This window comes from Caenorhabditis remanei, chromosome II, assembly GCF_010183535.1.
Source record: "Caenorhabditis remanei strain PX506 chromosome II, whole genome shotgun sequence".
Lineage (NCBI taxonomy): Eukaryota > Metazoa > Nematoda > Chromadorea > Rhabditida > Rhabditidae > Caenorhabditis > Caenorhabditis remanei.
In genome coordinates this window covers 6,469,562-6,605,222 of record NC_071329.1, presented here as the reverse complement: position 1 = coordinate 6,605,222, position 135,661 = coordinate 6,469,562, and the positions used below count along the sequence as shown (strand labels likewise).

At 39.9% G+C, this 135,661-nt stretch overlaps 22 protein-coding genes across 22 annotated transcripts; 11 read left to right on the top strand and 11 right to left on the bottom strand.

Annotated features, from left to right (window-relative positions):
- Positions 1–7,631: 7,631 nt before the first annotated feature.
- On the bottom strand, positions 7,632–8,483 carry GCK72_004889 (uncharacterized protein; the record flags this gene model as incomplete). Its single annotated transcript, XM_053724934.1, has 1 exon — positions 7,632–8,483. One exon carries the CDS (start codon positions 8,481–8,483, stop codon positions 7,632–7,634), a length of 852 nt encoding a protein of 283 aa, XP_053589128.1.
- Positions 8,484–9,553: 1,070 nt separating this feature from the next.
- On the top strand, positions 9,554–9,817 carry GCK72_004888 (uncharacterized protein; the record flags this gene model as incomplete). The annotated part of the gene is made up of 1 exon (XM_003117107.2): positions 9,554–9,817. The coding sequence occupies one exon, from the start codon at positions 9,554–9,556 to the stop codon at positions 9,815–9,817; it is 264 nt and encodes an 87-aa protein (XP_003117155.2).
- A 9,457-nt stretch (positions 9,818–19,274) lies between these two features.
- Positions 19,275–23,050, top strand: GCK72_004887 (uncharacterized protein; the record flags this gene model as incomplete). The annotated part of the gene is made up of 8 exons (XM_053724933.1): positions 19,275–19,428; positions 19,472–19,539; positions 20,073–20,271; positions 20,322–20,537; positions 20,905–21,240; positions 21,895–22,113; positions 22,166–22,372; positions 22,857–23,050. 8 exons carry the CDS (start codon positions 19,275–19,277, stop codon positions 23,048–23,050), a joined length of 1,593 nt encoding a protein of 530 aa, XP_053589127.1.
- A 198-nt stretch (positions 23,051–23,248) lies between these two features.
- GCK72_004886 (uncharacterized protein) lies at positions 23,249–28,731 on the bottom strand (the record flags this gene model as incomplete). Its single annotated transcript, XM_003116760.2, has 6 exons — positions 23,249–23,395; positions 24,295–24,944; positions 26,798–27,105; positions 27,153–27,497; positions 28,143–28,338; positions 28,575–28,731. 6 exons carry the CDS (start codon positions 28,729–28,731, stop codon positions 23,249–23,251), a joined length of 1,803 nt encoding a protein of 600 aa, XP_003116808.2.
- A 521-nt stretch (positions 28,732–29,252) lies between these two features.
- Positions 29,253–32,677, bottom strand: GCK72_004885 (uncharacterized protein; the record flags this gene model as incomplete). The annotated part of the gene is made up of 8 exons (XM_003116856.2): positions 29,253–29,393; positions 30,220–30,573; positions 30,651–30,757; positions 30,806–30,880; positions 31,034–31,310; positions 31,359–31,456; positions 31,511–31,642; positions 32,413–32,677. 8 exons carry the CDS (start codon positions 32,675–32,677, stop codon positions 29,253–29,255), a joined length of 1,449 nt encoding a protein of 482 aa, XP_003116904.2.
- Positions 32,678–34,293: 1,616 nt separating this feature from the next.
- Positions 34,294–34,864, bottom strand: GCK72_004884 (uncharacterized protein; the record flags this gene model as incomplete). Its single annotated transcript, XM_053724932.1, has 2 exons — positions 34,294–34,350; positions 34,706–34,864. 2 exons carry the CDS (start codon positions 34,862–34,864, stop codon positions 34,294–34,296), a joined length of 216 nt encoding a protein of 71 aa, XP_053589126.1.
- Positions 34,865–36,386: 1,522 nt separating this feature from the next.
- On the top strand, positions 36,387–41,024 carry GCK72_004883 (uncharacterized protein; the record flags this gene model as incomplete). The annotated part of the gene is made up of 13 exons (XM_003116900.2): positions 36,387–36,486; positions 36,554–36,738; positions 36,909–37,256; positions 37,307–37,537; positions 38,119–38,208; positions 38,262–38,486; positions 39,024–39,262; positions 39,309–39,396; positions 39,974–40,139; positions 40,191–40,260; positions 40,309–40,423; positions 40,721–40,841; positions 40,891–41,024. 13 exons carry the CDS (start codon positions 36,387–36,389, stop codon positions 41,022–41,024), a joined length of 2,112 nt encoding a protein of 703 aa, XP_003116948.2.
- A 5,535-nt stretch (positions 41,025–46,559) lies between these two features.
- On the bottom strand, positions 46,560–47,517 carry GCK72_004882 (uncharacterized protein; the record flags this gene model as incomplete). Its single annotated transcript, XM_053724931.1, has 2 exons — positions 46,560–46,764; positions 46,808–47,517. The coding sequence occupies 2 exons, from the start codon at positions 47,515–47,517 to the stop codon at positions 46,560–46,562; spliced, it is 915 nt and encodes a 304-aa protein (XP_053589125.1).
- Positions 47,518–47,562: 45 nt separating this feature from the next.
- On the bottom strand, positions 47,563–47,823 carry GCK72_004881 (uncharacterized protein; the record flags this gene model as incomplete). The annotated part of the gene is made up of 1 exon (XM_053724930.1): positions 47,563–47,823. The coding sequence occupies one exon, from the start codon at positions 47,821–47,823 to the stop codon at positions 47,563–47,565; it is 261 nt and encodes an 86-aa protein (XP_053589124.1).
- A 571-nt stretch (positions 47,824–48,394) lies between these two features.
- On the bottom strand, positions 48,395–48,820 carry GCK72_004880 (uncharacterized protein; the record flags this gene model as incomplete). Its single annotated transcript, XM_053724929.1, has 1 exon — positions 48,395–48,820. One exon carries the CDS (start codon positions 48,818–48,820, stop codon positions 48,395–48,397), a length of 426 nt encoding a protein of 141 aa, XP_053589123.1.
- Positions 48,821–65,458: 16,638 nt separating this feature from the next.
- GCK72_004879 (uncharacterized protein) lies at positions 65,459–66,059 on the top strand (the record flags this gene model as incomplete). Its single annotated transcript, XM_053724928.1, has 3 exons — positions 65,459–65,519; positions 65,565–65,807; positions 65,929–66,059. The coding sequence occupies 3 exons, from the start codon at positions 65,459–65,461 to the stop codon at positions 66,057–66,059; spliced, it is 435 nt and encodes a 144-aa protein (XP_053589122.1).
- A 2,588-nt stretch (positions 66,060–68,647) lies between these two features.
- On the top strand, positions 68,648–69,967 carry GCK72_004878 (uncharacterized protein; the record flags this gene model as incomplete). Its single annotated transcript, XM_003091637.2, has 3 exons — positions 68,648–68,736; positions 68,785–68,960; positions 69,120–69,967. The coding sequence occupies 3 exons, from the start codon at positions 68,648–68,650 to the stop codon at positions 69,965–69,967; spliced, it is 1,113 nt and encodes a 370-aa protein (XP_003091685.2).
- Positions 69,968–71,005: 1,038 nt separating this feature from the next.
- On the top strand, positions 71,006–73,492 carry GCK72_004877 (uncharacterized protein; the record flags this gene model as incomplete). The annotated part of the gene is made up of 6 exons (XM_053724927.1): positions 71,006–71,066; positions 71,113–71,358; positions 71,407–71,528; positions 71,574–71,842; positions 72,402–72,580; positions 72,630–73,492. The coding sequence occupies 6 exons, from the start codon at positions 71,006–71,008 to the stop codon at positions 73,490–73,492; spliced, it is 1,740 nt and encodes a 579-aa protein (XP_053589121.1).
- Positions 73,493–73,560: 68 nt separating this feature from the next.
- GCK72_004876 (uncharacterized protein) lies at positions 73,561–79,259 on the bottom strand (the record flags this gene model as incomplete). The annotated part of the gene is made up of 5 exons (XM_003091633.2): positions 73,561–73,632; positions 73,676–73,834; positions 77,550–77,983; positions 78,028–78,313; positions 79,086–79,259. 5 exons carry the CDS (start codon positions 79,257–79,259, stop codon positions 73,561–73,563), a joined length of 1,125 nt encoding a protein of 374 aa, XP_003091681.2.
- Positions 79,260–82,508: 3,249 nt separating this feature from the next.
- On the top strand, positions 82,509–87,216 carry GCK72_004875 (uncharacterized protein; the record flags this gene model as incomplete). Its single annotated transcript, XM_053724926.1, has 6 exons — positions 82,509–82,619; positions 83,473–83,578; positions 83,687–83,781; positions 84,302–84,578; positions 85,497–86,243; positions 87,008–87,216. 6 exons carry the CDS (start codon positions 82,509–82,511, stop codon positions 87,214–87,216), a joined length of 1,545 nt encoding a protein of 514 aa, XP_053589120.1.
- Positions 87,217–88,230: 1,014 nt separating this feature from the next.
- GCK72_004874 (uncharacterized protein) lies at positions 88,231–88,530 on the bottom strand (the record flags this gene model as incomplete). The annotated part of the gene is made up of 1 exon (XM_053724925.1): positions 88,231–88,530. The coding sequence occupies one exon, from the start codon at positions 88,528–88,530 to the stop codon at positions 88,231–88,233; it is 300 nt and encodes a 99-aa protein (XP_053589119.1).
- A 1,147-nt stretch (positions 88,531–89,677) lies between these two features.
- On the bottom strand, positions 89,678–90,490 carry GCK72_004873 (uncharacterized protein; the record flags this gene model as incomplete). Its single annotated transcript, XM_053724924.1, has 1 exon — positions 89,678–90,490. The coding sequence occupies one exon, from the start codon at positions 90,488–90,490 to the stop codon at positions 89,678–89,680; it is 813 nt and encodes a 270-aa protein (XP_053589118.1).
- Positions 90,491–90,956: 466 nt separating this feature from the next.
- GCK72_004872 (uncharacterized protein) lies at positions 90,957–93,823 on the top strand (the record flags this gene model as incomplete). The annotated part of the gene is made up of 9 exons (XM_053724923.1): positions 90,957–91,049; positions 91,095–91,253; positions 91,302–91,385; positions 91,439–91,772; positions 92,211–92,333; positions 92,379–92,588; positions 92,641–92,825; positions 93,307–93,587; positions 93,631–93,823. The coding sequence occupies 9 exons, from the start codon at positions 90,957–90,959 to the stop codon at positions 93,821–93,823; spliced, it is 1,662 nt and encodes a 553-aa protein (XP_053589117.1).
- A 2,908-nt stretch (positions 93,824–96,731) lies between these two features.
- On the top strand, positions 96,732–98,474 carry GCK72_004871 (uncharacterized protein; the record flags this gene model as incomplete). Its single annotated transcript, XM_003091634.2, has 3 exons — positions 96,732–97,407; positions 98,052–98,286; positions 98,372–98,474. 3 exons carry the CDS (start codon positions 96,732–96,734, stop codon positions 98,472–98,474), a joined length of 1,014 nt encoding a protein of 337 aa, XP_003091682.2.
- A 300-nt stretch (positions 98,475–98,774) lies between these two features.
- On the bottom strand, positions 98,775–102,338 carry GCK72_004870 (uncharacterized protein; the record flags this gene model as incomplete). The annotated part of the gene is made up of 7 exons (XM_003091630.2): positions 98,775–98,947; positions 99,718–100,192; positions 100,239–100,450; positions 101,579–101,798; positions 101,905–101,991; positions 102,108–102,234; positions 102,286–102,338. The coding sequence occupies 7 exons, from the start codon at positions 102,336–102,338 to the stop codon at positions 98,775–98,777; spliced, it is 1,347 nt and encodes a 448-aa protein (XP_003091678.2).
- Positions 102,339–103,472: 1,134 nt separating this feature from the next.
- Positions 103,473–105,477, top strand: GCK72_004869 (uncharacterized protein; the record flags this gene model as incomplete). Its single annotated transcript, XM_053724922.1, has 4 exons — positions 103,473–103,684; positions 103,819–104,131; positions 104,183–104,842; positions 105,190–105,477. The coding sequence occupies 4 exons, from the start codon at positions 103,473–103,475 to the stop codon at positions 105,475–105,477; spliced, it is 1,473 nt and encodes a 490-aa protein (XP_053589116.1).
- An 8,203-nt stretch (positions 105,478–113,680) lies between these two features.
- GCK72_004868 (uncharacterized protein) lies at positions 113,681–123,269 on the top strand (the record flags this gene model as incomplete). Its single annotated transcript, XM_003091638.2, has 13 exons — positions 113,681–113,929; positions 114,316–114,420; positions 114,666–114,890; positions 115,890–116,099; positions 116,376–116,646; positions 118,124–118,773; positions 119,654–119,730; positions 119,905–120,211; positions 120,258–120,548; positions 120,598–120,850; positions 122,074–122,231; positions 122,400–122,552; positions 123,168–123,269. The coding sequence occupies 13 exons, from the start codon at positions 113,681–113,683 to the stop codon at positions 123,267–123,269; spliced, it is 3,051 nt and encodes a 1,016-aa protein (XP_003091686.2).
- Between the last annotated feature and the right edge of the window lie 12,392 nt (positions 123,270–135,661).

Sequence of the window (135,661 nt, the reverse complement as noted above, 5' to 3'; positions counted from 1 at the left end):
GACATCCGAATTAACAAAAAAATCGGCAATTTTTTGGAAACACGGTTTTTGGAAGTTTGGACATCCGGACAAACCGACAGACGGACAGACAAAAGAAGTTATGTTATGAAATTGACGCTGAAACCCAAAACTCAGAAATTGACATTTTTTGAAAGTTTTTTTTTGAAAAAAAGACAAACAGACACACAGATAAAACCACTTTCCGAACCTAAAACCTTATTCCTTTCGGGCAAAAACGCGCCAACGCCACGCCAGCCTCTCACTATATTCATTACACTTTGGGTTGAACTATTTCAGTTCTTCTGATGACTCAACAATAATAAAAATGAAGAGAGATAAGAAGAGAAATAGAGAAAGAGAGGAAGGGAGCATTCCTCCATATTTGAGTCTTTTCTTTTCTTTTTTCTTATATGGAAAAATGGAAAAAAGAGAGAGAGGGCAATGTTTGTTCTTTTTTTGGCTGTTTCTCATGATGCCGTGTACCGGTTCGATTTTATAATTGGATGGGTTTTTGGGGTATTGTTAGCATACTCTTGTTCTGCTGATACTGCTGGTTTCTATTTTGGACTTTGGACTGGAAATAGTTGGTGTAGTTTTAAAGTTTCAACATGAAAGAGGGGATTGAGGAAATCCGGATTGAGGGACAGACAGACAGACAGACAGACAGGGGAATGACTGATATGAGAACATCTGGACATCTGGAAGTCCGGACAGACAGATATTTAAAGTTGAGAGTCAAATAAAGGAAAATGTTTATTTTCATGAGTCCGGACAGACAGCCTAAGAGGATTATTATCATCCACAAAAGCGCAAACCTAGTACATCCGGACAAACTTACAGACAGACAGCACAATAGCATTTATTGGTCCAACAAAAACCCGTTTTCCTACTTTACATAACGTGGCAGAGTTGCATGGGATTCCGACTTCCGACTTCCGTGATTAGGAATTTTACTTCCGATTTCTGTCATGTGGAATTTAGGAAATATGTACATGGAAAAATGGTCTAAAAGGACAGAAACTAATTTTCCACTGATTTTAGCGAATTTTAGGAATTTTTCTTTTGAAGTTTTTGAATTTTTGCGAAAAACGGGTTAGAAATTTCCTCTTCCATGCAACTCTGTGGGTCCAAATGAACAAGACGTTAACCTGGAAATCGTGTTAAAAAAAAGACAGAAGATTTTTGAGAATATTACTTTACTCTGATAAAATGACGATATCGGGACTAACAAACATACAGCCGGACATCCGGACTAACAGATATTGTGCAAAGAAGGGAAACGGTTTTATGATAAATACGGCAATTTGGAAGTCCGGTGGCTCTGGGGAAAGTATCAAACATACATTACCCAGAGATCATTAGATTAGGGCAGGATGAATTAATTTACAAGAATGGGTATTTTGGCAGATGGGAGCTCCAAACAGACAAAGGTTTTTTAGAAAACTGATATGTACATACATGGTAATTATCCGGATACAGCCATTTTTAGAGGTTTTTATAATATAGCTCTAGTATTCTACAGTAACTTCACAAGATTATTACTTTGCGGAATTTTGAGATCTTACCAAAAACATTGTTGAGTCTGCGGACAAACGGGCACACAGATAGATATTCCAGGAAAGATTAATTGGTTTAACAAGTAAGTCTTCTAAATCCATTATTTGAATTCAAGACTTTGAAAATAAACATCCTAAAGGCAGACACTGCTCCAAAACGGCATTGCAAACTATTCGTCCTCATTAAAAAGAACAAAAAAGTGTCGAAAAGAAGACACTCTCAATATTTTATGGACACTCTCTGACGGTCTCTTCATTTTGAAAACACCCTCTCTCTCTGTTTCACATATATATGTAACCATATACAATCGTTTTATTGTCATGGAAAAAATATTATATTGAGAGGGGAAAAGGGGAGAAAGTGCGAGGGCCGTAGACATGTATGAATGGAGCCAAATGAGAAGAGTCGATTGACCGGAAAACCAATGAATGGGTGGATAGACTGGAGTCTCCAGGATTCTGGAGAGACGGGTAAGGGTGTGACTTTTTGCAGTGTTTGAAGGAACTAACTTTGAGAGTCTGTCATGGTTCCGCATTCATATACAGTAGCGAGCATAAGTGAGTATACCTCCATACTTTCATATGTATCTCAGCTGAAACAAGTCCATTTTGCATAAACTTTTTTTTCAAAGATAGCTGAAGTATCCAGTAAAATTGACATAAGTTTTTTGTTTGAGGTGATCAGCTGATTTTTAAGATTATCGATTTTTCCTGATCTTGATTTCAAAATCCAAAAAAAACTTTTTATTTTTGAACTGGACCCTATGATTTTTTGAGTCGAAAATGTTGAGTAAAATTTATAAAAACGAAATATGCTGTTAGAATGCTTCTGTGAATCTTGATCATCGTGCTACAGCTCCAGAAGTGCAAAGTGGTATGTTTGGCTAAATCGTCATAATTCATTGAAAAATGGTTCAAATTAGTTGACAATTGCGGGAAAAGATGCGTAATATGTTTATCAACAATCTTATAGTCAAAAATAATAATTTTGAGAACATTTTTTTTCGAATTTTTTTCACTCGAAAAATTTTGGTTTCCAACTTTTGCCCAATTTTTCATGTTTTTTGATTATGAAACCGCAGTAATTGAATTAATGAACATCTAAATTTGATGTTTCATGTAAAATTCAACTCAAATTCGCAAATTGTTACTGTTTTATAATCAAAAAACATGAAAAATTGGGCAAAAGTTGGAAACCAAAATTTTTCGAGTGAAAAAAATTCGAAAAAAAATGTTCTCAAAATTATTATTTTTGACTATAAGATTGTTGATAAACATATTACGCATCTTTTCCCGCAATTGTCAACTAATTTGAACCATTTTTCAATGAGTTATGACGATTTAGCCAAACATACCACTTTGGACTTCTGGAGCTGTAGCACGATGATCAAGATTCACAGAAGCATTCTAACAGCGTATTTTGTTTTTATGAACGCTGCTGAATATTTCCAACCCAAAAAATCGTAGGGTCCAGTTCAAAAATAAAAAGTTTTTTTTCGGATTTTCAAATCAAGATCAGGAAAAATCGATAATCTTAAAAATCAGCTGATCACCTCAAACAAAAAACTTATGTCGATTTTACTGGATACTTCAGCTATCTTTGAAAAAAAAGTTAATGCAAAACGGACTTGTTTCAGCTGAGATACATATGAAAGTATGGAGGTATACTCACTTATGCTCGCTACTGTAGATCGTTTCAACACTTTGTAGTTGTACCAAACAAGCCAGGATCTCCATTTTTTAAGTTTTCAACTTTTTCAGCGTTTCTTATTTTTTAAGATCTTTAAAGACAAAAGTTTGGAAGGAAAGGCTCGAACTGAGTCAACAAAGGATCTGAAAAACCCCCACATCGGCTCTCACTTTTTTACTCTTATCCGAGGAAAAACGAGTTTGTTACGTAACTGAAGATGCCATGCAGCTTCAGTACCGTCCTAAAAACGGCTCTCTTAAAAAAATTTTTATTGAAACGTAGTAATTATTGTCTCCTAATGTGCAGTACCGTGCAGTAGATATACAATTTGGTCTTTTCCAGTTGAAAATGACCAACGTTGAAAGGGTGTTACGGTATCACTGATTGTCCCACAAAGTAAATTATGTATAAACCATATAGAACAAAGGTAGAGCTTCATTTTTGTAGTTGACAACTTTTTTGTACGGAAACTCCCTAGAGAGTTATGGTCATTTTAACGGGACAGCTCAAAAATCGCACTGTTTTACACTGAAATGGGTCGATTTGAGGGAGAAATTACTTTGTCGATATGTAACTAGCTAAGGAGTGTCCGTACAAAAAAGTTGTCAACTACAAAAATGGAGTTCTAGTCTTGGTCTGTATGGTTTATACATAATTTACTTTGTGGGACAATCAGTAATACCGTAAAACCCTCTTAAAGTTGGACATTTTCAACTGAAAAAAGCCAAATTGTATATCTTACTGGACGGTACTGTACATCACGAATTTAAAGAGTTCATCACAATTAAAAGTGCAAGTTTCTTGAGTTATAATGTATATTCGGCAGTTGGTCTAACCCCTCAGGAAGTCAAATAATAGTTTTTGTTGATATTTTGTACCAATGATCCAAACTAACCGATGAATTAATCCGGCTCTTCCCGTGGACTGAATCTCCTGCCTCTTTTCTTATTCACACAGAATGGACAACACCTATCCACCTCTTCACTCTCCCCTTTCCCTGTACCTCTTCTCCAACGTTATCGATTGAAAATGTTTGATACATTCCATTCGAAAACCCTAATTGGGAAGATATGGTTTATTCTACAGTTTACACTGAAGATGACATTTGTCCCGATTTGGGCAATCATCGAATATCTTGCACCTTATACCAATACCCGTCCATTTTATCTCACTCATCAATTGTTTTGGCACATTTTACCCTTTTCCTTCATGTTCTTCTTTTATATTTTTTGTCCAAGCGAGAATAGTTCTCCGAATGTTAAATATCTTTTTATTATTTGGGGTCTTTTCGCATTTTTTTATCCATTTGTTGCACTTGAAGTTTTTCGAATTCTAACGAAATATAAGCCAGTTGTTCAAAAAATGATACACGTTATATTGGGACTGTTTGGAATGATTGTATCGATTTGGATAATGATATTATTATTATTATTATTTATTTACGCATGCTCGATACGTGAAAGTTAATCAATTAAAAATAGAGTACAATAAATAAATACAATAAAAAGAGAAAGGGAGGTCGAGTTAAGAAATGTCAGAATCGGTGTTCATTCTAGAGCTTTGGTTTACTACTTTATTCAGCACTCTGTTTGTAAAAAATAGTCTGCTTATTTTAGTTTTTGATTTTTTCCATCGGTAGGAGTGGCCACGCCGGGTTTTCGTGGGAGAGTAGCTAAAGTAATTGTTGTGGTCGATTGCAATTTTACCTAGTAGTAGTTTTTGGAAAAACTTTACGTCAAAATGTTCCCTCCGATCTTTTAGAGTTTGTAGGTTGTAGTCTATAAGGCGATCCGAAGCACTCCTGTATTCCGGGTCTGTGTTTAGAATCCGTCTACCAGCCACTCTAAACATTACTCTTCTTGTGAAAGTATTTTGCACCGCCTCTATGGATTTCACTGTTTTCATATAAGTTGGGTTGGAAACAACCGTCCCGTATTCTAAGAATGGTCTAGCAAAAGTTTTATAAAGCAGTAAGAGTAATCTGACGTTGGAGCTACAGAATGATTTAAATATAGAATAAATCGCGAAATTCGCTTTTTTGATTGCTGTGCGCCAGTGAAGTTTAAAGTCAAGTTTTTCGTTGAGTATGAATCCGAGATCTCTAACTGTTAATTCCCGTTTTATTGGCTCGTTTTGAAGCCGATATTCTACTTTGGTCGGGTTTTTCCCCAAGCTCAGCACATACGTTTTAGATTTATTTAATTCTAACTTGGCGTTCTCGGACCATTCGGTGATGGAGTCGATCGCTTTTTGGAGATCTTCAGTTTTACCGGTTTGGGATTTACTAAATGAAGTGAAAATTTTTAGGTCATCGGCGAACTGCATCGCCCTTACTGTTTTGGGGAGAGTGGTGGCAATTTCATTTACAAAAATACAGAAAAGTAGTGGTGATAAAACTGCCCCTTGAGGTACTCCGCAGCTTATACTTTTTATTGAAGAGAAGTCGTCCTTAATTTTTACTCGGAAGGTACGGTTTGTTAGGTAAGCATTAATCCAATTTAGCAGGTGGGCATTTAGCTGGATATCTATTAGTCTTTTCAGCAAAATATCTATGCTCATTCTATCGAATGCCTTGCTATAGTCGAAAAATATCATATCAATTTGTTCGCCCTTGTCAATTCTAGAAGTGCAAAAGTTTAGGGATTCGAGTACGCATGTGGTTGTGGAGCGGCCTGGACGAAAACCATGTTGACTATTACTGAAGAAGTTGACCGAGCTTAGGTGCTCGGTAATTATCCTCAAAAGACATCTTTCGTAGATTCGACAAAGAACAGAAGTTATGCTTATGGGACGGTATTGGGACACTAATGTTGGTGACTCAACTTTTTTAAGAGGGGTTACTATTGATTCGGTCCACTTTTTTGGGACATTACCGGTCATCATCGTTAAATTGAACAATTGACATACCGGGCTTGCTATAAATGCTGAGACTATTTTGAGAAACCTAGCAGGTATGCCGTCGGGAGTTAAAGTGTTATTTCCTTTTAATTTTGATAGATGTTTAAAGACTTCCTCTTCATGAACCCATATGAAATTCTGTGCTTTCTAGTCTTTCTAGTCTAGAAATTCTAGTCTTTGGGGATGCTAAATTTAGATAATCTATTATTAATGTATTGCTTTTCAAAATGAACTGCGAGAGCTTCACATTTTTCGGATGTCCGCGTGACCTTTAGGTTCAAATTATTCAAAAAATCTGGAACGTCCACGTATTTCTTTTTAATACGTTTTTGGCAAATTGGGAAAATCGACTTGTTCCGGTCTTTTTTAAAGTCAGCAGCTCTAAATTACTCCTATATTTTATCACTTTGGCTCTAAATTTTTTCGCTGATTTAACATAAAGAAGGTAGTCCGTAGCCTCTCTAGAGGAGGCGGCTATTTCCCATTGCAACTCCACTAATTTTGAAAAGTTTTCAAGGTAAGTCGGCAGATTTCCAGTTAGGAATTCGTGATTTTCCAGGGAACTGTTGAAGAAAAAACATATGATACGTAACCTATAAAATTGTCATATTTTGTGCTCACATCAGCGGTGACGCCAAAGATGTTTGCCCAGTTAATGTGGGTGAGTAGCGTTGAGAGAGTGGTCCAATCAATATTTTTATAGTCTGGGAACTTGTACTGTGCTGGTTTAGCCTTATGGATCAGATCGATAGTGAACGTAATTTTGGAATGGTCACTCATCCCTAATGGATTGGAAATACAAAGATTGATAATTTTGAAGTTGGTGAAGACCAAATCGAGGATATTTTGTTTCCTAGTCGGTTTTTTAATTAATTGTGAAAGCCCATTTTGGGCAGAGAATGTTAGAATTTCTTCTGATAATTTAGTGGTACCTAGTGGCGGGTCAATGGCCCAATTTATTTCTTTACAGTTAAAGTCGCCAGCTATTACGATTTGATCATGAGAGGAAATAAAGGTGGAAATTTTTTTGAAGAGTTGCCGGGTTTTACTATCACTACAATTTGGTGGCCTATATACATTAGCGACTAAGAGAGGCGATATTCCTATTTCAAATTCCAATACCAAAAGTTCGTATCCGTCTTTTACGGATTCGGATAACAAACAATTCGCTTTTAAATACTCTTTACAGAAGACCGCGACCCCTCCTCCCCTACCGATGGTTCTATCACACTTGAAAATTTTGTAAAGACCCTGCCCTATGTTTGGAGAGAATAAGGAGTTGGGCGTATCGGGTTTACTCCAAGTTTCTTGCAAACATATAATATCAATGGTTTTACGCGCTAATAAAAAGTTGACCTCTGCTCTATTTGAAACTACAGATCTGACATTTGCTGAGAGGAAATTTACAAAAAGCTTAGGTGGAAAAGTTGAGGTTATAGGGGACAGATGCTTACTTTTATGAGGGTTGGAGGGAGTCTGTCCCCTTCCTAGTTTCCCGTGTCCATATTCTCTACTAGTTGTTGGGGTACAGAAGAAGGGGGAGGGGAACTAGGGGGATGGGAAGAATGAGGAGTATTATAATTATTCTTAACATTAGAAGTAACCGGGTCATTTATCTTTGCTTTCTGTTTGTTTCTCAATTCTTCTCTTTGAGTTTTTGTGAGTGATGCTCTTACGTATACAGGTGTTGTTCCACACGGGAAATATCGAAGTTTTGGCGCCCTTGCTAGTAGAGTCTGCTGATCCCAACTTCTCGGCATCACAACCTTCAGCAGGCGACTTTTTCCAGGGACAGCTTTACCGAGGCGGTATATTGAGACAGGTGGCGATCCAATATCGAGGAAGTGGAACAATTTCCCAACACAATGGTAATCCCAACTCCATCTCATCCGATCATTGCCACCATACTCCGGGACTCCCGCAACTACTACTGATCTTCTCTCCATCTCGCCGGGGTCCTCCGATTTCTCCTGGTCCGCACCTCCTCCGACCTTCACTCCCGTATTACTACCACCGTTCATTGCGCTCACTCCTGAATCCTTCACCTCACTCAATAACTTCACCTTTTCATCCAGAACTTTCAACTCCTCCTCCAAAATCTTCAGCTTACGACATCTCTCCTCCAATTCTCTTTCCAACTGCTCAATCCGTTCGCCCAGAACATCTTCTAATCGATTTTGAACAATCTTCTTGAATCGGTCGCTCTCCATTAATTGAAATACCTTTTCTTGGAAATCCGCGGAAATCACAATAACCTTTGGCTTCTTTGCTTCGTATTTCGATTTTCCTTTGGAGCCGCCGCCGGAATCCGAATTCCCAATTCTCTTCCTCACACTCATCGAACCGGCAGTCTTTCGTGAAAAAAAATCACGGAATGAAAAAAAATCACGGAATGAATTATGCGTCATTTCATGGCAGTTCGGGTTTTTCCAAATGGTGAGTCGTGCTAAACGATCGGAATAATATTTATTGAATTTTCAGGCATCCGGATTCACATTTCTCATCTTTTTGTGTTGCATGGCCATCTCTTATTTCTTTTTCTCGAGTTGCCGAACAAATCTCTATATATGTCTCCCGTCGGAGAACAGACCATTTTCTGGAGTCAAATCTTATGTCATCTTGTTTGGAATATTTCATATTTTGGTTGCAGTTGGAATCAGTTTTCTATTGGTGAGTCTCTTCAAAATTGACAATGTTTGAGGAGGTGCTGTCCTTATAGTCTTCAAACTTTTATCTTTTTGCTTTTAATTGACATCTTTTCAGTAGGTCTTCTGGTGTGTGTTTACCGGGTTCGCCGCATCAAAAACTCTTTTTTTTAATGCAAAATTAAATCGGTTACGTTAGCAATACTGGAAATTCATTACTAAAGTCTTGGACTTTCTGCGAAACCGGCTTACATACAACCTACACTTAACACTACTTGAGCGAAAAAATAGAAAAGTTTGAATGAGTGAAACTTCGTTGGATCATGATTTATCAAATCAAATGTATATTGAAGAGGTAGATCTGATCTAGATCTTTATTTTTGATGTTGACAACTTTTTTGTAGCTCTTCTAACTTTTGAGATATACGCCTTCAAAGTTACGATAGCTGAGAGGGGGAGAGGACAGAGAAGCTAGAGTGTCTGACTTCTCTGCGTCTCTCACTCGGTTTGCCGCAGTAGCTTAACTTTGAAGATTCACAATTGAAAAACTAGAAAAGCTAGCACAAAGTTGTCAACTGCGGAGATTCATTTTCAATATCAATCATAATTTTGAATCACTAAAACAACTTTTGACGTCGTGACGGATAGTTAAAGTTTGGAATTTCAAACAAAGCGAAAATTTCAAAATATATGTGAAAAAAGCTCTGAAATTTCAGAAAATATGGCCAGCATGTGTTTGCGGTGCTCTCCTGACTTGCTCCTTCATGTACTGTGTTGATGCCTATTCCTGTTTTTTCACTGACTCTTATATTCTTTGTGAACATCGAGAAACTCAATCAGAAATGAAAAAGAAACTTCCAATTGATGGAATCATTCAACATGTCGTCATAAGAGAAATGTATTCAAAGAAGAAGAATCCTGAGGAGTTGCCTGAAGAATATCAGTTCGATGATGAGTTGAATCTGGAGGAACGTTGGTATAAAGAGTTCAGTCCATTCATTGTGTGGAAATGTCAAGAGGATATTTAACTTAACATTCGGGTTTGCTGGTTTTGAAATGATTGTCTCAAAATTTTAATTAAACAGGTTTTCTGTGTTGATGAAATATTTTTTACTGCCATGCCGATATAATAATAATAAAGGAATAAACTAACTAACATTATGATTCTTTAGTATATATTTCAATTTGAAATAATCAGATTTCCGTGTACAATTGACAACATTTTAATAGGTTTCATAAAATTAATTTCTTGGAGAAACCGAGTAAAAAAAATAGGACAAATAGCTAACTTTGAGAGCACTGTGCAATATCCACTGGCGCTTGCTTGAATTTATGTTAAGCTAATAGATCAAACCCAGATCTCCATTTTTGTATTTGGAACTGTGATCTAGCTATTGTGGTTTTTGAATTAAACAAAGATTCTGCAATGAAGAGAGTGTAGGGGGGCAGAGAAGCAGAGAGAGGGGCAGAGAAGCAAGAGTGTCTGACTTCTCTGCGTCTCCTCTATGACTCGGAGGGAGTCAAGTTGTTCACTTGGCTCCATACTTTTCAAAACTAGCCATTCTGAAATCAGTACGTTTTAAAACCGGCGAATGTTGAGAAGCGAGAAAATGCTTCTTGTTTGGAGAAATACTTAGCAAAGGTAGATCCACATTTTGAATTTTTTTAAAACATTCCCCGTACTTACTGTTTTACAACGACATGCCTTTATTTTTTTCAACTGGCGCCCAGAGAAATTTTTTGGTTTCAAAAACTCATTAAAATTAAACGAAACAACTTTTTCGAGCGTTCTATTTGTTGATCAAGAGGTTACTAATCGCGCTGCTTCTAATCAGAGCCAAGAAAAAGCACTCATAATAAAAAACACTGATAATCATATTCATGAACTCTGAGTATAGATGGGGTGCCGTTATAATACAGGTGCCGTTCTATTACAGTTGCCGTAATAATACAGTATTTACGGTATGTGTGACCTGTGTTTGGTTTTAAGCCGTCTGAATTTCAAAATAACCCAGATATCACAACAAGGAGCCTGTTCCAGTCCTCATCCATTTGCTCCCGAAAAATTCAACCAACCCATTTCTCAATTCATTTCGAAAACACCCGAAAAAGATGAAACGCCGAGGAGGGATGGGTTAAAAACCTCAAAAAGAAACACGGAGATAAATGGTGCGAGATAAGAGAAAAATACTTCAGGTTCCCCCATGCCATTCACAAGAATAGATTCAATCTATTCCACCTTTTTCAAAAATATTTTTGTCTTGTTTTCTTTTTTAGCGGAATTGGAATTTTTATATTATGTCATTAATGATGTTTTGGCTGCCCCTTCTTTCCTCAGGATTATAATGTTGAAGGCGGACATCCGGACAAACCGATACACAGAAAGATTTTCTCTAATAATCCGATATTTCTTGAAAGATTATCCTTGCATAATCTGTGCAGCGTTCACCAAAAAATGTTCTTCAAAAAAAGTAAAGTTTTTGATCTCCTCTCTTCAATAGATTCAAGTTTCCATTACCAGTTCTCTAAGGGATTTCGTTTCGAGAAGATTTGTTCCACCGTTTCTCAAAATAACACCTAGTAAGCATACCAACCGGTTATGGTCTCGTGAACCCTACTCCCTCCTTCACATTAGATGCGACTAGTTCCACGAATCTTCTCATAAGTATGTAATTTTCTCGATGAATAAGTGGATATTACCTAACTTCTCAAATTCTATTGTTTGTTCAAATTTCGAGTGAATGTCTTTCAAGATGAAGAATAGTTATTACTAACTATGCAAACGCACCACGATCACACGCACCACGATCACACGTAGTGCCCCACTGTTCAGAATTTAAGTTTTTTAGATGGAGCTACTCTGTAGCTCTGTCTTTATAGTTTACAACTTTTTTCTAGCCTAGCTCTTCTAGTTTTTGAGATATACACCTTTAAAGTCAAGCTACTGAAACTGAAAGAATGAGAGAGCGCAAAGAAGTTAGAGTGTCTGACTTCTCTGCGTATCTTTTTTATGTGAAAAAACTCCTGGATTTGAATCTTGAAATTTATCACCTGCTCATTGAGTACCTCAGCTCTCAAGCTAGTGAAGAGACGCAGAGAAGCCAGACACTCTAGTTTCTCTGCCCTCTCTCACTCTTTCAGTTTCAGTAGTTTGACTCTGAAGACGTATATCTCAAAAATTGGAAGAGATACAAAAAATTTGTCATAATCAAAAATGAAGATCTAGATTTTATCTACATTTTCAATATAAATTTGACTTGATAAATAATGGTCCAACGGAGTTACACTTATACAAACTTTTCTACTTTTCCTGCTCAAGTAGTGTTAAGTGTATCTTGTCTGTAAGCCGGTTTTTCAGAAAGTTTTTGAAACTAAATTGAGGTTTTTCATGTATTTCTAACGAGACCGACTCAACTTTGCACAAAAAATGCGCAGAAAGCTCTCCAGACTTTAATATATTCTTGATATATTGAAGTTTCTCGCTCATAAGCAACCGATTCAATTTTTTTGAGAATTAGTGGATCTGTGTGTCCGGATGTCCCAGTATCTGGATTATCAAGTGACATTCTTTCAGTCTGTGCTTTCCATCTGTCTGTATGTCCATGCATCCGGATGTCGCAATAAGCACCAGCTCTCCCTTCCTAACTTCCAGGTACCGTACCTATATTTTTCTGATATTGAAATGTCTGACCGTATATCTGTGTATCCGGATGTCCATCAAAGCAACTTCATATCAACCCGTACCATCTCTCCTTCTTTCCATCCCTTCCTCACTGTCCTTTTTAGCGCAAAAGTGACACATTGCCATTCAACTGCCTCTGAGGGGGCGCCTCCCTCTCTCAGGAGGTTTATGTGTTGTGGTTGGTCAAAGTGATGGAACTGTGAATAGTCTCTTCTTCATTCTATTCTTTTGAGATGAAGAAGAAGAAGGACAAGTGTTGCTAACGGACGGACGGACGGGGAAAGAGTATGAAAGTTTTGTGTTGAAATAAGGAGAAAAAACAACACATATTTCATGTCTAGAAGATTTTTGATCGGCTTTTCCGCGAAATGAAATCTTTGACTTTTTCTTGTATTTTGAAGCGATAAGAGGATCCTTCAGGATATTATTATTATGCTTTTTCATCTTTAAGAATTGCATGAATTTAGCTTCCTTCTTGGTATCAAAGTTTCCATTTGTGATGTTGTTTTGTCTGTCTGTGTTTAAGATGTCCAGATGTCCAAAAGGCTCACTTTTAGAGACTTTGTTTCCCTCGGGTACATGTTTTCGTCTTTTGTATTGTCAGTTTCAACACGTCTGGTTTTAGAACGTTCAAGCTGCAATATATCAAAAACTTTTTTAAAGGATCTGGCGTATCTTTGGCGCTTAAAAAGGTTCTGCCAACTATCAATGTTTCAATAAACGGAGTTTTTCTGAACAGTTATTGAAGTTTGAGAGTTTCGGTAAAATTGTTCAAGCTTCCGAATAAACCTAGATCTCAGCTTTTGTAGATCACAACTTTGAAACAAAACTTGCTAGAAATGTCATCTGGGTTTCCAATCCTTATATAGTATGTATTGTCCATGTATAGTACTGGACATAAAGATAGCAAAACTGCCAGTTTCAGTTGAAAAGTAGAACTTTCGAGCATGTGTCACGGTGCCAAGAATTGTCACATGGGCTCAATTTTTTTGACAATTTTGTAGATGTAATCAAAAATTGTGTTTGACCACTTTTCCTTTCCTATAGAGAGCTCGTCAATATAATCTCAAAGCAAAACAGTGAGATTTATGAACTGCTGAGATTGATTGACCACAACTCTCTAGGGAGAACCTGTTTAAAAAAGTTTTCAACTACAAAAGTGAAGCTCTATTTTTGATCTACACACCCAACAAAAGTGGATACTAAACGACGAATACCTGCTGACTTTGCGCCAAAAATTACCAGAATGTCTTGTCCACAGTTTTTTAAAACCCCTTTTTCCATTCTTTTTTACTGAAACTGTTCTCATACACTCTAGTTCATCCCTCACATTCCAGTTATCATAAAACTACAGTATCCCTAACCTTCTTATCATTTATTAACACAAAAACAGCTGACAAGATGTAATCCTCCCCCCTCTCCCCAGTTATCAATACCATCACAAAAACCAATAAAAACGAACACACACATATCCTTAATTCCTCCTCTCTACAAATGGTCACACATAATAAAAAGCCTATTTTCCACTTGACTGATAAACACCTCCTCTTTCCTCTTTTAATTCTCATAAATATCCATATATAGATAGAGAGAGGGGGATGAACTTCTTGCAAAACCATTCTCCCCCGTTCAACTGGTTTCTATTTTGGACACAGAGAGAATAGTCTGGAACATTTATCCTTTTTTATTCTCTTTTTTCTCTTCTTGTGTGATCCTTTCATTTTTCGGATTTCCTGTTCCGGAATGAATTCTGAATTTCGAAAGAAAACTTTCCACTCGAGACCTCTACACAAATATTTACTTTTTCCAAGAATTAGGATAAACTGTTTGGATATTCTGAGAGTTGGGGGACTCGTCTGTTTGTGTGTCTGTATGTCCGGATGTCCTCTTGGGTCAAATATCCAAGCTGTTGGGTCCAGGAACTATGAAAATATTGCTCTGTTTGTGTATCCAGATGTCCAAATGTCCAAATTTCAAAAGATATTCTGAAATGTTCTGTCTGTAAATCGTTTGTATGTCCAAATATCCTTTCAGGGTGTCCGGATATCTGTATGTTCACATATCCAATTTTTTATATTTCTAAGTTTCCAGATATCCAATTATTGTACTTTTCTTAAATTTCTCAATTTTCTGAGTCCCCAGAAATCACAGTTTCAACTTATCTAAAATCCAGATATTCCAAAAATTGCAGTTATCCAAAACGCGCCGAACGCGCACCAGTCATTATAAAAATCTTACACTTCAATGTTCTGTTACAAAACCATTTTATGATTTCTGATACCTGAAACCCTTCTTTTCAAAATAAAAAAGTACTTTGGCTGGCGCACCGTTGACGCTAATTTTCGTTCTGATTCCTTGTCTCTTATTTCAACATTCAACTGGCGCGCTTTGGTGCTTTTTTCTTGTAATTGCATAACTTTCCGCTAAGATTGTCTAGGCTGGGGCGCGTTTGGCGCGAGAACAGCCGGGATTTCGAACTTCAGTCTGGTGCGCCTGAGGCGCATTCTGGCTTTTTGGTTTCTCATTGGCACTCAATTTCATTCACTATCGCCCCCGCTATGAACAGCTTTTTGTAAAACTGGCGCACCTTTGCCGCTTCTTCCCATTTGGCAACTTAGTTCGCCGTCCTGTGTCTCGGCTAAAAGCATGTCCGAACCGGTCGAAAAGACCTTAGTTTTTTCTCCTTTTTTCAATCGGGAAAGCGTTTCGGCCAATCTGCCTGTTGTCCTCTTCTCCTCCTACCTCATTTGAATTGCTTCTTCTTCTTCTCATCTCACTTTTTCTCCTTTTCATCTGAATCTGCTTCTCCTTCTTTTTTCCACACCGCCTTCCAGCCTAATGATGACCGTAAAACATACCGTTTTAGTTGAAGAGAGAGAGAGGGGAGTCTTAACTACAAGGATTTCCGAGTCGTAAAAATTGTACGGTATTTTGGAAAGTGGGAGGATGATGAGATTGGTATTTATAAGGGCTGGACTGTTGATGAAAGTTTTTTTGATTCGTACGATATGCTCAGCTTATTTTCAAAAGTGATGATCTATAAGCTCGGCACAGTTTTTGCAACTGCGCTCCACCGAAATGCCCTTGAAAAATGTCGCTTTATCTCTGAGTCTCTCAATTTCGCACACAATTTTCTCCGGTTTCGGTAGAGCGCGCTTGTAACTCAGGCAACTCAATATCAATCTAATTAGACGCGGCATCAGTTAGATTAGCTTGAATGTTGGCATGATTAGATTAATGCCGCGTCTAATTAGATTGATGAGCAATCTTGTAAGATTAATGCGCCGTCTCATTAGATTAGGGTGAAATCTTGTGTAACTTGTGATAAAATTTGAAAATTCTTTAGGTAAAAAAAGAAATAGTAAATTTATTCAAATAAAAAACAAGAGTTTTTACAATCGAAATGTATAGAAAATAATATAGAAAATAATACAGAAAATTAAAATCAGAAATTAGTCGAAAATCCATTGCAATGAAAGTGGAAAAAGTCCTCGTTGTTCTCTGCCCCGCTGCTGTCCATTGTCGTCCACTCAGCGAATTTTGCTGTAAAATGAACGAAATTACCAAAAAACTGTTTGATTTCGGAACTCACAAAATACTTTTTTTCGAAGCTTGTGTAGAGAGCGCTGATGTTGAAGAAGTAGACGATTATACCTGAGCAATGAACTAATATTCACGGCTAATTGAAAGCGAAACAATTTGCTTACCAAAGAATTTATTCATGATTTCATCGCAGTGTTGACTTTTCTTCCAAACCAAATGGAAGTTGTGGAAGACTGAAGACGACAATTGAAGACTTGAAGAGCCATAGAAATCGAAAAATACAATTTTTAATAATTGAAAATCGTGAAAAAGTCGATAAAACCGCAAACGAAATTAGTTCGCAACGATTTCAGACTTTCGATACATAAATAGAGAATTAAAACTTAGAAAAAAACATTAAAACAAAAATTGAAAGAAATTTTGCGCGTTTTGTACTGACTTATTCTTGGATCCATGGCGCGAACGAAGTTTGCGCAAGCAAAATCCACTAATCTAATTAGATTGAGATTAGATTGATGCGGTTGTAGGATTAGATTAATATTGAGTTGCCTGAGAAGAAACGTGCCGTACTAATAACTTTACATTTCTGATGGTTTCTAGATACTGTTTTTATATCCTTGTGGCCTAGAAGCCCAGTAATTGTTTTTTTTGTTGTTTGAAATTTCTGCTGAAAATTTTAGAAAAATTTTCAGCAGAAGAAAAAAAATTAGTTAACAAAACGAGAGATTTTTGGTTTTTTTTTCTGAAATTGTTTCTAATTTTGTACACAAAAACTGCTTTTTGGGGATCTTTCCTTAAAATACTTACAGTTTTCATACAAATTCAAGATTTTTGCCTCCGAAAAATTCAGACGGTTTTCTGGAATTTTTCGGTTTTTTTCGGTCAAAAATTTTCGAAAAAAAGTGTTTCTGAATATTTTTTTCGCACAGTGCTAGTCCGGATATCTGTATGTTACGTTTTTCGAAAAAATCGAGGGTTTTCATGTCTATCTGTGTGTCTGTGATGTCCGGATGTCCAACTTTCTGATTTCTGCTTCCTTTTCCACGCAATCTCGATTAAACACGGGCCTAAAAACTAAATAGCAAATCTTAACTTTCGGACATTGATTTTCCGCTCTGTCTGTTTTTCCGAGTGTCCTGATGTCTTCTCCACCCGAAAAAAAATATTACAGCAACAACAGTATTTTCAAATTTCACCTGACCACTTCAAAAAACGTTTCCCCAATCATTTTTTCCAGACAAACAAAAACATATTAGTCTCTACCGTCACAAGTTTCCCCCTTTTTTTTCATTATTTCCTTCTGAAAAATCACACAAAACTACCGTAACCCTCTCTCTCTCTCGAGAAAAATGACCATTCCGTTCACATTCCAACAATTTCCCCCCACTCATTACTCTTCTCTCACCAGTCATATGTTTCTGTTTCTTTTTTCGGCACCAAAGTGTTTCCGGCGGCAAAAAATTCAAAAAAAAAGAGAAAAAGTGTGAAACAAGGGGATACTAAAATATAATAAATGTCCGTGTAACCTACACTTGATTCAGATAAAAAAAAGAAATGGACAACGCCCTTTTTCACTCGAAAAATAGTAACATAAAAAGGGGAAAAGTTAAGGGAAAGTGATATATTTCCCATTAATATTTTATTGTCGTTCTGGCGTGCCTTTGGCGTTTTTGTTTTTGATAGAATTGTATCCATTAAGAAAAGTCTGGCGTTCTTTTGACGCTTCGAAGTTGGTTTTCAACTTATCTCTTATTAGCGTAAGAAGCGTGCCGTGCTAATGCAATTGTACTCTTACCGTACCCTATTATAGTTTTCTAAGTGCGGACACCTGAATATCCTGCCGGACAGAGAAAAATGCATTTTGGACATCTGGATAGACAGAAATTCGCACAGACAACACGCTGACCTACAAGAACTCGGAAAGGACGTTCCGATGCACACTTTTCAAATCTAAACGCGTCAGAGGCGCGCCAGATAGGTAGAGAGTTTTTGTTATGAGTTTTTGAATTTGGGCATCTCGGCATCTAGACAGACAGCCATCTGAATAGGCAGACATTCTTACAGACATCAGGATAACCTCACTGGAGACATCCCGACAAACAGAAATATTACGGTTCTTAAAATTGGACATCTGTTTCCTGTTTTAAAATCGAAACATCTTGAACCAAACACACTGAAACCGAGAAGTGGACATCCGGACACACAGACCCCGGGACAGATCGCCTTCCAGTCAACTATATGTCCTACTTCACAGATTTCCGTGAGAATTATCACTTTCTCTGAAAGTTACCAATCTGAGACTTTCTCCTCACCTCATTTCCACTTTCATTTCCCATCCAAACATTTACATATGCATCCCCCCCCCAAACTGACTGACTGATTATCCACTATAATCACCCTCATTTCCCTTTTCCCCTTTTCCTTATAGTTTTTCTCACTTTTCTCACTAGTTTTCATTTCGTTTTGCCTAATTCGGTTGCGTAATCTCTCTCTCTCTCTGTGTTGAGAGGAGTTCAAGTTTTACTCCCCCCTTCCCTCCCACACATAAACTGCCCGTACTTTCCGTCTCATTAGGCCTCTTTTAGGAATCAAAGAGAAGTGATGGCCATTTCGGATGACACTTTCTCTACCTGTGCGTTTGTGTTCTTTTCATTTTCTATTCCGTGATTTAGCACGTAAACTGATAAATTTTGACATTCCGTCACGGCGTTGAGTTTTATTTCAAGTGCTTTTAATTTGTAATGAGAATGTAGATCAAACCTGGATCTTTATTTTTGTAGTTGACAACTTTTTGATATCTCTCCGAGCTCTTGAGATATGAGTCTTTGAAGACAGGTACCTGAGGCAGTGAGAGAGAGAGGGAGGACGCAGAGAAGCTAGAGTGTCTGACTTCTCTGCGTCTCTCCTCTTGTTTCATATTTGAAACTTTCAAAGAAATCATAACGTTCTTGATGATAGAATCCTCAGACTATTGGGTAGAGAAGAGACGCAGAGAAACCAGACACTCTAGCTTCTCTGCGTCTCTCTCGCTTCGTTTCTAGTACCTGTCTTTGAACGCTTGTATCTCAAAATCTAAAAGAGCTATCAAAAAGTTGTCAACTACAAAATTAAAGATCAAGACTTTTCTAATTGTTAAATATAAATTCAAAATCTTATTGTTACTTTCGAACCTTGTTATACAACTTCAAAGTTTTACCTTTTTACCATTCTGTCGTTCACTTGTATTCCTTATTATCCTTCCCATTTATATCATTTTCTAGATGTCTTCTTCCGTTTTTCTCCTCCTCATGGCTATCATTCCGACTGCCCATTCCGGAGTCCTTTTGACCTACCCACAAGCCCGATTCCCGCCACTCGACTACCTTCCGGATGACCTGACGATGCCACCATGTGGGGTGCCGAAACCAACGAAACGTAATATTCAAGCTCATAATGAAAACTGAGAACATATTTTCAGCATTCTACACAACATTCCATATTGGTAGTGAGTATAATGTGTCATGGATCACACCGGCTTCGACGAATGTGAGTTTTCCATGGGAGACTTTAACCACTAGTACTGGTGCTCCAGTTTGCCTGATCTTTTTGAACTTACATTCATTGTATGGATCAAACCTAGAACTCTATTTTTGCAGTTGACAACTTTTTTCTAACTGTTTCAGCTTTTGAGATAAGCGTCTTTAAAGTCAGATACCTGGAACTGGGAGAGAAAGAGAGCGCAGAGAAATTAGAGTGTCTGATTTCTCTGCGTCTCTTCATTTAACTTTTTGTTTTTACAATCTGACACCTTCCAGGTTTTCATAGAGTATGGTTGGAAGAGAGAAACAGAGAAGTGAGACAGTCTAGCTTCTCTGCACCCTCTTCCTCTCTCATTTCCAGGTACCTGATTTTAAAGGCGCATATCTCAAAAACGAGAAGAGCTAGAGGAAAGTTGTCAACTACAAAAACGAAGATCTAGATTTTTTCTATATGATGTATATAAATTTGAAACACTAAAACATTAACTAAACATGTGACAGGCTCTTGAAGCCAGCCTGTTCTCATAACTTTGTTTCCAGAGCACCTACCGTATCCGTCTCGTGGATTCAGATGGTCTCACCGTCGAGCAACTACCCGGAGTCATCACCGAAACAGAGACCTTCCAACTAATAAAACTCCGTTCCCCATGTGAACAATGTATGTTGCTCATTGAGCAAGTCATGCAAAATGGAAAAGTATTCCGCTCGTGTGCCGATGTGAATGTCGTCAGGACAAGTGGTAACCTTCTATTTTTCTTATTTCCGATAATTTATTTCTTTGATTTTCAGTCCAAGCAAACGAGCAATGCAGTCAACGTGGCAGTCTGATGAATGCGACGTGTCAATGTGAGAGTGGATTCACGGGGAATCAGTGTCAGTATTTCTCTCAATGCGAGACAAATGACGACTGTTTGAACGGTGGAATTTGTGGAGATCAGCCAGATTCATTGATTAAAAAACGCTGTTTCTGTTCGTATGGATTCTTCGGTCAACGATGTGATCAGAGTGAGTTTGTCTGTGTGTCTGTTTGTCTAGATGTCCAGATGGATCAGAGTTTTTTACTATAATCTAAGGGCATTGCATATCTGTTTGTGTGTTTGAATTTCCGTATGTCCAAAATCGAAAAATTGTTTTTCGAACTATGAATCAGGCTAAAACACGGAATTTTCATTATCATTTTGGCTAAATTTTTGAAATTTTCCAAATTTTCCAAAAAAAAAAGCTTACTTATCTGTTTATCTGGATGTCCACCAAGTCGAAATTCTGAACAACAGTCTTTCATTCACAGTTGTCCCGCCCCATTTCAACGAATTTGGATGTCTGTCACACTTCCAGACATCCGGATGTCCCTCTCATTTTCCCATTTTTCCAGAATTCAATTCCCAAAACGACCACTGCTTCGCCTACGACGAGCCAGTTGCAGCGGACCTTCCAATGTATGGAATGTTCAATCCGAGATGCTACCAACGACACGATCTCTCAGCCAACGATCGCATCTATTCGAGACGTGTCGATAATGAAGTCGAAGTTATTCTAGATTTCGAAACGAAGAATTGGTTATCGCTGGGATGGAGACCAACTGAATTGAGTACTTCGTGTCGGCTGTTCCCAATTTTGGAGGATACGAGAGGACGGATTAGTGAGATGGATCAAGTGGCGAGGAGGGAGTTTGTAGCAAAGCCCGTCATGCCGAAGAATAATGGATTTAGTGAGTTTTTGCTATTGGGAAACTTGGAAAGAAACCGTTTTTTTGTTGAAAAATTTCCAACTTTGACAGCGGTTTACAGTGTGAAAATTGGTTCCGATGATACAACTTTTATATGAAAAATGCAGATCCAGTCTGGATCTTCATTTTTGCAGTTGACAACTTTTTTCTATCTGCTGTGGTTCTTGAGATATGCGTCTTTTAAGACAGGACCCTGGGACGGCGAGAGAGAAAGAGAGCGCAGAGAAGCTAGACTGTCTGACTTCTCTGCGTCTCCTCACTTAACATCTTGTTTTTACAATTTTATGACACCTTCCAGGCTTTCATAGAGTATGGTTAGAAAGGAGACGCAAAGAAATCATTCACTCTAGTTTCTCTGCCCTCTCTCTCTCTCTCTCTCTCTCTCTCTCTCTCTCTCTCTCTCTCTTTCAGCCTCACACTCGGCTACTCGTTTTTAAAGGCGTATATCTCAAAAACTAGAAAAGCTAGAAAAAAGTTGTCAACTACAAAAATGAATATCTAGTTTTGATCTATATATTGAACAAAAATTTCAAAACTGTGAGAATATTCTTGATACCGTGACGGGGTGTCAAACTTTTCACTGTAATGCTAACAAAGTCATCTACAGTAACCCCTACCGTACCCTCCCATTTCCAGCGGAACTCGGTCTAAAATCCTCTCTCCACCCGATGGATTGTGTCGACATCATAATGGCTTCCGTCCGAAACGGCCGTCTCTTCATCTCTGACTTCTATTCCCGTGACCGTTCGACACCTCTCGAAGATTATTGGTATGACGGTGAAATGAGTCTCTCCGCGGCTTACGGTACCCAACAAGACGGGCGGTCCGTCGTGATGTTCAGGAGAGAGTTGAGAGGTATCTGATATAGAAGGGGGCGGAGCTTCATTAAGAGAAATGAAAATTTCAGAATTCGAGCCAACCGACCACCCATTGGGTCCCAATGAGATTTTGATAGTTTGGTCGAAGGGTGATAGTGAAATGGGAAGTAATTTCCAAGGAACGAATCGAGGAGTCGAGAAACTTCGACTGGCAGAAGTGGTGAATGTCACTTTCGAGCAGCCTTCGATTTCAGCGACAAATGAGTTGGCATTCGGAGTGAAAAATGTCGTTCATGGTAGGTCAAATACATACAGTAACGGTCAAAAAGTTATTGACCTTTTTCAGTTGAAATTGTCCAACTTTGATAGTGTGTCGTAGTAATTCTGATTGTCACACCTAGTAGATTTTTAATGAATTATACAGACCAAGAGTAGAACTTCATTCTTGTAGTTGGCAATTTTTTGTACGGGCACTCCCTAGCAATTTACATATCGACAAAGTGATTTCTTCCTCAAATCGACCAATTTAATTGCGATTTTTGAGCTGTCGTCGTAAAATGATCGTAACTCTCTAGGGAGTGTCCGTACAAAAAAGTTGTCAACTACAAAAATGGAGCTCTACTTTTGTTCTGTATAATTAATTAAACAGCTACATGATAGGACAATCAGTATTACCATGACAACTCTCAAAGTTGAACAATTTCAACTAAAAACGATCAAAGTTCGTATACTTTTGAACGGTACTGTATCTATAGGACTACTGCATCTTCCTTATTTCAGACCGCCTGGAACCAATGACCGTCTCCACCTTAACCACCCGTGAGACCCCATCAACCACCGCCCATCCGATGCATCATATCCCAACTCCTGAACCTACTTCGACTCCAGAATCTACCTCAACTGAATCTGATAACTCGTCGTCCTCAATTTTCAGTCTCTTCCTAGTTATCCTTGTTGTTATCTATCAATTATAGTTATCTGATTAATTAATCCTGTTCATCCCACCACTAAATACCGGTATTCAATTCCCTCCTAATTATTTCTGTAAATACTCTATAGCTATCAGTTCTCAGAGTTAGATTATCTTTTTTCTCAATTTCATTATTAAAAAGAATCAAATCAATAAAAACAAATAAATAATTCTCTATAATTAAATAACAAGTAATCTCTCTCTAATTATGCTTCCAAACTTTCGCATCAGATGCTGGAAGTAATTGTTTCTTGTGTTTTATCAAGTCAGCCGCTCTCTCCGCCATCATTATCACTGGGGCATTCAGGTTTCCACTGACGATTGAGGGCATCACACTGGCGTCGACGATCTGGAATATGACAAGGGGATTCAGGAATTCGAAATCAGGATTCAGACTTAGAATCTGGAACAAAAAATTCAGAATTCAGGAATACGATAATTATGGACTCAGATTACAAAATTCAGTTTTCAATTGTTTCGGAACCCAAAATCTCAAATTTTTGAAGGTTGAAAGCATTTTGACACAGTTTTTGGATGGCTGGCGCACCTTTGGAGCGTTTTCATAAGTTTGATCGATTTTAAGCCGTATTTTGCTTTCTTTTTTCAATGATATTGAAACCCAAAATGTTTAATTCTTGAAGGTTAAGAGGATTTTAAGCGGATTTCTCTCCGTTTTCCGCAATTTTTTGGAAGGCTGGCGCGTCTTCGGAGCGTTTTCTAATGATTTTCAATAGGTTCGGGTCATTTTTCACGAAATTTCCCTTATTTTTTCAAGGAAAAATCGTCCATTTTCAGAAATTTCAGCTGTTTCAGATCAATTTCTTGATAAAAGAAACTAGAATCTGAAGTTCGAGGATTAGAAATCAGAATCCTGAAACATCTTTCAAAAAACAGAATCTTAAGATTTCAAAAACAGGGGCTAGAAGCTAGAATTTGAAATCCTAAACTCAGAATGTCAGAATCGGGATTTTCTACACAAAAATTCGGAACAAACTGTAATTTTTAAGACGAAACCGAAAACTTAGATATCAGAATTCTGAATTCTGACTCAGATTCCAGAGCTCAGAATCTCATTTTCTGGGAAAAAGAAACTAGAATCCAGATTTCGACAATTAGAAATCAGAATCTATGGATCAGGTTGTCAGAATCAGACATTCTGAATTTAGAAGTCTGGATCCTGGAATCTGGATTCTGAACGTAGAACTCAAGATTCTGAATTCAAAATCTAGAATTCTTTTTCCTTCTCACCTTCAAATTCTCCGTCCCATAAACTCCCATAGTCTCCGGATTCACCACAGCCATCTTATCACTCTCCGATCCCATTTTACAAGTACAAGACGGGTGATATGCCGACGCGGCCTTCTCCTTCACAAATCGGTCAATATCAGCATCGGATTGACATTTCTCCCCAGGCGCCAACTCTTTTCCTCTGAATTCGTCGAACGCTTTCGATGCGAATAGTTCCCGAGACAGACGGATACATCTTCTGAATTCTCTCCAATCGGCGTCTTCATTCATATAATTTGGATTGATTATCGGAGCACGACGTGGATCTTTCGCTTGGAGCATTATGTATCCTTTCGATTGTGAACGCATCGGACCAACATGAACTTGATATCCATGACACGTTCCATTCGTCCTTCCATCGTCATGCACTGTCGACGGCAAGAAATGAAATTGGATATCCGGATGACTGACATTCTCATCGGATCTCGCGAATCCACCAGTTTCTAAATGAGACGATGCACCGAGTCCAGTTCGATTCGTGAACCATTCCACACCGATTTTCACCATATTATGTGGGAATTTCCAAGAACTTTTATTGTATAGAGTCACTGGTTTTAGGGATTCTTGTTGGACATAGATTTCCAGATGATCTTGAAGGTTTTGACCGACTCCTGGAAAAAAGGAAAATGAGGTGGAGGGGTGAAAATAGGTTTGTCTGTGTGTCTGTGTGTCCAGCATTCATATTTCCAGATGTTAGTCGGTATGAAAATCTGTGTATCTGTTTCAGGGCTGTGCGAAATTTTTTTCGTTTTTTTTTCGGTATTTGAAAATTCCTGCAGAAGTTTTCAAAAATTAATTAACAAAATAGTGATTTCTAGATTTTTCCTGAAAATTTTCTAATTTTGTAACCAAAAACAGGTTTCTGGGAGTCTGTCCATGAAATACTTACAGGTTTCATACAAATTCAAGATTTTTGTCTCCGAAAATATCTTTTTTTTCAGAATTTTTTGGTGATTTTGGTTTTAGTAAGTTAGAATCACAACTGTACCAACCATTTTCAGAGAATAATTGAGAATTTGGAAAATTATTACATTCAATTTCTAAACGATCGGAATATTGAAGTTTTTCGCCAAATAATCCGGAGGTGTGTAATTCTGAACGTCTCTTTTTATATCTGTTCGCCTGTCTGTGTTTCGGTTTGTCCAGATGTCCGAGCATCTGTCTATCAGGATTTTCCAGAGAATTTTAATTGGAAAAAATGTATGTAAAAATATATTTCTGGGCCAAAAATCGCTGGAAAAACATATGATAATTCTTATTTTCGATATCATTTTTAACATACTTGTCACGGGCCGGGCCGGGCCGGGCCGGGCCCTCAGAATGACCCCCCATTCCCGTTCTTGGGGGGCGATCATGGACTGTCGAAAGTTCATGATCACCCCCCGCTCTGTTATAACCCCCCACCATGGAATCATACCCCAAACCTGTGGGATGGGGGGTGATACCATAACGTGGGGGGTCCTTCCGGAGTGGGGGGCGATTGTGGAAATATACCTCCACTATCTTCCACTATCACCCCCAATGAAGTTCACAATTGCCCCCCTACTTGTACGGTATATTATCTCCCCCCATGGGGGGCAATCATGGAATCACTATCAGAGTGGGGGAGGAAAGTGGAAGTACTATATGTTTCCACAATTGCCCCCGCCCGGTTCGAGTAAAGACTGGATCTTTGAACCTAAGCCTAAGATCTAGAAGAATCCTAAGCCTAAGATTTAGAAGAAGCCTAAGCCTAAGATCTAGAAGAAGCCTAAGCCTAAGATTTAGAAAAAAAACCTAAGCCTAAGATCTAGAAGAAGCCTAAGCCTAAGATTTGGAAAAAAAAACCTAAGCCTGAGATTAAGAGAAAAACTAATTGATGAGCCTGAAAATGTGGGGGAGGAATGTGGAACTACTCCAAGTTTCCACAATCACCCCCCATAGAGTTCACAATTGCCCCCCTATTTTTACATGGGGGCAATTATGGAATCCTTATCAGAGTGGGGGAGGAATGTGGAACTAGTCCATATATCCATAATCACCCCCAATAGAGTTCACACATGACCCTTACTTACCCCTAATGGTCCCTACTTGCCTCTATAACCATCCTGGAGTCTTCGATAAGTCGAAATAAATAAGAAATCCTAATAAAAACGAACTGCTACTACGAACTCGAGGGACACGCGGTGCATTGAAAGGTCACGAATTTTTAAAACTGAATCGATAATGAAAGGAAAATGGGGGGCCATTCCCTACCGTGCAAGTGGGGGGCAATTGTGATAGAGGTGGGGGGGGGGGGGGGGGTGAAAGTGAACGTACACCAAAAAATCTTCCGGCCCGGCCCGTGATTTGACAAGTATGATTTTTAAATCCTTCTTTTTTAATGTTTTCCTCAATTATCCTATTTCTGTACGTTTCGATGTTCATATTTCGGTCTGTCTCCCTCTGTCTGTCTGTACTTCTGTCTATCCGGATGTCTCCTTACCCGGCAAATCAGCGACCAACGGTATCTCATGACTTCTCAAGTGTTCCGCAGGTCCGACTCCACTCAACATCAGAATCTGCGGCGTATTGATTGCTCCACCAGCCAAAATCACGTCTCCCTGACAGTAAATCTTCTCTCGGCTATATGAATCAATGGAATCGGTGCCAACGAAATTCAATTTTCGGATAAATTCAATGCCAATGGCTCGTGATTTATCAAAAAGGACTCGGGTGCACGTGATTCCAGATGATGTGATGAGATTGGGTCGGTTGCGGATTGGATGTACGTACGCTTTGGATGCGGACCATCTGGAAATATGAAATTAGGGAATAAGCCCCGCCCCCTTCCCACCTACCTTTCCCCATTATGAATTGTCATATCCATAGTCGAAATGCCCTCTTGTCTCTCTCCATTCATATCCTCTGTGAATCCCAATGGATGCTCCTTTCCAGTTTTCAGCCATGCCTTATGCAACACATTCTCTGCGTCTCCTTTCTTCACAAACAACGGTCCCTTCGTTCCACGATACGGATCACTGTCTCCAGTGGCATGAGAGTATGTTTCAGCTTTTTTGAAATACGGAAGACAATTCGAGTAATTCCATCCGGTTGCACCTTCCTCTTGGGCCCAACGATCGTAGTCGAGGGCGTGGCCACGGACATAACACATCGCGTTGAGTGTCGAACTTCCGCCCCATACTCTGGAAATGAAAGACTTCGTTATGTTAGTGACAATCAGGGATGTGCGGAACGGAAATCGGAAATTCCGAAATTTCCGAATTTTATTTTCGGAAATTCCGGAAATTTCGGAAACTCAGTTTTTCACATAAATAGTCAGCTTGTCAGCAAAATCGGGGCCCCCGGACTGAAGACCCGGATAAATTGGCGCCAAAGTTCAAAATTCAAATTTTTTGAAATTTTTCAGCAAAAAACTGATGAAAAATTGAAGAAATTTCTGAAAAAAGAGTTCATTTTTTGAAGCCGGACGTTCGGGCCGGACAGAGCCTTGAAAATTTTCTACCGGACCTTGACAAAAGCTTTTTTGCAAAAGTATAGTTTTTCAATTTTTTCCAATAGTCAAAATCAATAAATACGCAGTAGAAAATTCTATAAATTCTGACACAGATGTGATGTTTCGGCACCGTTACCGTTGGTTTTGCAGCACTTTCTTTTGATTCCGCACAAATTCACAAAAAAATTTGAAATTTCGGAAATTTTGGAACCAAAGTTTTTCCGAAAAATTTCTGAGAAATCGGAAATTTTCAGACGAAAAAAGTTCCGAAAATTGTCGGAAACTTCGGAATTTCAGAATATCCGCTCCGCACGGATGTCTACCCATTCCCTACCTGCCTCTCGGCCAATAAAACGTTCGATTCCCCAAATTCTTCTGTGCAGTTGTATGATAATGCCAATTGTACGTCTCCGAACACAAATTATACATCAATGCGGCCGGCATATGAATTCTCCAATCCCATTTATGATCAATCGGACCCGCTTCGATGAGAAGAACTCGGTTTGATGGGTCTTCTGTTAGGCGATTGGCTGAAAAAACACGCCTGTAACCAAACAAAATGAGTGGAGATTTTTTGACAGATTTTTGTTCTTAAAACGCCAAAAAGCGCAATTTTCAAGTGTTTTCGCTAAAAACTGCTGAAAAATAGTGTCAAAATTTCAATTTCTAAACATAAAATTTATGCGAAATGGCGAGATTTGTACAGATTAACAAAATTTTACCAGTTTCAACTGTAAAATCTGAAATTTTCTTTCAAATTCCTCACCCAAAACACATCCGGCACTTCCAGCTCCCACAATGATATGTGTCGGTTTATTTTCCTGAATATCCGCTGAAAAAGTGCCCTCTTTCATCGAATCTCTCCAATTGAAACATCGCTTCGTCGTTTTGTGTAGAGATCGTGCCACGTGGTTTTGAAGCATTTCAATGAGTTGAAAATGAGAGAAAGTTGATTAGAATAGGAAGGAACTGGAAAAATGTGTGCTGATTTTCTGAAAAAGAGAAAATATAAAAATAAATTTTGTGAAAATTTCGAGAATCTAAAACCTCTACTAAGAAAAACTAAATAAATGAATAAATGAAAAATTGATTATTTTGACAGAAACTCGCTAGGATTTTCATGAAAAGGGCGCATGTATCACAGAGAAAAAGGCACGTACAATTCGAAAAGAAAGCACAAAACATTGAAAAAGGTGAGGGGAAGGAAGGGCAATAAGGACACTTGAGAATAGATTGAAACTGGGGACTTGAATCTTTTTTAGATTAAGAAATTGAGTTTTAAAATTCAAAAATCCGAATCTCTTTCAAAAAAAAACTCGAATAAAAATTAGAAGAATTTCTATACATCGGGTGTGGGTGCGGAAATAAAGTTGTTGTTTGTACACTAAACCGGTTGCAAAGATACATTAATTGATAAAGAGAAAAAGGAAATAAATATTATATTCTAGGCAGTCGACGAGAAAACACAAATATTATCTCGTGTCGATGAAACTGTTACTGATTTCGTTTCAACGACTTCTCCATCAAGAACAACATATGATCCATCGCTCAGCACATCCAATTTCATTGAAGATACTTCGACGCGCTGAAATTTTGAAAAATTGAATAAAACGGGGGGAATTTCAGTGAAAAAAAGGAAAATCTGGGATTTCTGGAATGAATTTCGAAAGCGCACGGTCTCCCACACTGCGAAAAAGAACTGCAAGAAACGTGAAGCCGATTTTTTCACATTTTAATTCAATTCTTTTACTTTTTTTGCACTGAAAATCCAGTATTTTTAGGTTTTCAGACGTCGCAATGAATGAAAAAAGGGTCCCATCCATCAGAATTGTCGAAAATTATATTTTCTATCTTATGAGCCAAAAACTGGGAATTTTGGTGAGAAATTGACTTTTTCGATACAGAAAAAACCGATTTTGAGAAAAATGAGATTTTCAGCCATTTCAGTCAATATTTATTTTTCTGAAAATTTTAACAGTTTCAGAGCTTCTTCAAGTACATTATGTGCAATTTTCGTTTGAAACAGTTTTCTGCCAAAAAAAGTTATACTCACTTTTCCGAAAATCGGTTTTTTCTGTATCAAAAAAGCCAATTTCTGACCAAAATTCACGTTTTTTGGCTCATTAGATACATAATTAAACTTTACACAATTCTGATGGATGGGACACTTTTTTCACCCATCACGACGTCTGAAAACCTGGAAAAACTGCATATTCAGTGCAAAAAAAGTAAAAGAATTGAATTAAAATGGGATAAAATCGTCTTCACGTTTCTTGAAGTTCTTTTTCGCTCTGGGAGACCGTGAGCTGTGAGTGTTTTTTCAGGGAAAAAAGGAAAAAAAGGGAGTTTCTGGAATGAATTTCGAAGGCGGAAAAGAGAAGTATGTCGCGCCTTTGACGCTTTATTTTTACCTTAACAAACGGCAAATCGAGATGAGTCTCATGCTCAATCGCCAACAAATACTTTGCAATATCCACTCTTGTTCCAATATCTTTCCACAGAATATACGATAAATGAATTCGATTATCTTCTAGTTTAGCACTTGGAGCGAATGGACCATCGGAAGCGATATGAGATAAAGTGACAGCGTACATATTCACAAATTCATCTTCAATCACTACTTCTTCGCCTTCTTCGTCTTCTGAAGTCGTGTCATCTGAATCGTGTAGTGTCCACGTGTTTTTCGGTTTTGATTCTAGTTTTTCGTCTTCTGATTCGGTGGAAGTCAAGTGGGGAACAGTGAGTGGGGGAGTAGAGTCGTCGATCTAGAAGAGTTCAACATTTTCAGAGCAACAATTGATCAATTTCTAGTCATTTTATATTGAATAATCTAATTTCTTACCCTTTGCTGCGTAGTTTTGTCATAAACATTGAACACATTCGACGACGGTTTAAATCCTTTCGGTTTGTACAACCGATAAGATAGACGACCTTTGTAGGATCGGATATCTGTAAAAATCATATTGGGGATTGAGTTACTTGAATTTTATATTTTACTGAAACTGCGGATGGCACCCATCACAGTGAACCGGTGTCCTCCGAGCGATTTTCTCCACTTCTCGCTTTCGATGTCTGGAAAAATGATTTTCGTGAAGAATAGGATCAGTTTTGGGAAATCTGGTCTACAACCCTTTCATGATGACAACTGGGAAAAAAACATAGAAAATGACGAGTTTTTTTGTCAAAATTGTAAGCTAAACCGCTCAAAAAACAGAAAACCCTCACCAATATCAGCCATAAGTCCCCAACCGATCGACAAAAACGCAGCGTACGTCGTATTTTCAGTTTGCACCTTATACAACGCAACTGACTCTGCTTTTGCGACTGGTGACGTGGCAATCTCCAACGCTCTGTCCATTACTGACTTTTCGTTCATTTTTGTGCCGTATTTTGATAAAACTGAACACAAAAGACCGTTTCCAGAACCACTCGGCACTATTCCGATAGGAAGATGCGGGAATATCCTGAAAGCATCTTCGCGGCAGAGGATTCCGTTTAGTGCCTGCAAATTTAGACTTTATTTGATATATAGCAGAAAAATTCTTCTCACCTCGAAAACTAATCCATCACCGGAAAGAATTAGAACACCATTGAACTTTCCAAGATCTGATTTTGTCATCAACACATTTCGGGCATGATTCGGACCGGCTGAAATACATTATTTTTATTATTTATTATTCAAATTATTCAAATAAAACTCACTAGTAACGACGACTTCATATCGAATCAAATTCCTGTCCAATTTCGGGCCAACTGTATGCGCAAAAGTCTCCAAACTTTTGCCTTTTCCACTGTGTGGATTGATGAAAACTAGCAGATTTCCTCGACATTGTTCTGAACTTTCTTGTTAAAAAAGACAATTTTTGTTTGTTTTATCGAACAATCGGGGAAATTTGGGCTAACCTTCCATTTTTTGAAGGTTTTTTCGTGATAATTCGTTACTTTTCGTGTTTTTCTGTGATTTTTTGACGCAGAATCGGTGGGTGGGGATGTTACAACTATCGATTTTTTGTTTATTACGACGGGCGGTCTCGATGACCGATCGTTGACCACATAATCGGCCATTTCCGGGGGATTAAACTAGTTTATAAGTTTATTTTTTGGTATTTCAATTATTTGGGGGGATTTGTTTCAACGATTTTCAGGCGAAAATGTTTGTTTTTTGGATGGAAATCCCGTTTTTTCAGGGAATAAATTTAAAAATTATTTTGGAATTCTTTCAGCTTATTGTAGAAAAGCATCATAATTTACGACAAATGCACTCAAAACTGTAGATATGACGCAATAACGCAGACATGAGCTGGCAATTTTTTTGAGATTAAAACTGATTTTTCAAAGAAAAAACTTAATTTCTGGTTTGGAAATGCATTAAAATTCGGAAATTCGTTCTTTATAAAATCTCTGAAGTTAAGTCGGTTGCAAAATGTCATAAATTATGTCGAAAAATGAAACTTCTTTCTTCAAAATTAACTTGTTTCAAATAATACCATTTATGCGTACAGGAAAATGTGTTTCATTGAATTTTAGCCAGATTAAAGCAGTTCTTTTTCCAAATATATATAGTTTAAAAAACTTTTGCCATCTAATAAAAAAAACTCACGAACCTTTCGGCGGCGGCTGTCTGCTCAATATCACACTGGTCAACTGCTCATTCTCCTCGGCATCCGATCTGCAGCAGCAGCAAATTTTTGCGCCCATTTGTTGCTGGTCGTGGCAGATGGAGCACTTCTTGTTCGTTGATGACGATGTCGACGAGCCCTGCATACTCCGAATTGTTAGCTTTCGGTTGATAGTTAGACTGAAGATGGTTAGTAGCGACGAGTAGCATTTCGTGTAGTTTTCATAAATAGTTAACACTATTATGAACATTTTTCAGGGGGAATATTGGGTGAGTTCGAGGGAGAGTGGGTAGGTGAGTAGGTTAGAGGGAAGAGTGGTTAGAGAAGAAGAGGGACGTGTACTTGTATTATTTACATTGTTCTTGTGCATTTCTTATAAGTAATAGTGTTAGTTATTGATAAAACATTTTATATTTCAAGTTGGAAAGCGCATTGAAAATGGAAATTTCTACATTACCTTCACACGAGTAGAAATGAGAAAAATTGGAAAATGACTTTTCAGAAAATTCAAATCTTGAAAAGGACCTTTCAAGACGTTTTAAACCGAAATGCCGGTTTAACAAAGAATTTCCGCTGTCTGTCCCGGTCGATAATGTGTTGCTATGGAGCACTCTCACTATAGCACACTACACATTTTCTATGCTTGTTTGCTCAGTCAAACAACAGAAAGTTCGGTGACAACAGGGTTACAAAAATCAGTACACTTTACAAGATTCGAAAATCAAAAGATATTGTCACGTGGAATTGGCAGAATGACAAAAAAACAGTGAATTCGTTAGGCGGGAAGAGGTAGACAATTAGGAATAGACAAGGTGGGAAGAAGGAAGAATGGGAAAAGGGCAACAAAACCAGTCTCTTTAGGAAGAAAGAGAGGGGATTGAGAATAGGCAGATGGTTAATTGTCGAGTGTTTGTAGTTTTTTGATTGAGGAATAGAATTGAGTATGAAGTGAAGAAATTAGTGATAAGGAATAGGAATTGTGTTGATTCCGGGAAAAAAGGAAATTTGGTTGCAAGTTTCTCGTAGGTTTGAAAATGGAATGTAGATAGGATAGTGGACGCGGAAAGAAAAGAGCAAACATACTTTTAAAAGAGTATAGTCGGAGTATAGAGCGGTACTTTGTGAGTGGTCAATGAACTGTTAGTAGAGGGATTTCAATAGGGAAACAATAACAAGGAAGTTGTTTTTATTGTGACATGAATCTGGGTGGTCGGGTCGTGAGCTTTGGGAAATGGTCTCTTTTTTTTAATTCTAGAAAGGCGCGTTCATCCAAAAAAACCCCTGAGTCTTCAGGTATACTAACGTATAAGAAATCTCAGCATGATTTCCAGATTCATTTTCTGATAGAAAATTATCTCTTTTACAAAAAAAGAAAATTAAACCGATGAACCGGAAACCCCAGACAAAATCATAAAAACGTGTTTTTGTGTTGCTCCGCATCAGTCTTTTGTCAGTTGACACTGCTCCTCCTACCTACTTATTTTTACTGATATGGTGAGAAAATAGACAGAACCTGGCCTGATCATTGAAAAGCTGTCAAAGAAAACTGAAGAATTTCAATTGTTCTTCGTGTTGCTTTGAAGCATTTTTGGTAAAATTTTTCACTGGTGTTCGAGTTTTTCCATGAGAATCTTTGAGATCGGAGATTTCGAGCTGGACAATCCGAATCTTTATGTTTATCTTTCTTTAATTAAAAATTGTAGAATCTTCAGTTGTTACTGTATTTCTTCGGGTCAGCAATTCGCTGTTTGTGTAACTGGAAAAAAGTAAATAAATAATATACAGTGCTGATATAACACATTTATTTACAAAATGTTTGGGAAAAAATAGAAAAACACAGGAAAGTATAATTGAAATGCGTTTTGATCACTTGTTGGCCTCTCGTCTCATGCGGATCCGGCGGTTTTGGAACCAAATTTTGACCTGAAATGGAAACTATAAATCGATATTCGGACTAACAATCTCAAGTATATACTCACAAGGGAACCACCTCAACACCATGCAAGCGCTTTTTTGGCTGAAACTTTCAGGAAAGGTTAAGAATTATCTGAAAAGACATTCCTGAAATTTCTGAAGATGACACTTTCAGCCCAGTTCTTAACCTATCCTGAAAGTTTCAGCCAAAGAACACTTGCATGGTGTTTAGATTCCCTTGTCAGACAGGACAGTTTTAAGGATTCCGAGATATTAGGATTGAACTTTCTTTTTAGAAAAGAGGTTTTAGGAACAAAATTAAAAACCAACATGCAGATATCCGGACACACCCCGACACACCAACCTGATATTCATCCAAACTTAGAATTCTCGCCAACCGTTCTCTCTCTTCACATCCAACATATTGACTCTGTGCGAAATACATTTCCAGAAGATACAACTGTTCAACAGTAAACGTTGTCCTCCGTCGTGGAATTCTTGTTGGATCCGGTCGGGGGGCCATTATGGAATGGTGTTAGAATGAAGGAATGAAGAATGTCCTTTTCTATGTTCCATATTTATGCCGTCAATTGTCGACCGCCCGTTTTCAAGTTTTTTTGTTTGGAAATGAATTGAAATTATAGAGGTGTCTGTATTGTATACATTACTTTTTGACATGTGGTTTATTGGGAAGAGATTTGTATTACGTTCTTTAATTATGGGACATTTCGAATGTTATTTCGATTAGATGATACGAAAGTAAAGAAGTTTGTACAAAGGAATAGACAGGAAAATATGGAGACATCCGGACTTACTGAGAGACATACATACATTGTCAGGATACTGCTGGTAAACATGAAACCGGCGATTGGAATTCCAGCAGTTTGAACTATACAGTTTGCAGACATCTGGTCACACAGACTTATAAACAGACGTATAGTCAGAGAGATAAGTAACGAATATTAAACTACATGTCTAGCTAGATAGACTCAAGGAAACACCGGCAGACCTAGAAGGTTCGGCAGATTTGCGCGAGCACAACAAGACATCCGGACATACAGACGAATAATTGAACACACATCACATAGATATTCGGAACAATTGGGGATTGATTACTGTACAGTTGAACTAGGTGGATAGCCATGTATACCAATGAAACCAAAGTGAGACATTCGGACTAACAGGCAGACAAACAGACGGATGTTTAGACATCCGGAGACTACGACTGACAAACGGAAAGACAGTCACATACGGTACTACCGGAAACATGTCTTGTCGCGTCGCCAATTAACTAATTATTCAAAATTTCGAATTTCTCCAGTTTTGTAGTTATCAAACTTTTGTACAAGTTATCTCTAGGTAGGTACAAGTCTTCGATGTTACGGAACCTGTTTTTCCATAGTTACAGAAATTCAAGCACCCAACAATTCAATCTATCTGTGATGAGCTTCATAGAAAAGTGGTAAGCTGCAAAAATCGAAATATAGACCTTATTTAATGAAAATTTAGACTTATAAGAGTAATATAAACTCAACTTCCATAAACTTTTGAACAGCCGGACACACAGACGGACTCCGCCAATTCCATCTATAATTACACAACACCGGAATCAATATACACCATTTCTCTCCCCCCGTTTTCCTTCTTATCTCCCGTAACCCATCTCCCTGATAAGACAACGTTTTTTGTATGTCTGCGTGTCTTTTCTCTATGGTATGATGTAGGGGGGGAAGGGAGAGTATCAATCAATTGATGAAAATGGTCACGACTACATTGGGGCCACCAATTTATTTATATATTTTTTGAAAATAGTAGCTGTTTGAGTTTGAAAATTAATCTAGATTTTAGAATAGTCTGTAGACCTCTCTGCATCATGGATCGGTTTAAGTCCGGGTTTCTGTACATCCGGTTTCTCAAAACCACGCATTTATGTTTTTCAATGTGTCGGTAGATCCAGATGTCTATTTTTGTTTTAGTTTCATGATTTTGTCTGTACCACTCCTGATTATCCGGATGCCCTAATCTCCTATTTTTTTCCAGAAACAATGAAGGGAGTTGTCGAAGGACAATGTGGGCAACAAAATGCCCTTGTCGGTTTGGCCAACACATTCGGAACCTCCAATCAACGAGTTGGTCCGAGTAATGGTGAGCATTTTTGTCAAAAATTTTACTAGAATCTCGTAAGAGATGGCCTACTAATACAGTTTTCTAGCTGCCTCATCCCTCCTCCCCTCATCTTCACTCGGCGAGCAAATGGCCAATGAGTTCTTGCGACAGAAGGCGAACACGATGGCTCCAACGAGTTTCAGCATGAAGTCAATGCAAAATAATCTGCCACAAGCGTCCGGCTCGTCTAGTATGGCTGGAAATTGGGCACAAGAGTTTCAGCCAAGACAGGTGAGAGGATAAAAACATAAATAGGGATACAACAAGATATCCAGACAACCGGACATACAGACAGAAAACTGAAAATGTGCGTCCAGAAAAGATTCTAGCTTTTTCCAACTCAGAAATCCGGACACCCAGACACACTTATGCATCCTCTATATATTTCCTCCCATTTCCAGAACCAACTAGCCTCCCAATGGACGCAACAATTCACTTCCGGACAAACATCCCAGGGTCTTGAATCAGCTTGGCGCCAAGCGATGCCCCTCACGTCTTCCACGTCTTCAACAGCTCCTCAGGATTCTTCGATGTGGTCATCTGAATACCTGGATACTATCGACACATCTCTCCAACAGTCATCTGGGAGCAGCGCATGGGCTGATGACTTTTTGAATCAACAGGATAATGCAGGAATGGAAAACACGTGGAAAGATAGCACACAGATGTTTGAGAATAGATGGGAGGAGATCAAAAGGGAAATGGAGAAGGAGGAGACTATGCAGAATCCAGCCAACTATATTTATCAGGTACATCCTTGGGTCTGAGAAACAACTCATAAGCCAGCAATCATTTTCAGGAGTCTAACCCCTACCTATCCTCATCTGATGCCCTTTTGGAAGGTGACATGTTAATGAGAAGTGGAGATATTGGGAATGCGATGCTGGCCTATGAAGCAGCAGTGCAGAAGGATCCACAAGATGCGAGGGCTTGGTGTAAGCTGGGATTGGCTCATGCGGAGAATGAGAAGGATCAGCTGGCTATGCAGGCGTTTAATAAGTGTCTGCAGATTGATGCGGGGAATAAGGAGGTAAGTATAGAAAGGCTTGACAAAATTACAATTGTCCTTTGTCCTCTACATTTAACATTTTGGTTTGTTGGAGCTCAAGTAGCTTTCAGTTACAAATACGCTCTATCGAACATAGGAGTAGATCACATTGATTTGACTGTTTACAAAAGAGCGCTGTATATTGCATACTTGCAAACCGGGCCGACACGTAACTCGTTTTAAACTCAATATTATGAGCTGAAAACATCCGGAAATGTGGATCTCAGCGAGTTCTATGTATATCAGTGACCTACTACGGGTCAGATGACTATTCGTTAATGTGCCGCAGGTCGGGCTCGAATGGCTTTTTTGATCGTTTCAGCATTTTTGACACTTTTTCCCGGCCCGCGGTACATTAACGAATAGACATCCAGCCCGTTGTAAGTTCTGAATATAGAACTTGCTGAGATCTACATTTTGGTATATTTTTCAGCTCATAATATTGCGTTTTAAGCGAGTTAAGCGCCACCTCGGTTTGTAAGTATGTGAATCAATACCTCTTTACCTATCCCAGTAATTTCAATTTTTCAAAAGTACATTCATTCATCGAAAAATTATTCCAGGCACTCCTCGCACTATCCGTGTCCCAAGCTAACGAAGGAATGGAGAACGAAGCCCTGCATCAACTAGACAAATGGATGTCTTCTTATTTGGTAAGCTAGCTTATCGGAGCTTTTAAAGTTATTACTCCACTCACTTATTCCAGGGCTCCAACACCACTCAGGTCACTACGACCCCTCCGATGTACTCATCTTTTCTCGATAACGAAACATTCAATCGAGTAGAAGCCCGATTCCTCGACGCCGCTCGTCAACAGGGAGCTACTCCTGATCCGGATCTACAGAATGCACTCGGTGTTCTCTATAATTTGAATAGGAATTTCGCGAGGGCAGTCGATTCGTTGAAACTTGCGATCTCAAGGAATCCAGGGGTATGTACTGCTTCCGTCGTAAAGATTCTAAATCTGATTTTCACTTTTTCTGACAAACGAAGTCTTTGGAGACGCGGCTTCTAAACGATCTATAAATTTGTTCTAAGTACTTTCGACTACGGAGAGTCCAATTCCGCCATCAAAACCGGTTCAATGTCTCTGCGAGTCGAGTTATAAGCTCTCAAACTTTTCTTATGGATATGCTTTTTACATGGAATTCCAAATCGGCCTGTAGTATACGCAAGATGTTTTTATTTTTCAACGTACAAGCACATGGGGAACCACTGGGGAACGAATATGGAACCTTGCGGTGATATATATGCGGCCGATTTAGAATTTCATGTGAAAAAGCTTAACCATATGATAAGTTTGAGAGCTCATAACTCGGCTCGAAGAGAGACAGATTTTGATGGCAGAAATAGACTCCCCTTAGTCAAAAGTATCTATGACCAAATTTATAGACCGTTTGAAAACTGTATCTCCAAAGACTTCTCTTGTAAGAAAAACAGTCTAGTAATTACTCATACCGTATTTCAGGACGCCCGTCTCTGGAACCGTCTTGGCGCCACTATGGCTAATGGAGACCGCACTGCCGAGGCTATCTCTGCCTATAGAGAAGCATTGAAACTCTATCCAACTTACGTCAGAGCCAGATACAATTTGGGAATCTCTTGTATGCAATTGTCATCTTATGACGAGGCATTGAAACACTTCTTGTCTGCACTGGAGTTGCAAAAAGGAGGGAATGAGGCGTCGAGTATTTGGAGTACTATGAGGTAAGCATAGTCAGAATTATTGCTAACATTTATTTGTACCATTCAGATCGGCTGCTATCCGAACTTCCAATGTTCCTGAATCCCTACTTCGAGCTGTGGAGACAAGGGATCTGGCAGCTGTAAAGGCTTCGTTAGTATAAATTATTATTGTTAATTTGTTAAATGAATTATTTTTCGTCTTTCGATTCGTCTAAATTTTTTAACAGCTTTTACAATAATTCGGTGATGACGCCACTACGATGATCCGGTTTTTTAATGACTCATATTCTTGGAGGTCTCAGAGAAAAAGAGACAATTGATAAGTATAGTGATTCCGACAATTTGACCGATATATTGAATTCTCTTCGAAGAAAATCATGACCACCCAAACTGTTCCTGCGTTTTTATTATTAGTACTCACTATTTTTGTGGAGATAAGTTACAGTGCAGATATTGACTTTGTAAGTTTTTCGATTTATAAAACTACATGAATGTATTATTTTTTCAACAACTTTACTAATAAGTCGAAGTAAAATTCGGAAATTACCGTAAACCCTGAATTAGAAGGGGAGGCCTTCATAGCCTCTGCACAGTAACCCTTTTATGGACTCATAATACAGTATTTACGGAATTTGGTGTCGATTTAAGTTTGACGTATATTTACGAGATTTTTTGGGTCGATTTACGGCGCTTCCTGTATTGATTTAGCAAATCGAGTTCCACCTTTTTCAGGCCCTAATCTGCGACAAAGGTTACCGAGTGTCCTCCATCAAGCGCGCTAAGACAGCTTACAGCTTGTTGGGCAGTCTTACTGTAGAATGTGAGCAGATTGCTCTCGGAGAGTCAACGAATTGTGCTCCACAACAGAGTGTCCCAAAGTGTACAGGATTGTTAGAGGGTTTGTGGTGGAACGTTATATCATTTGAGTGAAATATTTTGATTGTTTTAGGCTGCACCGGTAACACATGGCTAGGAGGGTTCCATGTGTATCTGTTGGAGAACACCACTCAAGCTGCGGTGTAAGTTTTAAAAATATCAGTATTCCGCAATCATTTTCAAAATTTCAGTCTCGATCCAGTATGCTGTTCATCTCCATCTGTTCAGATAGATTCTGGATCTTGTATCAATGATCAGTTGAATACTGGAACACATGATTTCTCACATTCAATCGTTGCTGATTTGGTAAGTGAAACATTTAGAGATGAATATCGGGACAAACAAACATACCAAGAAAACTCGTAAAGTAAAGAAATCATTAACTGGGCATCTAAAGACATATCCTTACTTAAAGATTACCTTTCAAAACACAAGTCATCAGATTCAAGCAATTCCCAATACCCGACACTTGTTATCTTTGAAGTGTGAAGACCAGTAGTCCTAGATTTTTGAGTTTTCATATTGGACACACATGCAAACAGACAGATATACTTCAGAACTGCACTAAAGTTCACAGATTCTTCTAAAACCGCTTTTTTCCAGGTCTACCGTGGCTGGCAATGCTGGCATCAATACGATCGCAAACGAACTCTCGTAGACCTTCTGTGGAAAACTGAGATTTGTCCGTTCTCCTCATCCGATTTTCCAGTAATCACTAGAAAGAGTAGGTCAAACTTGTTCGGGTACCACTTAAAGTTACGATTTTGTTTCAGCCGATTGTGAAGAATGTTCTTGTGAATGTGGTATCGAACAATGCTCGAATGGAGCCAGTCCAGTCAGAGTGATTCACAAGAAGCTTCTGTTGCCATGTGCTTGTGATTGTACATGCACTTTTAAGTGTTTGTAGGTGTTCATTTGATAATTATTGATTGATTTTTGATAATAAATTATTTCCTGAAAAATCAGTCCAGCTCTTGACGGACAAAACATAGGTTCCAGAGTCTTTTTCTCAACCAGACGAAGCTGTCAGGTATACAATACTCTAAGGGAAAAACATAGGTTCATAAGTCTTTTCTCAGCCAGCCGAAGCCATCAGGTACACAGAAATCTGGGGGATGAGGTTTCAGAGTCTTTTTCTCAACCAGACGAAGCTGTCAGGTATAAAGTGCTCTAAGGGAAAAACATAGGTTCATAAGTCTTTTCTCAGCCAGCCGAAGCCATCAGGTACACAGAAATCTGGGGGATGAGGTTTCAGAGTCTTTTTCTCAACCAGACGAATCTGTCAGGTATAAAGTGCTCTAAGGGAAAAACATAGGTTCATAAGTCTTTTCTCAGCCAGCCGAAGCCATCAGGTACACAGAAATCTGGGGGATGAGGTTTCAGAGTCTTTTTCTCAACCAGACGAAGCTGTCAGGTATACAATACTCTAAGGGAAAAACATAGGTTCATAAGTCTTTTCTCAGCCAGCCGAAGCCATCAGGTACACAGAAATCTGGGGGATGACGTTTCAGAGTCTTTTTCTCAACCAGCCGAAGCTGTCAGGTATACAGTGCTCTAAGGGAAAAACATAGGTTCATAAGTCTTTTCTCAGCCAGCCGAAGCCATCAGGTACACAGAAATCTGGGGGATGAGGTTTCAGAGTCTTTTTCTCAACCAGACGAATCTGTCAGGTATAAAGTGCTCTAAGGGAAAAACATAGGTTCATAAGTCTTTTCTCAGCCAGCCGAAGCCATCAGGTACACAGAAATCTGGGGGATGACGTTTCAGAGTCTTTTTCTCAACCAGCCGAAGCTGTCAGGTATACAATACTCTAAGGGAAAAACATAGGTTCATAAGTCTTTTCTCAGCCAGCCGAAGCCATCAGGTACACAGAAATCTGGGGGATGAGGTTTCAGAGTCCTTTTCTCAACCAGCCGAAGCTGTCAGGTATACAATACTCTAAGGGAAAAACATAGGTTCATAAGTCTTTTCTCAGCCAGCCGAAGCCATCAGGTACACAGAAATCTGGGGGATGACGTTTCAGAGTCTTTTTCTCAACCAGCCGAAGCTGTCAGGTATACAATACTCTAAGGGAAAAACATAGGTTCATAAGTCTTTTCTCAGCCAGCCGAAGCCATCAGGTACACAGATATCTGGGGGATGAGGTTTCAGAGTCTTTTTCTCAACCAGACGAATCTGTCAGGTATAAAGTGCTCTAAGGGAAAAACATAGGTTCAGAAGTCTTTTCTCAGCCAGCCGAAGCCATCAGGTACACAGAAATCTGGGGGATGACGTTTCAGAGTCTTTTTCTCAACCAGCCGAAGCTGTCAGGTATACAGTGCTCTAAGGGAAAAACATAGGTTCAGAAGTCTTTTCTCAGCCAGCCGAAGCCATCAGGTACACAGAAATCTGGGGGATGAGGTTTCAGAGTCCTTTTCTCAACCAGCCGAAGCTGTCAGGTATAAAGTGCTCTAAGGGAAAAACATAGGTTCATAAGTCTTTTCTCAGCCAGCCGAAGCCATCAGGTACACAGAAATCTGGGGGATGACGTTTCAGAGTCTTTTTCTCAACCAGCCGAAGCTGTCAGGTATAAAGTGCTCTAAGGGAAAAACATAGGTTCATAAGTCTTTTCTCAGCCAGCCGAAGCCATCAGGTACACAGAAATCTGGGGGATGAGGTTTCAGAGTCTTTTTCTCAACCAGACGAAGCTGTCAGGTATACAATACTCTAAGGGAAAAACATAGGTTCATAAGTCTTTTCTCAGCCAGCCGAAGCCATCAGGTACACAGAAATCTGGGGGATGACGTTTCAGAGTCTTTTTCTCAACCAGACGAAGCTGTCAGGTATAAAGTGCTCTAAGGGAAAAACATAGGTTCATAAGTCTTTTCTCAGCCAGCCGAAGCCATCAGGTACACAGAAATCTGGGGGATGAGGTTTCAGAGTCTTTTTCTCAACCAGACGAAGCTGTCAGGTATACAATACTCTAAGGGAAAAACATAGGTTCATAAGTCTTTTCTCAGCCAGCCGAAGCCATCAGGTACACAGAAATCTGGGGGATGACGTTTCAGAGTCTTTTTCTCAACCAGCCGAAGCTGTCAGGTATACAGTGCTCTAAGGGAAAAACATAGGTTCATAAGTCTTTTCTCAGCCAGCCGAAGCCATCAGGTACACAGAAATCTGGGGGATGAGGTTTCAGAGTCTTTTTCTCAACCAGACGAATCTGTCAGGTATAAAGTGCTCTAAGGGAAAAACATAGGTTCATAAGTCTTTTCTCAGCCAGCCGAAGCCATCAGGTACACAGAAATCTGGGGGATGACGTTTCAGAGTCTTTTTCTCAACCAGCCGAAGCTGTCAGGTATACAATACTCTAAGGGAAAAACATAGGTTCATAAGTCTTTTCTCAGCCAGCCGAAGCCATCAGGTACACAGAAATCTGGGGGATGAGGTTTCAGAGTCCTTTTCTCAACCAGCCGAAGCTGTCAGGTATACAATACTCTAAGGGAAAAACATAGGTTCATAAGTCTTTTCTCAGCCAGCCGAAGCCATCAGGTACACAGAAATCTGGGGGATGACGTTTCAGAGTCTTTTTCTCAACCAGCCGAAGCTGTCAGGTATACAATACTCTAAGGGAAAAACATAGGTTCATAAGTCTTTTCTCAGCCAGCCGAAGCCATCAGGTACACAGATATCTGGGGGATGAGGTTTCAGAGTCTTTTTCTCAACCAGACGAATCTGTCAGGTATAAAGTGCTCTAAGGGAAAAACATAGGTTCAGAAGTCTTTTCTCAGCCAGCCGAAGCCATCAGGTACACAGAAATCTGGGGGATGACGTTTCAGAGTCTTTTTCTCAACCAGCCGAAGCTGTCAGGTATACAGTGCTCTAAGGGAAAAACATAGGTTCAGAAGTCTTTTCTCAGCCAGCCGAAGCCATCAGGTACACAGAAATCTGGGGGATGAGGTTTCAGAGTCCTTTTCTCAACCAGCCGAAGCTGTCAGGTATAAAGTGCTCTAAGGGAAAAACATAGGTTCAGAAGTCTTTTCTCAGCCAGCCGAAGCCATCAGGTACACAGAAATCTGGGGGATGACGTTTCAGAGTCTTTTTCTCAACCAGCCGAAGCTGTCAGGTATACAGTGCTCTAAGGGAAAAACATAGGTTCAGAAGTCTTTTCTCAGCCAGCCGAAGCCATCAGGTACACAGAAATCTGGGGGATGAGGTTTCAGAGTCTTTTTCTCAACCAGACGAATCTGTCAGGTATACAATACTCTAAGGGAAAAACATAGGTTCATAAGTCTTTTCTCAGCCAGCCGAAGCCATCAGGTACACAGATATCTGGGGGATGAGGTTTCAGAGTCTTTTTCTCAACCAGACGAATCTGTCAGGTATAAAGTGCTCTAAGGGAAAAACATAGGTTCAGAAGTCTTTTCTCAGCCAGCCGAAGCCATCAGGTACACAGAAATCTGGGGGATGACGTTTCAGAGTCTTTTTCTCAACCAGCCGAAGCTGTCAGGTATAAAGTGCTCTAAGGGAAAAACATAGGTTCAGAAGTCTTTTCTCAGCCAGCCGAAGCCATCAGGTACACAGATATCTGGGGGATGAGGTTTCAGAGTCTTTTTCTCAACCAGCCGAAGCTGTTGTCGTGGATTGGTTTTGTGTATGGCTGGTGAGGCCTCCAATCCATGATTTTAGTTGTTGTTGAGCAATGCATGATGTTAAGTAGTTCGAACAGTTGTTGATGCACGAATGGTTTATTACCGAAGCATAATAGATGCTTTGGTCGAATATTAGTGAAAGAAGTGGGAATATTGGTGAGAAGTCACATGAGCGGGGTCAAGGAGTAGTAAGTAAGGAAGATTAAATAGGAAGTATGTAAAAGGTGATGGGGAAGTCTCATAGAAATGTTCTAGAAACAATGGGAGAAATAGCGAGTGGAAAGGGGAGAGTGCTAGAGATATTATGGCGGGGGCGGCAATTGAATGAATTGTTTTCCCTCGCTGCCGTCGAGCGCGGATGCATCCTCTTCCACGAGCTTCTCGTCCACGGCCATCACGAATTATCCTCGCTTTGGTGACTTGTACTCGATGGGTTGAAGAATCCATTGAAGAGTTGAGAGATTTCCGATAAGAATCTCATTGAATGATAGGTCGTGGATATATCCGAAGGAGGATATCCACGACACTCCGGGAAAGGGGGATCAACGAAACGTAGTGTAGTTGATGGCGTGACGTCTCCAGTCCCAGATGTGATTCGTCTTGAAGTCTCCTGTTCTTCTTTGAGATTCTTCGTCCATCTCCGCGTTGCTTTGGTATTTTGGATCCTTCCTTTGGTTGTTGCCACGTTGGATGATACTTTAGCTCAACACCTCATACTTGTTATTTCATCTAACAGAGTACGAAGCATCAGCTAAATAGGTCGTGGATATAACCAGGATGGTATATCCGCGACACTCCGGGGGCGGACGAATCGACTGAGCGAAGTGAAGTTGATTCGCAGTGGTTGAGGGTGTAGTTGTTTGTACTTGCTTATCGGTTGTTGAGCGTCCTTTCCGGTGTATCGATAAGAGAGTTGAAGTAATCTTCGGCATGGACTGTTGCATGACTATCAGCTTTGATCTATGAAGACTTGAAATATCTTGGAAGTTTGGTCGGTGAGCCTGATGAACGTTCGAATTAGCTTTGGAGTCTACGATGACGTCGGGATCCTTGGTTGAAGCATCAGGGTGAGGTGTTGACGACGTTGTCTCTGTTGCTTCCTCCTCTGAGTAGATTTAGGCCTGGGTCTCTTCACCTTCACAAGCGAAGGACTTTCAGCTTCCTCTGACTCAGTTGTAGTCGAGCGTCTTTGTGCTGGGTAGATTTAGGCCTGAGTTAGTTTATCCTTTCGGATAACCTAACTTTCAGCTTCCTCTGCCCCAACAGACGCATTTGTCGGATCTCCTGTAGTGACAGATAATGACGAGTTTGTTGACTCCGTTGATCTGGTGAACTGTTCGTAGTTGGCTCAGGTTGACACGTTCTCCTTGATGCTCCTGTGGTCTTCTTATCCTTGCTGACAATGATGCTCTGGTCCTTGCTTCTGATTGCTTTCAATTTTCTTCTTTGGTGGTTGTGACTTCTGACGATGTCGTTGTTGAAGACTTGCAGGCGTGAGCTGGGAAGAGTTGCTATCAGCGACGCTTACAACGCGTCTTTGATAACTGTTCTTCCCCTCTCATAGTCAGAAGTTGTAGTCTTTCAGAATTTTCCGTCAGTAGCTTCACGGCGTTTTGCTTTGGAGTTTTTTCTTTTGTCGACTCCTTGACTATTGCTGGCGTTGCTGGATGCTGTGGTTGGCGCTTCTTCGAGTGTGGTTGTCAGACGATAGTGAAGTATTGTAGTGGTGTTTACATCATTGTCCTTGCGAGTGTAGTCTGACTTCACTTCCTCCGATTCTCCTTAGAGTCCAATGACTAGTTGGTGGTGGTGGTTCATGTGGGCTTGTTGAAGACTTGTTCGGCATCATCGACTCCAGAATCGTTGGAACGAAGTTGCTGCTTTGGGTAACTTAGTGTTCTTTCTGCTAACCTTTCATCGGTTCTCAGAAACAACAGGTAGGTCATCATCCGACTGCTTCTATACTTCGTTGGTCTTGAACTATTCGGCATATTGTCGATTGCACTTGATGTTTTTGTGCTGACGTGGGATTGTGAAGAATTTAAAGTCTCTTCACTTTGACTTTGGCTTGTATGTCCACAGTAGATGTCCATACTTTGAGGTGTCTCTTCTGCGGGATGTCCGGTTGAAGAGTCGTTGATGCTTTGGCTTCATATGCCTATGACTCCTTGCATCTTTGTTGTGTTGGGTTGAAGCTTCTGAGGTCACATCTGGGGTCGCGATGCTGTTCTCGAGCCTTGGACGATTCTCATTTGCTTTATCCTCGTTCCTCCTCTCGATAGTTTGAGTCTGGAACCTCTCCACTCCAATTTGGTTTGTATGATCACGTCCTGTGTACATACTTCGAGTCGATTCTTCTGCGGGTATCCTATTGAAGAATCGATAATGCTTGGGTTGCGTAACCAATACGCTTCCTAGCATCGTTTTCGGTCGTCTCTCGACTTCCTCCTGCTGGTCGCTGCCACGATCGATCCGAGCCCTATGCGAACCACGATTCAACAGGTGATGCTCATCCTCCAGATGCCTGGCGCACTCCTGGGTACTTGGCTGCTCTGGATTCAGCACCTCGGGGGCTGAATGATGTATTGTGTGCTCCTGCAACACATTGCCTTTGCTTTGAAGTCCTCCGATGCATCGTTCTTCTTCTCCGCTGTGTTTTGACGTTTGGTGTTTATGACGTCCTCCTGTTGTTGCTGCCACTGTTAATCCGAGCCAAATGCGAATTGCAGACAACAGGTAGTTCCTTCCTCTTGGATGCCTGGCGCACTCCATGGTACTCGGCTATTGCTCCTGAGAAGGGACCTTGGGCTGGTTGTGTTATGCATACTGCGGTCGACCTCCGTATGTATACAATGCCTGGGCTTTGGATGCCAGCGGTTGAAATCCGTATGACGTCCTCCACTTGCAAGCGCCTAGATTCATCGCAACGAATCCTGCAGCACGATTTCCTCCTCCATGCTCTGGTCTGCTCGCTCGAGACCTTCGGCATGTCCGCTCCTCGTACCACTTGAGCAACACGTTGAGATATCCAAAGACGGTGTGCTTGAATCTCCGATGACATTTAGGACGTGAGAGCATTGATCTGCCCCTCCTTTGCCTTCTTTGCTTCTAGACGACATCTTCCTTGGTGTTGGACATTATCTCGGTGAACATCTTCTTCTGTGCGCCGTATCTTTTCATTAGGTGTGTCCTGCACCATCCACGACGTCTTCCGATTTTCACGGCTCGGTGATAAGCCGACCTCGATGTTGAAATGAATGCGTTTCCTCGATGCTGTGGTGTTGTCCTTGTACAGTCCAATTAACTCGATCGCCGCGGTGATCCCATCCCGTCGAGCAGGTTCCGGCACTCATCGAGAGCATTTCCGTAGGTCTTCTCTTCTTCGGGGTCCTCCAACAATCCAGGGCTCTTGGAGTAACTGTACTGGCTCTATACATTGTTCCATGTAGGGGCGCCATTGGTTTGTTTGCACGGGCCTTGACATCCATTGAGTGGCATCAATATCGAGGGTGAGTTTTTCTCCTTTTTGACGTGAGTGTTCATTCTGTTCTTTCTTCCATCGAAAGAACAAAACTAAGGCTCTCGCCATTCGACTTCCTTTTCTGTCTTGAGTTTTCATCCCGAACTTTCTTACATCGAAAGGACAGAACTACGACTCCAGATATTCGACTTCCGTCTTGATTCCATTTGCTTTGGTCGACTTCTTTCTCCTGTCTTTAGCTTGAAATTCACACTTTATTACATCTAAAGTGAGTATCTCAGCTTTCGACTTCGTCTTCTTCGTCGACTTCTTCCGTCCGTCGCCAATTGTTGCGCAATTTTGCGGGTTTTGTCGTTGAGTTTCATCGGCACCTTCTTCAGACCAAAGCGTGGCGCCTCTACTCGCCGACTCACCGAATTCCGTTCCGTTTGTTGCGATTGCATCATCCTTTGGTGTTCGTTGCACTGCTCCACCGCTGAGTTCTTTTCTTGGAAAAAAATCCATTTCCGGTCGAGGCACCATGTCGTGGATTGGTTTTGTGTATGGCTGGTGAGGCCTCCAATCCATGATTTTAGTTGTTGTTGAGCAATGCATGATGTTGGGTAGTTCGAACAGTTGTTGATGCACGAAAGGTTTATTACCGAAGCATAATAGATGCTTTGGTCGAATATTAGTCGAAGAAGTGGGAATAATAGTGAGAAGTCACATGAGCGGGGTCAAGGAGTAGTAAGTAAGGAAAATTAATTAGGAAGTTAAGCGAAGTGGTCGTAAAAAGGTGTGAACGGTGATGGGCGGAGTCTCATAGAAATGTTCTAGAAACAATGGGAGAAATAGCGAGTGGAAAGGGGAGAGTGCTAGAGATATTATGGCGGGGGCGGCAATTGAATGAATTGTTTTCCCTCGCTGCCGTCGAGCGCGGATGCATCCTCTTCCACGAGCTTCTCGTCCACGGCCATCACGAATTATCCTCGCTTTGGTGACTTGTACTCGATGGGTTGAAGAATCCATTGAAGAGTTGAGAGATTTCCGATAAGAATCTCATTGAATGATAGGTCGTGGATATATCCGAAGGAGGATATCCACGACAGCTGTCAGGTATACAGTGCTCTAACAAGGGAACCTTTTAAGTGGTCCTTAATGCCAGCGAAAACGACCTATACAGGGTGAAAGAGCATGTTTGAAAACCTATAAATCAACTTTCAAAAGTTGCTTCCGTGACCTTTAAGTGGCTGAAATTGCCATCTGAAAATTGACCATTTTTACCATTGATTTGCTGCATTTCGCCCTCTCGCCTCCTCCAAATCCTATCACGTTTGTAATAAACTCCGGCGACACTTTAAAAACGTGTTCGGATGGCGCAGGTGGTTAGCGTCTAGGTGGAGGAAAATTTTGGGCTGGTTCGACCCCTTCGCCATTTTTTTTTCTTTTTTTTGTTTGATTTCTTTTTTTTCCAGTTTTTTCAATGTTTTTCTGGAAGCTATCATATAAGTCTTTTTTGTACCACCATTGTAAGCATTTATTTAATTCGATATGAAGGGCAAGGAGCCACTGATACAACCGAAGTGGATTCAAAAAGATAAATAAATATTTGATGGGCCGATTCTGGAGGACGCAAAATTAGGTGGTAAAAAACTATTTTTCCCTTTGGAAGTAGTAAAAAAAAAAAGAGAAAAATAGTTTTGCCCTTTTTTTGCTACCTCGTGAATAGGCCAAAAACGAGAGAGGGAGGGGGGAGACAAGTAGAAACATTAATAGTTGAGGGGAGAAAGAGTTAGATACTTAGACAAATCAACATGTTTCAAGTTAGTTTTAAACGAACGGGAGGAGGATTTAACCGGGAAAGAAGAAACGGGTAGAGAATTCCAACAGTTTAAAGTACGGTTGGACAAGAACTGGGAGCTGGATTTGTTACTATTTTTGATATTACAACGCAAATAAAATGGGTGTCTTCTTAGAGATTTAACAGATGGAATAAATGTAAATAAGGCATTTGCACAATAGATCTCTCTGCTGATAATTGATTTATATATAAATACCAAATCGAAAACTAATCTTCTGAGCTCCAGAGAGTCCAGTCCACATATATCCAGAGCGTTGAAATAGGATGTATATTCTATTCCAAATTTTTTGAAAATTCGATGAACAAATGACTTCTGAATAGATTCAATCTTCCGAATGTGAAGTTTGAGATAGGGCGAGAAAATGGTACATCCATACTCCAAGATAGGTCGAATATATATAATATAACATCTAATAAACACTTCCATAGTCGAATTCTTGAGAATATTGAAAAGCATATTCACTCTGAATTGAGATCTCCTTAGAATAATGTTGACATGATGTGTGAAAGAAAGGTCGTCCGAAAAGAATATTCCCAGATCTCGAATATGCCTTACAAAAGGGAGTTTCAAACCCGAAATATGGAAATCCGGGGAAGATTTGCTTTTAAGGTTGCGTGTCGAGTGTCTGAACGCAATAACTTCACATTTGTTTGGTGCGACTGTCATTTGCCACTGGGAGCACCAATCGGATATAATAGCTAAATCATTCTGCAATAAATTGGCATGCGGAGAGAAGAGTTTTAGATCATCCGCGAACATTAATATATTGGATTCCACGTTGTCACTAATATCGTTGATGTATAGGAGGAAGAGAAGAGGACCAAGGACAGAGCCTTGTGGCACTCCACTAATAACATCCATAGGTTTCGAGTAAATTCCATTTAGAGAAATTACCTGATTACGATTAGTCAGAAACGTGGATAACCAACGAAGAAGGTTTCCTTGAACACCATATCCTTCGAGTTTGGTCAATAATTTGTTGTGCGGTACTTTGTCAAACGCTTTACTGAAGTCTATATAGATGGCAAAGTTGGCTTTGTGCCTTTCCAGATCTTGTAATAGAGAGCCTTGATAATGAATAAGTTGAGATTCGCAACTTCGGTAAGCGCGAAAACCGTATTGACTCCCATTCAATAGGCCGTTGACATTCAGGTGTTGGACCAAAACTCTTCTAAGAATGGTTTCCATAGTTTTACAGACACTGGACGTAAGTGCAATTGGCCTGTAGTTGTTACAGTCTGATCTAAGACCTTTTTTGTGCAACGGTACAACAATGGCTTTTTTCCAGATATGAGGTATGTTGCCAGTTGACAGTGATTTGTTGTAAATTAGAGTGAGTGGGAACGCGATGGCGGTGGCAACTCTCTTCAGAAATATAGCAGGAATCTGGTCCGGAGTTCGATTATGTCTGGGCTTGAGCTTTGCCAACACGGCTTCCACTATATACGGTTCGAATTCGTAGCCATCGATAATAGAGTTGGACCTTGGTTTGAAGAATGGAACATTGCCATCATCATGCGTAAACACTTCCGAAAACCTGTCAGCAAACAGCTCCGCTTTGGTTATGTCATCACAGATAATTTCGCCATTGTTCTTGATGATACCGACCTCATGAAACGGTTTCATGTGGTCTTTCATAAATCTGAAGAAGGTTTTAGATGAACCAGTAGTAAGCTTTTTCTCGAGTTCCGATGTATCATAATCAGTGAGGGATTTTTTCAATAACGCACTAATGGCCTTGTACCATCAACGTGATTCTCTTCTGAATCCCTTTCAATTGATGATTATAAGAGAGATCTGCCGGTAGACAGATGGAGGTGCGGCCAAACTTTTAAGATAGCTTCCAGAAAAACATTGAAAAAACTGGAAAAAAAAGAAATCAAACAAAAAAAAGAAAAAAAATGGCGAAGGGGTCGAACCAGCCCAAAATTTTCTTCCACCTAGACGCTAACCACCTGCGCCATCCGAACACGTTTTAAAGTGTCGCCGGAGTTTATTACAAACGTGATAGGATTTGGAGGAGGCGGGAGGGCGAAATGCAGCAAATCAATGGTAAAAATGGTCAATTTTCAGATGGTAATTTCAGCCACTTAAAGGTCACAGAAGCAACTTTTGAAAGTTGATTTATAGGTTTTGAAACATGCTCTTTCCACCTGTATAGGTCGTTTTCGCTGGCATTAAGGACCACTTAAAAGGTTCCCTTGTAAGGGAAAAACATAGGTTCAGAAGTCTTTTCTCAGCCAGCCGAAGCCATCAGGTACACAGAAATCTGGGGGATGACGTTTCAGAGTCTTTTTCTCAACCAGCCGAAGCTGTCAGGTATAAAGTGCTCTAAGGGAAAAACATAGGTTCAGAAGTCTTTTCTCAGCCAGCCGAAGCCATCAGGTACACAGATATCTGGGGGATGAGGTTTCAGAGTCTTTTTCTCAACCAGCCGAAGCTGTCAGGTATACAGTGCTCTAAGGGAAAAACATAGGTTCAGAAGTCTTTTCTCAGCCAGCCGAAGCCATCAGGTACACAGAAATCTGGGGGATGAGGTTTCAGAGTCTTTTTCTCAACCAGCCGAAGCTGTCAGGTATACAGTGCTCTAAGGGAAAAACATAGGTTCAGAAGTCTTTTCTCAGCCAGCCGAAGCCATCAGGTACACAGATATCTGGGGGATGAGGTTTCAGAGTCTTTTTCTCAACCAGCCGAAGCTGTCAGGTATACAGTGCTCTAAGGGAAAAACATAGGTTCAGAAGTCTTTTCTCAGCCAGCCGAAGCCATCAGGTACACAGAAATCTGGGGGATGAGGTTTCAGAGTCTTTTTCTCAACCAGCCGAAGCTGTCAGGTATACAGTGCTCTAAGGGAAAAACATAGGTTCAGAAGTCTTTTCTCAGCCAGCCGAAGCCATCAGGTACACAGAAATCTGGGGGATAACGTTTCAGAGTCTTTTTCTCAACCAGCCGAAGCTGTCAGGTATACAATACTCTAAGGGAAAAACATAGGTTCAGAAGTCTTTTCTCAGCCAGCCAAAGCCATCAGGTACACAGAAATCTGGGGGATGAGGTTTCAGAGTCTTTTTCTCAACCAGCCGAAGCCATCAGGTACACAGAAATCTGGGGGATGAGGTTTCAGAGTCTTTTTCTCAACCAGCCGAAGCTGTCAGGTATACAATACTCTAAGGGAAAAACATAGGTTCAGAAGTCTTTTCTCAACCAGCCGAAGCCATCAGGTACACAGAAATCTGGGGGATAACGTTTCAGAGTCTTTTTCTCAACCAGCCGAAGCTGTCAGGTATACAATACTCTAAGGGAAAAACATAGGTTCAGAAGTCTTTTCTCAGCCAGCCAAAGCCATCAGGTACACAGAAATCTGGGGGATGACGTTTCAGAGTCTTTTTCTCAACCAGCCGAAGCCATCAGGTACACAGAAATCTGGGGGATGAGGTTTCAGAGTCTTTTTCTCAACCAGCCGAAGCTGTCAGGTATACAATACTCTAAGGGAAAAACATAGGTTCAGAAGTGTTTTCTCAGCCAGCCGAAGCCATCAGGTACACAGAAATCTGGGGGATGAGGTTTCAGAGTCTTTTTCTCAACCAGCCGAAGCCATCAGGTACACAGAAATCTGGGGGATGAGGTTTCAGAGTCTTTTTCTCAACCAGCCGAAGCCATCAGGTACACAGAAATCTGGGGGATGAGGTTTCAGAGTCTTTTTCTCAACCAGCCGAAGCCATCAGGTACACAGAAATCTGGGGGATGAGGTTTCAGAGTCTTTTTCTCAACCAGCCGAAGCCATCAGGTACACAGAAATCTGGGGGATGAGGTTTCAGAGTCTTTTTCTCAACCAGCCGAAGCTGTCAGGTATACAATACTCTAAGGGAAAAACATAGGTTCAGAAGTCTTTTCTCAGCCAGCCGAAGCCATCAGGTACACAGAAATCTGGGGGATGACGTTTCAGAGTCTTTTTCTCAACCAGCCGAAGCTGTCAGGTATACAATACTCTAAGGGAAAAACATAGGTTCAGAAGCTTTTCTCAGCCAGCCGAAGCCATCAGGTACACAGAAATCTGGGGGATGACGTTTCAGAGTCTTTTTCTCAACCAGACGAAGCTGTCAGGTATACAATACTCTAAGGGAAAAACATAGGTTCAGAAGTCTTTTCTCAGCCAGCCGAAGCCATCAGGTACACAGAAATCTGGGGGATGAGTTTTCAGAGTCTTTTTCTCAACCAGACGAAGCTGTCAGGTATACAATACTCTAAGGGAAAAACATAGGTTCAGAAGCTTTTCTCAGCCAGCCGAAGCCATCAGGTACACAGAAATCTGGGGGATGAGGTTTCAGAGTCTTTTTCTCAACCAGACGAAGCTGTCAGGTATACAATACTCTAAGGGAAAAACATAGGTTCAGAAGTCTTTTCTCAGCCAGCCGAAGCCATCAGGTACACAGAAATCTGGGGGATGACGTTTCCGAGTCTTTTTCTCAACCAGACGAAGCTGTCAGGTATACAGTGCTCTAAGGGAAAAACATAGGTTCAGAAGCTTTTCTCAGCCAGCCGAAGCCATCAGGTACACAGAAATCTGGGGGATGAGGTTTCAGAGTCTTTTTCTCAACCAGACGAAGCTGTCAGGTATACAGTGCTCTAAGGGAAAAACATAGGTTCAGAAGTCTTTTCTCAGCCAGCCGAAGCCATCAGGTACACAGAAATCTGGGGGATGACGTTTCAGAGTCTTTTTCTCAACCAGCCGAAGCTGTCAGGTATACAATACTCTAAGGGAAAAACATAGGTTCAGAAGTCTTTTCTCAGCCAGCCGAAGCCATCAGGTACACAGAAATCTGGGGGATGAGTTTTCAGAGTCTTTTTCTCAACCAGACGAAGCTGTCAGGTATACAATACTCTAAGGGAAAAACATAGGTTCAGAAGCTTTTCTCAGCCAGCCGAAGCCATCAGGTACACAGAAATCTGGGGGATGAGGTTTCAGAGTCTTTTTCTCAACCAGACGAAGCTGTCAGGTATACAATACTCTAAGGGAAAAACATAGGTTCAGAAGTCTTTTCTCAGCCAGCCGAAGCCATCAGGTACACAGAAATCTGGGGGATGACGTTTCCGAGTCTTTTTCTCAACCAGACGAAGCTGTCAGGTATACAGTGCTCTAAGGGAAAAACATAGGTTCAGAAGCTTTTCTCAGCCAGCCGAAGCCATCAGGTACACAGAAATCTGGGGGATGAGGTTTCAGAGTCTTTTTCTCAACCAGACGAAGCTGTCAGGTATACAGTGCTCTAAGGGAAAAACATAGGTTCAGAAGTCTTTTCTCAGCCAGCCGAAGCCATCAGGTACACAGAAATCTGGGGGATGACGTTTCAGAGTCTTTTTCTCAACCAGCCGAAGCTGTCAGGTATACAGTGCTCTAAGGGAAAAACATAGGTTCAGAAGTCTTTTCTCAGCCAGCCGAAGCCATCAGGTACACAGAAATCTGGGGGATGAGGTTTCAGAGTCTTTTTCTCAACCAGACGAAGCTGTCAGGTATACAGTGCTCTAAGGGAAAAACATAGGTTCAGAAGTCTTTTCTCAGCCAGCCGAAGCCATCAGGTACACAGAAATCTGGGGGATGAGGTTTCAGAGTCCTTTTCTCAACCAGACGAAGCTGTCAGGTATACAGTGCTCTAAGGGAAAAACATAGGTTCAGAAGTCTTTTCTCAGCCAGCCGAAGCCATCAGGTACACAGAAATCTGGGGGATGACGTTTCAGAGTCTTTTTCTCAACCAGCCGAAGCTGTCAGGTATACAGTGCTCTAAGGGAAAAACATAGGTTCAGAAGTCTTTTCTCAGCCAGCCGAAGCCATCAGGTACACAGAAATCTGGGGGATGACGTTTCAGAGTCTTTTTCTCAACCAGCCGAAGCTGTCAGGTATACAGTGCTCTAAGGGAAAAACATAGGTTCAGAAGTCTTTTCTCAGCCAGCCGAAGCCATCAGGTACACAGAAATCTGGGGGATGACGTTTCAGAGTCTTTTTCTCAACCAGCCGAAGCTGTCAGGTATACAGTGCTCTAAGGGAAAAACATAGGTTCAGAAGTCTTTTCTCAGCCAGCCGAAGCCATCAGGTACACAGAAATCTGGGGGATGACGTTTCAGAGTCTTTTTCTCAACCAGCCGAAGCTGTCAGGTATACAGTGCTCTAAGGGAAAAACATAGGTTCAGAAGTCTTTTCTCAGCCAGCCGAAGCCATCAGGTACACAGAAATCTGGGGGATGAGGTTTCAGAGTCTTTTTCTCAACCAGCCGAAGCCATCAGGTACACAGAAATCTGGGGGATGAGGTTTCAGAGTCTTTTTCTCAACCAGCCGAAGCTGTCAGGTATACAATACTCTAAGGGAAAAACATAGGTTCAGAAGTCTTTTCTCAGCCAGCCGAAGCCATCAGGTACACAGAAATCTGGGGGATGACGTTTCAGAGTCTTTTTCTCAACCAGCCGAAGCCATCAGGTACACAGAAATCTGGGGGATGAGGTTTCAGAGTCTTTTTCTCAACCAGCCGAAGCTGTCAGGTGAACAATACTCTAAGGGAAAAACATAGGTTCAGAAGTCTTTTCTCAGCCAGCCGAAGCCATCAGGTACACAGAAATCTGGGGGATGACGTTTCAGAGTCTTTTTCTCAACCAGCCGAAGCTGTCAGGTATACAGTGCTCTAAGGGAAAAACATAGGTTCAGAAGTCTTTTCTCAGCCAGCCGAAGCCCTCAGGTACACAGAAATCTGGGGGATGAGGTTTCAGAGTCTTTTTCTCAACCAGCCGAAGCTGTCAGGTATACAATACTCTAAGGGAAAAACATAGGTTCAGAAGTCTTTTCTCAGCCAGCCGAAGCCATCAGGTACACAGAAATCTGGGGGATGAGGTTTCAGAGTCTTTTTCTCAACCAGCCGAAGCCATCAGGTACACAGAAATCTGGGGGATGAGGTTTCAGAGTCTTTTTCTCAACCAGCCGAAGCCATCAGGTACACAGAAATCTGGGGGATGAGGTTTCAGAGTCTTTTTCTCAACCAGCCGAAGCCATCAGGTATACAATACTCTAAGGGAAAAACATAGGTTCAGAAGTCTTTTCTCAGCCAGCCGAAGCCATCAGGTACACAGAAATCTGGGGGATGAGGTTTCAGAGTCTTTTTCTCAACCAGCCGAAGCTGTCAGGTATACAATACTCTAAGGGAAAAACATAGGTTCAGAAGTCTTTTCTCAGCCAGCCGAAGCCATCAGGTACACAGAAATCTGGGGGATGAGGTTTCAGAGTCTTTTTCTCAACCAGCCGAAGCTGTCAGGTATACAATACTCTAAGGGAAAAACATAGGTTCAGAAGTCTTTTCTCAGCCAGCCGAAGCCATCAGGTACACAGAAATCTGGGGGATGAGGTTTCAGAGTCTTTTTCTCAACCAGCCGAAGCCATCAGGTACACAGAAATCTGGGGGATGAGGTTTCAGAGTCTTTTTCTCGACCAGCCGAAGCCATCAGGTACACAGAAATCTGGGGGATGAGGTTTCAGAGTCTTTTTCTCAACCAGCCGAAGCCATCAGGTACACAGAAATCTGGGGGATGAGGTTTCAGAGTCTTTTTCTCAACCAGCCGAAGCCATCAGGTATACAATACTCTAAGGGAAAAACATAGGTTCAGAAGTCTTTTCTCAGCCAGCCGAAGCCATCAGGTACACAGAAATCTGGGGGATGAGGTTTCAGAGTCTTTTTCTCAACCAGCCGAAGCCATCAGGTATACAATACTCTAAGGGAAAAACATAGGTTCAGAAGTCTTTTCTCAGCCAGCCGAAGCCATCAGGTACACAGAAATCTGGGGGATGAGGTTTCAGAGTCTTTTTCTCAACCAGCCGAAGCCATCAGGTACACAGAAATCTGGGGGATGAGGTTTCAGAGTCTTTTTCTCAACCAGCCGAAGCCATCAGGTACACAGAAATCTGGGGGATGAGGTTTCAGAGTCTTTTTCTCAACCAGCCGAAGCCATCAGGTACACAGAAATCTGGGGGATGAGGTTTCAGAGTCTTATTCTCAACCAGCCGAAGCCATCAGGTACACAGAAATCTGGGGGATGAGGTTTCAGAGTCTTTTTCTCAACCAGCCGAAGCTGTCAGGTATACAGTGCTCTAAGGGAAAAACATAGGTTCAGAAGTCTTTTCTCAGCCAGCCGAAGCCATCAGGTACACAGAAATCTGGGGGATGAGGTTTCAGAGTCTTTTTCTCAACCAGCCGAAGCTGTCAGGTATACAGTGCTCTAAGGGAAAAACATAGGTTCAGAAGTCTTTTCTCAGCCAGCCGAAGCCATCAGGTACACAGAAATCTGGGGGATGAGGTTTCAGAGTCTTTTTCTCAACCAGCCGAAGCTGTCAGGTATACAGTGCTCTAAGGGAAAAACATAGGTTCAGAAGTCTTTTCTCAGCCAGCCGAAGCCATCAGGTACACAGAAATCTGGGGGATGACGTTTCAGAGTCTTTTTCTCAACCAGCCGAAGCTGTCAGGTATACAATACTCTAAGGGAAAAACATAGGTTCAGAAGTCTTTTCTCAGCCAGCCGAAGCCATCAGGTACACAGAAATCTGGGGGATGAGGTTTCAGAGTCTTTTTCTCAACCAGCCGAAGCTGTCAGGTATACAATACTCTAAGGGAAAAACATAGGTTCAGAAGTCTTTTCTCAGCCAGCCGAAGCCATCTGGTACACAGAAATCTGGGGGATGAGGTTTCAGAGTCTTTTTCTCAACCAGCCGAAGCTGTCAGGTATACAATACTCTAAGGGAAAAACATAGGTTCAGAAGTCTTTTCTCAGCCAGCCGAAGCCATCAGGTACACAGAAATCTGGGGGATGACGTTTCAGAGTCTTTTTCTCAACCAGCCGAAGCTGTCAGGTATACAATACTCTAAGGGAAAAACATAGGTTCAGAAGTCTTTTCTCAGCCAGCCGAAGCCATCAGGTACACAGAAATCTGGGGGATGACGTTTCAGAGTCTTTTTCTCAACCAGCCGAAGCCATCAGGTACACAGAAATCTGGGGGATGAGGTTTCAGAGTCTTTTTTTCAACCAGCCGAAGCTGTCAGGTATACAGTGCTCTAAGGGAAAAACATAGGTTCAGAAGTCTTTTCTCAGCCAGCCGAAGCCATCAGGTACACAGAAATCTGGGGGATGAGGTTTCAGAGTCTTTTTCTCAACCAGCCGAAGCTGTCAGGTATACAGTGCTCTAAGGGAAAAACATAGGTTCAGAAGTCTTTTCTCAGCCAGCCGAAGCCATCAGGTACACAGAAATCTGGGGGATGAGGTTTCAGAGTCTTTTTTTCAACCAGCCGAAGCTGTCAGGTATACAATACTCTAAGGGAAAAACATAGGTTCAGAAGTCTTTTCTCAGCCAGCCGAAGCCATCAGGTACACAGAAATCTGGGGGATGAGGTTTCAGAGTCTTTTTCTCAACCAGCCGAAGCTGTCAGGTATACAGTGCTCTAAGGGAAAAACATAGGTTCAGAAGTCTTTTCTCAGCCAGCCGAAGCCATCAGGTACACAGAAATCTGGGGGATGAGGTTTCAGAGTCTTTTTCTCAACCAGCCGAAGCTGTCAGGTATACAGTGCTCTAAGGGAAAAACATAGGTTCAGAAGTCTTTTCTCAGCCAGCCGAAGCCATCAGGTACACAGAAATCTGGGGGATGAGGTTTCAGAGTCTTTTTCTCAACCAGACGAAGCTGTCAGGTATACAATACTCTAAGGGAAAAACATAGGTTCAGAAGTCTTTTCTCAGCCAGCCGAAGCCATCAGGTACACAGAAATCTGGGGGATGAGGTTTCAGAGTCTTTTTCTCAACCAGCCGAAGCTGTCAGGTATACAATACTCTAAGGGAAAAACATAGGTTCAGAAGTCTTTTCTCAGCCAGCCGAAGCCATCAGGTACACAGAAATCTGAGGGATGAGGTTTCAGAGTCCTTTTCTCAACCAGACGAAGCTGTCAGGTATAAAGTGATCTAAGGGAAAAACATAGGTTCAGAAGTCTTTTCTCAGCCAGCCGAAGCCATCAGGTACACAGAAATCTGGGGGATGACGTTTCAGAGTCTTTTTCTCAACCAGCCGAAGCCATCAGGTACACAGAAATCTGGGGGATGAGGTTTCAGAGTCTTTTTCTCAACCAGCCGAAGCTGTCAGGTATACAGTGCTCTAAGGGAAAAACATAGGTTCAGAAGTCTTTTCTCAGCCAGCCGAAGCCATCAGGTACACAGAAATCTGGGGGATGACGTTTCAGAGTCTTTTTCTCAACCAGCCGAAGCCATCAGGTACACAGAAATCTGGGGGATGAGGTTTCAGAGTCTTTTTTTCAACCAGCCGAAGCTGTCAGGTATACAGTGCTCTAAGGGAAAAACATAGGTTCAGAAGTCTTTTCTCAGCCAGCCGAAGCCATCAGGTACACAGAAATCTGGGGGATGACGTTTCAGAGTCTTTTTCTCAGCCAGCCGAAGCCATCAGGTACACAGAAATCTGGGGGATGAGGTTTCAGAGTCTTTTTTTCAACCAGCCGAAGCTGTCAGGTATACAGTGCTCTAAGGGAAAAACATAGGTTCAGAAGTCTTTTCTCAGCCAGCCGAAGCCATCAGGTACACAGAAATCTGGGGGATGACGTTTCAGAGTCTTTTTCTCAACCAGCCGAAGCCATCAGGTACACAGAAATCTGGGGGATGAGGTTTCAGAGTCTTTTTCTCAACCAGCCGAAGCTGTCAGGTATACAGTGCTCTAAGGGAAAAACATAGGTTCAGAAGTCTTTTCTCAGCCAGCCGAAGCCATCAGGTACACAGAAATCTGGGGGATGACGTTTCAGAGTCTTTTTCTCAACCAGCCGAAGCCATCAGGTACACAGAAATCTGGGGGATGAGGTTTCAGAGTCTTTTTTTCAACCAGCCGAAGCTGTCAGGTATACAGTGCTCTAAGGGAAAAACATAGGTTCAGAAGTCTTTTCTCAGCCAGCCGAAGCCATCAGGTACACAGAAATCTGGGGGATGACGTTTCAGAGTCTTTTTCTCAACCAGCCGAAGCCATCAGGTACACAGAAATCTGGGGGATGAGGTTTCAGAGTCTTTTTTTCAACCAGCCGAAGCTGTCAGGTATACAGTGCTCTAAGGGAAAAACATAGGTTCAGAAGTCTTTTCTCAGCCAGCCGAAGCCATCAGGTACACAGAAATCTGGGGGATGAGGTTTCAGAGTCTTTTTCTCAACCAGCCGAAGCTGTCAGGTATACAGTGCTCTAAGGGAAAAACATAGGTTCAGAAGTCTTTTCTCAGCCAGCCGAAGCCATCAGGTACACAGAAATCTGGGGGATGAGGTTTCAGAGTCTTTTTCTCAGCCAGCCGAAGCCATCAGGTACACAGAAATCTGGGGGATGAGGTTTCAGAGTCTTTTTTTCAACCAGCCGAAGCTGTCAGGTATACATTGCTCTAAGGGAAAAACATAGGTTCAGAAGTCTTTTCTCAGCCAGCCGAAGCCATCAGGTACACAGAAATCTGGGGGATGAGGTTTCAGAGTCTTTTTCTCAACCAGCCGAAGCTGTCAGGTATACAGTGCTCTAAGGGAAAAACATAGGTTCAGAAGTCTTTTCTCAGCCAGCCGAAGCCATCAGGTACACAGAAATCTGGGGGATGAGGTTTCAGAGTCTTTTTCTCAACCAGCCGAAGCTGTCAGGTATACAGTGCTCTAAGGGAAAAACATAGGTTCAGAAGTCTTTTCTCAGCCAGCCGAAGCCATCAGGTACACAGAAATCTGGGGGATGAGGTTTCAGAGTCTTTTTTTCAACCAGCCGAAGCTGTCAGGTATACAGTGCTCTAAGGGAAAAACATAGGTTCAGAAGTCTTTTCTCAGCCAGCCGAAGCCATCAGGTACACAGAAATCTGGGGGATGAGGTTTCAGAGTCTTTTTCTCAACCAGACGAAGCTGTCAGGTATACAATACTCTAAGGGAAAAACATAGGTTCAGAAGTCTTTTCTCAGCCAGCCGAAGCCATCAGGTACACAGAAATCTGGGGGATGAGGTTTCAGAGTCCTTTTCTCAACCAGACGAAGCTGTCAGGTATACAGTGCTCTAAGGGAAAAACATAGGTTCAGAAGTCTTTTCTCAGCCAGCCGAAGCCATCAGGTACACAGAAATCTGGGGGATGAGGTTTCAGAGTCTTTTTCTCAACCAGACGAAGCTGTCAGGTATACAATACTCTAAGGGAAAAACATAGGTTCAGAAGTCTTTTCTCAGCCAGCCGAAGCCATCAGGTACACAGAAATCTGGGGGATGAGGTTTCAGAGTCCTTTTCTCAACCAGCCGAAGCTGTCAGGTATACAGTGCTCTAAGGGAAAAACATAGGTTCAGAAGTCTTTTCTCAGCCAGCCGAAGCCATCAGGTACACAGAAATCTGGGGGATGAGGTTTCAGAGTCTTTTTCTCAACCAGACGAAGCTGTCAGGTATACAGTGCTCTAAGGGAAAAACATAGGTTCAGAAGTCTTTTCTCAGCCAGCCGAAGCCATCAGGTACACAGAAATCTGGGGGATGAGGTTTCAGAGTCCTTTTCTCAACCAGACGAAGCTGTCAGGTATACAGTGCTCTAAGGGAAAAACATAGGTTCAGAAGTCTTTTCTCAGCCAGCCGAAGCCATCAGGTACACAGAAATCTGGGGGATGAGGTTTCAGAGTCTTTTTCTCAACCAGCCGAAGCTGTCAGGTATACAGTGCTCTAAGGGAAAAACATAGGTTCAGAAGTCTTTTCTCAGCCAGCCGAAGCCATCAGGTACACAGAAATCTGGGGGATGACGTTTCAGAGTCTTTTTCTCAACCAGCCGAAGCTGTCAGGTATACAGTGCTCTAAGGGAAAAACATAGGTTCAGAAGTCTTTTCTCAGCCAGCCGAAGCCATCAGGTACACAGAAATCTGGGGGATGAGGTTTCAGAGTCTTTTTCTCAACCAGCCGAAGCTGTCAGGTATACAGTGCTCTAAGGGAAAAACATAGGTTCAGAAGTCTTTTCTCAGCCAGCCGAAGCCATCAGGTACACAGAAATCTGGGGGATGAGGTTTCAGAGTCCTTTTCTCAACCAGACGAAGCTGTCAGGTATACAATACTCTAAGGGAAAAACATAGGTTCAGAAGTCTTTTCTCAGCCAGCCGAAGCCATCAGGTACACAGAAATCTGGGGGATGAGGTTTCAGAGTCTTTTTCTCAACCAGCCGAAGCTGTCAGGTATACAGTGCTCTAAGGGAAAAACATAGGTTCAGAAGTCTTTTCTCAGCCAGCCGAAGCCATCAGGTACACAGAAATCTGGGGGATGACGTTTCAGAGTCCTTTTCTCAACCAGACGAAGCTGTCAGGTATACAATACTCTAAGGGAAAAACATAGGTTCAGAAGTCTTTTCTCAGCCAGCCGAAGCCATCAGGTACACAGAAATCTGGGGGATGACGTTTCAGAGTCTTTTTCTCAGCCAGCCGAAGCCATCAGGTACACAGAAATCTGGGGGACAGGGGAAACATATACAGAGAATAACTACACCTGAATTTGACAGAATCCTTAGCCTGGCTTGCGTTGCAACCAAATGACCCAAAAACATTGCAAACAATTTGTTGCATTGCAATTATCTTCTCAATCCAGTATCAGTTTTCGTGACATCTGATTTCTTGCCTGAAAATTTAACACATTGAGCTGATTCGTTTGGCTATTACAAACTCACTTTACTTGCTTCCCATATAATTCTATCAAGTGTTCTCATGAAATGAAGACTGACGTGTTTCAATGATTTTTTTTTATTCGTTCCCTATGAAAGTGCCCTGGTTTAGTTTTTCCACGTGTTATATATTTTAGTATTTTCTCAAGTGAAGATTTTGGAGTTCACGGAAAAATACAACGTCATTTCAGATCCCCCCTTTCTTACTAGCACGGTGATTTTTTCGGTACCACCTCCTTTCATTCTAACGAGTTTTTCTCAAAAATGGCTGAAAATGTTCGGAAAATTCTTTTTAACTGCTATAGATCCTCCAGTTACCTCGGATAATTATAGAAAATATTGGGAAAATTTTAAGCAATTTTCGAGAAAAACTCGTTAGAAGGAAAGGGGGTGGTACCGAAAAAATCACCGTGTACTAGGGAAGGTCACCGAAAAAAAAAGAGAAAACGCTAATTCCAAATATATATTGCCCTCGAGGTCTTGTATCTGAGAAAAACGAGGTCAAAGTCAGCCCGCCGAATTCTTCTATCAGCGGAAATTATTAGTATTTTGTAGTGTTACTATTTCTGAAAGTTCCGTCCCAAGTTTTGAGATTGAAAGGGCTATGTTTAAATTTTCAGAGTTGAAGTGAGTTGCTCGTAATTTCTTTGAGAGCACCTTTTTTTTGTAATACTTTTTTGTGGCTCCGGGACATTTCGCAGCTAGACGTTTCGCAGCCGTGAGCTCCACAGCCTCAAGTGGACCGTTTTTTCAGTGATAACTTGACTTTTTCAATTAATTAATTGTTTGAGAAGTTATATAGAACATTTTTTGTGATTTTGAATAAGGGGACCACGAGAAATTTTGCCCAAAAACCCACAAAAAAAACTTTTGTTGAAAAATATGGAAAAATAGGGTTTTCTCGTAGAAGTAGTGGTTTTCGTCAGTTTCTGAAACTAAACTTTCTGTTTGTACGACTACTTCTACGAGAAAACCCTATTTTTCCATATTTTTCAACAAAAGTTTTTTTTGTGGGTTTTTGGGCAAAATTTCTCGTGGTCCCCTTATTCAAAATCACAAAAAATGTTCTATATAACTTCTCAAACAATTAATTAATTGAAAAAGTCAAGTTATCACTGAAAAAACGGTCCACTTGAGGCTGTGGAGCTCACGGCTGCGAAACGTCTGGCTGCGAAACGTCTGGCTGCGAAACGTCTGGCTGCGAAACGTCTGGCTGCGAAATGTCTCGGCTGCGAAACGTCTAGCTGTGAAATGTCCCGGAGCCTTTTTTGTTCGAAAGCTCTTGTGTTGGGCTGCTTAAAATGACACGAAAAACAGAATCTGTTGAGATTTTGTTCCTATCGCATTCAGGAAAATTTTTGGAAATCAGAGAATGTTCTGTCATCAGAAGGAATGGAACCAGACTGTGAAAATATTTTTGTACCTAAAAAATTCTACTCTGCTGGTCGATGTTTCAAAAAGCTCGTTCCACTCAACTCAATATTTGTGTCCATTTTTATCGAAAATCCCTCTATTTGTTCTACTTTTCTGTGTATGAGTACACTCATTAGCCCACAGATCTCCTACGAGACACGTTACACTCTAAGGCAGAAATCCAAACGAGGCCCATCACTGTCCCGTTTGTAGTATTGATTTCTGGCCACTCATTTTGCCGAAGCCATCAAGTACATCATATACGTGGCAAACGTATCTTCGCTTTTCCAAATGCATTTTCCAACTCTTTTTGAGTTTGCTGTAGAAGCTGTCACTGAAGGATTTAATCGTGGTGAGAATTTAAAGTGGGAACATTTCAACTGAAAACAATTTTCAGGAACAATTTCAATACCATTTTGTTTGGATCCAAGGCCTAGTGATGCGATATACAAAGAGCTCCTTCGTCTTAATTCAGAGGATATTAAGATTTTGAGAAACTTCAAAGATATACTGAAAATCACAGAAATTGAAGTTGATTGCTTAGAAACATATGACGTTCTTAATCTATCATCATTCAGTTTAAAATCTCTTACTTTGAAGAATATTGCAAATCTTCGACTTAAGTTTCCAGATCGAGAACGTAAGTTTGAATTTATCGGTTTGCAAAGGAAACATGAGATTGATTTCAAACTAACGTTTGCCAATCTTTTGTATACGTCCTTAACAATTATAAAAATATCAAATAACTGTTTTTCTTTCAGATAAGGACACCATAAATGTCGAGCAACTTCTGAAGACAGTATTGAATAGGAACTCGAGGAATGGACTTATTCATCTGGGTTTAAGGGGGTCAGAGAGGTTAGCAGAGAACTGGGTGAATGAGGTTAGTTAATTGGCATTTCGGGTTATTTGCTCAGCTACAGCATTGGTCATAAAGAATGCGACATTTGCAGTTTTTAGTTGAAAATGGTCAACTTTGTGAGTTTGAGACGGTCTCCCTGATAGTCTCACGATATCGATTGTTTATGGAGTGTATAGATCAAAACTGGATCTTCATTTTTGTAGTTGACCACTATTTTGTACAAGAACATCTTAAGACGTTATCAATGGTCAAAATAAATATCTTAAAAATCTATCCTTTTAGCACTGATAAAAAGAAATTTATTTCATAGGATGTGCCCGTACAAAAAAGTTGACAACTACAAAAATGAAGAGTTTCATCAACATATAGACTCCATAAACAATCTATAGGAAGGTGTTAAAGGCGCATCTAATTTGTTCGAAATGGTCTCGAAACGAAAAACATTATTTGCATTTATTTTGAGACCTACGAAACTCGAAAATACGGTATTTGATCTTTTTCAACTACGAGACCATTCTGAAATTTCTAACAAATTAGATGCGCCTTTAACACCCTGCGACAGCAGACCGTGAACTTATAATATAAGTGTCGCATACTTTATGGCCACTACCGTACACTGGTACTCTCTTTCAGATCGCTGGCCTTTTTCCATCACTCGAAAGCATAGATATCAGTAAAAGGGAATTCTGTCAAGACTTTCAATTCTCTTCCTTTTGTATGGCTTTCCCCAATCTCCGAATTTTGAACATCATTCTTATATATAAAAGACAAGTGGTGTTTGTCTGTTTGTCTGAGGCACTGTCCGCAACGGTTTTGGAAAGAGAAGAGAAACTGAGCCAGCGGGCAAAACCGAACTGTCGTGCTTTGGACAGCGACAGCCGCTTTACACAGGTAAAACGGGGATGCCGAGAAATGGGGTGGTCGGCGGCTTGAGAACCGCAAACAGGCGAAGGATGGCCGGTCGGCAGCCGAAAAACCGCGAACAGCTGAAGGGTTGCCGACTGGTGGCCGGCAGACCGCAAACAGTCCAAAAGTGGTCCAAAGTAAAAATTGTTAGAGTTCTATAGAAAACCGCAACTTTTGTGGAAAAAAATTTATGTACGATACCTCAGAATCCTTTCTAGTCTAATGACAGTCTTTATTTCTAAAAATTTAATAATTTTGATAAAGTGGCTGATTGGCGGCTGAACGGCGGCTGAAGAACCGCGGGTTGGTCAGTGGTTGCTTGTTGGCAGGCCAGTGGCGGCCGAATGGTGGTTCAGGGTGTATGTCTATAGTGATTTTAACAAGTTCTTGTAATCAGATTTCCGATAGAGTGAAGAAAAGAGATAAGAAGATAACGTTTTCATAGAATGTAGATTAGGATAACAAGATTAAATACAGTAATACCTATAATATAGGTGCTCCCAGTAGGAAGAGTTTGGAGCTCAATATCTCAACTGCTTCATGAGCTATCACATTTTTTCCAACTGAAGAAATATTTTATAAGTATTCAGCTATGTTTTGTCTGTTGGCAACTTTTTGATATCTCCTTTAAGGAAAAAGATATACCGCGTTGAACATAGTTCTTTGTGGACACCTCATTAGAGGTGTTACGGTAAATTATACAGTGTAACTTTCAATTAGTTAGTGTTGCCAAATTCCCAATGTTCGAAAGTCTTGTTCAGAGTACTAAATGACTCATGAATCAACATAACGTTTCCAGTTACACTTCTGAAATTTTGATAAGTGTTAAAACAATGAAACTACTCTATGTTTTCCGACACTTGTAGAAAAGTTTTTTTTTTCGAAACAAAATTTGGACTTTGGCAACGAAAATCGGCTTTTCGAAAATCAAAATAGTTTCCTTTCGATTTTCATTTCGGAACAGTCTAATATATGATTTCAGGTGGATAAAAAGGTAAGTAAGTAAGTTTTAACTGCTCCGAAATGAAAATCGGTTGAAAATTCTTATTTTTTGGGCCTTGTGGCGGAAGTCGGTTTTCAAACACCTTTAAATGAAAATGGGGTTGTTTCGCTAAATTTCTTATTGAAACGAAATTAATATGTTTTCAGTTGGAAATGAGGTAAGTCGGTAGGTTATCGTTTCAAAAAGAAAATTAGTTAAAAACATCTCTGTTTATCAGCCGTAACTTGTTTTCAAGTGAAAGAGATTGAGTGAAAATCGAAAAAAAATCACAAGTCCGGAGAATATGGGAAAATGAACGATGAAGGAATTACAATACTACATTAAAACACATTGATAACTAAATATAGGACTAATTAGGTAGAAATCGTATTCAGAACGAAGTATAATACCAATAATAGGGGGTAGGTGCTGCCCAAATTTTGAACCGCCAGCAGCCCAAAGGCAGGCTGCCGGCAGCCCGGGGTTTGAACTGCCAGTTGTTCCCTGGCAGGTCTCCCCCGGGCTGCCGATCACCCCATTTCTCGGCTTCCCCGTTTTACCTGTGTTAGACCACTCGGCCATGCGGGCACGCTTGAGAGAAGGTGACCACGTGAATGAGGAGAGGCCAGCCGACTGAATCGCCGAAGGCGAGGCAGATAGGCTGGTATCAAATACAAATATAACAAGTCTCCAAGGAATTAAAAATCTTCAAAATCTGGAAGTGCTGAAAATGTGTAATGTATATATAACATGCATTGATAGTTACAAAGAGTTGTCGGAATTGAAGAAGTTGACATATTTGGACATTTCCAAGACAGAGTGAGTTTATTATTCAGAAGCTCTCTTGTTAACTATAAAATCTTTCAGAAGTTCCCCTAACGATCGTTATAATCCCTTTTGCAAAATTATAGACAAGTTGTTGATTTCGGATGTTCTAATGGACCAATTGAAATGCATCGACTGCTCTTGTACTATTGTCACACGATTCCAGCTATTGAGATTTGCTGAAAGACATCCGAATTTGAAGACAATTGTTGCCATGGGTAAGTAAAAACGACGAAAAATCTGTTTCACGTTGTAGGCATCTATTATTTGTCATCAGATTTAGTGGGGGGTTTCCTCTATCTAGGGACAAACCCACACCCCTGAGTTTCCGTCTTCTAGCTTTGTAACAGTATTTTAAAAACTTTGTTTTTTTTCAGAAAACACGAACGAACCAACGGAAGTTCCTAATGTCAATCTTCTGAACTTCTGTGAAACTGGAGATATTCTTAAATCACTGCACTACAGTATCTCTAACAGAAAAAGCATTTTTATAAGGATTTGTCTACAAGAACTGAAAAGTATCCTCAGATTCAATTTCAATGACATGAGTCGATCGGAACTTGCTGACTCTATGAAGGTGATGCTCTATATTATGGAAACACACTACATCGATAGTTGGACAAGAGACAATGCAGTCGGCGTCTTGTCTCTAATGTTTCAAACGGAAAACTTGGGAAAATGGTCATTCCTGCAGATTGAAATAGTTTTGAGACGTCTGTTCAAACAAGTGAACGCTATGAAGAGAACTATGCATATGCACCTCATCCAAAACTTATTCGGAATCGTTGAATCAATTATGAATGCAGTGACTGCTCGACAACAGATACCTGATGCTCTTCTCAGTGTTATTTTTCTGAATATAACCAAAGCTTTCACTATAGCACCCCACATGTGTCTATTTTATCTTCCAGTTCTGACAAAACTTCAAACGGAAACGATGAACTGGGAACAACAATGCATGAGTGACGATGTGAAATATGTCATTGCGGTTTTTGGAATGGTGGATAATGTTTTCGCAGAAAAAGAGTATAGACATTATGGCGGATGCTTGAAAATATTGCAATTTATCCTGGAAAAATCGGAGAAAAGTAGAAAATATGTGATTGAAAAGGGGCTGCACTTGAAACTAATCGAGCACTACAATGTTTTTGAAGGAATTGGAAATCCGCTACGATTTGAGGTGTTGAAAATCTTGACATTTGATTTGTTAATCTCATTTTGCTAAAGAATTTTTATGTATCATTGTTCTTTTCTGTTACATTTTTAATACTTTTGAAGTTTTTTCTCGTCTTTTCTGAAGAATCCAATTATCGTGTGCTCATATTTTTTATTTTTGAATTTTGCTTTTCGATTTGTTCATAATGTTCATTTTTTACGTCTTCAGAGATTGTATTCAAATGTGTCAAATAAATTAAAACTTCTTCTCTGGAGTATGCACTTATGAAAATACCGTTTCGGTATAAAAAAATGTCTGTGAATAATCTGTTCATTAGAGAGCTTTTGCAGAATATAATTTCGAGTCATGAAATTTCCCACCATTTTCGGTTCTACTAGTCAGTTATATTTTGAAAATTGCGGAATAACAGTTACAGTACCGTGCAAAAATATACGAGCTTTGGCCGTTTTCAGTTGAAATAGACTAACTTTGAGATTGTGGCATGGCAATTCTGATTGTCGGACCTAGTAGTTGTTTAATGGATCGTACAGATACAGAGAAAGAGCTTCATTTTTGTAGTTGACAACTTTTTCGTACAGACACTCCCTTGTAACTTAAGCCTAAGTAACATCTCGGAAAAGTAATTTCTCCCTCAAATCGTCCCATTTCAGTGCAAAATACTGCGGTTTCTGAGCTGTCATCTTAAAATGACCATAACTCTCTAGGCAGTGTCTGTACAAAAAACAATCAGAATCACAATGATCTCCTCTCAATGTTGGACAATTTCAAATTAAAACGGCTAAAGTTCGTTTCTTTTTGCACGGTACTGTATATCAGTAGTGAACATGACGCGACCGCAACGCCTCCTCAAAATCTCAAGGAATAAATTAAAATAAATATCCGACAACCCTGTGATTGTTCCCTGTATTTCCCACGAGACAAGAACTCGAGAGCGAACCCGGGAAACACAGAAGCGCGCGAACGCGGGTCATTCAAACAAGACCAATTACGGCTGCGTTTAGTCTATTGACTCTTGACTATTCACTGCCCATCTAATTAGTGGAATTAATTGATTATTGCTCTGTTCTCTCCTGTTTTCCCTTTAGAATGCATTTCCCAACGTTGTTCGAGTTTTCTGCGAAATCTGTTGCCGAAGGAGTTCATAATGGTAAATGACTATCCCTACGTAGATTTTATAACCTCACAAATTATAGAAACAATTTCAATACCCTTCCTTCTGGATGCTAAATGTAGTGATGTGATTTTCAAAGAACTTCTTAGTATCAATCCAAATTATTATTTCAAAATATTGGAAGACTCGAAAAATAATTTGAGCATTACAAAAATTGATATGAGATGCTCAGAGGATTTGGACATGAGACATCTATCAGCATTCAATTTGGTGTCGCTTTCTTTGAAAAATATAGAAAATCTATATGACCAATTTGCAGATAATGACAGTGAGTTTTTATCCAAACAAAAAATTATTGATTTCTTGAATTTTTCAGATTACCCAGTTATTGATATTGCGTCTGCTTTGAAGGTAGCTCTCAATGAGAATTCGCGGAAAGATTTGGCTCATTTAGGTATAACTGGAAAGGAGCGGTTTCCGAAGAATTGGGCGAGAGAGGTTAGCTGATATCAGTTGGTTGATAGTACATATAGTTAATTTCAGATTTCCAAACTTCTTCCATCACTTCAAAGTATCGATATCAGTCGAAGGAAATTCAATAAATGGTCAAGATTCCCCAACTTTTGTATGCATTTTCCCAATATCCGAGTTTTGGATATATCATCTTCTACTATCCAATCACTGAAAGGAATCAAAAGTCTTCAAAACCTTGAAGTTCTGAAAATGTGTAATATAGATATTGGGCATAGTAAGGGGTTCAATGAGTTATCAAGACTAAAGAAGTTAAGATATTTGGATGTTTCAAATACAGAGTGAGTTATTAGCAGCTCACCCTTTTACAACTGCGCTCCACCGCAAACGGGAAAGTTTTGCCAAGAGACGCAGATTTTCACATTTTCTGACTTACTTTTGCTATTTTCATAATAATTTACATAACAGTTTTCAAACATAGCGAAATTAGATCAAAAACAGTGAAAATCTGAGTCGGTTCGAGAAAAAACTCTGCTTCTCTCGACTATACTTTCCGGACAAAATTATTTCTCAATTTCGCGTTTTCTCGATTTTTAATTTTGTGTTTTTTTTTAAATTTATATCGTAAAAAAAGAAAAAAACCCCGAAATTTTGTTGAAAAATCGAGAAAACGCGAAATTGAGAAATAATTTTGTCCGAGAGGACTACACGGGGGAAAATTAGCGTGGGAAAACTTTTCCACGAAGGCTCCTTTTGAACCGAGAAAACGTGAATTTAGAGCGTTTAGAGCGATAATTAGTAAATGATCCAATGGTGGAAGTTGCTCTGGACTTTCTGAAGTATCATAATCTGAAATAAAAAATATGACTTCAGTCCTCCTTTAAATTACCCTTCTTACAGAGATCTATCTGATATAGAACGAGTTATGCCTCGGTTGGGAGTGATGGAAAAGATGTTGGATGCTGGCGTCGAAATGAAGCAATTGCTGTTTATTGACTGTTCTCAAACAGCTGTGACGCCAATGGAGCTTCAAAGATTTGCTCAAAAACATTCGAATTTGGAGACAGCTGTTGTAATGGGTGAGTCTTTTTAGGAATTGAAGAGAGCGCAACTTGTTTTTTTTTTCAGAAACATTGGCTCAGGATGTTGAAATTATTGGAGTCAACTTGTTCAATTACAGTACAGCATACTCATTGCTGAAATCTCTCAGTCTTAGTATATCTACTAAAAAGTCATTTTTTATTCAAAAATGTCTTCGTAGACTCATCACCTCACTAAACGTCAATTTTGATATCTATGAACGTGATGAGCTCGATGATTGCTTAAAAATGATGCTATCTATTCTGGATGAACACGAATTTGATGATGGCTTGAAAGGCATGGCGGTTCGAGCATTGTCCAAAATGTTTAAAACTGAGAATCTGGACAAATGGAGTTTTCTTGAAATCGAGATAGTTTTGAGACGTCTGTTCAAGAAATGTAAAGCAATGAAAAAAACAATTTACACAAATATCATCAACGATTCCATTATAATAACGGATGGCGTTTTGAACTCGATTACTGTCGGAAAGTTGTTACCGGACTCATTGCTAGATGTTATATTTCTGGAGACTTTAAATGCGGTGACAAAGAATTCAGAAGTGTTCGTTAATGGATATCGGATTTGGGAACGGCTTCTGATCCATAAAATGAGTTGGGAGCAATTTAAATCAGCGTGTGAAAATGTGAAGTACATTAACGCAGTTGTTGAAATGATGGCTATATTGTTGGCAGAAAATAAGTGGACTTATTATGGTAGATCAGTGGATTTTTTGAATTTTATGTTAGCAAGTGAAAGCAGCAAATGGAAAATCGTGGATACGGATGTGCACATGAAGATCATGAGACAATTCAAAACTCTTCATACATCAAATAATGAATTGCAATCTAAACTCCTGCGAATCGTGCTATTTTTCCATCGATATTCATTTTCTTATAGGAATTTGTTGTAAAATTCTCTTCGAAACATATTTCATTTATCACAATCTTTATTTTCATTTTATCTACATGCATTATCTAATTACATTGTCGAATTCAATTGTTTCTTCTTTAATTCCTCATTTATTGTTGCATAAAGTTTCTCAAAATATCCCTGAAAAGTCTTGATGAATGATTTCAATTAGATATTTCAATACCTCAATATCTCGACATGGGCACGGTTGAGAGCTTTTAGTTGGTGGTATATCATCCGGAGAGAACTCAGAATCTTGGCGACGATGACGGCTGATTCTAGGAAGATAGACTGGGCGCTGATACCAGTGGGAGTGGACGTTCGGGCAGTTGCGGAGGGAGCACTGGAAAATAATATAACCTATTCTCTGTAAGACTCGAGCATGGTCACTGTAGGTAGGGGCGTACGGCCTGTATTGATGTTGAAGATTAGAAATTGCATGTGCATATACATTAGGTCATCAGTGACCCATACCATGATTTTTGTGCCCCTGCTCCGGGCTACGGTAGTACGGTAAGAGCTCAAAGGTCGAAAAAATTATTTTTTTGTTTTTGATTTTTGAAAGGTGATTTTTTTTTCAAAAAAATAAGCACAATTAGTAGACATTTTTACCAAATTATCAAACTTGAACAATTTTTTTTCATCGAGTTCACAACAAAAAACCGAAAATTTGGAGACATTTTGACCGAGAATCAAAATTTTCGACCCTTACTCAAAAAAACCCCACGATTAAACTTATATTTTTCGAATAAGAATTGCAAATTCTTCAATTTAAAAAGATATTCGTTCAAAACAACCTCTGAGCAGAAACCCAAAAGTGCTGCTGACTGGATGACAAAAAAATTTTTCTAACGGAAATCAAAAAATCTTTACGAATATAATAAGATCGTGTTATTCTGAACTTTTTTTGTACTGACACTTTTTTTCCAAACCAAGTCCATCTATGAAAAAATCATGTTCCAGACGAAACCAGCGCAAAATTTCAGTTCACAGTTCGCATTAAAAAATAACTTTTTTTCTAGTTTTTTTTAGTTTGTATTTTGTTTCAATCTAGTGTTTGTGACAATAAGTTGGACACTTTTAAAGTCGAGTTTTACAAGAGTTCCTGTCTCACTGGAACATGTGAAGAAATTTCCACGTATCCCTATACGCTCGAGTTTTCTATTGAAAACAAAAAATTAGTGTAATTATGCAAACAAACATATAAGAAAGCTGGAATTTGGAAATTTTTATTTTAGTTCTATCTTTTTAGAAAATTCGTAATTTTTATGTAGGAGCCCAGGAAATTCCTCAAAATGGAATTTTCAAACAAAACTGAGAAAATTCTCGTATGCAAGCGTTAAAAATCAGAAAATAACTAGAAAACGAGAAAAATGCGCCAATCATGAGATGCTCTCTCAGTTTTGAAGTACAGTATTATGCATACAGTATAGCCTATGACCATAGACAAAATAAACACGTGAACTTTATTCGAATATCAGAAACAGAATCGGCAACGTCGCCAACTCTGTGAAAAACAATTGAACTGGAGGAAAAATATAAAAACACGTGAACTACACAGGGAAGAAAAGAATTTCCAGAATCGGCAAAGTTGCCGATCCTGTTAATAAAAGATACTCCAAAACATTTAGAAACGTGAACTTGGTGGCAGTAGAGAGAGCACTTCGTGGATAGAATCGTTCTTCGAAATCGTGAAAACTGTCGATAAAATAAAGTATATGCCGACGATATATATTAGATGGGTGTCATACAAGTCTAAGTTGTCTGAAATAATAATGGTTTATAGAAAACTTTGTTTTCTGTTACTAACCTTCGTGAAGTTTTATTCCAATTGTATCAAAATTAAGTGAGTGATAAACCAACACTTCTAGTTATTGATTCAAAAATAGACTGACAAACTGATAATTTGGGTCCTGCAATATGAATTTGTATAATGTTGTATACGACTTACTTTTATGCCGCAAAAGAAAACGAAAAATATCTCCTAACACTACCGCAGAATGAGAAATGAATTTTCTTCGCATTCAAATAAATATCATGGAATAAAAACCGTTGAAAAAATATCAACGTGCCCTAGATTTATAAAAACGCGGTTCTAGAGCAATGTTTTTCATTCTCGCACTATCTGAATGCAAAACTATTTGAAAGCGTTTTTCTCGCGGACAGGTAAGTCGTATACAACATTATACAAATTCATATTGCAGGACCCAAATTATCAGTTTGTCAGTCTATTTTTGAATCAATAACTAGAAGTGTTAGTTTATCACTCACTTAATTTTGATACAATTGGAATAAAACTTCACGAAGGTTAGTAACAGAAAACAAAGTTTTCTATAAACCATTATTATTTCAGACAACTTAGACTTGTATGACACCCATCTAATATATATCGTCGGCATATACTTTATTTTATCGACAGTTTTCACGATTTCGAAGAACGATTCTATCCACGAAGTGCTCTCTCTACTGCCACCAAGTTCACGTTTCTAAATGTTTTGGAGTATCTTTTATTAACAGGATCGGCAACTTTGCCGATTCTGGAAATTCTTTTCTTCCCTGTGTAGTTCACGTGTTTTTATATTTTTCCTCCAGTTCAATTGTTTTTCACAGAGTTAGCGACGTTGCCGATTCTGTTTCTGATATTCGAATAAAGTTCACGTATTTATCAATGATGTGAAGTTTCAGAAAACGTAGGCTTTACATGAGGTGGAACTGGAAACAACCTATAGTGGTTATTTTACTGGAACTCCCCAACAGAATTATCTTAATTTGCTCTGATCGCAACTTTTTCTGTGAAAAAACATTGAATTTTCAGGTAAAATGCAACTTTTTGCAAAAAAGAAATTATCCTGTGAGCAGCCACAGAAATTTTTAGCTTTTTCGTATTTTGTTAATCAAAATTAAAACTTTCCAAATTCTGCCTTTCTTATATTTCAAAGAATAACACAAAAAATAATTCAAAAAAACTCAAAAAATTAGAAAAAAGAACCCTCTTTTTAATGCGAAGTGCGAACTGAAATTTTGCGCTGGTTTCGTCTGGAACATGATTTTGTCATAGATGGACTCGGTTTGGAAAAAAAGTGTCAGTACAAAAAATGTTCAGAATAACACGGTCTTATTATAATCGTAAAGATTTTTTGATTTCCGTCAAAAACATTTTTTCGTCATCCAGTCAGCAGCACTTTTGGGTTTCTGCTCAGAGGTTGTTTTGAACGAATATTTCTTTAAATTGAAGAATTTGGAATTCTTATTTACAAAATAAAAGTTTAATCGTGGGGTTTTTTTGAATAAGGGTCGAAAGTTTTGATTTTCTGCCAAAATGTCTCAAAATTTTCGGTTTTTTGTTGTGAACTCGATGAAAAAAAGTTGTTAAAGTCTGATATTTTGGTGAAAATGTTTACTAATTGTGCTTATTTTTTTGGAGAAAAATCAGCTTTAAAAAATCAGAAACAAAAATTTTTTTTTGACCTTTGAGCACCTACCGTACTACCGTAACCGGGAGCCGGAGCCCAAAAATTATGTTATGAGTCACTGATGACCTGGTATACGTTTTATTACAAAAATAATTCCCTAGTACCTACGTTGCTCGAGTCTTACAAAGAATAGGTTATATAAAAAATATTTTTTTTAATTGTTGTAAATGGTAGCTAAAAGCCGGAAGTTTGTTTTCCGCTTACTTCTTATTAGAAGGATTCTAATTATACCATTGGTTCTAGCACACCTACTGTGGAAAAATTAAAGTTTCAGAAACGCAAGTGCGGCAGGGAATTGTGGGCGGAGCTTAAACTGCTAGCGGCGCGGATGAAAATTCAGCTGAAAAACGTTAAAAACATAAAATACGATTTTATCTTAAAATTCAAAGTTGCTCGTTAAAAATCAGCTGGAATTTTATCGCGCCGCTTGTAGTTTAAGCTCTGCCCATAACTACTTGCCGCACTTTCAGCCCGCAAGTTTTTTTTTGAATATCCTTGTCGAAACTTTATTTTTGTGTAACAGCCTGCCACCCCATTGATCCTTGTACACCTTTCCGTTCTAGCACTTACGGGACCAATTCTCACCTTAACAGCTTCATAAATAATAGTCCACCATGTGATTTCATCTTCATCGTATGGACTCAAGAGCAGCAAAAAATGAATCAAATCCCAAGCAATCCATTTATCATTCTCCTCATTTGTAGTCGGTTCATCCGTGACTACTGCAATATCTGTTTCTACTTTCTCTTCCTTATTCTCCTCAGTTTTAATCAACATTCCATCCGAAACTTCCGAGAGTTTTAAACTCCCTTCTTTCGGAGGCTCTAGATTTTTGAATTGTTTTGTTTTGATGGGACCATCTAGAGATTTTTCAGTTGTTTTTGGTGTTTCCGAGACTTCAGATGCCTCTGGATTTGATTCGGTAGTCGTGGCTTCTGATGCTTCAACGTCTTCAGTTGGAATCTTCCGCTCCTTTTCCTCCAGCTCAGTCAAGTCGTTGTCACCATCCTCAACCTCTCCTAAAATGCATTATTCAGACATCTGGACACACTGACAGACATACCTTGCACATCATGTTCCAATCCTTCTCCATCTGTCACTGTCTCCTGAGTCGTTACAACGGGTGCTTCCGTAGTGGTTGTCGTTGTAGTGGTCGTTGTAGAAGTTTCCTCCGTCTTGTTTATTGTCAAATTCTCCAAATTCTTCTTCAGATCCATCTCTTCATTGATTTTCGGCTCGGCGGTTTCTTTTACTTTTTCAGGAGTTTGTTTGGTAGTGACAGTCTCCGGTTGCATGTCTTTTCCGATTTTCTCGATTTCTTCTTCCAATTTTTCTCCTTTTCCGGGGACCTGAAAATAGTGAAAGTAGTCGAAATGTCTGTCCGAATGTCGGTGTGTCCAGATTTCAAAATTTAGAAATCTAGTTGTATTGAGAGCGAGAGAAGTTCAAATAACTGTTCGCTAATTGTAAGAATGCTTACAATGTGTCTGTCTGTAAGTTTGTGTGTCCTGATGTCTAATAACTGAAAAAACCTTTAGGATTTTTTTTGAAATCCTGTGGTAAAATATCCCGACAAAAACGAGTGAAAGTTTCAATTTTAATTTTCGAATTTCTGGATGTGTGTCTCAGACTCCTGATGTCTATCCAGATACTGTAAATCTTATAAAACGAGTCTGTACAAACATCTGTATGTCCTGATGTCTGTTCTTCAGAGTGTTCGTTTGCAAGGGAAGTATATGACGGACCGATTTGAACTTTTTCTATGAATTTGACCGTAGGTCATTTGGATCTTGAGGATTCGAAAACTGCAATAAAAATCTGCTAAATGCTCACGTGAACCGAGTTATGACCCGTCAAACGTTTCGGTAGACTATTCGGTGAATTGAAAGTTTAAGTGAAAAGTTTAACCGTATGAAAAAATAGAAAAGTTTGACGGGTCATAACTTGGTTCACGTGAGCATTTAGCAGATGCTTATTGCAGTTTTCGAATCCTCAAGATCCAAATGACCTACGGTCAAATTTATAGAAAAAGTTCAAATCGGTCCGTCATATACTTCCCTTGTCAGATTGGAACTTTTGAGACAAAATAACACAAATTTCCAATACCGAACCCTTACTCACATTCACTACCACTTCCTCTGCTTCGGTGACGACAGGTGCCTCTGATGTTGGGATATCTGATGCCGTGGCTTCTGTAGTCGTGACGTCTTCAACATTATGCGTTGGCTCCTCTGTAGTAGTAGACTGGCATAATAGAATAGTAAACCCGAGAAGAATAAATAATTTTAGAATCATGAGCACTCGTTTTTGAAACTGACGGACCAGCAAAAATTTGGGAGAAGAACGAGAGAAAGATAAAATGGAGAGGGAGAAAAGATGGAAAGAAGAAAACTTGTGATGGTGTGAGATGCCTCCAGAGAAGTGATTTGGAAGACGCTCAATGAGTTTTGGGATGGAGGGAATGGGGGGACACTCTGGGAGGAAAGCAGAGAGAGACGCATGATAAATGGATATGTCATGTGCTCATGTTTGAGATGAGAGAAGAAAAGAGTGATAAAATAAGAATGTGTTCAAAGAAATGAGAGGAGATAAGTCATATGTTCCTCACGGGAAGAGATAAAGAGAATGTGAAATTAGAAAAAAAAGTTGGGTAAGATGAAGAAAAGTGAAGAGAAAACAAAATGAATGTGTTCTGAGAAGTATGTGTCAGAGATGAAAGTATACATACATGTTGATGATGAGGGGAGGACATGAGGAGGTACAGATGGACTGACAAACATCGGAACAGAATGGTCTTCAGAGAAATGTGAGGCTCTGGTAAAAATCTGTGTGGGAAAGCCGTAAGGTTACTGTACGTAAATCATCATTAACTCACGATGAGGCCAGGAATACCAATGCAGTCGCGCTCTATTGACAAGCAAGGTACATTTTTGCTTCATGGTGAATATTTGAACTTATGCGCATACTATACCGGCTATATAAATTCTAATAATGTTCACCGCGACGCAAAAAGTGTACATTCATATCAATAAAGCCCGGCTGCATTGGTAGTCCTGGCCGTATCGTGATAACTGACTCCCAACTGTTCTCTCACATTACTATTTCACTATTTTTATTCTTGAAAACGTAGTTTGCTATAAAAATTCAACATTTTCTCCGTTTGTTCTATAAATTCTTCATTGAAAACTATGGAACTCAATCAAATTTAAAAGTAAGCTGGGTCCGAAAGTCGGGCCAAAGTCGAGCGAGTTTACCGGCGAAAAATAGAGGAAAATCTGTCATGACTTGTTTTGAAAATTTCTAATTGTAAGAAATATGGACAAATTTGCAAATTAATTGAGCAGGATTTCCTGATTTTAATTGTAAATGTCAAACTCAAAGGCTTGATAAAATTCGGATATACAGATACATGGACAGACAGAGATGTCCAGAAATCTATTACCACTATCTGGAAAAACCAAACAGTACTGATTATAGTTTTCCGGATTCCGGATTGCGGATTCCGGTCCCCGGAAACGGAAAAATTTCATTCCATACCACTATGGTACCGATGTGTTCTCGTCTCTTTTAATAGCCTTCATTTGTCTTTATCCTTCCGCGTGAAATACTGAAATTTAAATGTTCCCAACGATTTCATGGGATTGCACATAGATCGGAGCTGCGAACATCCGGACTCACAGACACACATGCTTCTACCGAACCCTCATTCCAAAAAACAACTCTCCCAAAAAAAGTTGCGCTGTCCACTCATGTCCATTTTTCTCTATATAAAAGAAAAAAATCTCCTCCTACCCTTTGTCCTCCTCCTTCTCTTCTCCCATAATAATACTAATAACAATAATAATAATAACAATAATAGATGTCTATAGGACCCTTCCCTCTTCAACAACATAATAGCTTCTCTTTTCTTCAAGAATAGAGGTATCTCCGGATGTGTTCAGTCGTGTGCAAGAAATAAGAGATGGAAGAGGAGGAGGAGACCAAATTGTGCTGTACTCCCCACTGGGAGCAGCTATTTGAGGTTTTTTACGAAGAAGGGCTTACTTACATAATCGTACTTTTCGGTTATGGACCCTTCTCAATTTCAGGAATTTAGAATTAGAGTTTTTTGTACAAATCAAGAAATAGTGAACTTTGAGGAGGTGTCAAGGAGTCAGAAGTTATTTCAGACGTTATCTTAGATCACTATATGATGTCAAGGTCAAAACAAACCTCAATTTTTGTGATCGACAGTTGTTGTGCTTAACAATTCTAGAAAGTTTTTCAACATCCTCTACTCCTTGTGTTTGATCAGTGAAAAAACTATTTAGTCTATTTTTACAGTTATTTTTAAACCTTCTCTGATAGATTGCCTACTATGTACAAATTCTGCTAAAAGACAAAAACTTCACCAGTTTCGAGCCACTTTTGAGTGACAAGCTCCAGTTAGACTGTTATTAGCACGACACACTTATTACAACCGCGCTCTAAAAAAAACCGAAGAAAATTTGTTTCTGTCGACGTTCTTTCGATTTCGATGATTGGTTTTTTAATGGTATTTATTCCGACCTTGAAGATTTCGTTGCTAGAATAGTTCTGAAATGCGATTATTTTTGGGTCGGTTCTGACAAGAGACAGTTCTAATTGGAGACCACGGTTCTAAAAAAGAAACGGTTCTGAGAAGGAACAGTTGTGAAATGGGAAAGTTCATGAATGACCATCATACCAACATTCGTTTCAGATCTCTGATTCAACATAATACTTTTTGTTACTTTCTCATATTTTTTGCCCTCCTCTCTATTTCTCTTTTCCTCTCACCTCGAAAAGCTGACTTCTTCAAAAAGTGTTGTCTCCTTCCAGCTCATTGCTCTGCTCCTTCAAATCTAAATTTTCTTTCGATATACATAACAACAGAAAAATACCTGAATGCCAGACAAAGAATGAGTGAGAATCTGCACACCATCATACATCATGTCGACTTTTTTCCATTACGGGTAAGAGGCGTTTTTTGTTTGAAAAGTTTTTTGAAAATTGGGGGAACAATAAAAGGAAGGGGACACATTGTGTTGCTTTTTGACCTTTTATATGTAACAAAAAGTTGTAAAGTAGAGATGCCAGAGATTTAGAGAGATGTGGCTGTTTTCTCCGGTTAAGGTTGGTTTATTTTGGTTGTAAATTTACAGAAATATATTTCAAATTCAGAGAAAATTTATTGCAGATCCGGGTATTCCGAAACGGGGACATGTTCGACCAGGGCCGGATTCTAGTGGTGACACGTAAGCAATTCAAACATTGGATTGTATTTTTGGATGCCCTGACGGCCCTATTGAGGACGGCGACAGCGGTGAAACGACTCTTCACAATTCAGGGAATACCCATTCATCATGTAATCTTTTCGTTGAATTTACTATTAGCACGGCACGCTTCTTACAACCGCGCTCTATCGAAGCCGAGGAAAATTGTGTGCGGAAATGAGAGACTCAGAGAAAAATATACATTTTTCAAGGGCATTTCGGTGGAGCGCAGTTGTAAGAACTGTGTCGAGTTAATAATTTTTCTTGATTTATGAATTTGCAGTTCGACGAGTTAGAGACAAATGGAGAATACGTGGCAGTGGAAAGCGGTCCATTCGTGAATGTTCCATATGGGCAGAGCAGGTTTACGTTGAGGGGAAAAGTGAGTATTTGGAATGTCTGTGTGTCTGTTTGTCCAGATGTCCGAATGCGTGTTGAGATATCTTGAAGTATTCATGTACGAGTGGTGGTATATCCAGATATCCAGATGTTCGATTGGTTGTCTGTCTCTGTGTCTGTTTTTCCGGATGTCCAGGTGTCTGTCTGTATTTATGCATGTCTAGATGTCTGGACCAAAAACTGAAAATTTGCTTTAAACCGTTTCCCTGCAATAATTTTTAAAGACTTTTGCAAAAAAAATTTTTTTCGAAGAAAATCAATTTCTGTCTGTCTGTGTTTCCGGATGTCGAGATGTCCTAAATCTTTTTATCTGAAACTCTCGATTTCCAAGCTTTCCCTTGCTGTCGGATAGTTTTCGAAAAAAAACTGTTCGAAAAATTTCAGAAATCTCTACTGAAATTTTCAAAAATGAAGTAACTAAAATAATGATTTTCCTATTTTTCCTGAAATTTTTTCAAACTTTGTACTCAAAACTTGGTTTCTGAGGGTCTGTCTTCGAAATACCAGAGTTTTCATACAAATTGAAGATTTTTGCCACCGAAAAATTAATTTTCTCATTCAGTGTTTTTGAAATTTTTCTGCGAATTCGTCGGTTTTTTTGTGGTCAAAAGATTTCGGAAAAAAAGTTTTTCAATTTTTTCTGTACGAGATTTTCCGTTTTTTCGCTCAGCCCAGGTCCGGCTGTCCAGACATCCAGATGTCCCCACCCTAGTTATTTGAAACCTTCGACTCCGTCCATTCTTCAGTACATTTGGATCCGTTTTCTATTTCTATTTGTCTGTCTATCTGTGTGTCCACCCATCCCGATTTCCCTATTCCATCATCACTCTTTCCAGCGCTACAACCCAATAATTCGTGCTCCCCAACTCATTCCAACATTCCTAAACTCTGCTGAAAGTATGGATATATATTTGAAGAAAGAGGGATACGGAACAATAACAGGTACCCTTTCTCTCATAAAAGTATATTCGGAAGTGTATAGAACAATGAATGAGGGGATATGTATATTTCCGTTTCAGTCTAAATTGTTCCATAATTATCTCTCTTCAGGTCTACCCTATCCATTCGACGGAATTCTATCAAGGAGTCCAAGTGCGTCGAATATTCAAATTAAGCACTTGCAATCGCATATTCCACCGTTGAAAGTGAGTGTTAAAGAGGGGACTGAAAATGGCTGAAAATTAGACTTAGGGGGGTCTATCAGTTTGAGATTTACGGGAGAATAGTACTGTCTGTCTGTGTGTCTGTTGGTATTTCTGTTTGTCCGGATCTCCATAATGGTCTGTCTGTATTTCTGTGTCCACTGCCAAGTCTGGCCCATCGGTATTAGCTCGACACAGTTCTTACAACTGCGCTCCACCGAAATGGCCTTGAATAATGTCCAGAAGTTTCTATTTCAGAAATGCTTGATGCCTTTTCAAAGTTTTTGTTATAAGTTTCAGTCATGCATTCATCATTCCCTTGTCTGTCTGTGTTTTTGTATTTCCAGATGTCCAATGATCACACTTTTTCTTTTTTGAAGTCATGCGGGTCTGTCCGTTTTGATGAACATCAAACGCGCCTATTGCGCCCCAGCCTTACCGAAATTCTGAACTTTGCTCACCATCAGATTTTCGAACCGCCCATTCCATCCCTCTTTTAAATTCCCTCACATTTCTCTTCCAGATTGGCGGAAGCATGGAACACTTAAACGAGTTGGGTACCGCTTCATGGCTCGGAAAAAACGAGAAATGGATGATGGGAGAGCGTGTGAAAGTGGAGACGCAGATGACAGGAGCTGCTCAAAAACAAGAAGAACACATTCCACGACTGGAAATAAAGGATACGGATGGAGGAAGTACGACTGCTTCGGAAGTTGTGAGAAAAGAGGGAAGAGGAGACAAGGGGGGATCGAGTACCAAGTTGCCACGGTTGCTCAACTCGAATCGCAGTTTTAAAAGGAGTGAGTTTTGAGGGAGTGGGGAAGATGGAAGACAGGAATACAAACAGACAGACAGATCGATCGTTAAAATCTGTAAATTAATACCTTTCCTATTTTCATATTCAATTTTATCAAAACCCATAACTCTAAAAGGGGAGTCTTTGGAGACGCGGCTTTCAAACAATCTATAGTCATAGGTACGGGGAGTCCATTTCTGCAGGCAAAACTGGCTAAATGTCTCTGAGAACCGAGTTATGAGCTCTCAAACTTTTCATATGGTTAAGATTTTTCACATGGAACTTGAAATCGGCAATGAGTATACGCATAGATGTTATCATTTTTAGCGTACGATTCCAGGTAAACCGCTGGGGAACACAAATGGAACCGTGCGGTGGCGCATTTGCGGCCGATTTGGAAATCCATGTGAAAAAGCATATCCATATAAAAAGTTTGAGGGCTCATAACTCGGCTCGCAGAGATATTTAGACGATGTTGATGGCAAAAATGTGCTCCACGTAGTCGGAAGTACCTATAACCAAATTTATAGATCGTTTGAAAGCCGCGCCTCCAAATACTTCCCTTGTGAGGCAAATTGATATTTTTTAAAGATTTTTGCTAGGTTGTTTTTTCTGATACAGCCAAATGCTCATGTCTTGTAAAACTTTTGAAATCTGAAGTAGCCGGACATCTGGATCCATGGAACCATAGAGAGACATCTCGAGTTCTAAATCAAATTGAAACCTTGAAGGTGGCATAGAACAAAATGGAAGGCTGTAAATCTGGATATTTGGGCATTCGGACATATTTATTTGGGAGAGAATACGGAGAGAAAGAAGGTTTCAGAAAGCAGGCAGACCGAGCTGTTTTTAAAAACGTTTTTCTTGAAAAACTAATTATGCAAACTTCTAGAAATAGGAAACATCATTCCCATTTTTCCAGATTCCAATCAAAAACCAACTTCCGAAGACACCCGTCCTCCACCTGAAAACTTGCCACCTATCGATCAAAAACCAATTTCTCAAAACAACATTCAACAGCAACTTCCTCTTCAAAAAGACAACGATACCATCTCGATAAAAACCGAAGAAGAGGTCATCTCAATTCTGAAACCCGAGAAAACCACTACAGAATCCGTGATAACTTCGAAAATCTCTCGTAAAAACGCACCGAAAGACGATGATGAAGTGAGGTTTCATAGGTCTTATCAAGTCACTCAGACGACGTATACAACTCGGAATTCGGATGAAAATAAGGAAGGAGTTCAGGCGGAAATGATGGAGAAACCACAACAACAGCAACCACAGAAACCATCTGAGAATTCTGAAGTTTATGAGAAGCCACCACCTCCAAAACCTGCTCCAAAGAATCAATCGAGACCCTCAGAGAAGCCGGAGAAGCCGGAGAAAAAGGAGCGTGCCAAGTGGTCGGAGAGCAGTTTGAAACGGGAAAAATCAATGGATAATTTGAAGAAAATGAAGAAGGAGAAGTCGGTGGATAAGCTGGATAGAATGGAAAACTCTGAGAAAAACGAAGTGTCGAGGAAAAGTGAAATGGGGAATAAGGAGGAGAAGACGAAGGGGAATTTGAAGAAGTTCGATGTGGATATCAATGAGATTCCGATTCGATACGAGGGTGCAGGAGGAGGTGGTAGATCAAATATTGGTGTGAGGAGTGAATCGAAAATCGGTGAGTTTTAGAAATAACTTGTTTCTAGCTAAATACAAACCTTCAAAATTGAAAATTCGCAAAGTTATGCTCCGATTTTTGACTAACTTCGAATTAGAACCACGTGGTATGGGATATGACGTATTAGCACGTCACGCTTCTTACAATCGTGCTCTACCGAAACCGAATAAAATTGTGTGCGAAATTGAGAGACGCAAAGAAAAAAGACCTTTTTCAAGAGCATTTCGATGGAGCGCAGTTGTAAGAACTGTGCCAAACTAATAAAAACGGTAAAAACGGCTTTCTATCTAGTTTTTCTCGAACCCTACAAACTCAACTTTGTAAAGACGTTTTCCTCCTAAAGTACACAATTTCTAGTATTTTCAAAAGTGCATTGTGTAGAAAACTTCAAGATCTTCATTTTCCAATAACTTTCATCCCATATTTTCCATTTTACACAAAGATACGCACCTTCTTGTCATCGACCCCGCTTCGACCCAGCGACAAGTATAGTCACTTCTATCAACTAAACCTAAGTAGTAAAAGCTTGTACAAAAAAGTTATCAACTACCAAAATGTAGGTCTAGGTTTACTTTATATACTCACGAAAATTTGAATTGATCGGGCATATAGGAGGCATCATGGCACTTTGTCAAAGTTGAACTTTTTTTCAAAGAGATAGTTTTCACTTTTTCCATTACTAACGAAACCTCAAAAGCTGTTCGCATTTTCCTCTCATTTCTGAGTTCCTATCTATAAAACTCCATTATTCCCTATATTTTCAGTAACCAGCCGTTCCACTATGCACCTATTTATTGATGATCTAGTCGGAGAAGATGAGTTGGATGACGTCATCGAGAGAGCTCAACTGTGGGATATGAATCGACGACGACAGAAGATGCGTCAACAGTGTACCCAGACGAGTGGATCCATTTATAGATCAATTTCCGCGCCACGTCGTCGAGTCGTACTTTTTGATCCAGATTTTGATTGATATTATTTGGGCTTTCTTCTTTTTATGTCTTTCAATGCTTTTTACCACTTTTGCTTGCGATAAAACTTGCTTTTACAATTGAAAAAATTGAAAAAAGTAAATCAGAAGGAAGGCAGCATATCAGGCTATGATTTTTATATATCCTTCATGGTTATTCATTGGCATCCAGTTTTATTTCCAATGTTGTATTTCATTGACGAACAAAGCAAATCAAGCAATGGTGAATAGGCTCTGGATTCTTCATTTCTATGGCAAACCAGTGATGATGATTTTATTTAATACAGTACCATGCAGTAATATTGTAAGGTATTCGGATGAATCCTTAGGCCTGCTCAGCTCATTGTCTAAGGCCCACAGGAGTTTCATCAAGTTCGATACTTTCAGAAGTCAATAATTTCGCGTCGAAACTGCTCGCCTTCGCTCACAGTCTCGTCGCCTCAATTCCTAGGCCTGCAAACGTCGCCTCCTGTCGTCAAGGCGGAGGCGACGTAGAAGAGAAGGAAAACACGAAACCGCGCGGTGAAGTATTTTTGCAATCGATGGTTCAAACGTGATGGTGTTTCTTTCTCTGTGTCTCCCCTGGTCGTACTATTTCATGCGAGGTCCTCAAAACTTTCGGGAAGGGACGTCCATGTTTATCCATGATTTGATACGGACGTAGCTCCATGTCGAAAACTTTGTTCACGGCATAAGAATGGAGACAGGAACTGTCACATTGGTAAGATTTCTTGTGGATTAATTGAATATCGAAATCGACTAACAACTCAAACAATCTTCCTGTCCCGTTCAATTCAAGTCCGAGTCACAGAGAAATTTTCCATCAGAACCAATCTAATAAACATCGATTGGAACTCGTACATACTACATTTCCTCATTAATTTTTTCCTGGAGTTTATGAAGACACGAAAAATTATTCTTTCGCGTTTTGGAAAAATCTGCACAACATGGAGACAGCAGTTCAGGTCATTTTTCTACTTTTCTGTTCTGTTACTTTATTTTATCCCGTAGGCAGTATCACTTTTTCAGAAACAATGGCATTGCTTCATCAGAAATCACAAACGGTAGATCCAGGAAGACCACAGCGAATTCAGTGAAAAACTGGAGGGCAGATTTCTCTTGGGAGGGATCTTCCTTGTTATCGTGCATGTTCTCAATAACGACACGAAAGGATTTGTCAAGATGGATATAAGCCTCTTTGGAAATTTCATAAGTATTTACCGGCGGTTTTCCGGCGATAAAGGCATATGAAATAGGTTTAGAAGAGGCATTAGTCCCATTCGCGAAAACGTCATCAATGATAATAGGTTCTTCCATTTACAGCAAGTCAGGAATGGATTCACAAGTATTAGCTATGTTTTCCCTTACTTGCTTGGGATCAGATTCGATAATTCCAACTCGTAGCTCATTGACAAGATTAGAGAGTCTTTCCAGAAATACTCCGAGCTCTATCACGTATTGATAGAGCTCGGTGTATTTCTGGAAAGAAAAATTCTGTATGTGCTCGCTTGACAGCAGGCATCATTCGAGGATTCAAAAAAAAACTAATATATTTGATAGAATGATTTAAATATTTAGTTGTAGTTAACAGAAAGAATAGAAAAATCGATAATGGGGAGGACGATAAAATGCGGCCGTTCGCTACCGAGACAACAGAAGTCTGATCCGTACTGTAAAAACCAGACGGTATTGCTTCCACATCGTAATCTGATTGGTGAGTATGGAAAAAACAAGCATTTATTTGAAATTCTCTCTGGAAACTTTGAATTTGTGAAAATCTTCCATTTCAGGTCTGGACATCTACAAATCCGCTGAAAGCTGAATGCTTGGATTCGAAGGGTGTTGTGCCGAGAATGAGGAGTGCCTGTAAACAACATCCGACTGAAGCGAAAAGCTTATTTTGAGCATAGTTTTACAAAAAAATAAACACGACTACGGCTTCAATCACAGGTTCAATAAGTCTATCACTGACCGCACAGGGCTTTTTTGTTTTTTCGCAAATCAAAAACTGAGAAATTGGAGTCTACAGTAAATGTCTATAAGCCTATTTGCCAATATGCCTATATGCCTATAAGCCCCGCCTATTTCCCATAGTAAATATGGCGAACGGCGGAAACCGTGAGATGTCGGTCACATCGCTAGAGGTGGGTATATATATAACTTGTCGATTCATATATAGTTGTGTAGGAGTACACAAGACAGGATGTTCAGTGATGAGCGTTCGGTGACTGGATGATTAAAAATGGTCATTCGGTGACTGGATGTTCAGCGATGAGCATCCGGTTATACCATGTTCAGTACTGAGCATCCGGCGAATGAATGATCAGAAATGGTCATTCATTCGCCAGATACTCAGTAGTGAACATCAGCAGCACCAGAACTTGAAGAGGAGGAGTCCTCGAGCAGCTTGGAGAAGGAGGAGTCCAAGATGAGCCCAGAGCATGAGGAGGAGTCCTGGATGAGCTCACGTGGATCCGAGAATCGGAGAAGGAGTCCTGGATGAGTCAAGAATCGGACCGAGAACTTGCGGAGGAGCCCGCGCCAAGAACCGGAGGAGGAGCCCGCGTGGAGCCAAGAATCGGAGGAGGAGTCCGCGTGGAGCCAAGAATCGGAGGAGGAGTCCGCGTGGAGCCAAGAATCGGAGGAGGAGTCCACGTGGATCCGAGAATCGGAGGCGGAGCCCACGAGGAGTCGAGAATCGGAGGAGGAGTCCACGTGGATCCGAGAATCGGAGGAGGAGCCCGCGTGGAGCCCGCGTGGAGCCAAGAATCGGAGGAGGAGCCCGCGTGGAGCCAAGAATCGGAGGAGGAGTCCGCGTGGAGCCAAGAATCGGAGGAGGAGTCCGCGTGGAGCCAAGAATCGGAGGAGGAGTCCGCGTGGAGCCAAGAATCGGAGGAGGAGTCCACGTGGATCCGAGAATCGGAGGCGGAGCCCACGAGGAGTCGAGAATCGGAGGCGGAGCCCACGAGGAGTCGAGAATCGGAGGCGGAGCCCACGAGGAGTCGAGAATCGGAGGCGGAGCCCACGAGGAGTCGAGAATCGGAGGAGGAGTCCACGTGGATCCGAGAATCGGAGGCGGAGCCCACGAGGAGTCGAGAATCGGAGGCGGAGCCCACGAGGAGTCGAGAATCGGAGGCGGAGCCCACGAGGAGTCGAGAATCGGAGGCGGAGCCCACGAGGAGTCGAGAATCGGAGGCGGAGCCCACGACGAGTCGAGAATCGGAGGCCAAGCCCACGACGAGTCGAGAATCGGAGGCCAAGCCCACGACGAGTCCATGTGGAGCCCGGAACTTGAGGAGGAGTCCACGAGGAGCAGAAAGAGATTCCAGAAGGGGAGGCTTTACTGATTCTTCAATTGAAAAAAAAAGAAGTTCGCATAATTTCCCAAACGCCTAAAAATTGAATGACAGTCCACGATTTGTGCAAACGAGAAGAGTTCAGAATATCTGTTGAATGTACATATAATTCTGAATCTATTTGAATGTAATAAATTAATCGAGAAATATGGCATGAACACATAATACACACTCCAACAGCGAACTACAAACTCCATCGAATTCAAGCGTCTAACATTCTAAATCTCTGTTCTCTCGCTCATATCACACTTTTTTGATCTCCTATTTTCTGTTTACCAGACACACTTTTCATGTGGTTTCTGACTGATCTTTGTATAAATACGATCTGTTTTTTGTACTAATAAATGCATTTTTCTTTGATAGTTTACCGTTTGTTTTCCTTTCAGAATGGGTGGATTTTTGTCTCATCTGACACCGGAAAAGAACACTGAAGTACTTGATGCAACATGTGGACCAATTCGTGGGAATATTTACAAACATGTGAGTCAAAGTGACAAAAGGCAGAGTACCGAAGAAATACTTCAGGGTGAGAAGATAGTTGATGGATACCTTGGAATTCCATATGCAAAACCACCAGTTGGAAATCTTCGTTTCAAAAAACCAGTGGCTGCTGACAAATGGTCCGAGCCTCTGAATTGCTATGAATATGGACCAGGATGTCCACAAGCTGGAAACTTTTCTGTGGTGAGTCAGAACACTTCAGTAACTCTTATTTCTTTTAATACTTTAAAGCTGTGTCACGATTGGATGGTATTCGATGAAGAGAAGTGTTTGAATCTGAATGTATTTGCTCCGAGATGGAAGTCTGACGAGTTTGTACGTTTTCGTTTTTCCAACTTGAACGTGTTACCAATCTAAAATAATTTCAGCCAAAAGGTCTTCCCGTAATGGTTTACATTCATGGTGGTGGCTTCGAAGTGGGCTACTCTGCGTACTCCCATGATTACTCTCTAACTGGAACAATTCCTTTGAGAGATGTGATTGTTGTGTCTATTAACTACCGTCTTGGACCACTTGGTTTTCTCACGACTGGTGATGACGTGGCAGTTGGAAACTACGGACTTTGGGATCAGACTCTAGCGTTACAATGGGTTCAAGACCATATTGGTTCATTCGGAGGAGATCGAGATAATGTGACAATCGCTGGAACAAGTGCTGGAGGGATAAGTGTAGATTTACTGGCATTGAGCCCATTTTCGAATAGTGAGTCTTTTCAGGAAACTTCTAACAATGGAAGTCTTTGGACACGTGGCTTTTAAACTATCTATAAATTTGGTTATAGGTACTTTCGACTACGGGGAGTTCATTTCTGTCATCTAAACCTGCTAAATGTCTCTGTGAACCGAGTTATGACCTCTCAAACTTTTCATAAGATTAAGTTTTTTCACTTGGAATTCCGAATCGGCACATATGGAACCGTGCGGTGGCGTACATGAGGACGATTCGGAATGCCACGTAAAAAAACTGGACAATATGAAAAGTTGAAAGCTCATAACTCTGCTCGCAGAGACATTTAGCCGGTTTTGAAGGCAGAAATTGATTCCCCGTAGTTCCCGTAGTACCTATAACCAAATTTATAGATAGTTCTAAAGCTGTGTCTCCAAAGACTTCCCTTTGTAAATTGTAAGTTTTTAATTTAAGAACTTTTCCATCGGTTCTACGCAATGTCTGGAACTGCTTACTGCACATTCGTTTTCCGTTCAAAACACGATGAAGCTCATGTCTGTGAAGTTTTTGCCAAGTACCATGGGTACACGGGAAATGGTTTAGTTGCAACAGAAGAAGATGAATTCGTAACTTTTCGTTTAGATTCTCAAAGTTTGCTTGAATGGTATCAATCTCAACCTGTTGTGATATTCAAAAAGACAGCTGAAATTCCACGAGATTTCTCTGGATTCATCTACTTTGGTCCTAATTTCGATGGCGATTTCTTCCCGAAACCAATGGAAGAATTGAGAAAAGAAGCACCAAAACTAGACGCAATGATAACAATTGGAGAGTATGAAGGGCTGGGAATGAGTGAGTGACCGAGTTGTTTTTTGAGAGAAAAGAAAAAACCGGTGTTTTGCAGTAATGATGAATCCCGCATGTCCAGATCGACACAATCATTTGAAGAACTTGAAAACGGCTATCGCTGATGCATACAGTCCTGAAGTGGCGAAAAATCATGAAGCCGTTCAGAAGAAACTATTTGACGCTTATACGAAAGACGTTGATTTAACAGATCAAGGAGTTGTTGTCAAGAAACTTGTCGAGGTTTCACTCACTTTTTACAGTACCGTGCAGAAAGATATTCAATTTGAATTTTGTCAGTTGAAATTGACGAACTTTGAGAGGGTGTTACGGCATAACTGATTGTCCCATCAGATAAATTATGTATAAACCATACAGAACAAAGGTAGACCTTCATTTTTGTAGTTGACAACTTTTTAGTACAAGCACTCCCTAGAGAGTTACATATCGACAAAGTAGTTTCTTCCCCAAATGGTCCTATTTCAGTGCAAAATAATGCGATTTTTGAGCTTTCCCCTTAAAATGACCATAACTCTCTAGGGAGTGCCCGTACAAAAAAGTGGTCAACTTCAAAAATGAAGTTCTACCTGTATTTTTATACATAATTTACTGTGTGAAACAATTAGTTATACCGTAACACCCTCTCAAATTAGTCACTTTCAAATGAAAAATTCAAATTGTTTATCTTACTGTATTTCCTCATCCAATATCCAATTCTTTTCAGTTTCTCGGTGACTACATGTTCAACTCTCCAGCTTTGGAAACTGCTAAATCTTGCTCTTCAAATGGTAACAACGCATATTTAGCCTCGTTCGATTATTTGATGAAAACTGAAAGTGTCGAAAACCCGATACTTGGAGAGTTGCCATTTAAAGCAGCTACTCATGGATCTGACCATCCATATATACTGGGAGATAGAATTACGGAAAAGTTTGATCCGACAGAAGAAGATTTCAAAGTTATGGAAATGATGGGAACACTTGTAAGCAATTTTGTGAAATATGGGTAAGATAAGAGATTCAAAATGAAATCAAAATTGAAATTTCAGAAATCCGAATGGGAAAAATAAGTCTGGAAATTGGGAGAAGTACAATCTGAAGCAACCAAACAAATATTTCAAAATAGATTATCCGAAAAGTGAAATGAGAGAGAATTTCCAAAATGGACGTCTGGAAGTTTTTGAAGAAATCAAGAAGGATGACATCAGATATCAGAATATTATTCTAGGAAATATTAACTGAATGTCATTCATTCCGTTTTTTTCTTTTTCTGTTTCTTTTCTACAAAATACTCACAGAAGTAAAAATAAATGTATTCTGGATTGCCTTCAAACATCATATGAAAATATCTAGAAACACTTGAGATTCTAATTTAAAAAGTAGTTGAAACTGTGTCAACACATTCTAGTACACCTCTGTCATCGTCTCGGACGAGTGGATCCATTTATAGATCAATTTCAGCATAAAAAAATCGAAAAAGTAACTCAGAAGGAAGGCAGCATGTCAGGTTATGATTATCCTCACTTACAGTCTAGCACCCGACTATCGATCACAGTTACTACTGCCCGGGAGTCGAACCAGCGAGCAGTCGCACCGCCGACCGCAACACTACCTCTACTCCACACTGCCAACAATTTGACAGGGTCGGCGGGGCGTAGACAAGAGTGAGGGCATGCGGAAACGGGCGATGTGGGAAAGAAGAGAGAGAAAAGAGAATTAAACGAAAAACAAATGAGAAAAACGTTATCTTCCTCCGAAAATGATGACAATTCAGAAGGCACGTTCTCTCTCAATCTGATAATGAATCTGTATCTGCAAATAGTCACGTATACAAATTAGTACTTTGTGGTCAATCCAAGATCAAATGATGAACACGTTTCCAGGGTAAGAGGTGATGCAAACTTGATAATTATGGAATTCAAGCCCGGAAATCGAACAAATAACAAAAAAGTGAAGGAAAAATTGACTGATCCTTTGAAAAATAAAAATAACTTGAAAATTCGAAAAAAAAAATTCCACAGAAAAACTTTCAAACGGGTTTTCTAGGCCACCAAACCATAATTTTTCAATAAAAATAAGATATTTAAATTCAGCTTGACGAGACCTTTCAAATGATAGCCATCATGACCATATTCCGTTTATTTGTGTCCCGCCACGAAAACGAGTTACAGTAATTTCATGGTGGGACCCTAAAAACCCAAAAACTCTCAGAACCCAGGCATGATTATACTTTTCTGAAAGCTCTCAATGATCCGAATTCAAATATTTACTTCATTTAAAAAATGGTTTAGATCATAATAAAAATTCACCTTCAAATCTGAAAAGTTACGGGTTTTCCCAAAAAAGCGAAAGTTCTTAGATCACACAAAACACCAAAATATCTTCTATTCTGCACGTACACATCTTATCTTAATTTCCCGATAGATCATTAGACGGCAAGACGCAGACATCTCAAGAAGACCACTATGACGAGAACATCATCTGGAGCCGAATAGGGGGCGGAGCTTATTGGAGGGTCAGGCACGTAGGAGGTTGGTATATAAGTGAGGATAGTTGGGGAGGATGGTATGATAGATCAAATTGTTCCTTTCTTTTTTCAATAGTTTTGTTATATACGCTTCAAAGCCACCAATTTTCAGCAAAGTTGCTCCCAACAAGTTAGCCAGATTCATCGTGTCGAGACCTTTCCCATTGAGCCCATATTGGGTCTCACCACGATAATCTAGTTAAAAGGCATATACCGTACCACCCAATTTTAGGACCGTTGCGACTAGCCGATTCTGAATATTTCAATGAAAATTTCGAAGATTTTTTTGAATTCTCAGATTTTGATCTACCTCTATATCCTTTCTAGACGTGCAATTTGCCAAAATACGAAAAAATTAAAAACTGTAGATAACGAGAGAATGATGACAATAAATCAAGGTCAACCAATTCTCTCCACCCTTCCATTTTGTTGGTCTTCCCCCCATTCTGTTCTTTTTCTTGGTTGATTTTTTTTAGAAAAGACGTTCTGCCCAATTTACTTTTTCTAGTTCCCCTTTTCAAGAATTTATCAAAATATTTTCGAATTTCGTCGTTCGCATTTTGCCCAGCTCGTCGAGACATTCTGAATAAGTATACTCACGTCCATATTCTGATCAAATTGGCCCTCGAAAATTCATAATTTTTCAATAATTATTCAAATTCAGCTTGACGAGACCTTTCAAATGATATCCATCATGACCATATTCCGTTTATTTGGGTCCCGCCACGAAAAACAGTAACAGTAGTAATTTCGTGGTGAGACCCAAACTCGAAAAATTTTCAGAACCTGCTCATGATTCTACTTTTTTGAAAGCTCCTGGCGAGCTGAATTCGAATCTGTAGTTAATTTCTAAAATCTTCCAAAAATGACACAGTTACGATGCTTTGAAGGCCAAAAACTGAAAAATGTCTATATTTTTTAAATTCTCATCCAATCTTATTTCTAGTTGAATTTTTGAATTTTTGAAATCAGCGTGTCAACCTTTCAAATGAGTATAATCATGACCTATATTTGACCGGTTTCAGTTTTTGGTGTACAGTATGCGCCTTTAAACTTGGCAATTTCGTGGCGGGACCCAAAAGGGATCAGAATATTGGCATGATTATACTTTCCTGAAAGCTTCCGTTACACTGAATCTGAAAATGTAAACAAAATAGGAATTGAAACCGAACTGAAGGAGTCACAGGGAAATAAAATTTTTGAACATTTTCGAAAACACGAAAACCGTCATAACTTTGTTATTTTTCGATATTTCTCAAAATTCGTTATATATTTAAATTCAACTCGTTGGGAGCTTTCAGAAAAGTATAATCAAGACTACATTCTGACATTTTATGGGTCTTACCACGAAATTACTGTATCGTGGCGAGACCCACCAACTGATCAGAACCCAGGCATGAGTATACTTTTCTGAAACCTCTTATTCCACTGAATTCAATTATTCCCTTTTCAACAATCCTCCCCTCAGCCCCCAAGACTTATTTTGAATTTTATGTGGACTATGTGACAGTCCATTGATGACAGAACTTTCGAATTTCTTTTCTCCATTTCAACAATTTCCTCTCGACCACTCTCAATTTTTCTCATTTTCAGCACTTCCAAATCCTCAACAAAATCCCAAAAATGTCGCGTGAATTGATGGTCGAGAATGGCGGTGAACTCATCGGAAATACTCCACTTCTGAAGCTCAACAAGATCGGAAAAGGGCTCGACGCGTCGATAGCCGTCAAGGTGGAATACATGAATCCAGCGTGTTCCGTTAAGGATCGAATCGCCTATAACATGATAGATTCAGCTGAAAAGGCGGGATTGATCACTCCAGGAAAGACTGTCTTGATTGAACCAACTTCTGGAAATATGGGAATTGCATTGGCCTATTGCGGAAAACTCCGCGGATACAAGGTGATTCTGACGATGCCCGCATCGATGAGTATCGAACGTCGTTGCCTTCTGAAGGCCTACGGCGCCGAAGTGATTCTCACGGATCCGGCGACAGCTGTGAAGGGAGCCGTTGAGAGGGCGGAGCAACTTCGTGACGTCATTCCGAACGCCTACATTTTGAATCAATTCGGAAATCCGGCGAATCCTGAGGCTCATTACAAGACGACGGGACCAGAAATCTGGAGACAAACACAGGGAAAAGTGGATATTGTGTGTTTTGGTGTCGGATCGGGAGGCACTTGCACTGGTGTTGGACGCTTTTTGAAGGAGAAGAATCCAAATGTCAAGGTCTACCCAGTTGAGCCATTCGAGAGCTCTGTCATCAATGGACTCCCACATAGTCCACATAAGATTCAAGGTAAGTCTTGAGGACTGAGGGAAGGGTTGTTGAAAAGGGGATAGTTGAATTCAGTGAAACGAGAGCTTTCAGAAAAGTATACTCATGCCGGGGTTCTGACAACTTTTGGGTCTCGCCACGATACAGTAGTTTCGTGGTGGGACCCTAAAAACTAGAAACTGTTAGAACCCAGGCATGATTATACTTTTCTGGAAGCTCTTCGCGAGCTGATTTCAAAACTGTAATTGATTTTGAGAAATATTAAAAATTGGCAAAGTTGCGATGTTTTGAAGATTTCGAATTTTTCAAAATAGAAAATTTGTCGTAACTTCTTCAGTTCAGATCCAATTCCCATTTCGTTTACATTACCAGATTCAGTGAAACGAGAACTTTCAGAAAAGTATAATCATACCTATATTCTGATCACTTTTGGGTCCCGCCACGAAATTGCTAAGTTTAAAGGCGCATACCGTACACCCAAAAATTAAAACTGTCCAAACCCGGTCATGATTATACTTGTTCGAACCGTCTCGCTGAGCTGACTTCAAATTTGGAATTAACTTTGAACGAAGTTAAAAAATGAAAAAGTTGTGGCATTTTTAGTGAAGACTTTTTGGGTCTTGCCACGCTACAGTACCCCAGAATCTCACTCTCCCTATTTTTAGGAATGGGAACCGGAATGATTCCTGACGTTCTCGACTTGAAACTCTTCACCGAAGCCCTACGTGTCCATTCGGATGACGCCATCGCAATGGCGAAACGACTCGCCGACGAGGAGTCGATTCTTGGTGGAATCTCGTCTGGAGCCAACGTTTGTGCCGCTGTTCAGTTGGCCAAGAGACCAGAGAATAAGAGAAAATTGATTGTGACCACAGTGAACAGTTTTGGAGAACGTTATTTGTAAGTTTTTGGGATTTTTGGGGAAACGGCCTAATATGAAAATCATACTCAAAATAAGAGTACAATAAAGTCAATCAATTTCCAGGTCCACGGCTCTCTACGCTGAACTCCGCGAGAACGCTGCCAACATGAAGCAGTTGAATCTCGATGACTCCATCAAGATCGTCAAGGCCTATTTGGGACTATAAATGTAAAAAGTCATATTATATCTGGAATCGTATGAATAAATAATTGAATCACAACAAAAATTTGAGAGAAAAAAGGCAAAGACATTTGAGAACACCCGGGAGAAAGGAAAGTGGAAAACTAGGAATTATTCGAATCTAATTGGAGGATATTTAATATGAAAAAGGCAAGTAAATCGAGGGGAAACAACGAAAAAAGAAAGAAATAATAATAAAAAAGAGCCAAATCGAGAATCAATAAATAATTACACGTTATGGTATGAAAATTATGGAACAAGAATACAAATATTCTAATCGAACAGCTCAAATAATCTTCTGTCCTGTGCCTAGAAGTGTGTAAACCATTGCTCCGACGACACATTGAGCAGCGGTGACGACGAATACGTACGACCAATTGTTGTTTGTCGCCTCGAGAATGTGACCAGCAATGTAGACTCCGACGAATCCCGTGATGGCTCCACAAGCGTTGAACACGCCTGGAAATGATGGGGTATTTGGAGTTCTGGGGTTTTTTTGATGGGGGGAAATTGCGTTTTCAGAAGTTTTTTGAATATTATGTCTACTCAAACTAGCTAGCGCTGGCGTGCCTTTGGCGCAGTTTCAACACAATGGGAATTAAACTTGTCAAACTTTGGCATTTTTTAAACCAAATTTTTCGAATGTTTTTGAAATTTTACATTGAAAATCACCAATTCTTGATGCATAACTAGCTTTTGATTGAATTCTGAAGTATAGTCCAAAAATAGACATTTATGGAAAAAATTCAACATTTCGTTCAAAAATGTTATTGAATTTTAAACCACGGCCCGGCACGGCCTGTGACAAGTTCGGTATTATTATAAGCACGGCACGCTTCTTACAACCGCGCTCTACCGAAACCGTAGAAAATTGTGTGCGAAATTGAGAGACTCAGAGAAAAAGAGACATTTTTCAAGGGCATTTCGGTGGAGCTCGGTTGTAAAAACTGTACTGAGCAAATATTTTGTTAAAAATTACATATTTTCATCATTTTATCGAGAAATTTCGAAATGCAGAGTCATGGAAGCGAAGCCTTAGGCTATAAATATCTGTATTTGTTTCTGGAATTCTAGTTGTCTGTCTGTGTATCCGTATGTCCCGATGTCCCTGTTAAAGTATATCTGTATGTCTGTCTATCCGTTTGTCCAGATGTCCTCCGGATTTTCAAATTTTTTGATGATATATTTTGCAATATTTTTTCCCAAAATCCCATAATTTCCAAACTCACCAAAAACACTTCCCGCGTGATTCGGTGCAAAATCATGTGGATTCACCGAAACACCTCCGTGATGCAACCCTCTCGCCGCCATCGCCATCGTGAAGATCAGAAGCGACAGCCAGAATGATGACGTCATTGGGACAAGCATCAGACAGAATGCGATTCCAATCAAACTCGCTCCCTCCATCAATTTTCTCGTGTAAGTCACCGTTTTTCCTTCGGCAAGGAATCGTGAAGCCATCACTGGCGCCACTAATGAGGTGACGACGATAGCGAGTGACGGTACAACATTATAGACGACACCTTTAGCAGTTGGGAATGTTTCATGGAAATACGATGGGAGCCAGTTGAAAAGAATCGAATAGGAGTTGCCACCAGTGTACTGTGCAACGGCGGCCGCCCAAAATGCCGGATGACGGAATAGTGTTCCCCAGGGGACTGATGGACACGGGGCGTTGGCTGACAGGTGGGATTCGATCGTGTCCTGAAAAGATTTTCTTATTTTCTGAACCAAAAATTCTGGAACTCACATGTTTCTTATCCAACAGAACCTCTTCATCTGGTTGCGGTGAACTTCTTCCTCCACCACCAGTCATTCCCTTATTCTTATCCAGAACCCATCGGAATACCCAACACCAAATCAGTGATAGAATTCCGACGAATTGGAAAAGAGACCTCCAACCGATCCATTCGATGAGGATACTTCCGATAGCACCGGCAAGGACTGTTCCCCAGTGAGAGCCTGGAAAAATAAGGGAGTTTTGACGGGGGGCATTGACTGCTCCCAGGCTTCAAAAAATGAACCAATTTTTTGAATTTTTTTGTTGAAATTTTACAGTTTTTCATCGAAAATGTGAAAATTTCTGATGACTTTTCAGAATTTCTTCTAATTCCAAATGATAGTCGAAAATTTGACTTTTCGCGAAAAAAAAATCGAAAAAAATTGAAAAACTTTGGTGCCAAAATATCCGGGCCTTGACAAGTATGGAAAAAACACATTCAAATCAGGGCTGGGCAAATTATTTGTTTGATTATTTGAATTATTTGAAATTTGGGGTAAAAGTCAAATAAATTGCTTCAAATAATTATTTGAACTTTTTTTTCAAACAAATTGTTTGACAAATTCAAATCAAATAAAATTATTTGACCAAATTATTTGAAATTTTTCAAATAATTTGAAACCCATTTCTTTGTATCATTTATGATAACTTTTCTCTTCAAACTGACAAATGGTTAGGGGAAAATAATTACTTCGAACTCGAGAAAGTCTTTCAGGACGGAAATTTTAACAAAAAAAAGTATTTTTCCTTGATTTTGACATGTTTTAAAATATAACCTACTGTTTTTTTTTCTTTTGACTGCCTTTATTGGTAATACAACATTTTCTTGAGTTGTTTGAAATTATTTGATTATTTGAGAAAAAATTTCAAATGATGTTTGGTCAAATAAATTATTTGAAAAATAAATTCAAATATTTTTTGATCAAATAAATTGTTTGGAAAAAATATTCAAACATTATTTGGTCAAACAATTTATTTGACCTCTCAAACAATGCCCAGCTCTGATTCTAATACGCTGATTTCAAAAACATGCAACATAAATTTTTGAGACTTTTAGATCAAAAAATTGAGAATTTTACGAAAATTCCAGAATTTAAATAACATAACTGAACTCATATTATCGCGAAAATATATAGTTTCAGGGATGGAAATTTTCAGAAAAAATTATAAAACGAAAAGTTGAAGTTGTTAATTTCAGTTGAAAGTTAAAACTTTTTGCAAGCATATCAAAATTCTTCTAAAAATTTACAGAAAATTCATCTAAAAATTTACAGAAAATTCATCTAAAAATTTACAACCCTTCTCCTTACCAGCCAACACAATTCCAAAAACGCGTCCCTTGTCAGCAGCAGCCAAATGTTTCGAGACGATCGAGGCGAGGGATGGAATATGAAATGCTTGACAAACACCAGTCAAAACACGAATTGCTAACAGAACAACGAGCGGATAGTTAGTCCAATACGCGAAATCGAATAGGTGAGGAGTGAAGAATGTGATCATTGTCCATGCGAGACTCGAGTAGGGAAGGATCTGAAATTTAGGAGATTTTGGGTTTTAGGACGTTAAAAATGCGGATTTTGGTAGAAAAATACAAGGAAAACTGCACATTTTTTGCCCATTCCCACTTAAAACCAACCTTTTCAGCACCATATTTATCAGCTATCCTCCCTGCGAACACCTGTGTAAGAGCGTATCCCCAGAAGAAGCACGAGAGTACGGTACCCTGAAAACTCATCATTTTTGATAACTTGATTGAAAAAATTTGGTAAAAACTTTTTTTTTGATTTTTCACTAAGAATTTCCAGCAAGTTTCAGGTATTTTTTCCAATTTTCTCCTACCGAATCTGTCTTATTCCACGCGAATTCTTTCGCCACGGCAGCCGCACAAATTGGAAGACTAGCACGGGCGGCATACAAAACACAAGTTCCACTGAACATTGTTATTGTCCACATTCTGGATTCTGCTCTGAAAAAAAACCAGGAAGAAATAAGAAAAACAATTCTAAAACTAGCTCACCTTGTCCATATTTTACCTAAGGGGGGTTCATACTCTCCCGGCCTTTTTAGCATTTTTATCTGCAAAAAATTTGCAAATATTGAATGAAATTAAAAGAGATTCGAGCAGAAAACAATAGAAAACTCTTTTAAAAATCGCCAAAGAGAAAACGAGAGGAAAAGAGAGAACAGAGAGACACAAAAACACACATAAACGTGGCGCAAGTACATAAAGAGGGAATGGATATGGAAACGCCGACGACGAACAAACACTTTCCTTTTTTTTGCATAACAAATATGAGTGTGAGACAAGTGACTCGTTAGTCATGCTTCTTAGGTGATAAGGAATAGTAAAATTTATCGAAAAAGTGACGGAAGACTTAAAAATGCGAAGAAAAACGAAGGAGATTGGTGATTTTTGAAAAGAAACGTTTCAAAAAATCAAAAAATTAATTTCAGCGTAAAAAGAAATTTAGAAATCCGAGAGGACTTCACGGAAAACGGCTCTTCCGTTGGAGACCAGTGAAGCTGAAAATTAAATGCGCCTTTAATGTCATCATTCGAATTAAAAAATTTCTAATTAAAAATTGTACATTTCAGTATCATTCTTTGCGTCTAAAAATCTGTAAAAAGGAAAATTTTGGTTTGTGATATTTTTTTAAGGGCTTCCATTCAAAATTTAGAATTGTAAATCTATAAATTGAAGCAAAATTCGAGTGAAAAGCGCATAATAAGAAAAGATGCAGATTGAGATGAGATTAGTGAATGAGAATTCCTTTTTGAAAGCGAATATCGAAGCCCTCGGAAGTGTCTTTCATCGGGTCGGGAGTAGATAATTTTCGGGAAGAATATGAAAATAATTTCATTTTGAAAAAAAAACTGAAAAAGGGCGTAAGTTGCGAAATATAGCAGAATCCGCTCTATGAAGTCTCCGAAATCGAAAATTGAATCTAAAAAACGATATTGATGTCCGAATTTGTATTCCTTGTCCGATTACTTTCACTTTTCCCTTCCTTTCCATTGAATTCGCCACGTTTCTAATGAAAATACGGTAAAATCTCGAAAAGAGACGGCGGACTCATCCTTGGCACACGATGCGCGTATCGACAAGTGCGCCAAGGTTTTGTCATCGTTTGAATCTTATTTTTTGCGTGCTTCCGTTTTTTTTCGAATCTCTTCGCTAATTATTTAAACATTTTTCAGAGAAAAATGCCAATTGTAAACGTCAAGTGGCAAAAGGAGAAGTATGTCGTCGAAGTCGACACCTCAGCTCCACCAATGGTGTTCAAAGCTCAGTTGTTCGCTTTGACACAAGTCGTTCCCGAAAGACAAAAAGTCGTGATTATGGGACGGACATTGGGAGATGACGAATGGGAAGGGATCAATGTGAAGGAGAATATGATGATTATGATGATGGGATCGTAAGTTTTCAAGTATATTTCTAAGCAATGACGAAATTAATGCATTTTTGATGAATTGAAATTTGCATGCTCGCTTATTTTGACACCAAGACAAGCAATTCATCTTGTAAATGCCATAAAATCCCCATTTTCAGTGTTGGCGAAATTCCAAAGGCTCCAGTCGTTGTCGAGGGGCAAGCGCAGAGCTCCAATCAACCAACCGAAGAGACAAACACTCTCTACCCATGTGGACTCTCCAATCTCGGAAACACCTGCTACTTCAACTCTTGCGTGCAAGTGCTGAAAGAGCTCGACGAGTTGGTGTTGAAACCATCCGATGAAATCAAAATTCGTGAGCAGAACGATCGTCTCTGCCATAATCTTTCCACTTTGCTCACTCAGCTTCGTGATAAGGACAGAGCTCTCCGAAGCCAGGGAGATCCAATCAAACCGTTCACTTCGGTCATTGTAAGTGAAATAATTAATGAATGCTGACATTGTAAACTTCAATTTCTTCAGAGTCTCTCGGAAGCCTTCCCACAGTTCGAAAAATTCAAGCAACAAGATGCCAACGAGTGCTTCGTCGCCATTTTGAACAACATTACCAGAAATTACGGCCGTGCTGGATTCCCAATCGAAAAACTTTTCAAAATTCAGACAGAAACCACATCGAAATGTCTCGAAACAGAAGAAGTAGCCGATGTGAAGACTGAAAGTTTGAATCAGCTCACTTGTTACGTGAATCAAGACGTCCGGTTCTTGCAAACTGGAGTCAAGGCTGGTTTCGAGCAAGATGTTGAGAGAAACAGTGCTCAATTGGCTCGTGATGCCAAATGGCACAATCACACTCAAATCTCTCGTCTTCCAAAGTATTTGACTGTGAATATCAACAGATTCTTCTTCAAAGAGTCCTCGAAAACTAACGCAAAGATTCTGAAGTCGGTGCAATTCCCGATTGCTCTTGATACTTACGACTTGTGCACCCAGGAGTTGAAGGATAAACTTGTTGCTCGACGAGGTGATATCAAGTTGGAAGAAGATGCCAAATTGGAGAGAGAATTGAGAAAAAAGATGTTGGATAAGGAGCAGGGTGACAAGATTTTCGATGATGGAGTTGCGCTGCCAACCGAGTTTGAAAATGATCCTGGATCAAACAACTCTGGATTCTATGAGCTTAAGGTACTGTTTAGCTCGAAAATATGGAATTTCCGAATGCGATTTTCTTGAAAATAAGCATACTTGTCAAGGCCTGTTTGTTTTGGCGCCAAAGTTCAAATTTCAGAATTTTCAAGTTTTTTCCACGAAAAAGTCAAATTTTCGTCTATCATTCAGAATTAAATAGAAGAAATTCTGAAAAATCATCGAAAATGTTCACATTTTCGATGAAAAATTGAAAAAATTTGTTCATTTTTGAAGCCGGGCCTTACCAAGTATGAAAATATGCAAGTTTGACCGTTTTTTCTAAACAAAAGACAAACATTTTTAACAGAGTTAATCATAATTTTTCCCTAATTCCTCGTTTACAGGGTATTATCACCCACAAAGGACGTTCCTCCCAAGACGGTCACTACGTCGCTTGGATCCGCTCCACTGAAGACAACAAATGGCGGCTGTTCGATGACGAGCATGTCACCATCGTCGACGAGGAGGCTGTTCTGAAGACATCCGGAGGAGGAGACTGGCACAGTGCCTACGTTCTGATATACGAGGCTCGTGTCATCAAGCAATTCCCACAATTGCCACCAGCACCAGTTGTCTCTGCTGAAGCTGAAAATACTGCCGATGAGCCAATGGAAGTGTCATCGAAACCATAATATCATGATCTAACTCGCACATTTTTTCTCACATTTTCAGTCTTATCCACTTTCCTTTTGACCCCTTCTCAAAAATGTAATTTCCGGTAGACCAACACGAAAACCGGAAGAATTCAAGCGGTTTCTTTTTCAAAAATGTTTGAAAATGTACAGGTTCTCACCAGTTTTACTCTTCTTACCCGCTGTTTGACGCCCCTTCCCCCCTCGATTAAATTATTTTTTGACACAGATTTATCCTTAATTATTGTGCTTTTGTTTGTATCCTATTCGTTTCTCTCTCATTTTTTGCCCCCTCTGAAAATGTCTGTATTTGAATATGATGTGATTTGAATTTGATAACAAAATCATCGCCTGAAACATCCACAACACCTTTTATCTTCTTTCGGTTTTTAGGTGTAGAAATGATGATTCCAGACGAAAAGTACTAAATTTTTACGTTTCTTTTTGAGTCAAAAAGTTCCCCACTTTTTTCGAATCTTTTTGGGTGTGGTTTTGAATTACTCGCTCTCCTCTCATGCTTTCCCTTTTTCCGAGGTGTTCTGAGTGTTCTTTACTCATTTTAACGCCAGACGGTGAGAGGGAAACTACAACCTATAAGATATTGTGTTCAAGATTTGTCAGCGTTTTTTGACAAGTCTAGTGATTCAAGGAATGCGAACAGGTGAACTGATTGAACCCATCGGCTTCAGATTTTCAAGTTTTCCGAGTAATTTTTGGTTGGAAAAGATGATTTTCGCTGGAATCGAAGAATGATTTATGGCATTTCACATGTCAATTCGTATTCTTTGTTTGCTGGAATATAATTGGACGCCAAAGCTAATAAATCACTTTTTGACAGTTTTACAGCGAAATTTTTCGATAATTATGTGCTGGAAAAATTTAAAATGTTCTTTAACCCTTGTATTGCTAGAAATTCATAAGAAAATTGGCTGAAAAACAGGGAAAACAGCTGAAAATAGTTAGAAACCGATGAATCGGAAACTCCGCCCCTTGACGTAGTAAATACGATGAACGGCGGAACCCGTGAGATGTCGGCTGCTTGGAAATGCGCTAGTTTATCAATTTCCAACTTTACGAAGTTATTATTAATGAGCTTCGAATATATATCTTTTTTGCTTTGAAAGATACACACTTTCAAAAGGAAAATCTAAAGATCACAACTAGAAAAAAGTACAATATTTATTCAATTAATTGTACTTCGCCACTTCACATACATTCCCACGTTTTCCCACAAAAAAGACTAAACTCCACACAATTTCTCCGCGAAACTTTTTGTTTGTCAACAAGAATGTGGAATTCAGATGCGTAATCCGTCTAAATACGAACTCTTTCATATTTATTTGCTCGCTATTTTGTGAAGTTTCGAAGGGGGATGGAATATCAAAAAATGACGTTTAGCCAGCCACGAGAGGAAAGAGTCAAGTGGCAGAACAAAATGAGCAAACTCATTTTTATTTATTTTCTTTCTCTTTTCCTCTTTGTCTGAACGAAATGAGAGTGAGAGAAAAAACTTTTTGATTCTTTTAGTATGATTAATATAGCGGAGATGGAGTGAGTAATCAGCTGATTTTGTTTAGGGAGGAAAAAACATGGTCTTACTTTTTTTCTAAATTGCTAGGCCACCTAGGGTTAAGAAAAGGTTTCCAAGTTATTTCAAAACTCCAGCAAGATTGGAGACACTTGATTAGAAAACCCTGTATCATGGCTCATTTTGGTGCAAGCCAATATCTGAAAACTGATTCAGAATCTTCTTAAACTCAGCTATCCATTCGCGCTAGTCTTGTTTTCAAAACGATAGTCTATGTCTATTTTTTTCAAGTTTAAAGTAGATTGCTTCAAAATACAATCCGAACGTTCGAATCTGGTTACCGATCATTGAGACTTTAGTAGAGATGACGGAGGCTTCCAGTTCTGTTTCTATATTAAAGTTCTAGGTCACATTATAAACATGAGTTGAAGCTGAGACAGATTTTCAGTGTCAGGACTTACTCAGACTGCTTTAACCAACAGTAAATATTGTTGTTGAGTTAGTCAATTTTAGGAAATATTTGCCAACTTTGAAAGCGCGTAACTTATTTCCAGATCACCCAATTTTTTTGAATTCATGCTTATCGCATAAATCATATCCAGAGCTCTATTTTTGTAGTTGACATCTTTTTTGTACGATTCGTCCTTGAAGAGTTACAGCACGGGGAAGGGCGACCACTCCACCAAGCCATTACTCTCCTTCAAGAGTTCGTACAAAAAATATGTCAACTACAAAACGAAAGATCTCGAATAGACCTATTAGCACGACATGTGTCTTATAACCGCGCTCTACCGAAATCGAAGAAAATTGTGTGCGAAATTGAGAGACACAGAGAAAAAGTGACATTTTTAAGGGCATTTCGGTGGAGCGCAGTTGTAAGAACTGTGGCGAGCTAACATCGAATCTCTGGAAATGTGAATTCTCAGGACGTTTGATGATATAGTGACGTCCTTGATCAGTTTTCATAAAAATCCCATTTTTTCCCAATTTTTAATCATCCAATCCAGTCCCACCCAAGGAAGTACATTCATTCTCAATTTTCAATTCCGACACCATCTTAAGAGACGCGAAATATGTAAGTGTTATAGACCAAGTGAGCAACTTTGCCGGATTGACGAAAGTCCGTTTCCGTTTTTAGTTTGGAACGGAAATTGGAAAATTTTCATTTCGATATTTTCGTAAAATGGTGATGAATATCATAGACTTTTGATTCTTTCTTTATATGAATATTTTCTGGATGAGATTCACGTAGCTCACCTTTTTATTTTTCAGCAAGTTTATTGTATTAGTTTTGGACACCCGGACACACAGACACACCTTCCAATTTGTCATCCAATTTGTCACCCCTTTGTGACTCATTACTTTGTTACAATCAAACTAAAGTCACCGTTCTTTTAAGAAATAGAAAGTGATGAGTAAGCTTCTTACCTTTTATGTATCATACATAATGTATGTTTTCAAGGAAGTTATTTTTTGAAAAAAGTGACATCAAGTAGAGAATAGTTTGATGCGCATTTGCATAGGTAAAAGCTTTGAAACCTCCTATTTAAGAGCATGAAAATTTCATTAGAGCAGGTTTTCATTGCATTTAATTCGTATGTACCAAATTGTGTTTTTTTTCAAGCCTGGTCAACTGTTAACGTGTGTCACTATTTCATGTTCACTAACAGAAATTCAAATTTTTGGTATCTTATAGACCAAGTCTAGATCTTTATTTTTGTTGTTGATCACTTTTTTGTACGGTCTCACCCTAAGGGGTTGCAGCTCCTTGAAGTGGACTTTCTCGACTCATATGTATCTCTCTAGGGACGACTCGTACAAAAAAGTTGTCAATTACAAAAACAGAGATTTAGGCTTGATCTATCAAACCAGTATAAATTTGAATCAATCTGAAAAGAAGTAACTTTGCTACACGTCTCCCAATTTTCACTTTTCAAAAAGGACACCTAATCCCATTTCCCCCTCCAAAAACTTTTTGTTCCTACTACTTTTGTTGTATAAGCAGTTTAGTTTTCTCAAACTGTTGCGATGACATAACGTCCTTCCGTTCCACCTTTCGAATCGTTAGTCACCTGGCGCATTCACCTGACATTTTAATTCATTCCGTTGGTTTGTGAACGTTTTACTAAAAGTATGCGGAATAGGTCTGTCTGTCAGTATGTCCGGATGTCCATTGATAGGGGATTCTAAATCAGTTTTTTGTTTCAAGAGAGCGGTCTTGTATTAGCAGTCCATCCCTCTTACAACCACGCCCCACCGCAAACGAGAGAGTATCGGCGAGAGACGCAGAGTTTTTTCTCGCACCGACACAGATTTACACAGTTTTTGACTTAATCGTGCATTTTTTCATAAAAATTTACAAAAAATACTATGAAAAAATGCGAGAATAGGTCGGAAACCGAAAATTTGTGTTGGCACGAGAAAATTACTCTGCGTCTCCCGTCGATACTCTCTCGTTCGCAGTTGTAATAGAGGTAGACAGCTAATAGCAAAGGTGCTCTATGGAGCTTATTAGGTAGATCAAAATGTAAACCTCCCTTTGACATTCTATTACTCACTCAGGACAACTGTACAAACAAACAAATAAAACTACTGTCTTCAATCTTTACCCTTTTCTGCCTCACTGACTCACTCAATTCACACAAACTTTTTGTCATCTTTTGGTTTGGATCTTCTTCCACACAAAATAAATGTTGCACTCGTCTTACTCCGTCGGAAGAAAACTACTATTTGCCCTCTGGCGCCCGATCAATTGGATCAGTTAGTAACATTTGGAGATGCACAGAGAGGGGGTACAAACTATTTTGTAGATCAGTTGAAATAGGGAGATGATGACAAACTCGCTCCATCGAAACAACTCAAGCTTCTAGAAAAAGCAGGATTTTGACATATTCCGTTAAAGCGCGTTTGCTATTAGCTCGGCACAGTTCTTACACAACTGCGCTCCACCGAAATGCCCTTGTGACTTTTTCTCTGAGTCTCTCAATTTCGCACACAATTTTCTTCGGTTTCGGTAGAGCGTAAGAAGCGTGCCTTGCTAATATGTGTCTGTCTGTTTATCCGAATGTCCCTCCCTTCCTTTTGTTTATCCACTCATCCATAACTATCAATAAACCCCCCTGCAAAAACCACCAACTTTTATTTACTCAGGTGCCGTCCTACCCTACTCCGTGTCAGGATAGCAAGGGGTTACCAGTTTTTTTTCCTGATTTTGTTGTCCTCTTGCCTACTCATAACGCCCCGTTTCGGTACACAAGTTGTTCGATTTGATCAACAACTTGAGTGATCGGCTCACTTTTTTCTTTACTTTTTGGCATTAGATCAATAGATCAAGAACTTTTTCGGAAGCTTGTCGTTCCAGATGTCCTGATTTTATGGGATATTCCAATGATAAATTATGTGTGCCTGAATTTCCATTTTTCTGAAAACTTGAATTTCTTTTCTCTCTGAACTTTCAAGAAACCTAGTCAACTATTACTAATTAGTCTATCTTTTACTTCTAACTGATGTCTGTACGGTTCTCTAGGCTCCGCCCACTTTTTCTCAGAAGGGGCGGAGTTAGTCAAACACAACGTACATCAGTTTTTAAATTCATTATCAGTTAGTTTGAGCTACATAGAATCAAAAGAGCTATAGGAGGAGACTCCGCACACATTTCGGTCACGCCCACTTTACCGTATCTTGTTAGAGGAAAGTGGGCGGAGCCTAAAATTTTAATTTCCACAATGGTTCATTCTTTTAGTAAGTGGCAGAGCTTACCTTTTCCAGACTAAAAAATGACAATTGTCAGCCATAAATCCAAAATTGTCTGTCACGACGTCCTTTTATTTTATTTTTATTTTTGTAGATCAGACCTAAAACTTCCATTTCGAAGTTGACAGTTTCTCGTACAACATCACCCTAGACAGTTTTTAACACGACACGCTTCTCACAACGGCGCTCTACCGAAACCTAAGAAAATTGTGTGCGGAATTGAGAGACTCAGAGAAAAAGAGACATTTTTCAAGGGGATTTCGGTGGAGCGCAGTTGTAAGAACTGTGCCGACCTATTATGAACCTTTAAAGTGGAGATCCCGTATTTTGGCTCTGAAGTACTGTAGGAACGACCTGTAACTCTCTAGAGGGAGGCCGCATAAAAAAGTGGTCAAATAAAAAAATGGAGAGCTATACTTGCTATATAACATACCAATAATTTGAAAAACTCGGGCAATCCCTTAAGCCGTGAAGCTATGTTAAAGTTTTCTTGTCATCATTTTTTGAGAAACGCAGATAAATCTAAACCGTTTCACTGCAAATTTCCACCAGAACGTTCATAAATCACTTCTCTCCTACATATAGATAACAAGAAAAGGTGTGACTTATTGAAAACCTTCAAACTAAACACACAGCTTCTCTGCCTTCTATCTATTCAAAAAATCAACCGGTTTCCGGTCTGTCTCCTCCATTTTTTCATACTTTCCTCTTTTTTTCAATTCAGAAGATACCTCTCTTCTGACGTCTTCTGCTTCTCTATTACATCTTCATTGTCGTCTCCCCGTTTCTATCGAGAAGAACTTCCCTGCCTGAGGACGGCATTGTTTCCTTTTTTCCCGCCGTACCGTCCGTTTTCTCTCTCAATCTATTTGAATCAAAGCATGGCATATGCCAAAAGCTAGTTTACACTATTATAGAGAGGTGGGGGGGGGGGGTTGTAAATATATCTAGTTAATTGTGGAGAAAAAGAGGGGGACGAAAATCGAGGGGCGACGGCGACAATTATCATAATAAAATAGAGAAGACAGATCATCGTCTTGTTGACATTTTGGTTCGTTTTGATTCGTTGATTGGTAGGAAAAGAGAAGTTCGCTCTGATGGACTGAGGGTACGATAGAGCGCGTTTGGTAACTAGCTCTATTCGCACATTAGAGCTTAGAGTGCTATCAAACTGCTAGTGACTTTGAAATGCAAGCACGCTCTATTTCACTTTATTAGCAGTCCACCCCTCTTACAACTGCGCCCCACCGCAAACGAGAGTGTATCGGCGAGAGACGCAGAGTAATTTCTTGCGCCGACACAGATTTTCACAGTTTACCTATTTTCGCTGTTTTTTTAAATTTACAAAAAACTTTTGAAAAATAGCGAAAATAGATCAAAAACTGTGAAAATCTGTTTTGGCGCGAGAAAAATTCTTTCGCCGACACTCTCTCGTTTGCGGTGGGGCGCAGTTGTATCAAAAATGCTCGGCTAATAGGTGATTACAATAGAGCGCATTTACTGCCTAGAACCTCGATTTTTTGCAACAAAGATGAAGTTTTGAATTTCATGTTCTAATTTTTGTTCCAAAAAGTATGTATTTTTTCCGAAAAAACCCCGATTTCCAGTTATAACTTTCATCCTGCTTTGTTGCTTTTTATTACCCTCTACCGGTATAAAATTCTACCCCGGTTTTTATTTATACTCTAACAATGAATAAAATTTTTATCCAAAATTTCTGTCACTGATCTCCGTCATCCAAATGACTCATTCAAGCCCCGCCCACTTCTGAAATTCGAACTATACCTCTCAAAAACCACAATTTTCTTAAACCACCTCATCAATATTTTTATTAGTTTTCTGTTTCTTCAGAAAACCAGTTTTTTGATTTACTATTTACACCGCTGCTGACCACTAGTTCTGTTTTCTTTTCGTTACTTTGTACTTGTTCGTGATTTGCAAAAAAACATTTTTGAATTTTGGGGAAAGGAAAAAAAAACTAATTTATCAATTTATTAATCGGTTTTTAATGAGAATACGAACACCTCTTAAAACCACTACATGCCAATTTCTCCCTTGCTGACCAACACTTTTACTGTGTAATTTTTTCCAACCAACGCTCGTTTTCTCCACTCAAAAAACGCATTGAGACACCGCCAATTAAGCGTCCGAAATTGGGCAATTCAAGGGAGAAGGTGACTTGATTTTGTACAAAATTTTGTGTGAAGGGAATTCCGTTTTTGTCAAGAAATTGCATTTTCTAGTGAGAAAAACTTTAAATTAGGTGGTTTTTTGAAAATTCGATTAGTTTTTGTATGATTTTGATGCGATTTTGCTGAAAATCCAGATTTTAACGGTAATTTGCTTTGAATTTTAGCTTTTTTCCGCTCTTCATTCTTTAAAATTGATAAAAATTAATTTTTGAAAAGTGAAGTAATCGCGCTTCACTGATAACTTTTTTTGGTGGCAGTTTGAAATTTAGTCTTTTTTGCACAAAAATAATTTTTTTGTCTTTATTTTTTCTTCAAAAATCCCGTTTTTCTGTCGAAATTCTTCAAATTTTTGCTTTTCTTCTATTCTTAAAATTTTTAATTCCCAAAAGTGTAAAATCAGTCATTGTTTTTGTTTTTTTTGCTTTCGAAAACATTTTTCCACTGGTCACTCTATTCGAGATTAAGATCAGTAGTGCCTTTGTACTATACTCCACACATTTTTTGCACCGCCCATTTCCTTTGACAATGATGTTTGTGTGAAGTAGAACACTCACTTTGCACTCTTGTCTCCCCACTCCGACGGCATTTATCATCATTCAGATAGGCTCCGCCCACTTTTTTGAGGAGGGAAGTTGCAATAGTGTTTTGTTGATAGAAGTTTAAGGTTTAAATTGTTCTTTTCTCTGTTTTTTATTCGTTTCTTAACTTTTTTACATCAATTTTTTGCAGGATGATATACAAATTTCTCCTCGTTTTTGCGATAATTCGACCCACTTTTTCCCAATTCTCTCCACAATTCGACGCATCACAATGTGAAATTTCAAAAGGATGTCATATCCCGGAGCCATCACAATCCAATGGAATGGGCGTGGCCTGGAATCTTTTAGACGACGAGACGCTCGAATTGGAGTTATTTGTGAATGCGGAACAAGAGAATGGACGATATGTGGCTGTTGGGTTTTCAGATGATGAGCACATGGTGGGTGGTTATATAAATATTGAAGAAAAACTGAGAAAAAGAAAGACTCAAAATTACAATTGTTCAAGGTTTAACTGTAACATCTTCCAGCCAAGGAATTTTTCAATTGAAAATCAAATAAAAATATGACAAATCTAGAAAATAAGTCATAAAATCGTGAATTTCCATAAAATTTCATATTTCCATCGTGAAAATTGCCATTTTTGCTGTTTTTCACTCCAAAAACTTCAAATATCCAAGAATCGGTTAAAAAAATACATTTTTTTTAAAAATTTTCTACTAAAAAAACTAAAAGAAATTTTTTTTAAACTCGAAAGTACAAGAATTTCACCTAAATTTTCCAAGTTTTCAACCAAAAACCTTACAAAATCATTATTTTTTTCCAGGGAAACGAGCCAGTCATCGAGTGTTCAGCAATCGGAACCCAACCAGCAAGTATGAAATTTTCGTTCGATAAAACGTCAGGAAAAGGGAATCAGCGGATTTCAGGGGTGAGTTTTCGAAGAGTTTTTGAAGAAAAATTGGGTGAAATTCACATTTTTTAACTTTTAGAATTATTGTCACGGCACGCGTCTTACTACCGCGCTCAACCGAAATCTCCTTGAAAATTGTCTCTTTTTCTCTGAGTCTCTCAATTTCGCACAAAATTTTCTTTGGATTCGGTAGAGCGCGGTTGTAAGAAGCGTGAAGTGCTAATATATAGAAACCAGAATTTTTTCAATTCCATAATTTTCAGGACCACTCCGCCCACTTCACCGACACAACCGCTTCATTCCAAAACGGAGTATTATATTGTAGATCAAAAGTGAAAGTGTCTGGATCTGACTCAGATCCGAATGTATTCAAATTCGATCCATCGAAAGACTATTATCTCCTTTTGGCAAATGGAAAAACGACAGCGAAAGGGTTGGGATATCACAAGGAGATGTCGTCAGTCTCACGGAAAGTTCGGTTGGCTGAGGTGAGTGGGATGCTGAAAAATCCCTCAAAAAGGCGTCTAAGGTGCGCCAGGAGGTCTAAAATGCGTCACGGGCGCACCAGATCCTCTAAGAAGAGTTTCGCGTCAAAGGCACGCCAGAACGGTGTTTACTAAATAAAAGTGCGGATTTTTGACAATTTTTTATGAAAATTTTGTGAAAAAAATGTGCACATTCTTTATTTCGACCGAGATTTTGCAAGTCCGCTGGCCTAGAAACCCAAATATCAGGCGGCCTAGAAAATTCCTCTTCCAAGATTCAAAATCTAATCTTTTGCCAGTAAACTCTGCCCATACACCAGAATTCCTCCTCTTATCACAATGAACGATGATTTTTAAGTTGAAAGATTAGACACACCTTTAACAACTCAAATAATGACAAAAACGCCGAGAGAAAAGAGTATATTTATGATGATAAAATTAGGAAAAGTTGAAGAATTGCACGCAAATTTCGGAAATTTTTTTAGAGATTATTTTGTGATGTATTGATTGCATCAGAAAAGTTCGAGGGGGTTATTGGGTGAGAAAGTACAGAAAAAGAAACAATTTTGAGGGAAAATGAATCAGAGATATTAGCACGGCACGATTCTTACAACCGCGCTCTACCGAAACCGAAGAAAATTGTGTGCGAAATTGAGAGACTCAGAGAAAAATAGACATTTTTCAAAGGCGTTTCGGTGGAGCGCAGTTGTAAGAACTGTGCCGAGATAATAAAATCGAAAATCCGCAGACGAAACTTTTTTTTTGAAATTTTCATCAAAAATAGTCAAAAATCCTATGTACGCTTGAGTTTTTAACAATTTTTTTTTTGAAAATTCGACTTTTTTGCAAAAAATCAACAAAAAAAAATTTTAACTCAAAATTTCAAAATTCTGTACTGTGACCCGACCCGGTTCGTTGCAAGTCTGAGAATCCGCTCCATTGAAAACGAGAAAAACCACTGTGTACTCCTCGTGGACAAGTCAAATTTTTCAAAAGTTCCAGAATTCCCCCGGATTTGACAACTCGGAATGCGGGAAAACAAAAGGTTGCACAATTCCTCACAATTGCCCTTACATGAACGGTGAAGCAGTCGGAGCATCCTATCGAGTCGTCGATTCCACACAAATCGAGTTCGAAATTTTCGGACCAGCCAACACGACTGTCAACCAGAATGTCTACGTGGCACTCGGATTTTCGGATCATGAAAAAATGGTATTAGCATCCACCACCTCTTACAACTGCGCTCTACCGCAAACGAGAGAGTATCGGCGAGAGACGCAGAGTTTTTTTCTCGCGTCGACACAGATTTTCACAGTTTTTGACCTATTTTCGCTGTTTATCATATTAATTTACAAAAAAACCTTTCAAAAACTGAAAATCTGTGTCGGCGCGAGAAAAAAACTCTGCGTCTTTCGCCGATACTCTCTCGTTTGCGGTAGAGCGCGGTTGCAAGAAGCTAATTATCAATAGAGCATATTTTTCTTTCAGGACCAAATCAGTGTGATCGAGTGCTCTCAAATCGGTTCCGAGCAGTCTCCCACCATGAAATTCAGTTATAATCCTGGTTTCTACAATGCTCGAATCGCTGGAGAGCCCGCGATCCGAGCGAAACTCATTAAACAATCGATTGGAAGAATCGCTGATGGACAGATCTATTGTAAAGGAGTTGTGAATGTGGGAGGAGACGCAGACAACTCACAAATATTTAAATGGAATCAGACACAGGGATATCATTTGATGTTTGCTGCTGGATTTACGAGTAAGGGAGGGGACATCTGGATGAACAGACAGACAGACAGTTTATCGAACATTTGAAAGAAATCCTATTATTAGCTGGGCATAGTTCTTACAACCGCGCTCCACCGAAATTCCCTCGAAAAATGTCTCTTTTTCTCTGAATCTCTCAATTTGGCACGGAATTTTCTTTGGTTGCGGTAGAGCGCGGTTGTTTGTAAGACGCGTGTCATGCTAATATAAAACACACGATAATTCAATCGTAACCTATGCAAACGCGCTTTGTTGAGACTACATTTTGGTAATATTATTTGACGCCTAAATTGCAATTTTTTATGTAATTTTTGTTTTTTCAAAAAATTGGCCTTTCTCTATTATATTTCTCCTCAAAACTATTTCTTGACAAAGTTTTTCAGTTAAAAAAAACTTAGGTAAGCGATTTTTCTCAAAAGAGCGCGTTTGCCAGGGATGTGCCTATGGAGGCGCTTTGGGCGCTGAAAGATTACAAAGTGGGCGAAAATGCGACGAGAGAGAGTGTGTAAAATCGAGAGAGTGTGTCTGCGTCTCTCCATTTCGCACACTCTTTCTCGTCGCATTTTCAAATTTCGGCTGGAAATGCGAGGCGCTCAACGCCACCCGGGCACATACCTGGCGTTTGCATAGGTTCACTTTGAATTATCGTGAAAACAGCTTATCTCATTCGTAACAATTTCAGAAATAACAGTTTTTGAAGTTATTTTAGTTAAAAGTTTTTTGAATAGCGTGGAAATTCACTCTTTTTTTCGAGAAAAAAACTAGACATCTGACATCTGGGCACACAGACCAACAATAGCTCCGCCCCTTTCGGTCAATTTTCAAGAAACAAATCCAGAGACATCCAGATAAACGGACAGAAAGACAATGATTTTTTCATATTGAAAAAAATCAAACATCTGGACATATGGACGCACAGACAGACAGAAACAGCTCCGTGGCACGAAAATTGGAAATATTTTCATAATCGAGAATCCTTCTGTTCGTTAATTTTTTTAATCTAGAAAATAGGAATAACCGGACAAACAGACACACAGACTGACGAACATTGTGCTCATCAGTCGGACATCTGGATATCTGGAACCACAGATTGACATCATAAACTCCGCCCATTTTAGTTTGTTGCACAAGATAGAAAACATAGAAAATCCCCGGACGAACAGACATACAAAATTTACCAAAAAACCAACATTTTAGGTTTTGTTATCGAGAAAATCTGAAAATTATCTCGGCACAGTTCTTACAACTGCGCTCCACCGAAATCCACTAAAAAAATGCCTCTTTTTCTCTGCGTCTCTCAATATCGCACACAATTTTCTTAGGTTTCGGTAGAGCGCGGTTGTAAGAAGCGTGCCGTGCTAATGGATTTCTGACGAAACGATTGGCAGACGCACTGTAATCTTGTGATCCGGACAACCGGACATTCAAACACACAGACAGATCCAACTACAAATTTTTCTCATTTCCAGACGTCACCGACCTCACCCAGCACACCGGGTCCTGCCCCTCGGGCATTACATACCTCGACCAAGTAAACGGTTTCGACGCCACGACGTGTGGAGACAAGAAGGGATGTTTCATGCCAACTGACTGCGTGAATGTCACTGATTGTTCCGGAATCCGATCGTCATGGGCGGTACTTCCCAACAATCAACTCCACGTGGAAATCACTGGAAACGTGGATTCCACGAATCAATACGTGGCAATGGGATTCTCGACGAGTGGAAAAATGGGAAATACGAGTGTTATCGAGTGTTCGAGTTTCGATAATGGAGAATATTCAATGACTTTTTCCTACAATTATGTGACTGAAGACTATCAAAACATTCGACCAATCACTGATGTCTCCGGTCTTTTTACGAATCGACGTGTCCAATTTGTCGACGGAGTCTTATATTGCTCCGCAGATGTTAAAGTAGCGGGAATGGCCAATGATCCGACTGTCTTCCGATATCAACCCGATACAAACTACACTATTATTATGGCGAAGGGCGTCACGAGAACCAATGGAACTCAGAAATCACTGGGATATCATCGGACAGTGAGAAGTTTCACTCCGTACTCTCAGACATTGTCGGCTTATGCACCACCGGCCACTCCAACACCACCAACTGGAAAGGTACGTTTGGGCTGTGGAGCGCGATTGCGTTGTTAGAAATATTCAAAATTTTGGATGTTGTGTTCAAAATAGCGTGTTTGCAACATGTTTTGGGCGGAGCTTGGTTTTGATTTTTAGATTTTTAACAAAAACTAAGCTCCGCCCATTTTATGTTCCTTTCAGACATACTTGTCAAGACCAAGCTCGGCCCGGCTTCAAAAAATGAACCAATTTTTTTCAAATTAAAATTTTTTTTCAATTTTTCATCGAAAATGTGAACTTTTTTAAAATGATTTTTAGAATTTCTACTAATGTTGAATGATAGTAGAAAATTTGACTGTTTCGCGAGAAAAATTCAAAATTTCGAAAAAAATCGAAAAAATTTGAAATTTGAACTTTGGCGCCGAGTATCCGGGCCTTCGGGCCGGGCTTAAGGCCCGGGCCTAGATATGTTTAGCGTATTTGCGACATGTTGTAGGCGGAGCTTGTTTTTGATTTTTTGATTTTTTAAACTGAAAATATGCACCGCCCATTTTGTGTCACTTTCAGAAAATTTAGGCTTGAAAAGTACAGTTTCGTACAAAAAACGTATTTTTTTAATAAAAAAAAAAATTAAGCCCCGCCCCTTATTCTCGTTCCAAAAACAATTCAAAAATCTATAGACATTCCCATCAATCCGGCAGAAAAGGCAGTCTTCTACCTCTCAAGTTTGTCATTTTTAGATTCAGATTTTGCAGTTTTTTCTTTCCACTTCTATGGCGCATGACTTTTTTTGTTTTTTCTCCCAGAATTTCTTAAAAACCAATTTCCACCACTTCTACTTACTATCTCAAAGTTTTCCCCGCTAATTCAGTTTTTCTATATATGTTTCCCTCTAATCTTCACTATTTCTCTGTTTCAGGGATCATTCGATGCCTCCGAGTGTACCCACTCGAAAGCTTGCTACCAACCGAACGCCAACGATGCTGTCTCTTATCGGTAAGTGATCTTCCTCGCCGCCGCCCGCACTTTCCTATACGCCTGCGTCACCTGTCTCCGCCGTCCGGTTCCATGGTGTAGCGGTTAGCACTCAGGACTTTGAATCCTGCGACCCGAGTTCAAATCTCGGTGGAACCTATCGTTTTTTGCATTTTTAATTTTTGATATTTTCAGTGTCATTAGTGATTCTTCCATCGAATTCGAGTTCTCCTCGACACAATCTTCGTCTACGGGGGTTTACTTGGCACTCGGATTCTCAGCAGATGGTAACATGGGACCGGCTGATGTCATTGAGTGTTCGTCTCTCGGAAATCAACCACTTTCCATGAAATTCTCGTCGAATAGTGCGTCGACGAATAGCAGAATTCCGGGAGAGGAAGCGATTCGTGCCACGTATATTACGAATACGCAGATATCGTTTGTCGATGGGAAAATTTATTGTAAAGGAACAGTCAGATCGGATGGAAATGCTAATACACAGGTGAGAACAGGCTCCGCCCCTAAAACTCAACTCATCTAAATTCTAGATTTTCAAATACACTCCAAACCAACAGTACTACCTCGTCGTTGCCAAAGGACAAACCTCCGCCTCTGGTCTTTCTTATCACGGAAATGTGAATCGATTCAAATCGTCTCAACGTCTTCTGACAGATATGAATGCTGGAAATGGTACATCAAGCACGACTCTTCTCATTCTCCATGCCATATTCATGACTATCGCCTGGATGACAATGGTCCCGACCGCCGTGATTTTCGCCAGAGTTTTGAGATCTTCGTGGCCAACTGTGAAGCCGGGAGGACTCTTGATCTGGTTCCATGTGAGTCGGAAAGTGCGCTCTATTGAGAATCAATTCATTAATTTCTCAGATCCATCGTGGCGCCAATCTCATTGGAATCGCCCTTATGATCGCCGGTTTTGTGTTCATTCTCGTCCATAAAGATTGGAAATTCACGACGGCTGGATGGGGTGGAAAACACGCGATTATTGGAATTATTGCATTGTGTTTGGCATGGTTACAACCATTTATTAGTACTCTCAGATGCTCTCCAAACGATCCGAGACGCCCGATTTTCAATTATATTCATAGAGGAATCGGAGTGATTGCGATGGTTTTGGCTAGTGAGTGTGGACATCTGGATGTTTGGGAATTCGGATAGACAGAATTTCAGACAATTTAAAATTTAGACAGATATGAATATGGACATCCGGAAATACAGAAATACAAACAGACACGTTTATACTTACATTCTGACGAGCTTTGGGCAGAGAGACATCCAGATAGACAAGACGCGCAGACAGACATACATATAAATAATTTTTTGCGTTTTTCAAAGATATTGGCTCGTAAAAAAATGATATTTTTCGTTGAGAATTTTTTTAACTCGAAAATTTCCGATTTTTTGGAAAAAAAACTTTTTTAAAAAACCACTTTTTTCAACAAATTTTTTTGAGTATTACGGGCTTTCCGGGTATTTTTTCTTTTCTATGTTGAATAACATGCATGCGGACATCCAGACGCACAGACATACATTCGGTCTTCTGGACATTTGGGAAATTGCACAGACACACCAATAATGTTGTACTTTACAATCGCGCTCAGCCGAAATTGAGAAATGGTGCATGCGAAATTGGCTCCGCGACAATTCGCAACTGCGACATTCCGCAACTAGCCATTTCGCAACTCACGTAGGTTTCGCAACTGCGACACTTCGCAACTGCGACATTTCGCAACTAGCCATTTCGCAACTGCGAAATTCCGCAACTACGACATTTCGCAACCACGACGTTTCGCAACCACTGCGTTTCGCAACCACACCGCTTTTGCATATTTAGGTCAGTTGAAAATGTTGAAACCGAAGGGTCTGGGAACATATTTGAAAACATTAAATAGAAGAAAAAGTTATCTGACCCATTTTTAGACAAAACTAGGTTAAACTACTGCTAGTTCTATGGTTGCGAAACGTCGTAGTTGCGAAATGTCGCAGTTGCGAAACGTCGTAGTTGCGGAATGTCGCAGTTGCGAAATGAACAGTTGCGAAACCTACGTGAGTTGCGAAATGTCGCAGTTGCGGAATGTCGCAGTTGCGAATTGTCGCGGAGCCGCGAAATTAGGAAATACAGAGAAAAAAGTCCCATTTCGGTAGAGCGCAGTTGTAATGATCGTGCTGCGATGATACAACCGCGCTCTACCGAAACCGAAGAAAAGTGTGTGCGAAATTGAGAGAGAAAAAATACAGTTTTCTCAAAAGGATTTCGGAAGAGCATAGTTGTAATGACCGTGCAGCGATGATATAGAACTGAGAATAATTTTAATACCAATGTTCGAAATCTACTTTTTTCAGCCACCGCGATCTGCATCGCCGGATACCACTTCACCCCGTCTCGACACGTCGCTCAACTCATTCTTGCTCTCATCCCGATTTCTGTTATTTTCGCTCTCTCATTGTTCTTCATCATCTTCAATAATGTCGTCGATGTGGACACCAAATCATTCACAAAGGTAAGAAATCAATGCATCTGCACCCTCGATATGTAAATGCGCTCTATCGGAATATTTTTCGGTGGAGCGCACTTGCATTCCTCTTTTTGTCTTTCGTATCGATTCTCTTACCTCTGTAGCTTTTTCCCCCATGATACACTCCGTTCCCCCTCCCATCTTCAATTTCAGAACAATGGAAATTCGGCTCGAACTGAGAATATTCCGATGAGGCCGACGTCTCAAAAGGATTCGGAAACCACGTGGACGATTACGAATTCCACGTCATCACCAACAACAGAGAATAGTAATCAGGAAGTGCCGGCGGAGAAAAAGAAATTATGGGTAAGGAGAAGACAATTTCAGATAGATATATATTATGCACTTTTCCCTATTGTTGTGATCGTTTTATTTTATTTTTTGAATGGTCTAGGAAGAATTTTTTAAAAACAAATTGTGAAACTTGGATTTTTAGGTCTAGAAACCCAAACTCGTCAAATTGAGTTATTAGCACGGCACGCTTCATACAACCGCGCTCTGCCGAAACCGAGGAAAATTGTGTGCGAAATTGAGAGACTCAGAGAAAAAGAAACATTTTTCAGGGGCATTTCGGTGGAGCGCAGTTGTGAGAATGGTGCCGAGCTAATAGAAACGGAAAAAAACGAGTCTGGCGCGCGCCAGTGACGCGTTTTTTTTCTGATTTTTAGGTGGAACTAACGATTTTCGCGCGGGTTTTTAGCTAAAATTTCACTTGACTGGCGCGCCTCAGACGCGTTTTGAGTCTCAATTCTGAACACTGAGTCTGGCGCTCCTTAGGCGTGATTTTAGAGCAATTTTGACACATTGCTTGAGCTAGTACCATTTCCTCATCATTCGAAAGAGTTTCAAGAGAGCTTTTTTGAAAAACGCGCCAAACGCGCCCCAGACTCTTCCTTTTGAAACCAATCTCAAATTTTCCAGGTGAACCGATTCCGTGAATTCGTTGTCTATGGAGCCGTACTCATCTTCGTCGCCGTCGGAACCATCCTCGCCGTATTTTTCGGATTGGCATTCACTCCATAGAGGAGCCTTAATGAAGAATAACTATATTGCATGCATTTATTTCGAAATTGAAACGATTCTTGTCAAAAATCACTTTTTTCCCAATTCTTTTTTCATTACCGGTGACACAGTTTTATTTATGTATTTTAGTCATTTTTGCTGAAATTATTACTCGACTTCAGTTGTCTCTTCTTGGACATGTGTATAGCTTTAACTTGGATTTTCAGTTGTTTCTCTTCCCTGTAAAATGAATAAAAGTAATCTAACTTGTGTGGACAATGAGAAATGACCTACTCCCGATGCCACAATAAAAACAGTCTTGTGGAAGAGGGGGAAATCAATCACAGACCCTTACGAGAGCCTCTCATCCGCAGTATCGATTGGTGCACATTCGTAATGAAGTTTCTCTTCCCGTTCTTCAGCATATTTTCATTTTTGACGTTTCTCATGCCAAACACATATTCTAATCAGCAAGCCGCATTTGAGCATGTCGAATTTCAACTCGATTTTTCTTGGCCACAATGTGTATGTATTGGCCTAATGTATGTTATTGGAGTTATTCGATGTGGGATGACAGTTAACAAAGAGGATACAATTGAGAGGAGATACAATGCACGAAGGCATATGACCTTCGCTATAGTTTTTGGACTTATCAATTCAATTGCGGAGCTTGCAATGTTGTTTTATTACTCGCCGGCTTCTCAGGTTAGATAGAAAAACTTTTCATTCGTTTCTTAAAAGTGGACTAAACTCAACTCTGATTTTTTCATAGAAAAATGTATGAGTACCTGTGAGTTCATTTTCATATCGAAAGAATTTTAAAAATCGGTCTGAAACCCGCTAAAAGCGAAAGCGATCGCCGGTGAGTTTGGGCATTTCTCTGGAAAATGAAAAAAATGAAAATTGGCGTTATGGCCCAGAAATTCGACTTCGGTCGTATGTTCATTTGTTCGTTTCCGTGAGTTCATTATCATATCGAAAGAATTTTTCAATTCGGTCCAAACCCCGCTGAGAACGAGCGGCAAAAAGTTTGGGCATTTCTGTGGCCGTGGAACATTCTAGAACTTTTTTCGAAAATGTTTTTTTATGCAAGTTTTCAAAAATAAGCGAAAATACCGACAAAATTTCAAAAAATCAACATGGCCGAAGTCGAATTTCTAGGTCACCGAAATGTCCGAACTCAGTGGCGATCGCTTCCAGCGGGTTTCAGACCGATTTTAAAAATTCTTTCGATATGAAAATGAACTCACAGGTACTATACTCGAATTACTCGTATTCTTTTTATAATTATTATTTTATTCATATCGATTGTTTCTTTTCCACCCTCATCCACAGTAACACTATCTAGACGAAGAAGCTTCTGTTGACTTCTTGTACTTTGTTATATTTTTAATATAACAAAGCAAGAAGGCGACAGAAGCAACTTCTGTCAAGGACAGAGTCTGGGTCTCCAGACCTGTCCTTGCTATTTCCTTTCACCCATACACATTCCTCCCCCACATTCACCCCCGCTCTGTCTGGGACGCGAACACGCCCCCTACCGACAGAGCTTCTTTCATTCCTATCGAATCCAATCATTCCTATCGAATCGAATCACATCGAATATAACGAATCATCGACATTTTTTCCCTTTTTATCATCGACATTTTTCACCCTTTTCTTTATATCATTTATATATTTTCTCACTTCATTTTTACTTTCTCACCTGTTCACTATTGTCCTTTATTGTTAATCTTTTATTGTTACCTTGATTATACTTGTTAAACTTATTTCTATTACATGAAGGTTTAATTACCCAAGTTTGAGGTATATCATCAAAACCACCATCCAACACATTCAACACATTCATTCACACAACGATCTTCCTACAACAAACAGGGAGATCAATTTATGGTGCATCGACATATCTAACGATCACCGACGAAGACCCGCGTGGCAGGACAACAAAGAGCAAGGATTCGATCGATTGGAACCAACGAGAAAAACGAACGTTAGTTTTTTAATCGAATTGAATTTATCTAACTCATCACTGCACCACTCACCACAATTCACTAGCACTATTGCAACCGATTTACTAACTCAAAATGTTGAAATCAAGACTTTCCTCTACATCGAAAAAATTGAATTCACTTAACAACGAGGTATTATCGATGCAAAGTGGTATCACCGCTCTTGGCAAAGCAACATACGATATGTATGCGAAAGAAGAAGCGAAGATCTTCCATTCCATTGAAAAATTGGAAGGAAAGATAAACGACTTAGAAAACGAACTACTCATCTTTGAGAAAGCCGAGAACGACATTGGAGACGATATCGATTTAAATAAAAAGTACGAAGATCAGATCGATAGGATACTCGAAGCCCTGGAAAACGGTCGGGAAGCACTATGGGATCTAAAAGCCCACCAGAAACGTTTCAAATCAATGAAACAAGTTACCGAACCGAAATTGGAAATTCCTGGAAGAACGAGAATCGAACCTGAAATCGAAGTACAAATGGACAAGATGTCAATGCCAATGATCAAAATACCAAAATTCAAAGGAGTTCGTTGGGAATGGCCAAATTTTTGGACCATCTTTGAAGAAGTCATCGGAAAGAGTCACATGAGTGATCTCTTAAAGCTCAATAATCTATTGATGCATCTGGAAGGCGAAGCGAAGGAGCTAGCAGGAAGGTATCAATTAGCGAGCGAGAATTATCCTAAGGTAGTGGAACTACTCAAGGAACGATACGCAGACAGGACAGCAACCATCAACGAACTGAATAAACGATTGATAGAAGCGACATCGAGTGATTTTAGAATCCCGGCCCAAAGAAGACTTTGGGATGTCGTGAGGACAATACTGGACCAACTGAGAGGATTGGGCCAGGAAGTGGACAACGAGATGCTGAAGAATATGGTGTTGAAGAAGTTCAACTTCAGCATACAAGAAGCAGTTTACCGAGACAAGATGGATCTCGGGGACGATACAAAATGGTCGATGGAACAGATGTCTAGAGACATCGAATCAACGATCAAACGCAACGAGTACCTCGCAATGCAAATGGGAAGAGAGGAGAAGCGAGGAAGCGAGAGGGACGAATCTAAAGCGAAACAGAGAAGTCCAAAACAAAACGAACCATGGAAGCGTCAGAAAATCGAATGCATATTATGCGGGAAACCACACTTCTCGAGTATGTGCCGAACGATAACCGATGTCCATGAAAGATTGAAGATCATCCAGCAGAAGAAAGCCTGTAAAGGTTGCTACCGTATCGAGCCAGCACACGGTAAGAACGAGTGCGAAGGCAACTTTTTGTGTAGAGAGTGTAATGACAAACACCACTACACTCTCTGCGTGAAGAAGAAGCAGACGTCGAGTCAAGGCCAAAATGCCGCAAAGAAGACAGAGGACAGCAGACATGCGTCATCATCGAAGAAGCATATGAATGTGACCACAATTCGAAAGGAGAGCGAGGGCACAAACGATATCGAGAAAGGGGACCAGAGACAATATGTAATGTCGACGGCCTCGGAGACATCGTACCTAGCGACTCTGAAAACCGAAGCCTACAATCAACGAAGCGAAAAATGGGATTTCATAACAATCCTGATTGATTGTGGAGCGAGTCAAACATTTATCGATGAGGAACTGATGGAAAGTTTCCAACTGCCAGTATTGAAAAAGAAAAACCTTTCACTGCAAACATTTGGAGACGAAGAGCCAGAGGAGAAGACCTATGCGAAAACGAAGATCAAGATAAAACTTCCATCCGAAATAATCGAGGTAAAAGCGATTGTAGCGAAAACGTTAGCAGGGTCAATGCAAAAGGCGCCACTCTCAGACGAAGACAAAACATTCATTATGATGAATGGTCTGAGATTAAACGAAGATTCACTTGGAACGAAAGTAAAACCGAATATGATCCTGGGAACCGATTTTTTGAAGAGAATTTGGCAAGGGAAAATGGTGGAACTTCCGTCGGGATTGAATCTGTTGAAGACGGCGCTTGGATATGCTACAATAGGAAGAGCGGACACCGAATTGATAGAAACGAGTGAAGAAAACGAGAAGCATTCCATTTTTGTAGCAGTATCGGCAGAAGAGACGGAGGCTACGGAAATCGTCAACAGAGATATCGAAGATAGACAAAGGAATGATATGTCTATGAAGAGCAGCAAAGAGTTTTCGGGACCACTCAAGGAAGAAAAGGCACAAATGGAACGAGAAACCAGACGACATTTCAAAGCGACTATTGAGAAGCGAGAAGACGGATATTACGTCAGATTTCCATTCAAGGAACATGAGGGAATCCCGGACAACAAACCAATTTGCGTCAAAAGATTGGTAAATGTAACCAAATACCACAATACCGAGGTTCTGAAAATGATCGACGATATATTTAACGACCAATTAAGTAAGAATATCATCGAGATTGTGCTGGACGAATCGCAATGGAAAGGGTTACTTCATTATAATCCTCATCAACCTGTGCTAACACCACAGAAGACTACTACGAAATGTCGGGTAGTAATCGATGGCTCAAGCCACTTCAAGGACAAATTATCTCTGAACGACATCATCAAACAAGGACCAGTGATATTACCGGATCTGGTGGAGATGCTCATCAGGTTCAGAGCAGGAAGAACAGTTATGTTGTCGGATGTCGAAAAGGCTTTTCTACAAGTTCATCTTCATGAAGACGACCGTGACGCAACCAGAGTGTTATGGCTCAAGGACTACCGACAACCACCTACACCAGACAACATCGTGGTATATCGATTCACAAGGGTGTTGTTCGGACTGAATGTGTCACCATTTTTACTAGGAGCGACCATCGAACATCATTTCGAATCGCATCCAAATCGAGAATTGGCTCAAGAGATATCAACGAATCTTTACGTAGACAACTTAATTCTGACGACCGATGGAGACTTAACGACAGCACTCCAACTTTATCGAGAATCAAAGGATGCATTCTCCGATATGAAGATGAATCTACGTGAGTTCCTAAGCAACTCAGAAGAATTCAACGAGTCAATTGATGAAAAAGATAGAGCGAAAGATTTGAGTACTAAAGTACTAGGCATCGAATGGAACGCGGAGACAGACGAAATGCGGTACGCGATCAAAATCGAGAAGTCTAGCGTCAATTCCAGAAGAACGGTAGCCAGTACGATAGCCGGTATTTTCGATCCTTTAGGAAAATTGGTTCCATTAATCCTACCAATGAAACTTTTCCAACGAAAATTATGGAACGAGACATATGGTTGGGACACACCGTTGACCGAAGAGGACGACAAGGAGTGGAATCAAAGTATCGAAGCCGTCAACCAGTTTGTGAAGACACTACCGAGACACGTGATCAATAAATCGGGACCAAATCGATTGGTAACATTCACGGATGCAAGCAAAGAAGCGATTGCATGTTGTACTTATGTGATAACGGAACGAGGAGTTGAGCTGATTTTAGCCAAATCTAAAGTGAAGCCGTTAAAAGAAAACTGGACCATACCGAAACTCGAAACTCAAGCGATAACCTTAGGAGTCCAGATGACTAAGAAAACCTTGAAAGCGATGACCGAAGGAAAAATCGAAGTAGAAAGCATCCACATTCTTTCGGACAGCGAGATCGCACTCGCTTGGTTGAAATCATTACCAACGAGACAGGAAGTCGGAACTTTAATATCAAACCGACTGAAAACGATTCAAGAGGGAGTAATGGAGATGTCACAAAAGTGCCCAATCATATTCGGATATGTGGACACAAAATCAAATCCAGCAGATCTCGGGACACGAGGAATCGACAGCGAAGCTGCAAGAAGTTCTATTTGGTGGAATGGACCATCATTCTTGAAAGAACCCATCGAGCAATGGCCAAGCAGCAAAGGATTCTTCCAGTTGATGACAGAAAATATATTTATGACTGTCGCAAAAGTTACCGAAATCGAAAAATCTCCAGTGTTCGACTTGGATAGAACAAACTCCTTACCGAAGCTGAAAAGAATAGCTACTTATGCGTTGAAAGCAATAGCTGCAATGAGCGAAGGATTGAAACTGGGAAGACGTCAACTTATGAACGAAAGAATCCCTGAACTACAATTCGTCAAAAAAGGACAATTGGCCGGAGACGAGATCAAAGCAGGACACAGGATTCTCATAAAAGATGCTCAACGAATGTTCACCGAGAACGAATTGAAGAAATTGAGCAACCTACGTCCCCGGAAAAACGAGATAGGATTAATAGTCTGTCCAGGAAGACTGGAAAGAGCTGAATTGCCAGAAGAGGCACGAGAACCGATCCTACTCTCCGAAAAATCCAGATTGAGTACTTTGACAGTGCTGGAAGCACATGGAAAGTACCATAAACCATTAGATCACACAATGGCGGAAGTTAGAAAAACGACATGGATACCGAAACTACGATCACTCACGAAGACAATCCTGAATAAATGTGTACAATGCCAGAGATTGACTAAGCAACCATTCTTATATCCAAAAATGGGACAGCTGCCGGAGAAGAGAGTGACCGAGAGTAAACCTTTCGAGAATACGGGTTTGGATTATTTTGGACCGATTCAATATCGAAAGGACGACGGAACCATTTCTAACGCCCACGGAGCAATTTTCACATGCCTCACGACACGACTAGTCCACGTAGAGTTGGTACCGGATGAAACCACAACGCAGTTTGTTCAAGCATTCCGGAAATTCGTGGCTATGAGAGGTGTCCCGAAAGCTGTGGTTAGCGACAATGCACCGACATTCATATTGGGATGCGAGCTAATCACAGGAGCAAGCAGAGAGCAAGACATCGATGAAGAAGTACGTGAGTATCTTCAATTAGAAGAAATCAGTTGGAAATTCATCACCCCATACTCACCATGGAAAGGAGGAGTATATGAGCGAATGGTAAAATCAGTGAAACATGGATTCATCAAAGGAATAGGAAGGAGGATCCTGACATTCTTAGAGATGGCAACGACATTCTACGAAGTGACGGCTGCAATCAATTCTCGACCACTTACCTATAACGAAGAGGATGTTAACTCAACGAGTATCATCAGACCAGAAGACTTTGTCTATCAGAGAATCCAGACGACACTACCACTGAGTTCGCTACAAGACCAAACCGAAGAGTACAGACCATCGAGAGAAGCACAAGGTGCGCTCACGAAGAATGAAACGATTCAAGCTCTACAATCCTCAATCGAAGCGACCGAGTCTGTATGGAAAGTTTGGCGAGAGAAATATCTGGCAGAACTGAGAGAAGCTCATAGACTACAGATCGATAAGAAACGAGGTCATCCAGCAATTCCAACGAAAGGTCAAATGGTCATTATATGCGATCCAGACCACCCAAGAGGTTATTGGAGGTTGGGAAAAATAGTAGATATTATCGAATCAGGAGACGGAGCAATCAGAGAAGTGCACCTGCTGACGAAACCAGCGAAGAGTAAGCCGCATGTCATCAAACGTCCACCAAACCTAATAGTACCATTGGAACTAGACTGTGTGGAAAACAGTCAGGAAGACGAAGTTCCGGTTCAAGAAAAGAGTGGAAGAGGACTTGAAACTGAAGCAGAAATCGAAGAATCGAGTTCAACATCAGAGCCACCAAGATACAACTTGCGGAGAAGAAAGCTGGTGAACTACCAAGAACCAAACGAAGATTTGGAGGTAGAAAGACAAGGAAGATTACCGAGTATTCACGTGAATTTCATTGCAACGATGTTAACGATATTCCTTTGTTTCTTATCAGGAGTAGGAGCAGCAGAAACACAGAACGAAATCGAATGCACAAATTCTGGACTACGACTCACAGGACAATACGAAGCATTCGAAGCATGTGTGAAGAACTTCTGCACCAACAGGCCGAAACTGCAATGGAATCCCAGTGGACCCACAGAGGTATGGATACCACTGGCGTTGAAAACGAGACCACACCGAGCAACAGTCAAGATATTCGACGGACTGAAGCTACACGTTTTGGAAAGGATATGCCCAGCAGTTAGTACATGCGAAGCGATCGAATGTACATTTTGCTTACAAAATATCTTCAATCCGGAATGTTCACCGATGTGGGCATGGATAGGATTAGCTGGAATACTGTACTGCATCGGGATGGCACTTTATTGTTGTTTTCAAGTACCGGTAACATTAGGCGGTCCAGTAAGAATCCTATGGAGGATATGGAAACTGACAATGCTAGGATTCATTATTCTAGCGAGGATGTGTTTCAAGAAGAACGAAGTCGAACCCAAACCAGCCAAAGAAGTAAGAAGAAAATCATGGTCAAGCAGAATCGCAAGCTCATTAGTGATCGTCTGCATATTGGGAATGACTTCTGCATGTCAAGAAATAGAAGTGATACAACAGGAAACGAGAGAATGTATATCGAAAAACGGAATAGACGAATGCAAGTTTTTTACCGAAACGATATTACATCTAAACCAGTTGCAAAAGGAAGCATGTTTCCGGATGACTCACAACGGAACGACTTTCAAAGAAATCCGAGCGAAATTCCTATACACCAACCTAAGATGCATTAAGCGATCGTTAATTTACACCAAGGAGGTGGAAATTAAAGTGTGGAGCACGAAGAGGTGCCCTCACATGGGATCTTGCAAAGAAGAGAAGTGTGCGAAGATCAATGGAAGCAGCATGATTCCTGAATTGGAACACACACATGGTTATGTGGGAACAACAGGATGTGTAGAGAGTTGTGGAGGACCAGGTTGCGACTGTTTCTTCCCAAGTTCAGCATGTTTGTTTTACCGAATCTACGCAGTCCCACAATCGACCGAGCTATACGAGATCTTCAAATGCATCCAATGGGAGAGAAGTTTGGTGATTCAAGTGAAAACGACATCATTGAACTCCAAGAGAAACGAAGTAATGGCCCAGAAGGTAGAGTTATTTCTAAATCAACCAACGAGAGTAGGAAATTCAACGATGGCGGCAAGTACAATTTCGACATCACCGTCACCACTCTTGAACACATGGTTCATTAGAAACGAAAACGAAACTGCGATCTGGCCAACGATGGAGCTACCGGCATACCAATGCTACACAGAGAAAAAGGCGTTGGTAGACGAGTGTCAACTGAGGACACAATGTCAATGCAATCCAGCCGAGAGCGAAATGAGATGTGAGTGTGCAGAACGAAACTTGACTACCCATTTCAACACAATCGAATGGAGATTACCAGTGCAAAATGGACACTGGACATTCGAAAACGAAGGGAAATCAGTTATGGCACACAGCACCGAAGAAGTATCCACGGAGATAGCGATCCGAAACGAAGGATCGACTAACATCGAAATCTGGAAAGAGCAAGATGAGTGTGAAGTTGAAGCATCACACATACAAGGGTGTTACGCATGCGCTGAAGGAGGACACACCAGAGTAGAATGCCGATCAAAGAAGATAACGACGGTGGGAACTGTCAGATGTGAGGATCGCATCATGACAGTGGTATGCTCACCAAAAGGACACGTGCAAGGATTGGTGTTCTTCTCCGAAAGAGCACAATTCTATAAGAAGTGCGAAGTGAGCTGTGGAAACGAATCGAGAGAATTCCATATTACTGGAATTCTGAAGTACACAGGATCAATTTGGACCTCTGCATACCGACTCATCGAAGGAAACAGCTCGATCTATAACGAGATAAACCTACCGGATTTGGCACATCTCTACGACGGATTCATGACTTTTATCAAAACCGGAGTAATAGTGATTTTGATTGCTGTAGGATTTTTCCTAATGACCTACCTCACAATATTTTCGTGTTGCACGCGAATAATTCGAAAGATGCTATGGTTCGTTGCGAGACTACCAATTATCCTGCTATGGAAACCAATCCAGGTTTTTTGGGAGCGACGAGGAAGATGGACCAGACACAAATCCCCTCGTCACACAGTTTAAACGTGTCGAAAAATCGAATCAAGAGCAAACTAAATCGAGGACAAACTGGACACACACTACCTGCATGGAAACATCATATATGCATGTTCATGAGCTTCATTTGCATGCTGCATTCGGTGCAGGGATTGACATATTACTCATCATTCGAAATTACAGAAACAATGTCAAGCCCAAGATCACGAGCAGTCGGGGATGAAATATTGGCGACCGGCATGAAGAAAATGACCGAGATTGCAAACAAGGCTCGAGTGATCGAACAAGCGAAAAATCTCCCGAGACGAGGTCGAGATACGATGATCCAACGGAAAGATATGAGGAACGAAGGAGAAACGAAAAAAGACATCTTGCTCAACGTCCTTAAAATCCAATGGGATATCGATACTATATCCGAAAAGTATCGAGACCTGGAAAAGCAATACAAGAACGAAATCGAGAAACTCCGAGTCCTGGGAAGACTGGAGATCTATAGCATGGACTATATCGAGTACCAACTCTCCCAAAGCGAGGTAAACTGGCAAATGAATCTAAGAAACTTTCAAGAAGAAAGAGATGAAAGGGCCAGTGACCGAACTAGAGCAAAAAGAGAAATCGAAGAGCTCAGGAGAGAGGTACAGGAGGAAGAAGACCAAGAAAAAGAAGAGAAACTAACCAATAATCAACGATTGGAACTCTTTGGAAAAATTCTCCTGGATAGAATCATCAAAATCGAACAGGCCATAGTGGCGGGAGCCTGCTCTAAGAGCACTCCAAACGAAGATGAGATCGATAACATGGACGAACTGAATCCAGAGGGCAAACTGGAGCACAGCGATGAAATGAAAGAGATGATTGAAAGAGAAATCAAACGAAAAAGAGAGCGATCGCCTTCTTCTTCGGAATCTGAAAGGAAAAGACGCTCGTCAAGCTCCAGTTACAAGCAAGCCCAAGATGTCGAGGAGATCGAGGAAGTCGAGGACGACAAGGAAGTCGAGGACGACAAGGAAGTCGAGGACGACAAGGAAGCCGAGGACGACAAGGAAGATCAGGAAGACGAAGACGAGGACGAGCAGGAAGACGAGGAAGAGATGGAAGACGAGGAAGATCAAGACGTCCAGGAAGCACAAAATGAACGTCATCGAGATCGACACCAGGAGAACCATCCTGATCGAGGAAGACATCACCGTTCAAGATCGAGAGAAGAAAGAAGACGTTCAAGAGAACGTCATCAGAATCGACCAATCATTGTGAGGCAACTCTTCCCACCGGACACGAACAGACACAACTTCAACACATTATGTGTGTTTTGCCGATGTCGACACCATTCGAACGAATGCGGCACATATCCTGATGTAGCCGTACGAAAAGCAATGATCGATGCTCAGACTCGTTGTCGAGTCTGTCTCAACAAACACCCTTATCAAAGATGTCACAAAGAAGGACACACATGCTCGTTTTGCTTGAAGCGAGGAGAACGAAACACGTCACACCATGCAGCACTATGCGAATGGCCAATCAATCGAATGTAAAGCTGAACCGAGATCGAAATCAATCGAATCAATCTTCTGGGAGGCGGGAGTATACTCGAATTACTCGTATTCTTTTTATAATTATTATTTTATTCATATCGATTGTTTCTTTTCCACCCTCATCCACAGTAACACTATCTAGACGAAGAAGCTTCTGTTGACTTCTTGTACTTTGTTATATTTTTAATATAACAAAGCAAGAAGGCGACAGAAGCAACTTCTGTCAAGGACAGAGTCTGGGTCTCCAGACCTGTCCTTGCTATTTCCTTTCACCCATACACATTCCTCCCCCACATTCACCCCCGCTCTGTCTGGGACGCGAACACGCCCCCTACCGACAGAGCTTCTTTCATTCCTATCGAATCCAATCATTCCTATCGAATCGAATCACATCGAATATAACGAATCATCGACATTTTTTCCCTTTTTATCATCGACATTTTTCACCCTTTTCTTTATATCATTTATATATTTTCTCACTTCATTTTTACTTTCTCACCTGTTCACTATTGTCCTTTATTGTTAATCTTTTATTGTTACCTTGATTATACTTGTTAAACTTATTTCTATTACATGAAGGTTTAATTACCCAAGTTTGAGGTATATCATCAAAACCACCATCCAACACATTCAACACATTCATTCACACATCGATCTTCCTACAACAAACAGGGAGATCAATTTAGGTACTCAAGCATTATTTTATGAAAATATCAGAGTTGAGTTTAGTCCACCTTTAAAATAATACCATTTGAAGCGAAAATTTTCAGAATTAAAACAATTTTAATTAATATTTTTTTTAGATCAGGTATATAACGAGTGTGTCATTTCAAGCAGTATTCGCTTTGATTCTTGCTTTGTTTGGTGTGGAATATTACATGACATGCAGCGTCAACTACAATTGGCTTATCATCCCAACATCAATCTGTTGCTCATTAGTGATATATGGTTTTAACTGTATTGGTATCAGAGTATGGTGGATGAAAGTAATCCGTGTTTT